General features: G+C 39.9%; 3 protein-coding genes across 8 annotated transcripts in view; 2 read left to right on the top strand and 1 right to left on the bottom strand.

Moving 5' to 3' along the window:
* asz1 (ankyrin repeat, SAM and basic leucine zipper domain containing 1) overlaps positions 1-28,319 on the top strand; it is a 38,083-nt gene extending 9,764 nt beyond the window's left edge. The window contains exons 4-13 of the mRNA XM_080875774.1: positions 2,896-3,007; positions 12,248-12,359; positions 12,528-12,662; positions 12,911-13,029; positions 16,663-16,735; positions 17,267-17,323; positions 19,958-20,070; positions 24,360-24,465; positions 24,723-24,836; positions 27,747-28,319. Of these exons, the coding sequence (XP_080731900.1) occupies positions 2,896-3,007; positions 12,248-12,359; positions 12,528-12,662; positions 12,911-13,029; positions 16,663-16,735; positions 17,267-17,323; positions 19,958-20,070; positions 24,360-24,465; positions 24,723-24,836; positions 27,747-27,920 (1,115 nt within the window). The 3' untranslated portion in view covers positions 27,921-28,319. The remainder of the gene's footprint in view (positions 1-2,895; positions 3,008-12,247; positions 12,360-12,527; positions 12,663-12,910; positions 13,030-16,662; positions 16,736-17,266; positions 17,324-19,957; positions 20,071-24,359; positions 24,466-24,722; positions 24,837-27,746) is intronic.
* Positions 28,320-29,810: 1,491 nt separating this feature from the next.
* Positions 29,811-48,045, top strand: wnt2 (wingless-type MMTV integration site family member 2). The gene is made up of 5 exons (XM_080876321.1): positions 29,811-30,503; positions 31,244-31,464; positions 35,394-35,671; positions 35,932-36,196; positions 44,459-48,045. The coding sequence occupies exons 1-5, from the start codon at positions 30,421-30,423 to the stop codon at positions 44,662-44,664; spliced, it is 1,053 nt and encodes a 350-aa protein (XP_080732447.1). The 5' UTR covers positions 29,811-30,420; the 3' UTR covers positions 44,665-48,045.
* A 146-nt stretch (positions 48,046-48,191) lies between these two features.
* On the bottom strand, positions 48,192-109,903 carry LOC308392937 (suppressor of tumorigenicity 7 protein homolog). 6 transcript variants are annotated; one of them, XM_080876316.1, is made up of 16 exons: positions 109,756-109,903; positions 88,225-88,260; positions 63,418-63,500; positions 61,624-61,783; positions 59,699-59,753; positions 59,079-59,194; positions 58,878-58,953; positions 56,633-56,787; positions 56,384-56,481; positions 56,066-56,195; positions 55,323-55,395; positions 54,859-54,961; positions 53,623-53,773; positions 53,399-53,491; positions 52,102-52,241; positions 48,193-48,634 (listed from the first exon to the last, which is right to left on the bottom strand). In XM_080876316.1, exons 2-16 carry the CDS (start codon positions 88,244-88,246, stop codon positions 48,539-48,541), a joined length of 1,551 nt encoding a protein of 516 aa, XP_080732442.1. In that variant the 5' UTR covers positions 88,247-88,260; positions 109,756-109,903; the 3' UTR covers positions 48,193-48,538. The 6 variants fall into 6 exon arrangements, with proteins under 6 accessions (XP_080732444.1, XP_080732442.1, XP_080732446.1 ...); XM_080876315.1 differs by having other exon boundaries at positions 48,194-48,634; positions 52,102-52,244; XM_080876319.1 differs by having other exon boundaries at positions 48,195-48,634; positions 56,066-56,180; positions 109,756-109,901.
* Positions 109,904-110,164: the final 261 nt, after the last annotated feature.

The raw sequence follows: 110,164 nt of genomic DNA on the forward strand, positions 1-110,164 counted from the left end.
AGTGGAGATATGAAAGTTGAGCCTACTTTAATCAGATAGTAATGAATCTGTGTTTAGTTTTTGGTAAAAATGTTTTTTCTAGTTTTTTTCCCTAGTGAATCACATGGAATGTAACTTTATGATAAAGGAACAAAGCTACAGTAATTGGGACCTTTGACCTCTAAAAATTGGACCGTTTTTAGAATCAAAGCTGCAGCTTAGCACTGACTGACATCTGATTCTGGGAAGTTTGCTTGTATTGATGAAAGATTTTGGAATAGATTAAACTCTCCCCACTTTATAGGAAAAGATGGATGTAGTCATCATTCCTAAATAGTTCCCTGCTTTCTTTGCTTGGGCCTTAAGTCGAATCATCCACAATATAAATGCATCAGATCTCTCATGTCTGTTTTCTTGTAAATAAATTATGTTACTCACCTAAAGGCATTATCACTAGCCAGAAATATTAAGCATAGAACCAAGCACACTTGGTTTATCTGGTGTGATTTTACGTACAGTACATTTTGCACAAACCTTAAAAATTCCACTCCAGAATTTTCTTATTCTGATCAGCACTCCCAAATACCAGCAGACACAATAGCCATGAAAACTGATTGGCTTTCAGTTTAAAAATACCAAAATTAAAAATTACTCAGATTAAGATAAAAACAGCAACTTTTTTTTCTCTCCATCCCTGTCAGTTTGACTATAAAATATTTAAAATCACTCCATTCTTAATTTCCCAGAGTGTCCACCAAAAAAAACCTCATTTGTCTGCTAAAAGTCCCCAGACCCAAGACCAACGGCACTCGTCAGTGTGTTGATATCTGATATCAATTAATTCTCAGTCCAGAATGCTGAGTTGGACTGTGTGTGACTGATTTCACAGTTTTCTTGGCAATCACTGCTTCAGGCAGGTGAAGGAAACAATTAAATGGAGTAGATGAGGGCTGACGTGTGGTCAGATCCTGATAGCATTTGTCCAAGCAGTGATGCTGAGCAGAGGAATGCATTAGTGATTGATAAAGCTCACCATGCTGCTGTCATGCCCTCTCACTTATTCTCAGGCCTCAGATTTATTTACTCCAGGCCTCTGTAGACGCAAACCAGGCAGTCTGGTTTACACCCACACGAACATAATATAAACACACACAGATATGGAGCCAAACATGCACAGCCACAAAGACACAGAAACCCATATACAGATGTAGAGACCTAGGTATTTGTGCGCACAAACACACATACAGGGAAACATCTAAACGCATTTAGAAGCACACAAGTTAGAGAGTCACTCATTACCGGAACAAACCAGGAATTGAGAGCATTGCCACAGGTCTCAGAATACTTTTATCAGTTTAAGATAAGGAGACAAATCCTCTAAGTCAAAGGGTCCATAAAAGCAGCCACACTTCCTGATGCCAGATAAAACCGCTATCAGTCTCCATTGCTCCATCCAGGTTCAGATATTTTATCCTTTTCTATATCACTGCAAATCATCAATCAAGTAACGTAATTATAAATTAGAAGCATACCATTTTTTTTCCCCAAGAGGTAAATACAGTGATTTAACTACACAATTCTTCAAAAACAAACATGAGACAGAAGGAACACTTGTCCTGTGCAAAAACATGAGCTTCACTGCTACTGGCCAGAAGAAACCATTCAGTAAACAGGTAGGGTACTTTTAAATTCAAGTATTGCAGTTTTCATTACAGCAAAAATGTTGGCAGTAGTTGAGAGAACACTGACTGAAAACCAAGTTTAATTTTAAGGGACTCAATTAGGGGTTTTTATTTATCCATGGTAAAATACCCAAAGCATTGCTCAGTGGTGGCAAGGGGGACAAAAGCATATCAAATACGCAAATAAGATGACCTGACAGAGATTGAAGGAATAGACACAGATTTAAAGGATGTAAGGAACAGATGAACTTAATCAGAAGTTAACAGGAGTGGGAAGAAGAACGGCAGGAAAGGAGGGAAGTTATCTTCAAAATATAACAGGAAGAAATCTAAAAGAGTGAACAGGTTCAAAATCACACACAAAGTGAGAAACGGAAAGAGGGGAACACAGGAGGAACCGTCACGAACAGCAGCTGGTGACAGTAGTTCTTGTTAAGTCTCGGCTTGGTGATCTCTGCATCCACATGTTGCAGGTTCTGGTTAGAGTGGCCCTTCACCTTGCAGTAGTACTATGTTCTTGAGACAGTGGAGGGACTAACTGAAGGAGCAGCTGAATGTTATCATAGACGGCCACAAGAGGAACATGACCAAGCAAACATGCTGGATAGTGGCAATTGGTCTTTTAAAATAAGAGTGAGGGCAAAAGTAAATCAAGGGCAGATAGTGACATTCATTCAGACATTTAAAAACCTAGTAGTAGTAGACATCCGCTATTAATGTAGCCATTAATGTGCCTGGGCAACTGGCCATGTAATAATCACTTGAAAGTGATTTTGTCAATGCAATAACGTAGTATTTGAGGTCTCTAAAATTGGACTATTCTGAAACTGATTTGTTTCTTTGATATCTTTTCATGGTATTACGAGCATCAGCCAAACATGAATCAGCTTTCAAACCCATATAGTATAGTTCTTAATGCTTCCTCTAAAGCTTTACTAGACTCAAACAAGGATGTGTTTTTTGGTTGCACGTCCAAGCAGCTGCATCGACACCAGACAACAACGTGCCTGGCATGAGTTTCACACACAGGTGGAATTTGTCAGCTGCAGTCTGTCTGCATCTTCTCCACAAAATAAGCAAAAATGTTGTCTCCATTGTCAGTGGCAATCTTTACATGTGTATAATTGGTGCCAGCTTGATATGGTTTTAATGTATTTTTTTAATAGTCCGAGCTAAACTAAATGTTTATTAAAATAGAAGTGACTCTTAAAATTGTTGTTGTTCTTTTCCACAGATCACTGGACGGTGCTCATGGCCAGCTGCACGGCATCTGCCAGTGAGGACAAAATTGCACGTTGCGTGGAGCTTCTGCTGTCCAGAAATGCTGACCCCAACATGGTGGACAGGTGAGGGAGGGTGCAGATGTGTTTTAGGTCAAAATATTTATGGGATTTTCAACACAGTACGCACAGTCACACCCGTTTTGATGTAGGCCAAATAAAAACACTTCATACTTTTCTAGAACAGGGGAGGAAAAAAACGAGGTGCTGGATCACATTTCCTTTGATGGTTCTCGTATGTTTAGCTGCCATGTGGTAGCATTATGCACCACTGTGCTCCATACAGTGTGTGTATATTTGTGTGTTTTGTTTGGAATGTCCTGTTATGGCATGTACATGTACAGACGGGTATCAGACAGACAGACAAACAAACATAGAGTGTAAAGGGTGGGCAAGAGACTAGAAACTTTTTTACACATTTTGTTGAATTGAACCCAGTCAGTGTGGTGTTGGTAGTTTGTTGGTCCAAAGCCTTGAAGTGTAGGTGAAAAAACAACGCACAACAGAGCGGGCTTTTAAGCACTGTAGCACAGCTGAAATGCTCCTCAAGCTGTGTTGATATGATACCTTGAAAATTTGTGTGTGAAATTTTGGATGCTACCACCTCTTAGTTACTTTAAATAATTAGAAAATTTGCTGTTGTCTGGCTGTGTTTTTGAAAAATTATTAAGGTCTATATTAAGTTGACTGAGTTGCCTGGTTTCCCAGAGGTTTAGCGTGCAGCACCTTCAACCTCTGGATAGCCCATTATGATCCCAAGGGAGGAGACCTGTGCAATAATTTTATAATGTAAATTTTTTTTAGATAATAATGATAAAACTGGAAAAAGATGTCTATGTTTTATGTGACGAGAGATATGTCAGATACGATACCATAAATTTAGATATCTGCCGATACCGATATGAATCCAATATAGTGTATTTTTTTAATCAATAAAACTGTTTTTTTTAAAATATCTTGTTTTTGTATAAGTTCATACTCAAGTTCAAAACAAAACACTAAAGCTATTCTGTTATACCTGTATGCAAAAAAATACACAGCACCCAAATATTTCATAGTTCAGCGAAACTGATCAATCTAATAAACTTAAACCTACTTCATCCTCCCTATTCTGGTATTTTAAAGAGTAAGCAACCTAACTAATAGGGTTCTGAAACTCCCAGCAAAAAAAATAAAAAAATAGATAGGGAACCACCCACCCTCCACCTCATGATGCTTAATCAATGTAATCAACTATAATTTGATGCAGTGAGAAAGAAAATACACAGAAATCAATTATTTTCAAGAATAATTAAATAGATTCAACATCTTTTTTTCAACAGAATTGCAGACTGCACAGATGGTACCTCCACAAAGGAAAAAGTACTATAGCTTACTAGGGTATATTAGACTTAATAGTTACTATATACAGTAATGGACTTCTATATATTTTACATCAGATTAAAACTTTGGGTGTAAGATTCGGATAATTATTTATTAAAAGCTAGACATTTTAAATGAGAATAAGAAAGAAAAGTATGTCTTTGTGCCCCCTTTTCCCTGTTAATGCCCTATCAGCCCCCCTGGCTAAACTTTGCTAGATCCACCCCTTGCGGCAATGTGTGACAGTTGCCACTAGAAGTGTTTATTTGGAATCAGGAAGAGATGTTATCAGAAAGAGTGCATAATTGGCATTGCCGGATTGCTCAAAGCTGTGAGGCCAGTGCCAAAACTGGCTTTGTTCTGATGCTCTGAGCTTTTGGTGTCAAGCCCCATGTATTCAAACTCTGCAATAATACCAGGAGTTTGATGAAGCTGAACTGAATAAAAATGCATCTTGTTTTCCTTTTTACAATGAGCAGAGCAGGTTCAATGTTTTCGGCTTGCCCTGTCTTTTCTCAGCAGCGTGCGCACACAGAGCAACATTCATGTTTCTTTCTTTTACTTCCCTCATTAGGCGTAGGCGTTAATGGGGCCTTTTTAGTGTGTAACATTAATATGTGAATGTTATAATGAATCAGGATTATTTAAATTAATATTCACAATGTTACCAGTCTTGTGCTTTCCTCTTCAGTTACTTACAGTCGATGCAACAGTATGAATGGATCAACATGCCAGAATTAAATCCCCGGTCCACTGATCAGTATTTCACCATCTTTGTCACTTAACTTTAATATTTAATATGAAATAATGTCGAAATTGAGTTTAAAGAAAGAATTAATATTTCACTAAAGGATATTACTAAAAAACATTGTTTTGATGACAGATGTTTTTCAGCCTTCCTGCAGAAAAACATCTGTAAAATAGTGCATAACCCTATTTTTTTTTTTTTTCCTTTCCCTAAAGCGACATCTGTAAATCTCTGAACAAGGGAACGATCCATCTTCTTCCATTTACTAAGATCAACAGCAGACTTTGTGAAAATGATTTGGTTCTGTAATGTGTTTTGCAGCATCTTGGGCTTCAAGTTTCTAACTGTGAAAGATGCAGTGAATGACGGTCAGGTAAGGGCTGAGATTTCACTCAGGATTGACGCTGTTCCTTTGTCCAGGTGCATCTGTTGCACAGCAGTCAGCACCTTCTTCAGGTCCTCTGGGTCTGTGACACCAATCTGGAAAACAGACTGACAGTCTGACTGACAGTGATTACACTGGTTTTGTCTTAGCGCAGCATTTGATATTGTAGATCGGGATAGGCAACTCCAGGCCTCGAGTGTCAGTGTCCTGCAGGTTTTAGATGTGTCCTTGATCCAACACAGCTGATTCAAATAGCTAAATTACCTCTTCAACATGTCTTGACGTTCTCCAGAGGCCTGGTAATGAACTAATCATTTGATTCAGGTGTGTTGACCCAGGGTGATATTTAAAACCCGCAGGACACCGGCACTCGAGGCCTGGAGTTGCCTACTCCTGCTCTATTGGCTCATCATAGCAACTCAGCTCATTTGCAAAGCTAACAAACTGTGTGTTTAACATTACTTCAGAGATGCCCTCATAGCAAGGCTTTCTAACTGCACGATGAGAGATAGCAGCCTATTACGGTTTAGTTTCACATAGTGTAACATAGTGTAACATAATCTACTGCCAGATCTACTGCGATATAATACACACATCACACTAAATCTGAAAGTAAATAATGTTTTATGTTACACACAGATTTCAGGCTGCCACAAAAACTCTGTTTGTACTGAATTGTTAGTATGTTACTCCCTACATTAACTAGCTGTGTCTTTTTGTTTCTGAATTATACATTTGGTCAATTAGACAGCAAGAGATTTGCAATAGATGGCAACAGATATGACATTTGTCATTGTTATTCATGGACTGTTCCTGTCCAAAGTCATCATTGCAGTTGAAAACAAATTTTGCTTTTCCTTTAAAAAATAGGTCCTAGATTATAGAGGTGTGGAGAAGCACAGAATCCTAGATGTTTGAGTTGTGAAGTTTGTGCACTCTTTGATGATTAGTGGTGCCATGTCATCTGCTGGTGTTGGAGCTGCTTGGTCCATTGTGTTTTATCAAGTACATGGTCAACACAGACAAAAACACAGTAGTATGAAATAAATAGATTCTTGAATTGTAAATTATACAAATATAGGCGTGTAGAGCTACAGAACAAAAGACGGACCTGGAAATTAATTAATGTTGGTACAATAATCATGGAAACACCTCTGGGCACATAACAAAACAAAATGATATGTTGTAGGTCTCCCTAAAACCACGATTTTGTTTTTGTCTGATTTCATACCAAGATAAACAAGAATCCTTGGAAAAATGAAAGCTCTTTTAAAGACATAGGTGTTACCCCAAATTGCACTGGTTGCAACAACATTGTGAAACTTTAATTCAGGGGTCTCCAACTCCAGTCCTCAAGGGCCGCTGTCCCGAAACTTTTCCATGTGTCCCTATTGCAGCACACCTGAATACAATTAGTATGTCATTAGCAAGACTCTATATAACTTGAATGCATGCTGAGGTGGCAATTCAGCCATTTGATTCATGTTACAGCAGCTCATAAATAAATGAACATGGTGCAATAAAAGTATTTTTACAAGTACATTTTTCTGAATACTTACATTTACTTTACTTGAGTAGGGTTAGGAGTTGCCAATCCAGCATGCAGTCAAGTTCTGTAGAGTCTTGCTAATGACCTACTCATTTTTTTCAGGTGTGTTGCAACAGGGACACATGGAAAAGTTTCAGGACACTGGCCCTCGACGAGACGACTGCTTTAATTGAAGCATCTGTGGCTAACTTCAAGAGGTGTTGAATGCCAGCTAAAGCGACGATGACAAATATTTTATAGATGCATAAAAAACGTAAAACTCAAAAAAGGTGTGTCTTAATTGACCCTAAGGACTTAAGCAGCTACATTGGGAATTTGACTTTTATATTCTAAATTATATTTATGGCTGCATGTATTAATACAAGCCCCGTACCCAAGCTGGGTAAGTTTGGTATCCATCAGTCTCTGCAGTGATTGGATATAAACTCTGGTTTCCTGCCTCAGAAAAGAACTTGAAAAATGTCCTCTCATGGAAAAGAATGAGGACAGACCATTCTTGAACCACTTTTACTGTTACCATCTGTGGAATTTTGCTGTGTCAAAGTGTGGGTGCAGCCCCCCAGTGGCCTTGTTTAGCTTTCCCTAATCCTCTGCCACACTGTCACAGCCAGAATGTCATTACATGCACGACATATGCCACCTGAAACCCCCTGTTGATACAAAAAGACAGGCTGTAGCATTAGGAAATTGATTGGTTCCTTCTCAGACAAAACATTTGAAGTTAAGTAACAAGACACAGAAGGATGTAGATGAAGGGAGGGGATGAGGAGAGGGGCCAACAGCCCCCAACATTAAAAAAAAGAAAAAGAATGTGAGGTTCATGTGGGTGCAGAGGATAAACCTTCCCCACCTCCTCATCATCTCTTACGTCTGAATATCAAACCAATGATTAACACCAGCTGCTCGTTCCTCCGTTTTAGGGTAAACAAGAATTCTCTGTCATCTCTCACAGTCCTGCAGGAGCACAATGTGGGGTCCATTGCCTCCATGTGTCCCCTGTTTTTTTTTTTTTTTTCCACCTTCACTGTGCTGATCTTTGCTAAACGCATTAAAGGTAATGTACACACCGGATAGGGCTCATTCAGAGACATTTTTAGTGGCTTTTTCCTTGCAGTCATTCAAAAAGTTTGGAAAACATGAGGGGTTTGCAAACTTTGTGATGTAGCAAAAATATTTACTTTGTATTAGTATTTATTTTAATTAGAAAGGAGGCTGCAGAATGTCTGCTGACATTGAAAGCTTTATGAATGGTGTTATACCCATCTCTGCTTCTCAACAATTTTTTTTCTACAGAAAGTCAAAATCGAGATTCTTCATTGAGATAGAAAAAAAGAGAAGTTCTTACTTATTTCCCAAAAGGTTGATTCTGTTCATTTGGACGTTGCGTTTTCAATGGGGGAACTGGAGCATAAACTGGGTGTCATCAGGACACCACAACATAGAGCGAAAACCATCCCCACAGACACAGTGCCCAGGGAAGCAGAAGAACATCACGTCAAGAAGGCCCTGAGTAAATTCCAGCTTGTGGAAGACCTCTCCTATTTTGTTTAGGTCTTATCAGTCTTACAAATGTGATTGTTTCTGTTCTTTCTTCCTGTCTGTATTTAAAAGTTGAATCATACCTCTCCAGCTGCCCAAAACAGCCACAATAGGCTTATCTGTGAGTTTCTGTGATTTTCAGTACCTGTAGAAGAATCCACAGTCTGGGAGAACCTCAGCTGAGAGGCCTTCTCAGCAGGACATCAGATTCATTTTTTCATCTTCTGTTCACATCACTGGCACCAATTTCTGTTGGTTTGCATCACTCAAAAGTGATGTGCTTTGAGTTTGTTATAACATTGGAGATGTTTGCATGACTGCTTCTTTACATTTATGTAATTCTTAGTATTCCTTTTTTGTTTTAAACTTTTTTGTTTTGCACTTTGGCTCGCCTGTCCTCACAGGTACCCAAACTAACTATCTATGCGTAGGTTGGTAGCAGCAATGAGTTACTTTTCCCTTTACTGTCATTTATAGGGAGGAAAGGTGTTGCTCAAGATTCATTATTTGGCAATAGTTATTTTGTCACTAAAGAGAAGATATCTTTCCAGGTGCTTATGTAAATTTATTCATCGTAAAATCTTAAGATTAGATTGTGGAATCTATTTGAGAGTGCTGACCAAGGTGCAGTGAGTCAGATATTTCTGGAAGTCATTGTTCTTCCTCATAGCAGGAACAATTTTTATACTGAATTGTCTGCATATTGATCAGCCCACTGTTTGGGAACGGTCCAGAACTCACAGTGTGAAGGACACACATACAAAGAACACACAGAAGTGGTCTGTGAGTGACCTTGAGGCCTGTCTCACACCATAACAACCCTTGGGAAAATAAAATAGGAGAGGGCATGGAAGCAGAAACTTTATGACCCTTCCTATCTTGTTTTCTTGCCACTCTAGCCACTGATTAGTGAGCACAGAGGCATGTTACTAAAGATGTTGTCATAGCCATTGCCACATTTGTTTGAGTTCACATGGAACATTAACTTGTGATTTCTGGGAATTTGTTAAATGAAGATGTTGATGCGTTTACTGCTCATCATCATCGGTGTTCAGCAAAAACCTCGGATGTGCTGCACAGATTTAGACTCGTTTCACAAACATCACCTCTGTTTAGGGGCACTTCTAAGTTCAAGATGATTTGCTGGCAGTTATGTAAACACCTTTCCCGATCACAGTTTTACCTTTAGGCTTACTCACATATCGTGTTGAACTTAGTTAATCTCTAAAAGTTTACTTATTTAAGTTTTAGACCTGTGAATCAACTGAAGCATAATTGCATGTGAATTGTGAATTATGGATTATTCTTTAAAATGCCTCCTATTTACTTCCTGATGTTTTTTTTTCTAAATGTTTGACATACGCACACACGTACATAGACAAACACACAGTTCCTCATAAAAGAATTAAGTGAAGTGATAAATTGGCCCCTAAACTTTCCCAGCCCTTGGATTGATGTATTTCTCTTGCCTGTTATGTTTGAATCACAGGTGATAAGACAGAGGACGTACTTTACTGTAGCAGAAGTTATTTGATATAAGGCCGTGTTTAAGTGGAAGCAAACACATGGAGGCAATAGACTAATAACTAACTATAACTACTAATAATAAACAAGAAAGGTTAAAGTTGTTAAAACCAGGGCATTGTTTTAAGACTCCCTGGAATTTGATAGACATGTTTATAAGTGATCTTCACTTATCACTGTAGTGTTTTCCCTTTTCCTGGCCGTTTTTAGTGTGAGTTTTATTTATCAGTCAAGTTTGAGCAGGATTTGAAGGTACATGGACCAAATGGAGAAGAGGAATTTGCTGATTTGCATTTGCTGAAATGAAATGTCAGCTGCCATATGATTATATATCTATTTTAATTATCATTTTTCAAATCTATCTTCATTCATGAAGATGATGAATGAGAGACATGGGATTCAAAGAATCTCAAACTGAAATCTAAGGGTGAACGAGCAATGATGGTAGAAAATTTAACACCTTTCTTTGGAACAAGCCCGAAAGCTTTTCAAGCACATTATATCAAATTTGTATGCAAATCTGAGCATATAATTTTCAATTTCTTTGCCCACTACAATTTTTTTAACTTAACCTCCTAAGACCCGAACTCTTCCACGGCATGCATTTTTAATTTCTCTTTGATATTTGGGCATATTGGGGCCCAATGAATGTAAAAACAAAGAATTACCAGATTTTTTTTAAACCTTATTTTTGTTTTTATGAAAAATCAGAGCCACATTTTGATAGAACAGTAGCAATATAATGTCCTTGTAAGAGGATATCAGGCCCATGTAGAGCAAAATTTAGTATTTTGGTCTAAATAACCCAAAATGTGATGTCCACATATGTGGACGCCAGGTCCTAGGAGGTTAAATAATACTTAAAAATATTTGCCTTCATGCATTTCAGGATGGCTGATGAGAGACGAGACTTGCTTCTAGAAGGACTTTGGTTGATTATACTGCTATTTTTTTTTTCTTTCTCGAGCTTTGTAGCTTTGAAACGGATGGTTAGTCAGCTGGTTGATAAGCTATAGGGTTCTGAAATTCTGAAAACCGTGTAGTGATTGTGACTCGGTAGGTAGCACTCAAGACTGATGGCTCTTTTAGCCTGCATGTCATCAGATGACTCTTTAACTTTTTATTATCTTTTAAAACTTTATCTGCATTCATAAATGTTGTCCAACAGACAGAACAGTAAGTCCACTGGCTATACTGCAAGCACTAAAACACTGGCTGTTGTCCAGAGGCTGATTCAGCAGGGTGCTGTTTTAGTGCAGAGTGCAAGGATCCAGACTGTAGTTGTGGTCTCAATATTTCAGTATTATTGCAACTTTTCAATTATCACTGAATTCATTACTTTTATAATTCAGTGATAGTGGTATATCAAATGTATTTTGTTAAGCTATAAGGCTGAAAAAGTGGCAGTACAAGTACCTGCAGACGTTTTGAAGATGTTTGGGCTGTGACTCTGGAATCTCTACCTGTTCCCACTGTACTATCAATCAAAAATACTCAGTGTAGGTAGCATACCTTTAACAATTCCCCAGTTCTATGATGCCATAGAACTGCTTATCTTGTCTGAATTATGGTACCAAAACATCTTGTTTCTTATGGGTCATCAGCTGTGACTCAGGAGCTTGAGCAGGTCACCTTAATCAACAGCAGGTCCAATCTCTGGGTCTCAATCTCTTGGGAAGATAAGGAATGCATACGTAGGCATGTTGTAGAGAATAAAAGGTATAGAATAAATCACTTTATTGGTAGGTGTGTGTGTCTGTGTGAGAATGTGGCTTGTAGTGTAGAAAGCCTAGAAGTGTTCAGTAAAAACAGACAAATGCTATATAAATGTGTCTATTAACAAAGACATAAGAAAGATCAAAGTAGAAAATCACCAATCTTCATCAAACACTTGTTGAAATGGGGAATGTGGCTGCTCAGTCACTGTGGCTCCAACCTGAAGGACTATCTATAACATGGTATCTACTGCACCCTGGTGGTTTTTCCATATACTATTAATATGTGTACCCATTTTCATTGGTCACTGTACTTGCTGTGTCCTCGTTCAACAGACTAATGTCCATTTCACATTCTCTGCTGCTTCCATGTATTCTCTCCACCCCCAGAATGGTTACTGCTCCATCTAAATTATTTTCTTAAAATTGTCCTTTTCCTTTGTCCTTATCTTCTCTCTGTTTTCTTGCCTGCTACTCCTCTCAGGTCCCAAATGACCTGCCTCATGCTGGCAGCCAGGGACAACTACAGTAAAGTCATCAACCTCCTGGTGTCCCATGGGGCTGAAATCAACATCCAGGAACGCAATGGATACACAGTGTGTTACTTATGTTTGTCAAGTCAAAGTTCTTATGTGGGGGCCTTCAGTTTAACTGTAGCAGACCCTGTAACAGAGGGCACAGTGTAATATATAATGCATAATTTTTATCATGATAACATTTGTACTTTGACCTTATGTATGTAACTAATGTATTTTTTTTGTTAGGCTTTGACTATAGCAGTGCAGTATGGAAGAGAGGAGGCAGTGCTGAAACTCCTCCAGCTGGGAGCAAACAAAACCATCAGGACAAAGACTGGCAAAAGCCCTGCTGATCTGGCTGAGAGCTTCAAACACAGACAGGTACCTAAAGTACTTAGATGCTTTTACATGCCACCTATATGCTTTTAGCATGTCAGAAATGCTTATAAGCATTAATTGAATTGGTTTGGGGGCATGAATCTACCCACTAAAGGGTCTAGTTTGACTCATTGGATGGGCTTATGCAACTTTTAAGTTATTTTAAAGTTACAGTGATGCACTTGTCAAAAACATTTTCTACCATCAGCTGCTTAATCTTACAGAGTTCATGAATATGCGTTTGTTCACAGATTTCGAGGATCTTGGCCTCTTCCTCAAACATCTCTAATGTCCAGGCCTTTGGATCCATGGAGGACACGCTATCTAAATTCTTCAAGACTAACTCTGAATTTCCAACTCCCAAGGAGAGGTAAGATAACTCTGAAAGCCCTAAACTAAACTTGCATGCATTTAGGGCTTTTGTTTGTTTGTTTGGTTGGTTGGTTGTTGTTTTTTATGCAGCAATAGGTGACATTCTTAAAAGGTTTCTCGATTCTGAACCCATCATCACAGAAGCTTCAGATTTCTAAAGTGTTTTATCAATATGGTAGTATTATTTTAACTTGTTTGTCTCCTTTTTTTTTGTTGTTGTTTAATTCCTGTCCGTGAAAACTTGTGGTTGTACAGGGCTGTGAGTTTACAACAGGTAAAAACAATATGTGTTCAGACTTGATTGTCAGTGCTTGAGTGACGATGGACTCTGTTCATACAACTCCTCTTTACACCAATTATCTCTTGTCATTACAAAACTCTATTCCAGTCGTCACTGTAGCTTAATGGCCCCTGTTGGATTCTTAGTGAACCAGTGTCTGTGTGGCAGGTGTTGTTGAACCATTGTCGAACCAGACATAAACAATAATAAACCTTCTGCATGAATGTTTAGTCCATTCAGGCACTGCTGGGCAATTATCATCAGCCAGAAACGTAATTTTAGACCACGTCTGGCACTGTGAATTAGAGGCTGTAAACATTTTAGCTGCCTTTCTCTCTTGTCGGCTACAAAGACGTTAAAACCCATGTTACACATTAAACATGTTATGAACATCATGAGAAGAGAAGCTAATTTCTGAAGCGCGTCATGCCAGCGGTCAGACTGGAACTGCGAGTACTCTGTGGTTACTCTAATGTGTGCGTACTCCTTGTTGCTCTCTTTTGATCCTGAGAGTAGAAAATTATGTCTTTACCCCTTTGACCTCCACGTCAAATGCTGATTTAGAAAGAATGAAAATGTAAAAAATGCAGATCGATCCTCAAAAGCACTTCAGGAGTTTCAGCTTTTTAGCATTGTTGTTTTCTTCTTCTTCTTTTAATCAACAGTAGAGTAGTCAGAAAATCAAATACGTTTTGACTCCCATCCTGTCCCAACAAGTACCGTACTTGGTAGGGATTCTCTGGTAATGAATTTTTTTATGCTGTTAAATGGGAGCAAAAAATCTAAAAAATTTCACTACCTTTCAAAAACCTTCTGAAAATGAATCACCACTTAAAGTGCTAGTAGTATTTAAACAAAAAAATGTGCAAATAGTTCAGATAGTTCCATAAGTTTGAGTAAAGCTAGAAATTAAATCAAAAAGCTTTTTTTCCAGTCCAAAATAACGCGTTTCCAAAGTTTACAGATGATCGTTCATGGATTCACGACTGCAGTGGATGTGCTCTGGAGTGAGGCTTGCTCTTATCTTTGAAATGATGTTCTCAGCTGCTGATAACCATGGTGAAGATGCTCTCTTCCATGACTTCAGCAATTTGAGAGGTGCATAAGCCTCTTTTCAGGACAGACTCATCTATACACCTTTGTTTAATGCAGGACAAAACAGAAATAGAAAAGACTGCTACTAATTAAAAGTTTGTTTAGATACATATTTTGACTGCCTGGCCAAAAAAAAAGTCACCACCTGGATTTAACTAAGCAAATAGGTACAAGCCTCCTATTGGACAATTACTGCATGGGCGATTATCTTTCAGCTGGCAACAAGTTATTTATCCCCGAGTGGTGCAATGAGTTTCTTCTCATTTCATAAACAACCATGTCGAAAGACACATCTCGTGGTCGTGGAAGAGATGTTAGTGTGTTTGAGAGGGGTCGAATCATTGGTATGCTTCAAGCAGAGAAAACATTTAAGGAGATTGCAGAAACTACTAAAATTGGGTAGAGAACTGTCCAGCGCATTATTAAAAAGTGAAAGGATAGTGGGGACCCATCGTCTTCAAGGAAGAAATGTGGCCGGAACAAAATCCTGAATGATTGTGATCGGTGATGAAGTCAAATCGAAGAAAAACAACAGTAGAATTCAGGGCTATGTTTACTAGTGCAAGTAAAAGCATTTCCACACACACAATGCGAAGGGAACTCTAGTGATTGGGACTGAACAGCTGTGTAGAAACCAGTAATCAGTGAGGCAAACTGGGAAAAAAGGCTTCAATTTGCTATGGAGCAATGGGAGGTGGTCATGTGGTCCAGATTTACCCTGTTCCAGAGTGATGGGCGCATCAGGGTAAGAAAAGAGGCAGATGAAGTGATGTACCCATAATGCCGAGTGCCTAGTGTACAAGCCTGTGGGGGCAGTACTATGATCTGGGGTTGCTGGAGTTGGTCAGGTCTAGGTTCAGCAACAGTTCAGCAACCTGACTATACTGAATAATCAGGTTATTTCACCAATGGGTTTTTTCTTCCCTGATGGCACAGGCATATTCCAAGATGACAATGCCAGGATTCATTGGGCTCAAATTGTGAAAGAGTGGTTCTGGGAGCATGAGACATCATTTTCACACATGGATTGGCCACCACTGAGTCCAGACCTTAACCCCATTGAGAATCTTTGGGATGCGCTGGAGGAAGCTTTGCGCAGCATCAATGCAAGATCTTGTTGACAAATTAATGCAACACTGGGTGAAAATAAATCTTGTGACATTGTAGAAGCTTATTGAAACAATGCCACAGAGAATGCTTGCCGTAATCAAAGCTAAAGGTGGTCCAATGAAATATTAGAGTATGTGACCTTTGGGTTTTTTTGGTCAGGCAGTATATTTATTATTGTTTCTCAGATGGTCAATGCCAATTAATCTGTTTTAACTGACTTAAAAAAAAAAAAAGAAAGAAAAATTCCCTTGTGGGCAGTTTATCCTTCATGCCCCAGTCTGGGAGGTTGAGGGGTGCTGTCTCGACAGTGTAGGTGACACTGCCCCGATAGCTTCCTGTGGTGTATTGCAATTACAAAAACACATTTAAGTAGTTTTAGTATATGACACGTTGACAATAAAATACAGCGTCGATGAATTTTTATAATCTTATGCCATCGAGTCGTTGCAGCCCTCATGTAGACAGGGAGTTCTTCTGGAACTTCAGCATAAATGCTATAGAAAAACAAGTACACTTATAAGCACAGGAAAACTTAGACACAGCACAAAATATAGTGCAAATTCACCAGAATCACAGTGATACCACATACAACCTAAAAAATATTCTTTTATAAAAATCTGATACCAAAGATATAGTGTGTTTTATTTTTGTAATTAAAAAGTGTCCCTCACTAAGCTAACTGGTCATTGCTGTTGTGAAATCAGTTCTTTCTCATAGACTAAATATTTGCAGTAGCTAACGTTATACATAAGCTTTACAATATATCTGGTAACTTGGGCACCATCTTGACATTTCATTGTGTCCGGTCAACAGAGTACAATGTTAACATTAAAAAAAAACTGTCTGCTAACATTACGCCGGCGATTTAAAATTAGTTTTTAATAAAGAAGTTTATATGTTTAAGGACATTTTTTTTTCTATGGTATTAGATTGAGGATGGCATCTTAGATTCAACAGTAAAGTGTGAAGTTTATTAAAAATCTATTAAAAGCTATGAATATTTGGTTGAGAAAGTTGTTTTTGTTGTAAACTGGACGGTGCAGAAGTGTTTAGTTGACTAGTTGTCCACACCCTTTGCCACATGGGTTAATATTGTGTAATAACTCAGTTAGCTGTAAGTCACAGTGGAATTTCTGCCCTGTTCAGTGTAAGCAAGCTTGATGACCTGGAGCTCCTCCTGCATGGCCTTAACCTGGGCTACCTCACTGACATTATGACTGTAAGTACTCTAGTGCACCCAGCAATAGGATATGTCTGTATGTTGGTGTGTTTTTCTCTGATCAAAAATGTATATTTTGAATGCATAGTACTTTTTTTTAAATATGAAAGATTTCTCTTATCTCAAAAATTGTAGGATATTGAGCAGATATGGTGTGTTATTGGACACAGTGTGATATATTATTGATGTAATAGGTGAGCTACAGCGAAATGAGCACAGCTGCCTTATTGACACAGATACGTCTAGGCTTGTGTCTTGTAGGAATGTGTCTTGTAGTTTACATATTTTACTTGGTACTAAATAATAGATGTAATGTGCTGGATTAGCTTGGCCTGAATTAAACTCGGGGTGAGCTTTGTTTTTAGGCCCTATCTGATTTATGTGGACCAGCGTTGACAGCTGCAGGTGGCTTTCTGTTACTGTATGGAAAAGTGTTATGCAGGTACATCTGCTTCAGGTTGTGAAGTTTTGATTTGGTAAATGTTGAGTGATCTTTTCTGTTTTTGGCTTTCCACATACACACATGCACAGGAAAATGATATCACCTGGAGTTACCTGCTGACCATGGAGGAGGACGACCTTAAGAAGGTAGAGGATGTCTGTAACATCTGTGTGTCTGTCAGCTCTCTTTTCTGGCTGCCAGATTTGATGATGACCGAGAAAGAGAGAGGAGTAGCTGCTGATGTCACCCTTTAAGAAGAGATTAAACGGATACGTATTACACTTACTTCTGCAGTATGGGAGAAAAATCAAAAATGTGTAAAAGGTGAATGTATGCAAAATGTTTGCATACACTGTATATAATTCACAGTAAATTAGAGGCAATCAACTGATCAAATTATATGGAAGCATGATTAAACTTCAGAAAAGTTTACTTTATATAGCATCGCTCAAGCACCGGGTGTTCAAAGTACGTCACAAAGAAAAATAAATACCGTAAATGTCGGGCTATAAGCCACTACTTTTTGCACAAGCTTTGAACCCTGCGGCTTTTAGTCAGGTGCGGCTTTTCTATGGATTTTCCATGATTTTTGTGATATCGTAAGACGATTTGTTTTGTGTGTTCCGCTGTTGTACGGCACTACGTTGCCTGGCGGAAGGATCGGGGTTCAAGAGTGGTATGTTAGTCACATGTCCGTCCGCCAGGCAACGTAGTGCCGTACGAAGTAGCGCGAAAAACAAACTTCAAAGTAGCGCTACGCGTTCAGCGGGAGTCGTGGATGATGAGCGGCGATAAACTTGCAAGTTATGCCCAAAAAGCAAGTTATGCCCAACTCCACCGGTGGATTCTGACAGCGTGGAAAAGTGTGAAAACATCCACGATCACCAACGGATTTTGAAGGGCTGGACTGCTGCATGATGGAGAGGAGGACACCGCCACGGCCCTTCTGAGGGTGTTCGACTCTGACACTGACAATGAGGATTTCTTTGGTTTTGAAAGTGACAACGAAGGAGAGAAGAAGAGTGGATGACGAAGCCATCATGAGCCTGTTTGTATCCGACACTGGAGAAGAGGACTTTGGTGGTTTTAGTGCGTAGGAAGAAGAGAAAGATGGTGGTGAATGACTGACTTTTCTTCTTGTTAAAGCTGTGTCACTGCACCTGAGCCTAAAAGGTAGGCCGAATCTATTGTTCTGGTGTGCTGTAGGTTATTGTTATGTACTACATGTGCAAATATGTACCCATAACTTGTTTTTCAAAATATTAATAAAAGTGATGTCTCCAAACAGCCATCTCTTTCCTGACAATTCCCTTTGTGCATATTCTCTTACATATGATAAGTCAACATTGAAACACCTGCGGCTTTTGGTCAGGTGCGGCTAATGTATGTACAAAACAGGATTTTCCCCTGATTTTAGCTTGTGCGGCTAATATTTAGGTGCGCTTTGTAGTCCGGGAAATACGGTAAATAAAACTAAAAGAGAGAATACGGGAAAATGATAGAAAATATAATATTAATTCTATGGTGTAGCTACATTATTTAAAAGCAGTTCTGAGTAATACCGTTTTGAAACTTCTTTTTAAACAATAGCTTCGGTTGGAGAAGATCTCACTTTAGTGGTATAAATGGAACGGTTCTTATATAGAGCTTTTCTACTTTACCTGAACACTCAAAGTGCTTTATACAACTACTCGCCCCGTTCACACAAGCACTTTCTTTGCTTTTTCTATACAAGTGGTTTCTAACATTCACACACATATGGAGAGCAACTTGGGGTTGATATCTTGCCCAGGGATATTTGGCATGCAGACTGGGGCAGCAAGGGATCAATCCACCAGATTTCTAATTAGTAGACCTGTTCTACCCCCTGAGCTACAGGGGTCCAAGGTTCTTCATACTGTATAATTACCGTATTTTTCGGACAATACGGCGCACTGTCGATTTTTGAGAAAAATTTAAGGATTTTAAGTGCGCCTAATAGTGCGGAAAATATGGTATACTATACTATATTGTATGAATGGGGTCTATAAGGCACATTGATGATTTAGAGGAAGAAACTGCATTTGCATTACATTTTTGGTGAAGAAATTCATAAAGTCATTGCTAATTAAGTGAATACTTGGTTTAACAGAGGTCAGGCTCTCTGTCAGCCTGGCTTCAATGTGGAAATGAAACCTGGGGTTGTTCCTGTTTTATTTAATCAGTGATAAATAGTAAGGTCTCCTAGCTTTACAGATGGCATTTTTTTGTAATAGAGTAACAACCTATTTTTTCAGACTATATGAAGATCTTCTAAATGAGTGGAATGCCATTTCCTCTTCAGTTTGTATGTGGTCTGCTTCATGATGTGCATTTGTATGTTATACAAGGAAGTCAAGCATGTGTGATATGTTGCATTCTTCTTTTGAGGTTTTGAGGTTGTATGTAGTGAGGGTGTAAGAATTGTTCCTGTGACTCATCAGATTTCCTGTGTATTTACTAGTGTATTATGATCTACAGCAGGGGTGGGGAACTCCAGGTCTCAAGGGCCGGTGTCCTGCGGGTTATACACCTGAATCACATGATTAGTTCGTTACCGAGCCTCTGGACAACTTCAGGACATGTTGAGGAGGTAATTTAGCCATTTGAATCAGCTGCGTTGGATCAAGGACACATCTAAAACCTGCAGGACACTGGCCATTGAGGTCTGGAGCTCCCCACCCCGATCTACAACATCAAATGCTGCGCTAAGACAAAACCAGTGTAATCACTGTCAGTCAGACTGTCAGTCTGTTTTCCAGATTGGTGTCACAGACCCAGAGGACCTGAAGAAGGTGCTGACTGCTGTGCAACAGATGCACCTGGACAAAGTGGACCTGGAAACAATCAGGCAACTGGGACCTGCAGACAGTGGGTAAGGTTACAGATCTTAACATATGTTAAGTTTACCCTGAAGCCTTCCTTGGTGCCAACATGTTGTTTTTTGTTTTTTATTTTATTTATAAATTTATTTACTTTTTGCTCTTTAAAAACAAAAATAGTTAGTATTTTATTACTGTATTGTTCTCAACAGTGTATTTAACACCAGAACCAGCAAATGTTTTGACTGAGTCGTCAAAGTGTGAACTAAAAATGAGAGCCTTCAGTTTTCTGGCCCCTGTGGAACCAGCTTCCAGTTTGGATTTGAGAGACAGACACACTCTGTACTTTTAAAATGATGCCTAATAGTTTTCTATTTCTCAAAGCTTGTAGTTAGGGCTTGATCTGGTGACCCTGAACCATTCCTTAGCTACAATGCAGTAGGCTGACGGTGCCGGCGGTTTTATTCTGTGATGCATTGAGCTTTTCTTTTTCACTTCTTCACTATTTTCTGTGTGTTTATACATCACTCCTCTGTTTTTGCCTCCTTTTATGGCAAAGAGAGACCTTTTGTCCTGTCTCTCTTTGTTCTCCCCTCCCCCCACAACCAGTTGCAGTTGCTGCCCCTCGTTGAACCAGGTTCTGTCCAAGGTTCCTGTTAAAAGGGAGTTTTTCCTTCCCACTGTCATCAAGTGCTTGCTCACAGAGTTTTGTTTCAAATATTTTAAGGTGTTTACATTAAATAAAAGTATCTTTATGTGACTGGTGCTGGGAATAGATACTATATAAATGAAATTGATTTAAATGGAACTGAACTCAATTTGTTAGAGGTTTTCTTGTGAATATTTTTCAGGAAGGAGGTCTTCAAATTAGAATGAAAATTAATAGAATCAGGGCTTTCTTCAGTGCATAAAAATCATTGTAGAATTTGGTGTCAGAAAACTTGTCAATCCTGAAAGAATTTGAAAACCTCAGTCTGCCAAGAATATTTGATGAGGAGCAAGTAAAAAAAACATTCACAAACACTCTGCATGAAGACAGAAACAAAGTTGACAGTAGTAGCAAAATTTTAAACACTTGTCAGCCCCACACCTTAAACCCTCCCCCACATTCAGCCCACTTCCATCTTTTTGTGATGCTCCATTTGTCCTCCTCCACTGGAAGTCGTCCATCAACCCTATAAGCATCTCACTGTCCTGGCTCTATCTCCCTCCCCCTTATCTCCATAGCCGTGCCCAAGCTGGGACTTAATGGTTTAAGCGGAGCTGTAATGATTTGTAAGGTGAAGGTGATGGGTGGTTGCAATGAACAGAGCGTCAGAGGCCAGACAGTCATCAAACCGCACCCCATCACTTAATGAATCCTCTGCTGAACAGGACTCGTTTTCTTTGCCTTTCTCACCTGCAGGATGAGAGACACCCCAGGCAGTCGGTTAATAACTGGGATGAAAATCTTTATCAGGGCTAGAACTCTGTAAAAGCTCCTTCAGGATCTAAACACTGAAAAAAAGTTGGATACATAGTTGGCAGCAGTGGTAAAATGCTTGGAAAGGACTATTAGTTTACGTCAGTATTTGTTCCTATACACCATAGGTTACAATCTTACAGATGTTTTATTGCCAAGTGGATGCATTTATCACATTTGTGGGTCTCGAGAGTTTTTGTTCACATGTACAGATTCTGTTTTTAGCAGAATCTAGCTAAGTAGTTGTAACAAGTCTGAAATGGGGGGAAAGAGGTCTTTATGTCTTTTATCCTGAATATGTGGTGTAGCTGTTAAGCCATAAAAGGGTTGAGTGCCTACAAAAGGTTTGGAAGGAGTTGCTACTCCAAGTGGTAGACTTAAAGTATCTTGGGGTTTTGTTTGCAAGTCAAGGGATAAGAAGCTCAGTCATACAATCGTTTTCGTTTGCAGTTTTTGAATTTGTCACAGATTGGTGTCCTTTGCTTAATAATGCTCAACTATGATTAACATTTTCTTTCATTATTTATTGACCTGTGGGGACATGTTTCAGTTCCAAAAATCAAATCATAATCCTTGAAAAGTTTAATAATATGTTTTATGGGTTGTAGTTTATTTCGGAGACAAATATATTTAAAAGTACCCCAATGTTTTGGCATGACAATGGGTGATTGAAGACCTGCTGGGCCAGGTGGCTTGCACTACATAAGCCACCTCCACCTCCAAACAAAACATTGTAAAACCCAGACTGTTCAAATGTAAGCAAGTAAAGTAAAGCACCAGATGTGTTTTTCAGGATTATTGTACTGTCCGGAAGTTGTAAACCTAGCTTATGTTTCATTATTCATCTTAATATAACTTTAAAAATAATTGACTTTGATGATATATAAGAATTGACTTTTAAAATGATGGTAAACATTACCTATGGCAAAGTAAAAGCCTTGTAAGGAAGGATTGCATTGCTGTTCTACTGGAAGTTAAACAATAAACATAAAACTATATAAAAATAATAATTGCAGGTCTAAATGTGTCTGAATATGTTTTTAGTGTGAGAGAAAGCAATTTGGTCCATGTCTCAGTGGTAAGGCTGTGTTTTTGTTCAACTGCTTGAATCAAAGCTGAGTCTGCGCTTTGGTTATGATATTGTAGTGGTGTATGAAATTCTAAAAATGGTTTCACTGGCCAAACAACGTATCACTCCACTCCCAGCAGCTACCACTGAGCAAGGCATTTGCTGGGTTTGGTTTGAAAAAGACAGGGAAGCTTAATGGTTTCTCAGCCCTCCCAAAAATCCCCAGATAAATAATTTTCAGTGGCTCTCATGCATCCTCTGTCAGCACTCAAACATAATGTCTGTTATGCCTTCAACGACCTGCCCACCCAGGCCCATCATCACTCTCTTCCCCCTAGATAAACTAACAGGAGGAAGAAGGGAGGAGAGGGTGCAGCACAGGCTGACTGACAGTGTTTACTCGCCCCTGTGACAGAGTGTGAGGAGGGCCGGAGTGGCTGGCTGCCCAGTCCCCTCAACGAGGGAAATGTACCATTAAGATAAGAGCTATCAATATTCCACAGGTCCAGAGGATGGGAATAGAGAGGGACGGCGTTTGATTAATCTAAATAACTAGTCATTTAAGGTGCATGTTTTCAGAGAGGGATGACAGCATTGGGTTAGTGCGAGGAGGAGGTGCGAACAAGGCTTGGCCACCTGCTCGGTTTGCTGTAGCATGTTAAGGTTATCGCCAAGAAAATGCCTGGAGCTCGTTAATGCAAAGCTTCATCCAAACTACCCATTAGTCTGCACTATCATAGCTGAGCATCTTCAGCTAATTCTGCCTTGCTTTTTTCATGTGGACCTTCCTTTCAGCTTTAGTTTTTAGACAAGTAAACCACTTGACCTTATTTTTAAATGTCAGAGAGAGTTATTCATCTATCTAAAGATTAAGTAGGATTGGTTTTCAGGTTATTAACCAACCAGCTGGTTTGTATAGAACCTTGTTTTTTTTGTTGTTGTTTGTTTGTTTTGTTTTTTTAAAGGAAGGTTTGTTTACAGTCAAATCTAAGACCAACTTTTTTGATAAATGTCTTGATAAGTGGTATAATATTTTATGACTAATAATATTTGCCATACACTTCAAATGCATTAACCTCCTAGGACATGGTGTCCACATAGATGGACATTTTGGGTTGTCTAGACCAAAATACGAAATTTTTCTCTCAAGGCCTGATATCCACTTATGAGGACATTATACTGCCACTGTTCTGTCGAAATTTAAAACAAATGTCCTCATATGTGAATTTATTATTCATTCGTTAGCATCTTAATATAACCTTAAAAATAATTGACTTTGATGATATAAAGAATTGACTTTTAAAATGATGGTAAACAGATAATTAATCTCAGAAACAAAAATCAGGTTAAAAAAAATTAGGTAATTCTTTGGCTTTACGTTCATCAGGTCCCAATCGGCCCAAATATCCATCCATCCATTCGCTTCCGCTTATCCTTTTCAGGGTCGCGGGGGGCACTGGAGCCTATCCCAGCTGTCATAGGGCGAGGGGCGGGGTACACCCTGGACAGGTCGCCAGTCTGTCGCAGGGCTAACACACAGGGACAGACAACCATTCACACTCACATTCACTCGCACATTCACACCTAGTGGCAATTTGGATTATCTAATTAACCTATCCCCACAAGTGGGGCTCAGCCCAAATAGCAAAGAGAAATTAAAAATGCATGCCATGAAAGAGTTTGGGTCTTAGGTGGTTAAACAGAATAACATGAAAGATATGTACCCTATGTATGAAAAGATTGTTTTTTTTTAATTAAAAATTTTGTGATCATTTTATCAGGCCTTTCTCATAAGTTCCACATGTTTGCAGGAGTGAGGAGCTGCAAAACTTCCTCATAAGTATCAGTCAGCAGTGCTGCTACCTGACAGAGACCATTCAAGACGTCTTAAATCGATTCCCTCGCCAACCCGCTCAGGTGCAGCTCATACCCTCTTTACCTGTCCAGTTATTAGGATTTTACCAACCACGAGATAAACAACTATGACTGGCCAAATTCTGTGTCTATTAAAAATTTCATAAATAAAATGTATAACAGATCTAATGGAAAATGTGTTTGCCAGCTAAAAGTTTTCAATTCACTATTTTTTGCACATGACTTCCTTTTATCTCGTCTTTCATCCCACTACATTTGTGACATAAAAATCATCACCATCTCTCTCTGCCTCTGAGAAGTTGGTTTTCTCCCTGGACCCAAAGAAGGAGGCTCAGACCATCTGCAACCAGCTAGTGGTCCAGACAAAAGATCTCCAAAAGGAAGTCACCTGCCTCCGCAATCTGCTTTGCCAGGTTGACGCACACACACGCACACACATGCATGTACATTTTGACATTATTTATCTTATAAATCACTGAAATGATAAAAATTAAAAAATCTATACACAGTATATTTGTTTTTGAGGCAGTGGTAATTTTGGCCTCCACACAGCTATAACAACATTGGAGAAATAAATTGTTGTATTATATGGTTGTATTATTGTGGAGTACTACAATATATTACAATACAAAGTGGCTGTTGTTGTGGTTTGGTGCTATGTAAGTACAATAAAATGACATTTGTTGTTGATTGTAACAGTAAATACAAAATGTGTCAATGCACTGGTAACAAGATAAAAGTATGAATAAGAGTAAAATCTGTCAGACCTGACACTAATACTGATATATATGTGATTAAATTGAAAGCACATCCAAGTCAATTTAAATTGCTTTCATACAGTGCTCACTGTTACTCTTTGCACTACTGAGGATTAAAAGCAGTTTGGAAAAGCCATAGTTACATGTTGTGTTATATGTATTCTGGCGAGCTCGAACAGGTATGTGCAGGAGTGTTTACATATGTGCACCTGACTCTATGTGCATGTGTGTGCGTGTTTGCATTTGTATTCCAAGAGGAGAGAGTTGTTCCTGACAGAGCAGAATCCTCACAGCCCATAAGTCAGAGCTGCTGTGACATCGACCTGTCAGCATGCAGACGATGAGGTGGAGGGAAGGCAAGGGTGGGGGCAGAGGGAAGCAAGGAAAGGATTCGGGTTGGCGGGGTGAGGGAGTTTAAAAAGGGAGAAAAGAGCACACTGTAGAGGTGTGGGCATGTTGTAAGAAAAGGAGGTGGGATAGTAGTAGGTGCAGAACTGGCTTACTAAAAGGTGCCAGTATACCCCACTTAAAAGCTTTAGCAAGTTTTACAGTGGCAGGAGGAAGGCTTCATTTCTCGACAATTTATTTTTCACCTAGAAGCATTGTGTTGCAATTCAGACCTTGAGGCCTGTGAAGTTAAGTACACTCATGTCAAACTCCAGCCATTTGCACATTGCCTGCATATCAGTTTAGAGTCTTATTATATTTGGGACCCTGTAATTTAGTTGTGGTCTTCAGGGCGACATGATTCAGTGTACATGCTAAACTAGACAGGCACAGCTACACTGTATTTGGTAGCAGAAATATAACGTTGATGCTGAAGGTGGAGGGAGGTGTATGCTTTTATGGTGAGAAAAGAGAGGCCTGTGTATCTTGCTGTTTAAAACACATAGCAACAGAGATATGGAAACATGTGCGTGGAACCTTTAGGAAACTACTGAACTGAAAAGAGGTATGAAGCTACATTTTAAAAAAATATTTCTGTGTGCCAAATCTCATAGTGATGGAAAGTTTGATCATAGCAGAGAAACTGATGAGTTGGGCTTTTTGAAATACAACAAAAGTAATTTGAAATTTGTTTTTTGTTTGTTTGTTTTTATATGTATCAAATGTTACACCAGAACATACTACACTAGACTTTATGCCACATGTAAAATACATGATCACAAAGACACTGCATAAGATTCCTTGGGCCACTCACCCTGTTGGCTGAGCCTTAGCCCGTGGGCCCTGGTGGATGCAGCCAAAGAGGAGACATGGGCTGGCGAATGTGAGCACACCACTCACAGGAAGAAGCCTAGGGGTTGGTACCATAGGGGTTACAGAAGTACTGTAGGGGCCTTGCCATCAGAGAGGGGACATAAAAGCCTGAGCTAGTTTGTGAGATTGAGAAATACTGGCTACAGATGGGCTAAGCTTAGTGCACAGTTGGGATCTGTAACCAGTCTCCTGGAAAGGGGCTGGACTCATCCAAGTGTGACTTGGAGGAACGTGACTTGGGAGAACAGTGCCTGATCTGAACCCAAGCGGTTTTTGTTATTGGACTTGTGTGCAAACACCATTTAAAACATAAATATATTCAAAAGTGCACATAGCAACAGGACACTCGACCGCAGGTCGACGGTCAGTTTTGAAAATTTATCATCAGATCTGTAGCTGTACGTTCTGGAAACTCAGGAGAAGAGAGGAGGTCAGGTGGCAGAAGAGGATGTTGGACAGTGAGTGTGCATTGGGCGTGTCTGGTAAAGGCCCTGGTCCATGAGATCTTTAATTCCCACCTCTAGCAGAACTTGGACAGCATTCAGAGGTCATTTTTTCTGAAAATCGTGTTAATCGTGATAGTTTAAAATCATTTATCAAACTGTATTTTTTAAAAAGTACAAAAATTAAAATTACCATAACATAAACTTTAGTGTTGTAACATTACCACAAACAGACTGTGCTCCTCTGTTTAAAGAAAAGTAATTATGATGTAAATGAGTGGAAAAAACGGCATATACCTCCTGTTAGAATACCATCCTCCGTCACTTACCAGAAGCACTTCCTTCTTGGTCAAACCACAGGTTCCTAAGTCATAATTTCTGGTATTAAACAGAATTTAAGCCCTTTGTATCCTCCAACCTTCTCACATGACTGGGATTTAGTGTGACAGTGTCACCCTGTAGCTTGAAAAATCAGAGGCAGCATAATTCCTCTGTGACTTGACTTTAACTGATGAATCCCTGAGGATTTGGCACAGGAAGTTTTGGTGACTCAGGTCTGAGTCATGCTGTGGTGGTGAGATGGGACCAGACATGCTCTCACTCACACATCGAGCTGGTCTCAATTTGATTCCCACCCATCAGTGACTCAGCAGCTGTTTCCCACCCATTCAAGCCTTCCACTGGTCTGACTAGTGCAACTGCTATAATCCGGACTGGATTAGATTAAACTGACCTGTGACCCTTGTACTTCCTGCATTAGTTCAGATTGGCCTTACCTCAGGGTCTGATGTGTGTTTTTATGTTTACATTCGTATTTGTGTGTGTGTCCCATGTTAATCTGACTTTGTTGTCCTCTCTTTAGATGGAAGAATTCAAAGATTCCTGTCAGCCTCCTCAGCCTGGTTTCCATAACAACAGGAGGATGTGGTCTCTGACCACCAGATTTGCTCTGAGCACTCTCGGAGTCACCTTCCTCGTACTGCTCTACAAAGCTTCCAGTGGCAAGGTTTCCCTACAGTGCAGGGATACTTTTTGATCGCCTCACAGATTTGTGAGGTCTTTTGTGTTTGTTGACTGTAGCTAAAAAGTTGGATAAGTATTGTGTTTATATGTGTTACGGGTGTTTGACAGGCATTCAGTTTTAATTTTGCTACAGTGGGTTTTTTTCCCAGTTTGTTTTGACTTGTCACTGAGTTTAATTCTTATTCTTTTTAAGTTATTTTATATTTTAATGGTTTGAACAATTAAAGTTTTTCTTTTGAGAGTACGTTTCTTGTATGCTCGATTTAAGGTTGAAATCGGGATGCTTTCTATATTGGTGCCTGCCAGATGTTGAGTATAGAGTCTTGGCCATCACCATCAGTGTTTTGAAACTAAAGACAAGCAAGTGGTGTATCTGATTGGGAAACCAAGGACACTGCACTTTCAACTTGTGGTGACATGCATGTCTATTTGTTTTCCATTTTCAACTAAAAGTGACAATAAACTTAAAGTGACAGACTGAGACCATAAATTCATCAGGAAAGTGTTTGTTGAAGTTACAAGTTTTTGGGGTAGTGGGCTCATTTTTTTCACAGGGCTTCTTTTTGCACCCTGCTGATCATCTTAAAGACTACAGGTGTAAGGCTTTGCAAAGTCGCTGTCCTTAGACCGACTGCTTGATCCTTTGTAATATACAGTCTATAAGAAAACCTAGAGGCATGTGGAAATGTGAAGCCTGCTCTCCCAAATATACAGAAGGATGCAATGCCAAGTTTCTCCGAGTAGTTTATCAGAGGTTTTTTTTTTGTTGCACTAGGTTATTTTGTAAGAGGAAATCATCACATTTATAGGAGCCATAGGTGAATTTTCTAACAATAGAAGGGGGCAGAGTGCTTTTTCTTCTTGCTGGTAGCTAAACTGAGTCTGGCAAACAAACCATAGGTGTGAAAGTGATATCAGTTTTCTCCCTAAATCGCAGAAAGAAATCCAATCTGTATTTCAAAAATGATTCAAGTGGATTCCTGTGATGTTAATGACCAGATTTAGCTTTTGCTGGTTGAATATTTTCAAATGTCCAGCTGATACGTTTAAAAATCACAAACTCTTCAAAGTCCTTATTGTCTGATTTTGTGCCATTTCCTTTTCAGTGTTCACAAACTTTATTGTGCGCAAGTATTATCAAAAATACCTTTCTGTCCGTAAAACATGCAATGAAACTGTGACCTTAATGCGATTTGGTAAGGAAGTGAACAAATTACTCCCATAAAATTGGATTTATATCACAGGCTTATTACAACTACCGCTGCTGCAAAAATAAAGTTGTGTTCAAAGTCCTGATGAGAGCAGTGAGAACGCTCTAAATCTTCTTGTTGTTTTATGGGTTTCTTCCACGGGGATCATGGGAACAATCCAATTTGCCCATTAATCTCATCTGGTCAAAGTCTCCAGACCTCCAGATACACCCCGGGCTAGATCAAAGATGGAGGAAACGCTGTGTGACAGTGGTACAGACTTCACCGGGACACATCAAAAAGACTGACATGGATAATCCAATTGAAATGGACACATCACCTTTAGGTGCTGCTCTGGGAGAATCGGTGCCCAGTTTTTTCCTCCTTTTTTAAGCCATCATTCCTGAGTTATTAGAGTGATAGTTTGTATGAGGCTGTAAAAATAGCAGTGCGTCATGCGTGAGGAATCTGAGATATTATTCACCTGTGTGGGATATGGCTATGGCAATGGGCGCTCAACATAAACAAAACACTAGTTTGATTTATTTTCTTAAAGGGTCTTTATGCTTATCAATTACACCGCTACACCATATGCCAGAGTTTTTCTCTGTTGAGCTCTACGGAGTCCTGTGAGAAAAACATTTAAAAATCATAATGTTTATCTTTTGTGCGTAAAAGGTTTTTTTGGGTTTTTTTGTAGCCTGTTTTTTTTGGACTGGCACATCAACTCCATTCATCATCCTGTCCCCCGATTTTGAATCTAAGCGGGTTTGGGCATTTTTCCTGTGGTGTCTGACATTGGTTAAGCGTGGAGTGTGAATCCTCCCACAGCTAGCTCCTTCTCTGCGCGCGTCTCATCGGTGCGATTTGAATGAAGAGCCCATCAACTTGGACCACATCTCAGAGGTGCGGAGCTCCGGTCTGGAAACGGGCCAAACCCGTCTGATGTCAAACCAGCCTGAACAGATACTCTCAGACATCTCGTTTCTTCACCTCATTCCTGAGACGGGACTCTGCCCACTCCTTGTGTAAAGCAATCTGAACCTGATAGCACAGCATCCGCGTATCTCCCCTGAGAATCTGCTCTGGACTATTAAGACAGTCGCTCTTAACCTTTTCTTCAGAAGCGCTTTGCCACTGTGCAGAATCCCAGCCAGCCATGACTTTTACGAGCAAACCGTCTGTCCTCCGACTGTCTTGTAATACATTTTTAAAGCGAGTTTAACTCGGCGATTCAACTTTCAGCTTCTGTTTTATTAATTTTTTCCTGTCATCTGTGGAAATGCTCCGTCCAGACCCATAAAGAAACAGCGTTTGGTTAATATGCACTTATTGCCAAGCGGAATATGTTTTTATTTATCTGTAGCAATCTGCTGGCTCACAGCTGAGATCGATGCGTCCTGGTGGTAAGTATTATTATTATTTAACATTTACATATTTGTTTAAATGAACGCTAGTGTAAGACTTTGTGCACGTGGGTTATGTGCTATTATAATAATCTTTCAAATGTGTTGTCTTATTCTGTCATCGGTAAATTATTGGTTAAAAAAAACAGTTCCATATGCACCCTTTTATCTTAACAAAAATGTTCCCACAGTGAGTGACTAAATTCCCCCCATGGCTTGCATAATTATTTTTGCAGCTTGTTGAATATTTGGACAGATTAGTTTCCAGGCTGAAGTCATTTGATATAATTTAATTTCTCTTTATTTGCTATCCTTCTCTTGAATCTCTAATTAATATTTGCAAAGCTCCTGTTTCCAAATTCCTTACTTCGTACCCTGTGATACTGAGATGGTATTTGGAGAGATAATTCCTTTTTTGTTGCTGCTGCTTTGTGTCTTTAATCTTCAGTGCAGCCCATCAGTCTTTCATCATCTTGTTCTGCAGGTAAAAGGGAGTGTGGACTTGTTAGGAGTGATTCCAACAGATACCTCTGAAGAATACACCCTCTAGCATTCTTATTTTATGCATTAATATAAAGTAAAGGTCTTCAATTACCTTACAAAGCTTTAATATATCCACAGCTGCCTTTACACACGTTGGGTTACATACAAAATTATTCGATTTTATCCTTTACTAAAGTGATCCAGAAACATCCCTGCAAGTACTCATCTGTCTTGACATTTACCCTCCCACTCTACAGGTACATGGGCACCCTGGGCTCCCAGGTGATGTGCGACAACATCCCTGGACTGGTGAATAAGCAGCGCCAGCTGTGCCGCCAGTACCCCAAAGTGATGCAGGCCATCGGGGCTGGGATGAAGGACTGGATCTCAGAGTGCCAGTACCAGTTCCGCAACCACCGCTGGAACTGCAACACCACAGCCAGGGACCACAATCTCTTTGGACGTCTGCTGCTACGCAGTGAGTTTCAGGAGTGTTAAAGCCAAAATACAGTAGGACCTTCATTCTACCTTAACATGAAAAAAGTAACATTTACATTTTAAAAAAAAAAGTTTCGATATAAAGTTCAAAGAAGGTCCAGGGGTTCTGCCATGAAAATGAAGGTTACATGTTGATTAGACGGCTGAGAAATTAAAAATAAACTCACAGTTTAGTCTGTTTGGACCCACTTTAAAAAAAAGTCTTGTCTATTTCTCTTTGTGCTACTGAATCCATCAGGTGAAAGTTAAATAAAGCTGTGAACTAAATAGTTTATCCAATGTGGATAAAAGCATAATGTTGGTCACAGATGTGATTTTTTTGAATAATTATTTCTTCTTTTTAAAAATATGATTATCTTCTTACTATATATATATATATATATATATATATATATATATATGCTCATCCTTATATTAATCATTATAAGATACAGTGAAGAGGGTACAGAGAGTTTTTATAAAGTATCAGTCTGACGGGCTGTCTTTCCCGTAATCGCTGCATAGGTAAGAACACTGAAGCAGAGTGCCTGCTATAGCACATGCAGGCTTACATTACCAGGTCTGCTGGCACTCCCTGAAGATGAACCGCTGCATGATCGTGTGTTACATCGAAAACATGTTTGACATATGTCTTTAAATTAAAGTGACAAATCTGCACAAACAAAAGTTTTTAGAGTGTCGGGCAGATTTACTGCCACTCAGAAGATTTCTGGAAAACTGATAGTTGCTCTGCAGACATGCTCCTTTTTGTCGACAGAGGTGGATTGCATTCCACACCTCGTCTCACTTTACAATCGTGCATTTCTCACGTCACTGCAGCCAACTGGTCTCTTCCTCATTTTCTTGTGTTGGGTTGCTATCGTGTTACTCAGTATTTTGTTTAAGGCCGGTGGACAAATGTCCTACTAAAACAATTTGCCATGGCTGGAGAAATGTATCCGTAATAATTCTGATATAATAATTCAAATAATTTATTCAACAAAAATGTCACCCAGTAACTGATGAGAGAGAAACTCCAGCTTTTATCTCATTTGATTGGAATTTTAATTGTTAGGTGTGTGGTTTTTTTATTTATTTATTTAGTATACAAGATTAATCAGTAATAACTAATTAACTTGTTACAGTGTTATGCAGATTTCAGTGTCTGTAGAGTCAGTGACTTCATGACTGATTTGGTGTCATCACAGTGTTTTGGTGTCCCTTCGATTCCCTTGGGCTGCTGTCTGAGCAGAGCTAATTACTCTCCGCTCAGCTCGTTCAAATGACAAACTGCAGAAATTTGAGACTTTTTTGAAATAGAAGTAATCCCACCACTTTCAAGAGCTACTTCAGTTTATTAGCACTGTTTATCCTCTCTGGTGATTTGCTGGAGAAGACACTTGATTTATTGAGAGTTTCAGAAATCCAGAGAGGACACAGGCAGTTTTTCCTCTTCATGTATTTCTGGTGAGAGTGGTGGGTGTGGGGAGTATTACAAATGACTCTTCCAAAGCAATAAAGTGTGAACAGCGTCGGAAACCAAACGGTGAGTATCAGTAAGCTGCCTGTCACTGTTTGTTACAGATTGGAGTCTGAACAAAAACGTCCCGTCCAATTTGTCATGTGATGGCAAATCTCAGCAGCTAAAATCAGTCTGTACCTCCAACGAGGGCAAGCTGAAACATCTTCTTTCTTGTTTTTTTTTAAATATATTGCCTGTGGAGGATCATCAGGACCTGGCGACCTGATGTTCCTCTCCCATGCCCCGAGATTTAACCTGTGATGCGGATCCTACGACTTAGTTTTATGTCTGGGCCTCTAATCAGCCATGTGGTATTTGGACCTCCCAGCCAGGCGCCGGCCATGTCACACAGCATTATCATGGCACACTGAGGCCCCGTCTGAAGCGCCTTCTTGTCAGTGTCAGTAGGCTAATTTCAAACAATTACACAGGAGCTCTCCCTCCCTGTTGTCGTGTTCTCTCAGCGTCCTCCTTATTAACTTTGTTAGGCACGCTCAACTTATCTGCTGGACCCAGACACCCACATACTGATATCACTGTGTGTGCTTGGCAGAGCTGGGAGCTTCTTCTTTTTTTCTAGTGCTACTGTGATACTTGAGTTTCATTAGTCTTACTGACTTTGTTTTAACACATTTAACGTATTTAGAGGAATCCCTTATAGGTTAAATTAATTAGAATTTTCATAAGTGAATGAATTAATTCATTGCCATCAATGATATAATATAAAATATGATAACATATCTAACATTGTGTTGTTAACCCACACAGGCAGAAAAGGAGCTTGAAACAATGTCAAGAATGCTTTTTTAAAAATGTAATTTATCAGATGAAAACATCAAGTTTGCTTCTTTACATTACATTTTTTAATAGGGGGGGAAATAAATTGTCTTTATTTTAACAGCTGTGTACCTGAATGCTGTTTCCTATATTTATTTCTCTTACGTAGCAGAAATGTACTATCTTAGATGGAGCTTGAAGGCTGTTTTTAAATATTTATTTGAAGTGCACACTGATGGCTCTAAATGATTATACATTTTAAGTGGCTTGTTCTTGTAAAAATAGGCTTTCATATATTTAGTTTGGCCCTGATTTCTGTCTGCAGGTGTTCCTCTCAGCTGTGATGCTGAGATCATCCTGCATTTAATTCAGCAGGTGAAAAGTGTTTCTTTTGACTTTGAGGTAAAAGCATCAGGGTTGACCTCTTAACATTTAGGAAACTTAAGCTTATGGATGTGATCAGTAGTTGCAGTTCTAAACAAGACACTGGGCAAGACACTTCACCCGTTGTCTACTGGTAGTGGTCAGAGGGCCCGGTGGCGCCAGTGTCCGGCAGCCTCGCCTCTGTCAGTGCGCCCCAGGGTGGCTGTGGCTACACTGTAGCTTGCCATCACCAGTGTGTGAATGTGTGTGTGAATGACTGAATGTAGTGTAAAGCACTTTGGGGTCCTTAGGGACTAAGTAAAGCGCTATACAAATACAGGCCATTTACCATGTGTGTTACAAGTCCTTGGCAGGGGTTAGATGCAACACACACCCTTTCCCCACCTGAGCCTTTGATCCTGCTCGGATCTTTCATCAGATACATGCAGAAGGAGATAAGAGCTCCTTATCAGGGCACTGCTGGTAAATGTTAGCTGTTTATCCATCTTGGAGATGACGTATTTTTTTCATGCTTTGAATAAAAGCCTATAGCAGACAGCAACAGACACGGGTGTATATATCGTACCGTATATGCAGTAGGCGGCTGACTGATCCACTCTCAACAATGGGGAAAAATAACAATTCTCAATTATAAATGATGTTACTGAATGCATTTGTGGCAGATGTGTAAATGTCAATCGTTTTAGGGGCTAAAAAATAAAAAAATAAAGCTGATGCAGAAGTGTCAAAAATGCAGTCTGAGGATTCCCCACAGACTGTAATATGAAAATTCTGAGATTTAAAGAGTAAAAATATTTACAGCCCAGTGCAAAAAAAAGGAAATTTAATTAAAGATATGCAGAGAAATTTTTAAAATAAACTCAACTCTTCAAATTGTATTGAGAATAAAGGGCATTTCTAGTATTACTCATCTTTGACAGGTGTTTACTTGTTTGTGCTGAGCATTTGATTATATTAAAGGAAACTAAGGACAATTTCATTTTCACCAATCAGTAAATTTTATTTTACAGTAAGCCTGTTTTTCCACTAGCCAATATTGGCGTCTTATTTGCTATTACAGTGAATTACAGCTGTACCTTGCTAAACTAGCTAGTTTACCAGCACTAGTGTTAACTGACAAATGAGAGACTCCCACAAATAGCTGAAATCAACAAGGTTTTTGGCTCCTGTTTACCGGTATTTGGGTAAAAACTGAGTAATTAAACTTTTTTTTTTTGCATAATAAAAAAATAATTCTCTCTGTGAAGGTAGCCGTGAGGTGGCCTTTGTCTACGCTATCTCCTCAGCTGGAGTGGTTTACACACTGGCCCAAGCCTGCAGCCAAGGTGAGTTGGATTCTTGCTCCTGTGATCCCACCAAGAAGGGCTCATCACAGGATGCCAAAGGCTCCTTCAACTGGGGAGGCTGTAGTGACCATGTGGAGCATGCCATACGCTTCAGCCAAGCCTTCGTGGATGCCAAGGAGAGGAAGGAGAGGGATGCCCGTGCACTCATGAACCTGCACAACAACAGAGCTGGCAGGAAGGTGAGGAAGCACTGAATGGATAACTGACTTTAAAGTCCTTCAGTTTTGCCGGAGACACTAAAATTACATAACTTTTACATTTTCATCCAACATTTTAAGAATCTCAGAATTAGAAACACATTGATAAAACGCTGAAAATGAATTTGACTGTTTTTAGATCTACATAACATCATTACATTTGTATCTTGGGCTTTAAAATCTTAAATTAGTACCATTCACTCACCAGTTCTACTAAATCTGTTTACTGTTGTGCTCCCCAGGCTGTGAAGCGCTTCATGACACTGGAGTGTAAATGTCATGGTGTCAGTGGGTCATGCAGCATCAGGACCTGCTGGTTGGCCATGGCTGACTTCCGCCGCACAGGTGACCATCTACGGAAAAGGTACAACGGTGCCGTGCAGGTTGCAGTGAATCAGTATGGCACAGGCTTTACGGCCGCTCACACACACTTCAAACGTCCCAGCAAGAATGACCTCGTCTACTTGGAGGACTCACCAGACTACTGCATACGGGACCACGAGTCAGGTAAACACTGACCTTTACCATTTGGATCTGTTGGATCCCAGTAAGCAGTGAGTGGAAAACGTACCTGTCAAAGACACATAAACATCCAGTTCAGACCATTTAGAGGTTTGTTTAATCACTTCCAAATTACATGCTGAAAAATGTTGATTTGTAATCTGGTCAAACAAGCCTAAATGCTCTAATTTACTCAATTTAATAAACCAGAGTAAATACTCTGGAACTTAAGTGCATCACTTGAACAGCACAGCTGGTTGGTATCCTTAAAAGAGGAGGTGGTGTGAACAGATTTTCATATGCTTGATTTCAAGAAGCTGATTGAACTGCATCTCTAAAACACTTCCACTTTGCTGGCATCTCAAACGTGTCCATCTTCTACTTTTACTGTCACCATTGTGTACCAGAACGTGTTAAAGTGGGTTTTTTTGTTTTGTTTTGGGGTTTTTTCCCATGACTTTTCTGGGACCAAAGCACGCACACCTAACAAACCCACCTCCACCCGCACCTGTAGTCCCAGTGGACCACTGTTCACACCATCACACTGATCACACTGGATCGAATGGTGCATTTGATCCAGTTGGAAGTTAGAAATTTGAAAGCTGGCAATTCCAGCTTTCAGAATGCGTGAAACATGCGTTACTCACACTGCCAAGTCTAAACAGTCCACACTGGTGAGTGTGAAAAAGCACTCTTCTTTTGGCAGGCAACTTCTTGCCATGTCAGCAGTACCATACATGTACTGACAAAAACACACTTTGAGTCTTTCATACACAATATACAGCCGAGGACTGTTAAGCATCACGTGTTTCATAGACCCGCTGTCTGTGTCAAGCAGTCACTGGGATGTCAACCATTGGTTTCGAAATCTGCTTCAGTGTTAGGTTTTTGGCTACTGCCATGTTAACCGCTAACTCTAATTAGTACACTGAGTAACAGACTAGCAGTTTTCCATAATTGTAGTGTAACTTGCTACAACTGAAAACAGATTTCTTGGGTGGGCTGCACCGCACGGCAGACCTTATTATTTGTCAGATAATTCCATTACAAATACTCCAGAATGAGCCTCTTCACCGTGTTAGTGCTCCAAAGGCACAAACGGGCTGTAAACATGTTTATTTCTGTTGGTCATTTTAACACGGCGAGTCTATGAGCACGGATTACTTTTGGAGCCAGATTCAGAGGATCTTCTGTTTTTTGCAGTTTAGGAATATTTTTCAGCCACCGAGGCTGTTAGTGAATGTTTCAAAGTGCAAAAATGTTATTTTGCTGTCCTGTTTCTCAAAACTTCAAGGAAGCAAAAAATGTTTTTTCCTTTGCCGTTCAGATTTGAAGAAGCATCCACACTGAAAACTGATCTTTAACTTTAGATGACATAAAATGTAGTTGTGTTTCAGCAACTACGGTGGCTCTGGGTGTGTGTGTCATAAGCGTGTTCGTGTGAGGGCAATGTAAAGCTACAACAGCAGAGCAAGCGTGAGAAAGAAAATGTTTGCGTTTGAAAAGCTTATGAGAGAATGAAGATAAAGGCCATGAGAGAGTGTCTTGAGGTGGAGGTGAATGCCTGACAGGCGGCAGATGATCCGTGGCGATCGGGTATCAGCCAGTTTAAGACCCATTACACACTTCTGTAGGCTGAAATCTTAGAGGACTACACATCATTATAAATCACCAGTGCTGGAGAAACACACGCACGCACGCACGCACGCGCACACACACACACACACACACACACACACACACACACACACACACACACACACACACACACACACACACACACACCTGAGGGCATGATTGGCCTGCAAAATGGGAGAGATTTCAGTGGCAGAGCACCAAACACACACATTTTAGAGGTGTGTGTGTGTGTGTGTGTGTGTGTGTGCCGAAACACTCCACCCAGACATAATTTCTTTCTTTTTTACAATTTAATCATTCATTGAGAAATTTAGAAGTGAGAGACTTCCTGGGAGGTAGGAGCAGTGAATATTCTCATGAGCAAAAACATAATTTTTTAATCTCACTAAATCGTGAAAGTTTTTTTTTCTGTTATTTTTGTTGTGTTATTTGTTTTGGGTTTTTTTGCTTTCTGTTAGTGACTGATGTTAGCTGTAACTTTCACCACCATGTGGCACTGTTTTTGAATGAGTGCTGTTGTTTTAGCCATTTCCTCAGAAAGCTTGGCCTTTGCTGCCGCTGTAAATACGAGAGTGTTTTTGTTAACTTGGGCGGCTGAATCTCTCCACTATTGGTGGACAAATTGGTGTTACACAAATGTCCAGCCGTGCTGTAGTGATTATTGTAAAACAGCTCAGTACATCTGTGTGCTGTATTTCAGCCCAGTGGTATTTTTGAAAGTTTTAAGCTTTTTAAGTGCCCTTAAAGATTTTCACTCAATTCACATGAAACCACCCAACCTAGAAAAATAAAACAATAGTAATAAAAACAGTTTTGTGATGCTTTAGCACAGTGACATACCTATTCCATTATTATTTCTGACTAATGGGATCTGCCATTACAGATTTTTGCAGATTCCAAAGAATTATAATTGACAGCATATACTAAGAAAAATGAACTTTTATCATAAAATATAATTTCCGCCCTCAGAGAAATAATTAAACTGCTGTACATCACATGATCGTCTCTCTTAAATAACTGAAAATAAAGAATAATGAGTTTTACCACAGCAAACAAAAGCAGGTGCAGCAGATTTAGAGAATAAAACAAATGCAAGTGGATGGATGTGACAAACATCTTATTTAAATACATACATGCACAAAATGTTATGAATAAATTATTATTGCATTCTGTCAGTACTTTATATGAACCTGTTATCACTGAAAATCATTCAGAAACTGCTGTCGGATCGCACAGTTTTTGGCTGGTGGGAATTCAGAGAACATGGCACATGTGCGGTTAATTTCTCTCCAGTAGCATACAACACAATAATAACTGCAGCTCATTAACAGCTGTGCAGTCTATCAAGTTTTAAGTTCAGTTTTGGCTTCACAGCTGTTAATAGTACAAGGTAACTGAGTTTCGTATCTCAGTGAAGCTTTTGTTTTGGCTTTCAGCTCCTGATTTATGTCTGCCTCTCTCTAACAGATCAAACTCACCCTCGGCTGGGCTGTGATAGTTTTTGTTCACAAGAAGTAAAAAATGAAAACTATGAAGTTGTTCTTCAGAAGATTAGATTTCCTATTGATGCTTATGTGAAACACACAAAAACCTTAGATGGTCTGTAGAACTGTAGATCCTCTGACTGTGCACAGGATCTTCTAGGAATGGTGATTCTGTTTTCCAGAGAATTGATGGGTCAGTGGTTTTGAACATGTTGATATCTTCTCTCAAATATAAGATACTCTTATTAGATCTGTAGTAAAAGTTACAGTGGCAGGGTACTCAAACAAGGCATGAACCACTTTCCTGACACTGAAAACTCAGGTTTAAATCTGAAGTTACTGCACTAAGCACCTAATCCTGCTTTGTCTAAAGGCCCCTGGAGGTCTTAGGCCCTGCTTTTGGGAACAAGTTGAGGCATTACAGCAGACATGGAAGTTTTATGGGATGTGTACATGTAAGCAGGGTGAGGTTACACACACACACACACACACACACACACACACACACACACACACACACACACACACACACAGTGGGCCTCTCATGAGAACGTAACATACGCCTTCTTTAAAGACCAACTCCCATGAGACAACCACAGACTTACAAACTCGCTCTCAATCATAACATGTACTGTATGTAGAGTCACCTGCTCCCTCTTTTTGGTTGCACAACCATGAAAAGTAATCAGCCTTTCTCCCAACACACACACACACAGACACACACACGTGCACGCGCTCTGAAAGACATGCAAACTCGCCTTCACTCATGGAAAGAAACAGACTAAATCTGTTCTCACACACAAACCACAAACAGGCTCGGGGCCCACAGAGATAGCGAGACGGCCCCTCTGTGCCTCTTTAAAGTGTGAAATCAATTTCCCTCAGCCCTGAATCTCAGGTGCTAAACTCATCTCTCGGCGCCCCCTCATCTTAATTCAATAAGCAGACGCAGGGCGATCGAGGGCTGTGAGGAAGACTCTGGCCGTGATGTCACCCCTAGCAGTGCTGCATACTTTGGATGACGGGCGGGCACGCTGCCAGAGAGGGGAGGGCTTCGGGTCATGTCCAGACATATTACCTGGCGAGGGAATGGTGCAGAAGGAGCGTACACGCAGAGCGAAGCAGAATGTAAACACGAGCAAATTCCAGAACAATGTTTGAGATGGTACTTGAAGCCAATTTTTTCTAAACCTTTATTTATACAGGAGAAGTCAGCAGAACACACACATGCATTCTTTTTCAGTAACACTTGTGCTTTACAGTCAGACAGTAACAGTCACACCTGCCCAGCAGAGCAGCAGTCCTCTGCTGGCTGAACATCTGCAGCTCAACAGCACTAAAGTTCAGATGTTTCACAGCAGCTTTATCAAGATGTTGAAGTGAAAAGGCTGTGAGATTAAAAGCAACGAACGACTGCAGCGTTATCGGTTACACCAGAACTACTTTGATCATAAAAAGCTTTTTCTCAAGCCTCACATCAACAAAATCTAGATTGTGGAAACGATCTTTTTTTTTTTAAAACCACCAGTAAATGGATCAAACATAAACAATTTCAAAAACAAAAAAGTAAAGTAAATAAAGACTTAAATGCAAGCTGTTTGAACTAGCAAATATATGAGCACCATGTTCTTCAAGGACTTAGTCATCAGTTTGTTGTCACTCTGGCAGACGAGGGTCCTCAGGATGATGTTACTGCCATGCAAAGGTGCACATCCCCTAATGGCTGTGACCTCTTTCAGCACATAGCTTATTGTTATAACAGTCTTTTCTACTGTAATATGATCCATCAGGTGCATGTGTATAAATAACCAGTCCAAGATATCTAATATCCCCAGGTTCAGCTCCTGCCAGGACATGGCTCATTCCATATAAAATCAGTCAAATCTGAAAAGATTCATTCATGACTCTCTCAGAATATGCTCTTCATTCTGCTAATAATTAGAATAATCGACACATTTGAAGAAGTCACACAATATTTTAGCCTCTGTCAACCTGCATAGGGCTGGGTTGAAATTTGGTACTTTTTCCACTTGATTTTTTCCAGCTTTTTTGATTTTTTTAATATTCTCAAGTAGTGTGTCTTTTGTGCTGTCTCCATCCCTTTTAGTTTATTCAAAGGGGGGGACAGGTGGGGGGCAGGCAGTGATTTTCCATGGAATGACCTACGTGTCCAAGACGACTCAACTAAGAGGCATCTGGGAGGCATCGTGGTCAGATGGCTAAACAACCTCATCGGGCTCCTTTCGATGCTTCGACGCTGAGGAGCAGCAGCTTCACTCAGTCTCTCCTGAATGACAGTCGTTCAACTCATAAAATGAAGAAAAGATGTGAATGAGAATTCAGAAGGAAAGGCTGATTGCACTTTCACTAATGTGTGTAATTATGCAACAAGATATTGAACAGAATTGTAGAGAAGAGTTGTAAACTGCACATATCTGACAGATATATGGATGCAGCTTCTTCTTGGTAAAGTTTGGGGGGAAGAAAGGCAAAAAACAATATTGTTACACAGAAACATAAATATCTCAGTCAAAAAGAGAGATGAAGTCTTTCTCTCAATACAATACTCAATACTCCCGAACTCCGCAAATCCTAAATGATGTTATTTGGATATTTTGAATAGCATTACCAGCTCTGTGATGACTCATTAAAAAGTCGATATTTTATAAAAGCCAGGCCGTGAGAACCTTGTTACAATTTAGCGCTCTGAAGGCTTCCTGGACGTCTGCTGAGCATGAAATCAAAAACCGTGAAAGAGTATGACTTCAGCGCAGATTGTGTCACAAAAGCGTCCATTCCCATGTGTTTTATTTTGGCTGAAATCATAGGGATGATCCTTTCCCACACCCGGCGCATCTGTGTTTGTTGTGCTGCTATCAAAGAGAAGTTATCTGGAGATCTAGACACTATAACCCAAACGCTCTGCTCACAGCGGTTAGATAGAAACGTGTGAGATTCTGTTGGGCTTGATCATCCAAAGCAGACTGAAAACACTCCTGTTGCTCATGTTTAACATCAGTGGATCAAAGCTGCTGAAACTGCTAAATAAAAGTCCCTCTAAAAACTCCTGTGGATGGTTTTGAGTCGAATCTGCAGGCCTACACAGCTTCATCATAAATTGAGCTCCAGCTATTCCTTCTGCATACAAAGCTCGGGTACGCTAACTGTGTTTGTGGCGACGTAAAGTGTGTGTGTGGGTAACCGGAGTTGGGATTCAGGAGAAAGTGAGTGTGTACAGTATCTGTGTGTGTGTGTGTGGGCGATGGATGTCTCCTGTAAAATGAACAGCTGATGAAGTGTGGGAGTGCAGGCTGATGGCTCCTATCATCAATCTCTCATCTCACTTTCGTTCATCTTACTTATCCCCCCCCCCAATCTCATCTTCACCGTACTGGCATTATACTCTGCTCCTATTGGCTTCTAAAAACTAATAGAACCGTTCTAATTGGCCAAATTGTGGCTCAACTGCTGCCAAGTCACATTCCACGATGCTATAGTCCATTTTTTAAGCATCAGTACCATTACCTTCATGAACACTTTTCCTTTATTCCTTTAGGACGTCCCAGTTATTTCCCAGCAGGGTTGTCACTTCTTAAACTAGAAATCACAGGCAGTGTAGGTGTTAAACTGTTCCATCAGTAAATCTCCTTTTGGAAGGAAACTACTGAAACATGTTTTTGCTTTTAGTGAGTATAAATGTCATTCAGTGGAAAAACTGCAGTAGGAAGTGATCAGAAAGGCAGATCCTTCTACTGTAGTATGATAGATTAATATACTGGTGAGAAAAACACTTTTCAAGGTAAATACAGACTTTTCCTCATTTTTTTAAGAACCTTTAATTACGAAGTAGACTTAAACTTGGCATTTTACACTATGTAGCGATAAAGCAGAATAAAGTTTACATCTAATGATTATAATTTTGATTATGTCCATGTTTTTAGTTTCAGCGCTCGGGAGCAGCTCCTTGTCTTTCTCTTGACTTATAAGATCACATTTTGTGGTCAACTTGAAAGAAAGGCTGATGTGTAATATAGAAGTGAGGTCAGAGGTCAAATGTGACATTTTAAATCTTTATGCCATTCTTTCTATACGTTGACACAGCACACTTGTAAGAATCATAGTTTCTACAGCTTTTTGTCAGTTTTCTACCAATAAATCATTGAGTTCACCTTGAAGACTTTGGTGGAAGTATTGTTAACATGTCCCCAGTCTACCTCCCCTAAAAAGTATCAGAGTTGTCAGAATTAATTTAAAACTTTTTTAGCTATCGTGTTTACAGACAGAGTGACATGCACACACTACGCATGCTGTCAGAACGTCCTGTCCGTCGAGGCGTGGACTCCGCTCTTGCCAGGTGGGGCCTCGATGTATCAGACTTGGGTGTCCGGATGAGACAGATGAGATCTGAGAAATTTGGAGGCTATGTCAACACCTCATACTCATTGTTGTGCTCCCCAAACCATTCCTGAAACACTGTTAAATGACCGAGGATGCATTATCCTGCTGAAAGAAGTCACAGCCATTAGGGGGGGGGATACCATCATCTGCAACCATGCTTAGGCAGGTGGTGTAAGACCCACATGGATGGGAGGACCCAAGGTTTTACAGCAGAACATAGCCCAGAGCGTCACACTGCCGCCACAAGCTTGCCTTCTTCCCATAGTGCATCCTGGTAGCAAGTGTTTCCCAGGTAAGTGACGCATATGGACCCGGCCATTCACATGATGCAAGAGAAAAACCTGAATCATCAGACCGGCAGCCCATCACCCTTTCTCTAGTTTGCCAAAGTTCCTTCCTTGGACCAGTTTTGGTAGATACTGACCACTGCAGACCAGGAACACCCCACCAGAGCCGCAGTTTTGGAGATGTTGTGACCCAGTCGTCTACCCATCACAATTTGACCCCAATACTTTTTCCTACCTCTAACATGTTAGCTTGGAAGACAAAGTGTTTGCACTCTCTACTAAACTAGTGTTCAGTGTTTATGTTCCTTTGATACATTGTCTAGGTTTTGATTTTCCACTGTTAATAACTTATGTTCTCACCATTAGGGTGGGTCCCACAGATCAAAAACTCATTTTAAATTAATAGTCATACTGTGCTAAATTTATTCTCACTGACCGCGTCTCATTTGCTCTCTCTCCAGGGTCGATGGGGACAGGTGGGCGGGTCTGCAACCGGACATCCCGAGGTGTAGATGGCTGCGAAGTGATGTGCTGTGGCCGTGGCTACGACACGTCTCGCATCAGCCGCACAACCAAGTGCGAGTGCAAGTTCCAGTGGTGCTGTGCAGTCCACTGCCGTGACTGCCACCAGCAGGTCGACGTGCACACCTGTAAGGGCCAGACGTGACCTCGCCACCACTAAACTTGACTGACGCCTCATATCGGGCATCCAGAGTCCCCCCCGTTCCTCCTCAGCTCTACCTGATGTCTTGTTACGACAATCTAACTGATAATCTCGAGTCTGCCTTTAGTTCTGAGCCCTCTGAAGGTCTGTTAGGTTTTCAGACACTTTTTTCTTTTCCTCACCAAAAAAATTCACATCTTTTTCTTCTTTTGGATGCTACGTGGAAAGAACTTCCAGACTCAGAGACATTTAAAGCCTGACTGCTGAATGTCTGTAGCTGTTACTTTGAGAATGTATCAGTCAAATCATGCTTCAGATTCCTGCTGAACCAACACAAAAAAATACTATTGAGACTAACAGGCTAGCATTTGATCTGCTGGCTCCAGTTGTGATGGTTTGGAGATGAACTGTTGCTTAAACAGGCCCCAAGGACTGACCAAGTATATACTGAAATATAACTTAAATTATGTGTAATATCTTTTATAGTTTTGTTGAATCAACATGCATGGAGGTTTTTGGTCTGCTCCTGTGAAGCCTTCAACACCTCTAGTTTAACACATAGCAGCTCTCCACACAGTTTATCAGCTTGTTGTTTAGATTTGTTCTCGTGGCACCTTACACTTGTCAGCAAACCATTTACAACATAAAGTACGACCAGCGTTCTTTTCCCCTGCGTGCTTTCAGTGTAAGCTGTTGTCACGCCAGTCTCATTCAACATAGCGTATCACAAGCTTCTCTCTCACTTTCTGTCTGCTCATTAGAGGCTTTCTGCTCCAGAGGTACCACCATATGCACAGAACATGGTCCTTCAGCTGTTTTCTCTCTCCATCATTAAATCTCCTTACTTAGTAGAAAACAGCAGCTGGAAAATGAGTGGACACTGTCATTTGACTCAGAAACAGTGCAAAATTAATGCGGGCAGGACCAACAGCAATTTCACTGATGTCCTACATTAGTGCCATCTTCTCCAAGTCTTTTAAAAAGGCTAGAAGTAAACCATAATGTTAATAACAGACATAGCATCTTACTGTATTTATGAGGAAAGTTTTACATTTATGACCTTATATTTTTAAGTATCTACAGGGATTCTGTTTGAATGATCATTTTCTTTTGGGTGCTCCCTTTAGAAGTCCTAACAGAAGATCAGCATCATCTCACCCTAACTCTATCATTCTCTTCTGCAACCATATCCTCCTTCACTACATCCATGAATCTTCTCTGTGCTCCATAGTCAACATTCTTCATCCAGTATATCCACCATCTCTCCTCTGCCCATGTCCAAACCATCTCAACCCTGCCTCTCTAACTTTGTCTCCAAAATGCTCAACCCTCTGATATAATCGTTTAATCCTGTTCATCCTGGTCATTCACAATGGAAAATATTTCAACTCAACCTCATTCAGTTTTACCTCCTTTCTTGTTAGTCCCACCATCTCCAAACTGCATCGTAGTAGGTCTCACTACCTCCTTGTAAGCCTGGGTGATTTGTATCCCTGTGTTACAAATCACCCAACACTTATCTCCACCCTGCCTGCACTCTCTTCTTTTGCACTCTATTGCTTTGCAGGCTATTTAAAGCAGCTTCACTGCTCTACCAGTTCCCTTTTCTTCCACACACTTGGATTCTGTCTACTGACTTTCATCCCTCTTCTGTCCAGCGCATACCTCCACCTGTTCCCTACTTTCACTACAGATCAGTGCCATCTGTCAACCTCTCCATCATCACTGCAAACAAGAAAGGGTTCAGTCAATCCCTGACCTTGAACCTATCTGGCACTCTTACAGTCCTCCTACGTCCTTCACCAGCTTCACATAATCCTCTGACACTCCTCGTGCAGTACCACAGTGCCTCTCTTGGGCCCTTATATCCTTCTCTAGGTCCACAAAGACGCAGTGCTACTCCCTTCGACCTCTATACTTTCTGTCAACACTCTCAAAGCAAACATATTTGTAGTGCGCTCTCTCAGCAGAATGCTGCTCACTCATCATTACCTCTCTTCATAACTTAGCTTTAACAACTCTTTCCCATTGCTTTGAGATATAATTCATCAGCTTTATCCCTCTGTGTTACAGCTCTGCACATCAGCCTTGTTCTGGAAAATCACTATAAGTAACTGATCATTAAGATAGTCTAAGGGGTATTGTAGTCAACATCTTGTTAAAATAAATGCTTGAAAACAGTTAAAATATCTAGAACTAGAAAAAATAATCAGAAATGCTTTTTCTTGTAGTTAAAATGCGCATTTTGTCATTGTTTCTTAGAAATGTGTTAATAACTAGGACCTCTGTTTACATTTCACTGTTATTGTGCCTGCTACCAATATTAGATTAAGGAGCAATATTCAAGCAGGACTCTGTGAAATCAAACATCATCAGTGACAAACAGGAGAGGCGGCGGCCTGAGCAGTCATTATACACTGAGGAATACAAGTAAAGCAAACTAGCAGCTGTTCTCACCAGTTGCTTCATTAGATGTAATACATGTCCTGTCTGTAAATTGCACATCAGCTGTGTAAGATTAAAATATAAGCCTTACAACTGAACTCTACAGAATAAATGGTTTAAACTTACACTGTGTCCAGATTTAAAGAGTCTCATGAACAAAAACACATGAATAGATTCTGATTTCTCTGACTAGTGTTCTGTTAACTGGACAAACTTCTCAAGCAGCTTGTTTAGCTAGATTAATGCACCCTGGTGATGAGGTCTGAGTCACAGTTCATCATTAAGATGCATTGCTTTGGCACCTTGTGGAAGCTGGTACACATCCAGACATGCTTGAGCATTGCTTAGGTCGTTTCTGTGGGAAGGAAATCGCAGTGGAGACAATCTGCATAACTAATGACGTCACCAACCCTAAGGGACCAGCAAATCCTTGAATGGTGCAAATATGCAGAACCAGTTCAGGACTGGGCACTGGGTTAGTGGGAAAGGACCTGAGTTGTTGACTTGTATTCAGAGCTATATCTGGGATGTCTAAGTCAGACAGCACATGCAAGCTTGGTTAGCAAGCAGTTACTATTAAACATATCACTTCACAATACCTGCAACACAAACTTTTTACACCACACTGAAAGCCACAACAACTGTCTGATAATTCCATCAAAACGCTCCAACAGTCACCAACAGTGAGTGGACTGCAAATGGAAGCAGGCTTGCACAACAGCTTAAGCTTCGCTGTTCAAATGTATCCCACAACTTTTATAAACTATAGAGAAATAAAACTGTTTGTTGTACCAGGCTGTGAATGTGTCTTCTAATGCTGTTTAGTTGAGCATTTTACCATCAAACTCGATGACGATGGACTTGCAATAAGCTGACGTGGAGCTTCAGCAGTTGCAGGAACAACTTTTCCACTGTGGAGTGAGCTTTTAGTTTGAGAATGAACGCTCCAAATATGTGATGGATCCTGCAGAGAAACAAAACCCAGCCGGTTGTATCTGGTGGTGCTGGTATCAAGGTCAGCTGATTTCACAGTATGTGGGACAGCCAGTAAAAACACTGCATTTTTGCAGCAATACACAAAAAGTCCTTTATTGTATTTTTTTTCCTTTTCACCTTTTTAATGATGGCAATTGATCATCTCTTTTTGTACAACAAAAGAACAGCTTTAAATGACTGATAACCCAAAGAAATGCAAACATATCAAATAAAGTCAAAACCAATTTTGGGTGTTGTTTAGCATTTTTGTTTCGCGCCTCTCCTCGGATTCCCATCTGCTCTCGGTTTGGTTTGAACTTGGCACAGAGGCGCGTCAGTCTAGTCCACTGCAGTGTTCTGGATTTCAGTTCAGCTGTTTCTGTCCAGATAGAGGTCTGCTCTTGGTGCTGGTCCTGGGTCTGATTCCTGGTCCGGTCGGCCCTTCTGTCGGTCGGGGTCAGATGCGGGTGAGCTGGTGCCAGAGGCTGGATGGCAGGATGCTTTCCACCTTCTCCATGATAAAGTTCAGAGGAGCAAACAGTGTGCTGAGGAACTACAAAGAGAGACAAATACAGTCACACAAACAGAATGTTAACAGGGCAGCCAGCATCTTTTCCCTGAAATACACCACGCTGCATTCTGGCTGCAATGTGGCCACAGGAACTGACTGCATCCAATTCTACCAGATGGAACAAAACTGTATCGGAGACACGCAGCAGTGTATCGAGCCACCACTTTAAGCGCTTTTTTTGTTATCTAATAAAAGCAATTTTACATAGGTGCTGCATCCCTCACAGAGCTGTGGTGTGTAGATGGAGTCAGGTTCATACTATCTGATAACATGTCTCCCTGACTGCTGTTTATAAATGGACAACTGATAGCAAGACTCCCAAATTAATTTATATTAATATTTGGTTTGTAGACAATGTGCTATTTATCTGGATGGTTAATATAAACTTTGAACTGACATTTAAAAAACAAAAAACATTTTAAAGAGTGCCTAAGCCGGCAGGATAGGGTGGTGGCTGTGTATATCACCTGTACATAAAAGATGAACACTGCTTCTCAATGTTGCAGTACTGTCTAACAGTCAGCAGGGGGCACTCCCTTAACTTGTGACATCAACAAACACTTTCTTGATGACTTCCTGGTTTCAACTGGGGGTTTCAGTACAAGCTGAGCAAAACATGGAGGTAATTTTCTAAAATATGGACCACATTTGATAAAGACGGGAAAGGTCAGCAGCTGTCGATGGCAGGTCAAACTTTGACAAATAAGAAAAAGGCTGCATAACCGTGTGTCTGAATTATCTGAAGGTTTGGGGGATTTTCCTTTATTTTCAGCTGTGAGAACAAATAAACTTTCCACTTCTGCAGCATGAATCCTCCATCTGTGTACAGTGCAATTCAGGCCTCATTCTCAGATTGGCAGTCTGACAACAACTAGCAAGGAGGAGGTGAGGGGTGATAGGGGCTCCACCTGAGCAGCTCACGGAAGTTCCTACTGTCTTAGATGTCAGATAAAGGTCACGAAGAGGGGTTTTTTTTTTTGGGCGGGGGGGGGCAGAAAGAGACTCCACCTGCATGTGTGAGCTGGGCAGCTGGTGGTTTGAGGATTGCTTCACACATCAGATCTCACATCTCCATTTTAGCTTCAAAGAGCACTTCAAAGTAAATGTGTGTAGTAGTGTTTGAACAGTGTGGGCGGCAGGGAGAGACCTGTCCAAGACACCATGTTAGCATGAAGTTTTATTGGTCTAGGGAATCACTGGTGACTTATACGTTTAGCAGCTCTTGTGCTGCTTTTACATTCAGTCACAGTGGGAACCCGACTTATTTACCCAAGCAAGTTGATGTACTGATCATTTCATCTATTCAGATATTAAAATGAATCATTGAACAAATGTGGAATTTAAATATCGATCTATGAGATCAAAAAGTAAACGTAGCCAGTAGCTATGTATTCTCCTTGGAAGCCACCTGTTAAGTTTTTCTGGAGTCAACTTTAGTCGGAAAACATTCCAAAAACTGTTAGAAAGGCCTCATCTGTCCATTCAAGGTTCCCCATAAAACATCAAGTCTGCAGTAACCACCAGCATCTGTGATTAGCATTACTGTGATCTGGTATGTCTTAGTGTTTGAGCAGCATACGTTTTAAAATACTTTTTATTTATGATTTCAATAAATGATTTAAACTAACATAAGCAGGTATGTAATTATTCCTGGTTTCAGACTCACTGATAAATACATGCAATGTGTTCCTTGCAATGATCTACCTCTCAGCAGGTAGATGGTATCTGCTGATAGTGTCACATCAGGGTGGAGAGATGAGCTCACCCACATTCCAGGGGAGCAGCACAGAGCTGCAGGCTTAAAGGAGGAGGCAGAGGGTGGGCAGCGCCCTCCACTGGCTGCTCATATAAAAGATGGATGTGTGAAGGTTGCTCCAGAACAACAACAATTGAAAAAAAGTACATGGGGGAAGATGTTTGGCTACTATAGGTGTTTCTATCAGTTGGATCCTGTTGATACTTTCACATAAAAGAGACCGATGAGGTGAGCATGTGAATCAGATGAGGGGCAGAGTAAGTCTGATTCCAGGGTGCTAAGGCTGGCTACTAGGACACTGAACTTCACCTCCCTGGTGGAGTCTGGTGAGGTTGAGAGATACTGGCTCGATATACAGTAGCAGGGATCACCTCAATCCATGGGTGGAATGAGCTCTGTCTAAAAGCGAAGCTGACGATTCACCGGTCAATCGATGTCTCTGCCCTGACCGTTGCTCACAAGCTCTGAATAATGACTGAAATAACAGAAATGAGTTTTCTCTGAAGGGTAGCTGTGTTTAGCTGTAGAGGTTGGGTGAGAAGTTGAGTCATTCAGGAGGAACTTCCTCACCCTGGCCATTTCCTCCAGCTGGATGGATGGATGGATGGATGGGGCAACTGCTGGCAGTGTGTTTGAAACTAGTTGCAAGACAACACTTGTGGAGGAGAGCTCAAAACTGTGAGTAATTCTCCCACGTTTGTGATTAAAAATAGATCCAAGAGAACAGTAAAATGCACATTGTTTTTAGGAGCATGTGCAAATAACACATAATATGTGAGCATGGTGAAGTTATCACATGTATAGCTGTTGGTGGAGCTGAAGCATGTTTCCTCTGATGGACATGCAAGAGCTGACACCAGAAGTGTGTTACAAACCACATGTGTTTAAAAGCCTGTAAGAGTCATTTGTCATGCTACCTTTTCCAGTGTGGTTTGAAGCGCTCTCTTTTCACTCACAGCTAAAACACAAACTGCCTGTGTGCACAGAAACTGTTTGTTTACTCCATGACCTTTACATCTTTCAGATTTCTACTCTGTTTTGCTGCAGGCTGACAGCCATTGCTGCCCCTTCCTGTCACTGTGATACCTGTAGCACCCAAGGATGAGTCCAAACAGGAACCACAGGGTGTAGTCCACGACGTTTATTTTTATTATTTTGCACATCATATTAAAGTTTCATATAATCTACTAATAAATTGTGCTATAATGTCCTAGCTTAAGCTACCAAGCACTACACAGTCATGGGATTTATTGTCTCCTCTAGCCAGTACAGTCCTTACCCCATTGGTCCACGACACCCATTTAACCATTGAACTGTGTGACTTCAACAGATTCTTTCTATGTTTCTATCTGTGATAAAAGCCTGCACGTCTAACTCACTGTCAAAAAGAATGCAGCCGCTGAGGGTAGCACAAGCAAAAAGGTCAGAAGTCATCCAGTATGTTATTTCACCCGGTAATTTGTTTTTTTAATGAAAATAAAGCTATGGAGAAAAGGTCAAAGGTCACCGAGTTATTCTCTGAAGACTCTCCACAGAGAAGGACACAGTAATCTGGACATTATCTGTGAAATTCAAGTTTTCTCCTCATTTTTTCCCCCTGTGTGTGTGTGTGTGTGTGTGTGTGTGTGTGTGTGTGTGTGTGTGTGTGTGTGTGTGTGTGTGTGTGTGTGTGTGTGTGTGTGTATACACTTACAGCTTTAGCAAACACTCCCATAAGTTCAGGGAACTGGTGTGTGAGCAGAGCCAGCATGGCAGTGAAGGAGCAGAGACCAGCTGTGAAGAGGATGAAGAAGGGCAGCTCCTTCTTCGGGTAGACCGACACCTCGTGAAACACTGCTTCCACGCAGGACGGACACACAGAAACACAATATTAGTTCAGAGTACGACATTTACATCTCTTACTCCTCAACACAACCTTCACTGGGGGCTGATTTGTTTATTTTCAAAATCAACAGTAACACTCTCTTGTGGTAGACATCCACCAGCATCTTCGAGGATCGCGTCAGTTCTCAGCACTAGATGCTTCATGACTAAGCTACCAAACGCTGCTTATTTTAAGTTTCAAAGGAGCTCATTAAGTGTCCTACGCTTCAACTTTATCCAAGACGTGGCAGCCCTGACACTAAAAATGAAATGTAGCTATATCAAATGTGCACATGTGGTTACGAACCCTTAAAAGGAGCAGACAGTATGGGCATGTACCAGTCAGACTTACAGTCCTCCCATCACATTACAATCGGTATCACAACTCTCCATGATGTTCTCAACCAAATCATTTTTTCTAAAAGCAAAGTTCATCTTTCTGGCTTTTACTGGGTAACTATCAACAAGATGGCAAATTTGAGGGCAGGTATTCTAAAGAAAAACAACGAAGGCAACCTTTTCTGTTGAGGAAGTTTAACAAGGTCAAACATCTCACAAAGTCTAACACATAGCATGCTGTCATGTTTGGCACATTGATTCACAATTTAATTTCTTATTTATGTTCAATTTTAATTAGCTGAAATAAACATGCATGTCTTTTCAGAGACACAGACAGACCACTGTGCTGCTTCTCGTGGCTGTAGGCCAGCTCAATCAATGAAGGGTTTGTGAGTGAAGACAGACAAGCTTCTGGGCAGACATCAAGACAACACTCACAATCAACCTCCCACACACACACACACACACACACACACACACACACACACACACACACACACACACACACACACACACACACACACACACACACACACACACACACACACACACTCTGTGAGCCAAATTCTCAAATTAAAGTGTAACTTTAAAAAAACAAAACAGCTTTTTCAGCACAGATGTTTGACATGAAGCATTTTTTTCTTCAAAGTTTACAAACTCCCAAAATTAATTAAAGGGATTTAAACACAGAAATTTACAACAAGTTCCCTAAAAAATATATATAATATAATATTTTTTGCCCTGACTGCATTGCACAGTGTGCGCGTGCATGTCAGAGCGTCTCTTACTGGGTAGCAGCTCTCTGTCTGCCGTCTCTGTACAGATGGGGTAAGGATAGAACAGGTGACCCTTCTCCAGAGGATATGGGATCATTCTGAAAGCTACAAACACACAAAAACACGAACAATTAATAATTAACAACGAGCTCCAGAATCATTCGTGTTCAGAAATAATCACCACTAAAATTTTAATACTGTCAGTTTACAGTATTTGTGTGTTAGCATGTACTTACTGCCCTCCCAGGTGCAGTGCAGAAGGTTGAGTGCCCCCTCCACCCTTTTCCAGTGCTGTAGGTGGAAGAAGGCGTAGGCAATGGCCTCGCTGTCGCCTCTTTTCAGAATGTGTTCTGGAGGAAGAATCAGGCTCTTCATCTCAAGCAGGTACTGATGGGAACAAGGAGCAGGAGGAGAGAGGAACAAAGGAAGACAAGGAGAGAGAACAAAGAAGACATCTGAATGAGAAAGGAAATGAATTAAAAGTATCTCAGCATATCCATGAATAAAGTTCAATACTCACATTCAGCCCACAACAAAGCATGACACAGTTACATTATTACAATTCAATGCACCAAGTGTGAACACCAAGCTGTTTGACTGGGGCCAGCATACTTCCTGCTCCAACATCATTCTGAGACGGGGGTTGCTACTAGCTTGTGTTTGCTGTGTGTTTACAGCACTGGATCCTCATTTATGACCTGGGATCACTTTACATGCACATTTATTTATTTTTTCCCCCAGTTATAACATAACACAAGGAACAACGTTTTACATGGACTTGGTCCAAATCAAATCAAATCACTTTTATTGTCACATCACATGTGCAGGCACACTGGCACAGCACATGCGAGTGAAATTCTTGTGTGCGAGCCCCACAAGCAACAGAGATGTGCAAACACAACAACACAAACGAGCAAAATACAAGAATGGCCAACCTGAAACTAATAAATATATGTACAATATATAATAGTGTATGCATTTCTGGATGTGTATACTAAATATTTTCCTACGTGTGTGTGTGTGTGTGTGTGTGTGTGTGTGTGTGTGTGTGTGTGTGTGTGTGTGTGTGTGTGTGTGTGTGTGTGTGTGTCTGTCCACCTCTTTTAAGTGAATGTATAAATTAAAGCACTGGCAGTAGCAAAGAGATCACAGCACCCACCAGAAGTGCCTCATAGGTGAACTACATTTGGACAAACTGTCAGTAAAGGAAGTCAATCCTGGAAGAGAAGATATGCTCAACATATCCCACTTTAAGATTCATCCCACCAAGCTTAACTTCTCATTATGTATTGCTTGAATTTGGTTCTTTCGTTTTTTATGCTGAATGTTGTTTTGTGTGACTCACACAGGGGCTACACGTGTAAATGAGCAGTTCTGCTATGAGCTGGCATATTTACATCTTTCTTATCGACACATCTCTGTTTAACACAAACAATCTGCGTGCAAGTGTGTGTGTGGTAATCTCAACTCACTTTGGGGACATGAGGATTGAACTCGACCGCTCTGTGGATGGCTTCTACTGCGTTCATCTCTGCTGTGCTCAGCCCTCTCCTGGATGCGGCCTCTGGAGAGAACCTGCACGTGCACGCAGACAGTCGTGATTCTACATCATGAGGTTACTTTGATCCATACCTCTCATGAATAGATATAGTAACAAGCAAGAACCAACATTTTACGAAGTGTTAAAAACAAACTAAATTTAAGCAGCTGCAGCATTTATTATACATGCCACACCCTGAACAATCAGGCAGAAAACTCACTTGTCACAGTAACAGCGCTCAAACCTTGGGGTGTCTCACTCTTTCTACATCATCGCTATTCTCTCATTGATACTGAGCACCTCCCTGGAGCCATTTTCAACCCTATCTTAAACTAAATAGCAGTACAGGAATGTCAGATCCCTGAAGAACTGTATGTGATGAAAAGCAATACTCACTTGTCCGATACCGCCCTGGCTTTGAGCAAGGCTGCTGTGTAGCATATTGTTGCAGATTTAGGTAAGCTAATATCTGTGGAGGAGACAAAAAGACAGACAGAGACAGAAAGGACAGGGTGGAGTTTAATGAATGTGGTAAAAGTTTGGAATTACAGGTAACAGTTCGAGGGGAGGCCTGTATTTAAGAATACTGCAGATGCCCACAGGGGGTTGTGAATGAACTTAATGAGTTTGGGTTTCACCTGTGTTTTGTTATCATATCTTAAACTTTCTCTAAGTGTGATTTGCTCTCTTTTTCCAGTTGTGTCATATAAATATCTATAGACAGGAGTAAAAATGTAGTTTCAGAACATGCTGGGCATCCTCAGATAACCCCATGCATACTTCCTGTGTGCGTCTGTGCTCTAACGAAGGCAGAAAAATGATCTTATAAACAACACCTGGCCAAATGCCTGTAGATGGTGTAACACCTGCTTTACAGAATACATCTTAACAGATGCAATTTTTACTTGCAAATAATAATTACATTTTCGCCTGTATGGATTCGGCCCTGCTGTATAAGATATGTGGTCAGAAATGGCCCCGCTCTGGCATTTTAGTTGTTAAAATAACTCGGGCTGCTTGAGGAACAACAAACACTCGACAGGGAATGTGGCGTCTGTACTCGGCTACCTTCAAGTAACTAAATACAGCTTTGTTAGTACAGTTACTGAGCTGCTCACAGGTGGCTGAGTGTCGCTCACCGTCATACTTGGCCAGAACGGCCTGGACGTCGGCGTAGTTCTGGAGCTCTAGTAGCGACTCCAGCAGGTTTTCGTGGATGTTGAACATACTGAGGAGAGGGAACTCCTTCATTAACTGGAAAACACACAACTGTTGTTACATGTAATACCAGACAGGGGGAGACACATGCACAATCAGCAGACATGAGCTTTGGGTCATCACTGTATTACCTCAAAATACTCTGTGACTGTTTATACTGAACCCATTCAGAAATGAATGCACAACACTGTGTGTGTTTCGGTTTGTGTGGGTTTTCTTCTGGCAGGTTGTGTACTTACATCTCTCATCATTTTAACTGCTTCTCTTGTTCGGCCGAGCTTTCTGGAGCACATGGCCAGCCTCCTCTTTATATACACCAACACATTGGTGTCCCTTCCTGCAAAAACAGAACTTAGCTCAATCAGATCACGCTTACCGTCCTTTTTATTAAAATGCAACAGAGGCTGAGATGGACCAGGACTACCATTCATACTGTCGCTTGATTATTACTGGCTTAGGAAAAGTGTTAAAGCATGGATTACACTCACTGTGCTGGGCTTCATATTGTGTACCATGATGTTGGAGCTGTTGGCTGCGGCGGTAGCAGCCCTCTCCAGCTTTTAGCGCCTGTTTAAATAACCGCTCAGCCTCCATGATGGTGGTGGCCTCCTCCTCTGCCAGCAAGATGTACGCTGTTGCACAGCTGTAGATGGGGATGAGAAGAAGTCAGGGAGTAATAACTAACCTGCTGCATAGCCTCTTATACACTCATTAATTCATTTACCGCCTCTCAGCGGGGTTCCTCGTTTGCCGACAAAGCGCAGCTTCTTTGAGACATAAAAATGCTCCTGAGCCTTGTGTGCTTGTCAGCAGCGTCTGACAGATCACTGATCAAAGAAGTTTTCCTCTGAGTCAACCTGCAGTCACGGCCTTGATACAAGCTGGGAGCAACATGTAGTGCTGACACAGTTCCTCTGCACTGTCTTGGTTGTCACAAATGCTCCTAAAAATAAACCTGAATTTCATGAAAAGAACTAAAGCTGCCTTCCTCTGAATGATGGAAGCACCCGGAAGGCCAGTCTGTGATGAGAAGCTTCAGATCCGCCCTTGACACAAACAAAACCTGCAGTTTACAGTTTTCCAATTTATTACAAACTGATGTGTGTGGACCTAAAAGCAACAGTAGTGTTTGGGACTTGGGGTCTGATTCATGTTTGTGAGCTACTTTTTTGGTAGAAGTTCATAGTATTAGTTTTGCAAAAGCATATTTGGTTGTACAGCATCTAGATGGGATTATGTAAATACTAAATATTAAAAGATACGATCAGCTCTTAGTTTTGATTTTCAGCTTCCTAACTGGAGTCAGCATGAAGCCATTATCAGTGATTACAAGTTAGAAAAATAAAAAATAAAAATGTATTTTTACCGACATTTCATGGTTTGAGCTCGCAGGCCATTGTGTGCACACCAACACTATTGCTACTCATAATCCTTCTACTTCCTCCCTGCACCTTCATCCTCTTCCCCAAACTGAAATTCAAATTAAAGGGTCACAATTCTGGGCGGAGATCCAGAATCCAACACAGATGCTTGACTGAAAGTGGTCACAGTGAAACTTCCAGGGAGAGATGTATAAATAGCAGCCGCGCTGGAAGCATCACAGTGGTGCCCCAAGACACACTGCTGAAGAGAAGACTGGCCAAACTCAAATCAGATGTAGTACTTATGGTCTGCTCATTTGTTATTATTTTTTATATAAAGGTTCCTTTGATTTCATCTGGTATGTGCACAACATATGTTTGGAACAACCATCAGAAAAGCACCAGTTAAATACAGCTGGTCAAATTGACCAAACTCAATTTGATGATAAGAGATTTAATTTGGAAAATTCTTTTGACTAAATTTCTAGCTCTGACAAATATAGGTAAAATATCAAAAAGCCTTCTGAAGGAATGAAACTGAATTTGTCAAAGTCTTGTCATATGTTCCAAGGATGGCCTGATACATTTCCAACAGAGCAGCAGAGCACTGCAGTGCTAAAGATACCCTTCCCCTGCTGCTTTGTTGTTAAATGTATGTAATGTCTCTAACTGATTTCTTCTTTGTTGTGGTTGTATTTATTTAACACTGTCCACGGACATAAAATGAATTTCCAGAAGGATCATAAACTAAATCGAAAGAGAGCGGACCAACAGTCAAATCAGGGGAGATCGGGCTGTTGAACCAATCCTGTTGTTGCAGTTGTAAAGTCAAGGTTAATGAGAGATTCAGTTTCATGGTGCTGATTGTGGTAAAATGTAGGTTGCTGCTTTCTTTGCTAGACCGTATCCTGTTTTCAGTGCTCTGTGTGGATGAGATTAACATACTTATAATTTCTGGAATCAATACTGAGTTGTTAAAAAAATATAATGTTCTTAAACTGTGTGCATCCACAGTAGAAATACAACTTGTGGAGAAAAAAACCCCTTTTTGAGCGACTTATTAGATTTTACGAGTAATTCTACACATTAGTTTTGTTTTAGTCTTTATTTTCCCTCTTCTGTCTTGTATGATTTAGTTTTATTTCTAGTGGTTTGCCTTTATCAGTCTATACTGTGTGCCATTCTTGTTTTGTTCTTTTTTAATGACTACTGATATACAGACCATGGCTCTCTCCAAATTCATTCAGACATGGATCTCAGAAAACTGCCTTAATATCTACCAAGAGGGCTGCAGAGTAGCTAGACTCTCTTTAGGATTATTAGAATTTGCTTTTATTAATACCTTCAACCCATGACATAATTTTAAACTCACTCTTCAAGCTCCAGAGCTTCATGTGCTGCAGAGATGCGAGCCTGTGGGTTCCTTTCTCTCCACGCCTTCTGCATGACTGCCACCACACAGAGAAACACATTAACATATTAATATGTCAAAGGGGTCACATTACGCCCTCCGCACTTAAATCAAATCACATGGTTATAAACACAGCATATGTATGAATGTGTGTTTGCTTACTGGCATCAGCAGGCCGGAGGTGGTCTGAGTCACAGGTGAAGAAGGTTTGATGATCTTGTGCTGACAGGTTCATGTCATAATATGTCAGCGGCTCTCGACCTGTTACCCAAGTATACCTGGACACCAGCACAGACAGAACGACACGCTTTAATAATAAGCTACTGACTGGCACATTTTTGACAAAACACAGAAAATGAATGACGCGTCTCTGCTAAAGCTCAAACAGAAAACAATTCTGATTGGCGGGTTTACAGCTGAAGAGAAAAACTGGATAATTACAACATGAGGAATCAAAAAGTGGGGGATGACTCAACAGAAGGAACACAGGCAAAGACATCAAAAAGATAACAAAAGAAGAATGGCACATAATAGAGACAGACAAATCAGTAGGGGGAAAGACATAAAAATAAAATCACACAAAGGCACAAGAGAGAAAATAAAGACCAAAACAAATCTGATGACACTCAAGAGGCAGGAAAGTTGACACGAGAAAGACCTGAAAGACTGGAAAAGCAAACAAGAGAAGACACAGATGAGAAAGAACGATGGAAAAGTCAGAGGAAAACTGACTCCAAGTGAGCTGGACTTCAGATGCAGGTTGCTTTGCTGTTGTCACTCACCGGTTATATTCGGCTCCGCGGAATAAATTCAGTGGATTTCTCCATACTTTACATTCTGCAGAAGGGAGACACAAAGAGCACAACAGTAGTGATGAGCGTCAAGGGCAAAGTTGGCACTGAGCTTACTCGGCACACTTCAAAGGGTTCGCCTGCGCATTCTGCCATCTCTACCCTGCAGCTCCATGACTGGCACGTGGATCTATGTGAGAGCATGGCTGACAGAGGAAAGGCCTTCTAACTCCTCAGTGACCAAACAGGTTCCTGCACAAACCTACACTGCTGGCAAGCCTGTGTTTGAGCTGATGGCACTGAACACATCGATGTTGGTACAGGGCTTAACTATATGGGTTTTTATAATATGTATGCACCAATAAGATGTGTGGCTTACAGTGCGCTGATATCAAACATCAACATGACAAGTGCTGCTCAACCAACTAAAAGAGCTCTGCGTGAGCTGAGACGTCCCCTCACTGTGTCACTCAGGATTCAGTTTTGAGAAAATTATGAGAGCAAAAGTTTCAAATGTGCAGTAATCCCTGGAAGCCTAAAGCTCAGACTGCAGACTGACTGCTTCTGCCTACTTTTGGATCTTTATGATGTCAAGATATGAGAGGAGATATCACTAACATGGTCATCTCAAGCACAAACGCTTAAAAAGTAAAGAGAAAATGTCTTCTTTCACATAGTGGATGACCTGCACCAAGGCCCAGCAGAAGATAAATACAGATTATTTTGAATTTTGAGTTATGCAAAGCTCCTCTTGTAGAGTTTAAGAATAAAATAAATTAAGCTGGAAATCAGAATAAGGAGCTCACTTAAATTATTTGATTGCCTTTTTTTAAAGAAGATGCATAAAATATCCATGAAAACCCAACACACATCGCAAAACTCATATTCTATTACTAACGACTTAAACAGAGAAAATTATTTCTTATGTGTTTATTCACTGATTTTTGTACTAACTGAATAACAAACTGTCCTGCCTAAACAAACAAAAGCCTCTCACTGACAATAAAACCGAATTTCAAAGTCAAATTAGAAATAAATCAATACTACGCGCACAAAATTCACGCTTTGCCACATTCAATTCCAGAACCATGACTAATCAATCACGGGTCTTCACTGAAAACCCATCTGTGACAAAGACAAATATTAAGCTGCGACATCCATCTCTGAATTGAGCTGAGCGATTTTCACAGAGCAGATTATTAGCCAGCAAACGGAGGATTAGTACACTTGAGCACACATAATCCTATTTCACTCAAAGTTGTTTGGCTGAAAACAAAAGCGGCTGCATCACGTCTCCACAAAGAGTTCAATGACCGAACGCTCGAAAACACGCCGTTAAACTGACTGGGTGAGCTCATTTAACCAAACTGTCACTGCAACTCGTATTTGGTTCTGATTCTTTAATAGACAGAGGCTGTCTGGACTAAAGCAGGCTGGGACTCATGCTGCATTATGTATATGCTTATGTAGCATAAACGTTTTCCCTTATCACTGGCAAAGGAACCAAGGGAATTATTCAGCAGAGACATTTTCCTCTTTTGAAATGAAAGACTTCACAGACGAGCAAATATACATTCAACAGATTAACCAAGATCAAAGCATCACTAATGGAGAAGTCAAGATGCTCACACAGCTCACTCTGGCTGTGGAAGATGCTTCTAGACAAGCTTTAATTTCTTAGACTGCCTTGTACTGCTTACAGTTCTAACAGTACATTTATTTAAAGAATTGTATTTTTCCAGATCTTAATGCATCTACAAACAAATCCATTTTCTGCTGTTTTTCCAGGTTAGTGGAGCAGCAGTCTAAGCAGATGCATCCAGGCATCCCTCTCCTCCACCCCGCTCTTTCGGTGGGAGACCCAGTCACCTTTTTGCAATCTTTTTCTATAAGCAGATCACAAATGTAGCTCTTACCAGACACACTTTGCCGACTGGAGTCAGCCTCCCCATTACTGGCGTTTGAGTTACTGGGAGAGCTGCTGTCCACTCCTCCCAGCAGGGGGCGCAGGTGGCTCACAGACACCTGCTCTATGAAGGAGGTCCCATATTTTCTGAAATACCACCACTCGAAGATCTGAAAGAAAGAAAGAAAGACAGAAAGAAACTCATTCACTTAACTGCTCATTCAATGAAGATGATACATTCAAGTGTTCACATTTTTTGTTCACATTCTTCTTAAATTAGCACCTCTTAAAATAATTCTCTCTTTAACCTGCTTAAAATGGGAGTAAATCTACTTTCAATGCCAGCCACACGATTTTTAATCAGAACAAAGTAAAGACAATTACTAGCTAGTAAAGCTGAGACCTCCAGCAGCTAGCTTAAATAGTCGCTATTCTCCATCTGTTTTAACACATCTTTATTACAGTAATCTGAGTGTGGGCTGATTAACACTGTATCAATGGGAGTCAAGCTTGTGCCACAGAGGCCCCGGTATACTTCACCAATTACCACCTTAGGCCAAAGGAGAGGATCCAATCAGTGAAACCTGCTCTTTGATTGGATGGAATTTAGCAGACAAAACATGGAACTCAATAATAAAATAAATTTAAAAAAAATAACATCGATTGGAAAATTTAAATTTAACTTGAGTAGTGATTCTGTACACACAGTTGTGTTCCAGTGACTAACGACCAACTCAGTTTAGATCATTCAAAATAACTCAAACAAGTGCCTGAAGGCATTTCCATATGGTGAGATTTGCTTCTAGAAGGACTCCAGTATTGATATCTAAACGTGATTATTTTACGAGTTGTACAGACTGCCGACTGCTAAAGCTGATGTACTGTGGAGCTTCTGCTTGAAGGAGGAAATGACAAATTTTGATGGGGCTCCTACAGGAATCTTGGAAAACGAGCAAATTGGAACATCTCTCCCACTTACAGAGAAACGAACACTATTGCTTCGATGAAACCAACTGGCGTCCACATTTCTAAATAATTTCACAGAGCATGTGCAGAGCTCAACACCATTTCCAAGCAGCCTACGCACACTGGCCAATCGCCCGCAGGGGAAGAGAGAGTGAGTTAATTAAGAGAGGGGCTATTTTAAACTGCGCACCAACCACTGTTACACAGTTTGCCGTCTCTGTGAAGAACCTGAAAAAGAAATGAAATACTTGGAGCGTCTTTTGTTTAATGCACAGCAATAGAGAGTTCTATTCTTATCTTTTTCCACATCCCAAACAAAACAACCCAGCACGTGTTCTCGGTAATTTAAAAAGCACAAAAACATTCAGTGTGTTGCATTCTGATGCACCAGGCAGCAGAATAAACACTGATAGTGCAGGGAGATAATCTCATGGAGGACCAAATGAGGTTTGATATCCTTTCATTTCAGCTTTATATGACCTGTGAATGTGTGATTAAAGCCCTAACAAATTATATCCCAGGCTCAAAATCACCAGGGGGCCACCTCTGAAAATTAATTTTCTCCTTTTAACATGGAAGAGAATGTCAAGTAAAAGCACACAGTGATTAAGTTAGATTCATCAAGGATGTGATTTTTGCTTTAAAAAAAAATAGATCCATTTAACAGCAGGAGGTTTCAACACCATTTATATTTGATATTTGTATGCTTAAGTATAAACAGGGCAGCCAACTTAAACATTCACACTTTGCAAATAAAAATTACTGCTTTATTTATAATAAATTTAAACCAGTATCAGCTTCAACAATCAACAAATATAAAGAATGAAGCACATCTTACCAATATGAGTCCTGATATGAGGGAGGAAGTACCTGTCAGGGCCACGTAGAACTTGGGCGTCAGGGTGTTGAGAAACATGCTTACTACAAGGAAGACACAGAAAGAATAAAGACAGATTAAAAAAAGGCCTCCTCTACATCACAGGGGAGGTACTTTTGAAAATATATCTTTGAAATGTTGAATATTCATAAAAAATAGGTCATGTCTATAGAGAAGAAGAATAAAGACGGTAAAGACAGACATTAAAAAGACTCAGACATTTATGGTTCCAGCACATGTCATCCACATGCGGTGTTTGGCATTTCCCAGAGAACCCTGCTGCTCACACTTGAAATTACACAACACTATGAAACCCAGGTAGAGTTTAACTTCAGGGAAACGGAAACAAAACTGAGCTCAACTGACAGCCTTAACAGAAATACCATATTTTGAAGCATTTTGCAAAGCTTTGCCACGGAAATGTTATTTATAGCACAAAAATGGAACCCTGGATGATGTCTAAATAACTGTTAACAAGGTTAATATAGTAGAAACAGAGATCGATTTTCTCAGTGTGGTCATAAACTCTGGCTATAGATTCTTAAAGCCTACATTTTAGTCACACTGACAGAGCTGATTATAGGTTGAGATTCTAGCGAGAGTGCACTGCTGGAAGCAGTCCAAGTGGATTTATTTCAAAGTGAATAGTTATAAATTTTTTACAGATTAAAAATGCTGTACAGTTTACAAAGCTAAGCCTTTACAAATCAAATGACATTCCTCCATTTACTATAAAGAAACTGTCAGAGGTGCATACAGAAGCCTTCATTTATCCAATATTTATTTTTAGTGCCTGGGAAATGCCTCTACTCTGAATCGCGACATTTAAAAGCAAAAAATAAATAAAATCAATCAGTGTTTGCTCTTATTCCACTATCACACAGAGCCCTTCACACAGCGATGGCCTGAAACAACCTGAAATATTTTACTAAAATTTGCAGTTGAAGCATCTGTGGATACTCCAATTACTGTGATTAAATATGGGAAAGTTCAGTTCAGTTCAGTTCATTTTTATTTCAAACATTTCAAACATGTGCCTTCACAATCATTACAAAATATCATTCCATTATTTGTTTGAAAAGGAGTAGGCTGAACTATTTACTTATTTGTCCCTACCCCCTCGAAAGGGGAATGGCTAGAACCGCATGCACCATAGTTTTCTACTAGCAGCAGATTTGGAAGGAATCTTCAACTACCTTACCGAAAAGATCAGCAGCGTGACCTCTGTGCAACTTCAAATGCCTGATGATCTTCTCTGATTCTTTTAAATGTTTGGCCAGAACACTGACTCGAGAAAGCAACAGAGAGCTGTCTGCAGAGCTCAGAAAGAAGCATCTACATTAAAATGGTAAAGGCTATTATGTTATTCTTACAAATATAAGGTTCATGGGACTGCAGTCAACCTCCTATGATGTGGAAATGGAAAGAAACCATCCAAAACCATTCAAGCTGAACTCCAAGGTCAACATACGTCATTTCTGATCACACCATCCATCACATTTTAAACTACACTTGGTCTCCACTACTGACAGAAAAGACACAAGAGCAAAATGCATGTTGACAAGCCCCAAAGTCCTTTGGACTGATGACACAAAACTGGAGCTTTTTGGCCACTCAGATCAGTTCTATGTTTACAGGTGGAAAAATGATGCTTTAAAAGAAAATAACACCTCACTGTTGAAAGGGCTGGGGGTGGTGGGTTTGGGGCATCTGGCACAGTGAACCTGTGCAGGGCACAATGAACGGCCAAGGCTACCAAGGTGAAAAATACTGCAATGGGATAATGGTCCAAAACCAAAAAAGCTAACAGCACTCAAGAAAGGCTGAGAAATAAACACTGGACTATTCTTAAATGGCCCTCCACGAGCCGGGATCTGAGAATTGCAGTGTGGAGACACTGTCCCTCAAAAGAGCACTTGACAGTTACTCAGGAAGTGTGAGCAAATGCAGACGAGTCATTGTGAAATACAGAGATCATTGTACTGGAGATCACTGTGGTCTGATTTGTGGAAGGGTATCAACAGCTTTGTCCATGTCTGTATATTTGGGGTGCAGTGTATACAGTAAGTCATTTCAGATTCACTGTGTGTAGCACTGATTTTCAGACACAGTATCGTTCACATAAATCCCTCAGTCAGTCCACAAACAAGTGTTAGCAGCCATCAAGCAAAACAACACACCCTGATTACGGTTTAACAAGACGATGGCCACACTGCCTGAATCCTGATAGCCTCCAGTAATATTAGTTTGTTTTTAACTATAGTTAAAAACTATAGTTAAAAACGAACTAACAAAAACCAACTGAATTTTGTTCTTACTCTTACATCTACAAATCTTTTCTAGCCTCTTCTCTCATGAAATGACAGCTCAATGGGATAAGAATATGGGCTCAAAATGTGGTCATAAATATTTTGTACTTGTAAAAAAGATTTGTGTGTGCGTAAAAAAGATTTGTGTGTGCGTAAAAAAGATTTGTATGTGTAAAAAAGATTTGTATGTGTAAAAAAGATTTGTGTGTGGACTTAGAAAAAAAAAACCCTGCAAGTTACAAGTACGGATTTTTGACCCTATTTTTCTTCCCTTCATCTGATTGGTCAATGTCATGTCAATCACAAATGTAACAATCCAATCAGAGAACAGATGGGTTTGGCTGTCGGAGGGGCGCTGTTTTGAACTGCAGGTCCTTGAAGGGTGATACCGTTTGAAGCTGGAGGATCGCTATATAAATATCTGATAGCAGCTAGGTCCCCTAACTTTCAGTAGCTGTTGAAAGGATAAAGTTGTGGTATATCAGTGGTTAGAAATAACATTATTACTTTAGGATTAGTTTAACACAAAGTCAGGGCTGACCCAGGACCATTGCTGTGAGTCACAGTGCGCAGCATAAAAGTCCTTTCACATCGGATGCAGGATACGCTGCTAATGCTAACTGCTAACTAAAAGCAAAGGATCCAGAATTTGTTGCGCTGGCTGCTGAGCTCTGTGGGTTTTTGCAGCAGCTCTACCTGTACTTAGGGTTGCCAACCGTCCCTTAAAATACGGAATCGTCCCGTATTTCGAAACAAAAGTACACGTCCCGTATTGAGCTAATAAGGGACGCACTTTGTCCCGTAATACAGTGAGAATCAAAAGTAGTCTATAACTTTTAATGGAATTAACGCTTTGTTTGAAAACATAATTCTCAGCCCCTCTCCTGCTTTGTGACCAATGAGCTGACAGCACACTTATGACAATTCGAGTATGACAATTCAGATTACCGCTCATCTCATTGGTCGAGGAAAGGTCGCTTACGGAGAAAATACCGGAAGACAACAGATGACCACAACAAGAAGCATGGCCAACAGGGAAACAAACGCCGACACTGCGGTGCAAGTCTCGGACGACAGTAGACCTAAAGCTGGGCAGACACTGTGCGATTTTTTCAGTCACGTTATTCAGCTCCTGCTCAAACTGCACGATTGACTCGCAGGGGTTAGAAGTTGGTAGGTCACGATGCAGGTCTCACACTATACCACCCGATGCTCTGATGCCTGACCTAAGTGCTCACACTGTGCCTCCATAAAATGAAGGTTATAACAGAAAATCTGTCGCGCTCTCTCTCTCCGTCTTACACTCACACAGACACACACACCACTACCATCAACTTTGCTAAATTGCTAATGAAAAACACTCATCAGGCAGCTGTGATTGAGCAGCAGTGTAAATCCAACTGTTTTCACGGTTGTTGTGGTCGTGATAATTTTGTGATGCCACATCGAAAAGGCTCGGATGAGCTTTCCAAAGTTCTACAAGTTGTGCCTCCATCGCTTGTGTCCAGATCACACGCTGCACTGCCGTGCTGCTCCGTCTTTTTCACCGACGTTTACATGTTTGCGCGTGAGCAGTGTGAGCAGCTGCGGTGAGACCCTCACGAGCGATTGATGATCGGGAGCTGGTCGTGAGGTGTTAATCACTTCTCGTTACCCCACGTATACTACACGATGCACGATGAAGGCCAAAATCGGTCCGATCACTCAAAAATCGGCTCAAAATGGGCCTAAAACCGCACAGTGTGAGCCCAGCATTAGAGCAGCAATGTTTGTTCCCCTCAGACAAAGGGAAGAATGGGAAAAGGAAAACACCTGGCTGGAAAAAGTTAATATGGGCATGTGCAGTGAATATCAGCGCTATGTGGCCAGAAGTGTGATAATATAATTTATTTTGTGTAATAAACAACTGCAAGGATAGATGATTACAACAAATAGATGACTAATACATAAAAGTAATACATAGATGAATAATGATGATGAGTTATGATGCGTAATCATGGGAACAAGCGGGTTTACAAACAGGAGCAGCTGATTAGCATTAGAAAAGCTGAAATAATACCTCAGCTGAAGCCAATTGTACTAAATGCACTAAATATGCACTGTTACAAGAATGTTTTTCTTTCTATTGTTTTCTATTATTTTAAGTTAAGCAGGACAGAGTTCTTTTAAAGAAAGATTTACTTATATTCTCAAAAGTTAAGCATGACAGGCTTCTGTTTAAGAAGGAGACCTGTTTTACTGTGTTAATGTTGTCATTTTGAGCTAAAAATAAATGGCTAAATGATCATTTGTTTCACATGTGTTCATATCACAAAGAATAGAATATGCATCTACTTAAATCAAATTCAAGTCAAAGGGTTAAAAAAATAATTTCACACACAAAAAAAGAGCTAGAAAATTCACCACACTGGGAAGGGTGAAGACAACTGGGTCGCCCGGCCCTGGCCACGAGGTGTCCCTTATTTATTTTTCAGGGAGTTGGCAACCCTACCTGTACTAGATACACCTGCTCCTTGTCTTTTCTATCTCTGACTTTATGTCCTCTACAAGAGTTTGGTTTTTTTGCTAGTTCTTCAAATGTTCAATAAAAACATGTATGCTAATTCATAACGAAGAAAGCTTTGTAATGAAGACTGTCATTTCCAAAACACTGCCCGCCCCCACCCCGCGGTCCGCAGCGCTGTTGAAAAGGCTGTGGAAGTCCCTGTATTAAACACGTAGACCTGTGACACAAAAATCACCAAACTCGGACGACCACAGACTGTTTTCCTTCGTGGTGATGAAGGAAAACGCTGGGTTGGCATGTAAAAGGGCATTTATTCCCTTCAAAGACCTGCAGTTCAAAAAAAGCGCCCCTCGACAGCCAAACCCATCTGTTCTCTGATTGGATTGTTACATTTGTGATTGACATGACATTGACCAATCAGATGAAGGGAAGAAAAATAGGGTCAAAAAGCCGTACTTGTAACTTGCAGGGTTTTTTTTTCTAAGTCCACACACAAATCTTTTTTACGCACACACAAATCTTTTTTACACATACAAATCTTTTTTACGCACACACAAATTCTTTTTACACATACAAATCTTTTTTACAAGTACAAAATATTTATGACCACATTTTGAGCCCATATAAGAAGGCTCGATTTAAAAAGAAAAAACTGAAGAAGAGAAACATTAGAAAGCAATATTTAATCATGTGTTTCGCCTGTATCTTACAGCACAGCTTTCCACCATCAAACTGACTGCACATAAAAACTAAACTAACCATTACAGCTGTACCACTTTAGGATTGGGCTCAAAGAAACAGTGTGTTTTGTGCTGCAGATTTCAGCTGAGCCACTCTTGATGCCTCTGCGCTCTGTCTGAAACTTTGCTTTTACTGGTGTTTGAATTGAAACTTCAAAATGACAACACAAATTTTGTTCTTTGAAAATAGATGTTGTCTCATGGGCAAATGGGAGGTCTCACAACTCCGCTGAAACCATCTACCTTCAGTATAAACTTTTCTTTCTGGTGTGTTCTGTGTTAGCTTGTTAGTTTGCAGGTGCTGTCGAGTGTAACCGCAAAAATGGAACCAAATATAGAACCTAAAGGGAAAAGCAAGCTGAATTTTAAATTTTAAAGGGTTAGGATTGGTCAACGAAAAACCCTAAGAGTCCTCTGCCTTCTGTTTGCAATTTTGTTCTGAGAACGGTGTTACAGTACAAAAGCGACAGCTGGTATTGTGAACTGTGACATTTCTACTCACTCATAATCCTTAATTATTTTCACTGGGCCTTCGTTTAGCTCTTCAGGTCATCTACAGGCTAAAACAACCCTTTTAGCTCCAATCCCTTAATAAGCTACCTTGAATTTAAGGCAGCTTCCTTTTTATATGCTGCCCCTCACAAACAAAAGACAAACACGAGGTAGGAGGACCTCCATACTTCAGATGATCATATCAAGTTTCTACACAGACTGTCAGAAACTGAGCAATTACTGCAGACTGAAGCTTGGGCTCCTGGATCTTGGAGAATACTTGTACTGAACTCATTATTTCTGGCCATGTTTAATATGAGCTTCCACCATTGTAATGGTTTATATATGACAGCGCAGAGGAAAATAAAAAGGCAAATTTGAGCTGGATCATTGCAAAAATGAACTCAATGGAAAAAAAAAAATTGAACTATTTAAGGAAATAAGTGCTAATTGGGTGATGCTCACAAAATGGTAGCGAGTTAACACCCCTTAATTAAAAATCTAGCACCTTTAATTAAGGAGCAAAAAAGCCAGAGGCCTCGGCTATGTGTGAAAAAGGTTTTTTTGGTTAAAAATTAAATCCAAGAAAAGGAAACAGCACTAGCCTCAAGCCAACGTTTCAGACATAAAATAATGATTCACTACGGAGTGGCTGAAGATTATAGGTAAAGTCTTTCCACACAATCAGCTGCTGACTTGCTCTTTGTACAGCCACTCTGCACGCATACTGAAGTTGATGATTAAACAACATAACAGAAGAATTAAAAAAAATAAATAAATAAATCATATCTCAATTATTCTGTTTGATACTGCGATCATGGATACTCATAGAATTTGGAAAAATTGTGCACAACTTAAGAAAAGATTGTCATTTAATTATTTATTTCCACAAACTTGCATAATGATAAATGATAAATCACTCCCTGCCGCAGCCTGGCAGGGAGTGATCGTGGACTTTAGCTAAAACTAAAGGGAAATGGCAAAACCCGGGGACTTACTACAAAACAAAAATTATTTAAAGATCGATCACCATGTTGATTATCTGTAAATAGTTGGTAGAAGTCAAGGCTGTAATTAAACACTGAATGGCAAATTTTCCAATACCATCCTGTTTTCTGGCGACAAAGCAGGACATCTCCCTCGTGCATTTGGTGTAAAGTTTAGAGATCTTATTAGCTGACGTAAACAATGCCATACTGGCAAGGTACTGTATTTTGGTTGGGTTGTCATGTTAATTTCCTGTGAATCACACGGAGGATAAGAAAGGCAGACAAAAGATTCAGAAACCCAGCCTCATTTGCACTCAGAAACACACACGTGCATAAATTAAGTGCAGCTGGACAGCTATTCATTGCAGTGAAGTGGAGGCTCTCATCCCAGCAGAGAAGCTCTTTCAGTTAGGTCTATGGAAAAACAGGCTTAGCAGCTGCTGTAAGTCTGCAGTGTCTGGTCTCTCAACCACTGCTGTCTGGCTGGAAAAGCACTCTTCATCCAGCCAATAAATCTAGCCATAACTAATATACAGTGTTAGTATATTCATAATCCAAATGTCACACATTCAAACTCCCAAAACAATTAAAGCTTGACATCAGAATACAACATTTATTTATCCCTGTTTTACATCATTCTGGATTTGGATTTATTGGCTGTCAGAAACGTGAAATGGTTTTTGTTACCGGTAACTAAAGGGTAGATCTATTTTTAGTTTGTACAAAAACTCCCCAACTTTTCATAAACAGTAAAAACATATATAGTTCATATCGTCTAAAGGGCTTTAAGTGGCCTAGAAAAGCATTATGTAAATGCTGGTATATTTTGATTTACCAAAGTCTAAAATGATGAGATCAGTGCATTTACAAGTAATCCTAAGTGTGCACTCTGTAAGGGAGCAGATAAGAGTCAGAGTCCACGACCACCTGCTGTTTAACCTTTTAGTTTGTGAGGGGCGGCGAATCACAAGAAGTTCATTTAAAGGGAAAGGTGCTGAAACAACTTATTTCAGACAGAGGATGACCTGAGGGTTATAGGAAGCTGCTGTAGTCAAGTCAAAGAACAAAAAGCTGAGACAGAAAAGAGCTTTTACTCCTCAGAAAATGTAAGAGTTATTGTGACACTGATTTCAGCTAGCCAGACTCACATTGCCTCTGTTTTAACAGCTATTTAATTTGATATGCAGAACAAGGTTCTCTCATTTACATGGCTCTGCAACTAACTACAATCATGAAGCTTGACTGAAATCATGCTTAGTTCACCAGTCCATGCACTCCACGTCCTGCTGGGAGTAAGCGCTACATTATTCCAAATTCATGTTACTGAATGGAATTTACAATGAAAAATGGCTTTGAGAACCTACCATGTTTGACAAACTTTATTAATCATCAAAATCCTGCATACTTAAACTAATGGTTCAATCTAACGTCAATGTGAGGAGACAATTCTTCCACACACTAATTTTATTTGTTACATTGCCATGACCCAACCTGGTGACACTTCATGCTCTAACTGCACTTTCCTTTAGCCTCGTTGGCTGCTACAATTACTACCAAGAGTTAATACTAGCCAGAAAATAGCGAGAGAGTCGGGTTTGAGAGTAAGAAGATGAATTGGAGGGACAAATTCTATCAGGCAGATTCAGGACTAAATGTCACTGGAGACAACAAAAGATGTGACCTTTACTGAAGAGGGGGGACAGTCGGCAGACTGCTGGCCTGACTTGAATGATAAAAGACATGACGTGAGACACACGTGAACACGCCTATTCAGACATACACGCAGTCTTCTATCTCATATACGCACATACACAAAGTGTGTCCATCAGTTACAAGAAAAGAAAAAGTAAGACGTCAGTTAATTTGTGTTTTAAATAAAAATCACTGATCCTTTTTGAAGGATGATAATAAAGAACCACTTCCAAATGGTCAAATACATTATAAGCCTCCAAGTTTGATGAGCACTGTTCATCAAAGTGCAGCTTTTGCAGCACCTTAATCTCATGCAAATATTTTTGTTCTCTCCATAGTGGTTTTTCTGTAGCCAAACAAGTTACCATTTATTTAAGTTAATGAAATGTTTCATTTTTTTAATTGATCCAGATCCAGGAAGTAGGCGGTATTACGTCTCAGATCACCTTTACTTTCTGTGCTCCTAGTGAACTATAAAAATCATAATGTACACTACACAGTCTGATCATGACATCAATAAGGAAATTGATTCAGATCGGCGCATGCAATCTTATCAATATTCTGTCCTTTTAAAATACTTTCAAAACAGCATGGCTGATCCCTGTGTCGACAGATAGCTCTAATCCCATTCTGATTCTTTGAGTAATGCATTTATTTATGACATACAACATACACTGCACTAGGAATTTTAATTTCAACAATATCTTTTCTTCCAATAATTTTTATTTGAATAAAAAATTTGAAAATTATGCAAAATTTGAAAATTATTTGAAATTTGAATTTGAATTTGAAAATTTAATTTTTAAAGCAATATCAAGATAAAACTGTCATGTTTTTAATGTATTTTTGTGTACAAAGCTCTCAAGTTGTCTTCTCTTATCTTTGCATCATAAATCAAGAACTCCTATTTCCTCTACAATGCTGGCTCTTTTCTCAAAGACGCAATTTAGTTCAGCTTGATGACAAAAAGAACTTTTGGTCAACAAAAATACTCCAGTAAAAGTTGAAGTATTGAAGCAACTTTACTCAAGTAAAAGTGAAAACATACAGGATTTACACAACTGAATTTAACAAGACGTTTTGTAAGCCGTCCTGGCTGCTGTCCATCCCCTACACTGACACTATACTGTTTATACTGTCTTTAACTAGACGGTATACAGTTGGTATAAAGGTGGAATTCAGTGAATGAGTCTGAGCATCATCAGCTTAAATTCAAGTTCATTTCTGCTACACTTGACATAGCCTAGCATAACCATGAGGACCACACCCACTGTGCATCAGTCCAAGACAATGCTTCAAACTCACCACAGTATGACAAGCTGTGCAATCCAGCACTAAACTACACAGTAGTTTTGACATTTGAGTAACGCAAAGTTAGTATAGCTTACTTTGTTTACAGGACATTTCACAATATTGAAACTACATCATACAAACTTCACTGTTCAGTCCTTTAAATCTAACCTTGCTTCTCACTCCCCTGTCCTGTCTAACGTCTTACATCGTTTGTCTTTGTGACTAAAGTTAGCTTGAATTCTTTTCTCTCCCTGAAACATACAGCTCCGCACCTTCACACAACACAGCGTGCAACAAGCTTTGTTGAGCTGATTGAAATGTTAACTTAAAAAAGCACTATTTAGGTTCTGAAGTACTTAAACCACAACCTAGAGTAACGAGCCTGTTTGTAGATGTAAGTAGAAAATAATTTTTAATATGTAGAAGTAGAAAGTACAGCTTTTTGTGTAAAAATGTAGGAAGTAAAAGTAAAAAGTTATCTGTGGTATAATAAGTAGAGAACAGATACCTGAAAAATTCTATGTAAATGCAATAGCATTGTATTTGTACTCTGGTCAAAAAAATCTTAAATCACCAGCTATTTCATCAGGTACACCTTGCTAATATTAGATGGACGCTCCTTTTTGTAAATAAATAAAGAAGTGGCAAGTTTCTTGGGGACAAGCTTTACTGCTCACATATGGAGCTGAACTGTATCCTACGAGTTTCTTCTTTCATGTTGTTGAACTGCTGATTACATTTAAAACGTTTAAAGAGCTTGGAAGGGGTTAAGACGCACAAATGCATATTGGATTAGCACTGGGAATAAAAAAAAGCAATACAGACACATTTTCAGATAGTTTAGTTGACTTAATCTACAAACAGAGCTGTAACTTTCAGCACTGGGAATAGGTTGCTGTAACAGGGTGATGGCTGTGCTTAAAGACGTGCATTAATCTCGTGTTTTCTTGTAAGAAGCAGTTTGCGGGTGGCATGAGACAAAGCTAGGAGGGTCTTGGAGGCTGCCTGCATCCCAATGTATGTTGTAAGTCACTGCAGCTCAGCTGTTCATGCTTGAAATGCTAGTTGGCAGTGCTGATTAGGCAGGGCCTCATAGCCTGGCTCATATTGCAGGCCCTTGCTGATTGGGAAGGAGAGCCTGTCTTGGTCCGACTACCTCTGCTGACCTTTTACTAAGATGGACATCTCTCACCGCAGCAAAAGTGCATGTGTAACAGGGTCCATGGTTTTGAGATTTTGGCTTTACCTTCGTGTAAATGTGCAGGGTTGACAACATGCCTTTAATGCAGAAAAAAAAAATTCCAGGCTATATGAATAGCTCAGAGCTTATTTAGTGTTATTTCTAACAAGGCTCTGTTACTTATTGCCAAGAGAAATGTTCACAGTAGCTACCATTTGTGCACACATGTTAGATTATTATCAGCACTGAAAAATTAATGATCTTCAAACTTAAGAACTGTGTTAACCGAGGACAGAGACAGTTAAAGTAACTCATCTAAACATACGAGGAATTTATTTTGGGTATCTATGGAAACAGTTGAAACAAAGAACGTAGAGCCAAACTGGTACTTTTCCCTTGCGCGGAAAAAAGATCTAACAGCTAAGTCTCTATTAATCAGAAGACAGACTGTATCCATATTTGTATTGTATAATGCTCAACATCCAAACATAAATATAGAACCCGTTCCAGGACAAAAACTGAGAGTCTTCTGCAATTAAGGTGCCACTTAAACACAGCAGCCCAAAAATATTCATCTAATTTACAAGTGTGTAATCATAATATCAAAAAAGCCAATAATTTTAAATCAGAGAAAGCATAATTTACACGAAGACTAGAAAGTAAAACAATAAAAACTTCCAGAGAGATGCCAGCAGAAAATCTGCTTTTTAAGTGTCTTTTTAAGCACCTAGAAGATCATTGTTTTACAAGATTTGTTATCTTCATTTAAAAAAAGATTTAAAATAAAATGCAACATACAAAACTGCTTTGGGGAGGCCTTAAATGCATTGGCATTAACATTGCGTTCCGTTCATGTCAATAAAGCAACTGGAAAAAAGGAGAATAACTGATGGACAAGGCAATTGCTGTTGTAATCTTACAACAACTGGGATTTTGTGCAGGAGCTTTGTAGATGCTGATACAATCAAAATAAACCTTCTTCCCCATTTAAAATATCTTTTTTAATATCATTAGAGAATAAAAGCAATACATGAAAAACAAGCACAGGTGGCAGAAAGAAAAAACACACAAAAGCAAAAAACACCAAACAAGGCTTATTAAGCCATCCACAACAGGCCACTTTGTAAACACAGATATCAGCAACAGCTCGCATATTCCTAACACACAAGCACACACAGATACACAACTAAAACATAACACACACACACACAAAATCAGCAGGCCTTCACCCACGCGCTGAGCAAACAGTCCACTTCATGAATATCAATACGAAATGTACAGGACCACCTGCTATACAATATAAAGGCCGTGTGCAAAGAAAAAGATCAGAAACACGGCTGCCATACAGTTCCTGACTACACATAGCCCGTCAGCTGCACACCAAATAAAGCAGCACCAGATAACTTACCCTCCATTCCACTGACATATCCACTGGAGCCATCAGCACACTAACATTTGCTACTTCAAAAAAGTAAAAAAAATATATATATTTTTGGTTAAACCTGATGTTTTGTTGCTCTTTCAAAAAGAAAAGGAACAAAAACCAAAGCCTTTGGGAGTCCATATCAATACCCACATCTAATCAGAAGCTAGTCAACTTTCATAGAGCACATTTATTAGTGAGGGCTCTGGTTTGGTCACGTTTTCTTGATTGGGGCCCGTCTTTGAATGACAGCAGGGCAACACAACTGTGAGCCAGTTCTGTCCTCCTCTTCCTCTAGTAAACCAGCAGAATAAGTACAAAGGGGAGTCTGAAGATGCCAGTCCAGCCAATCAATAACATGGATTTTAATAAAGGGAGGTGGGGGAGGTTTGCTACTTAGTCTCCTCCTGCAGAGGTAACCATGACAACCCCAAATGACCCTACAGGAAAATGGATGAAGCAATCTTTTAGAGATACGGAAGACCCTTCAAATCTGTTAATAATACAAAAGAAATTATTATTTTCTGTTAACCTTTATTTAATACAAATTAATTTAAGCAGCAGCCTCTTTGACACACACACACACACACACACACACACACACACACACACACACACACACACACACCCTTTTACTTTTAGCCTCAGCCAAGTATCATGTCATTTATCAAAATGTCCACTGACCCATTTTAAATGGAGAAAACTCAGGTTTAAATATTTTTGTCCCCACAAAGCTGTTGAGGGGACGGTTTAACATTATCATCAGCTCACGTCAGAGGCATAATTTCTCACTTGATCAATTTATTAGATTCAATAACATTCGGGTCATGAGGCACTTCCTTTCTTTTTTCAGCCTGCTGAAACACTAGAGTGATGATGTGGAAAGCAATGGAAAATTAAAAGGCTGACAAGATTAGCTGCAATATCACGTTTATGGTTGAACAAGATGATGACAAATGCAGCAATTTCCTCTACAAGATGCTGCTGAGCCAATTCAATTATTACTGTGCTTCCTTGAGGATCCACAGAGAGGAATGATTAAAAAAACAAAAAACAAAAACAAAAGATAGCAACCGCCAATGATTTAGTAACGCACTGCTCCTTTACAAAACACGAGCAACAAACACTACTAAGCGTAATGAGAGTCTGATTAATAGTAAATGGACTAGTACTTGTACAACGCCTTTCCACTCAGTTTTGAGCACTTAAAGTGCTTTCACTACAAGTCTCATTTACTCAGTCACACACATTCATACAGTGCTTTTATATATACACACCTAAGCATTTTTATGTAATATTCACACACACTCACATGGATGAATTGGAAGGCCGTATAGCTTATGGCCATACTACCCTGATGATAAAGAGGATGGAAATACTAATTTTACCACAATTCTGAGAAAGAAAGAAAAAGCTCCACAAAATCCCAAATGTTTGGGAATGACAGCAACTAAGCCATAAAGTGGTAGGCTACATAAAATCACAGAGCAGGGTCAGTGGACGCTGAGGCGCATAGTCCACAGAGTCAATCAGTACTGACCTCCAAGCTTCACGTGGCCCTCATGTTATCATGCTTCTCTGTCTGGCAATGCAACAAATGTGTCTGGGTTTGGCGGTTGCCATGAGAATGGTACTTATCTGTTTGGTGGGGGGTGAGGGGATTATAGTGTGTGGTTGTTTTTCAGGAGTTGGACTCGGCCCCTTATTTCTAGTGAAAAGAACTCTTAATGCTTCAGCAAGACATTTTGGACGATTTCATGCTCCCAACTTTGTTTGTTTGGGAATGGGCCCTTCCTGTTTCAACATGGCTGTGCATCAGTGCAAAAAGCAAGGTCCATAAAGAAATGGATGAGGGAGTTTGGTGTGGAAGAACTTCACTGGCCTGCACAGAGTCCTGACCTCAAACTGATAGAACACCTTTGGGACTAAGGACACTGTGAGCCAGGCCTTCGCCTCCAACATCAGTGTCCATCTCAGAAATGTATTTCTCAAAGAAGAGTTGAAGCTGTTATAGCTTCGACTCTGTCAGGGTGGGCTGACATATTATTAAACTCTATGAATTACGTATGAGATTTCACTCAAGTTCATACATGTGTTCCTGCCTAGCTCTGGAAACCCTGGGTTAATTTAGTGAGTTGATAACCAGCTTCTCGTGACCGCTTATCCTGACTGGCAATGTTAAGGTAATTAAATAGAGATAAGGTAAGTTAAAGGATACCCCGGTACGTTGTGAGTCTGTTCTTTTAGTGGCAGACAGCAAAGCTCCACCATGTTTACCTGCCCCTTAAGTGAACTGGTAAATACTCTTCACACAGACTGGTATGAGATTCTGTCCATATCATTGTGCTTCAAGCCTTATTCCCATTAAAGCTCATTCTGGTAACCTAAAAATACTTTTCATCAGCAGCCAAGCACACATAATAATTATGGAGGAGGGTGAACACCAAAAACAGTCATGTTATAATGCGTCATCTCACCCACCAACAGCATAGGGACCAGCTTATCTCATTAAATTGACTCTGCTTACACTGAACCTGCTTGGTTTTTGAGGTTAGTTGCATCCTTCGGAGTTCTCTTGGAGTAATTACAGGTGAACGTTATCCAGACAAGCAGGGATTTGGAGGGATAAGAAGCTTTCAATTGGATGATCACCATGGGAATTTGAACGCCAGTACTAACACTGATAGTGTATGTCAATGTTCAGAATATTTTATGCTTTAAACAATTCAACTCTTAACAACTTATAACAAAGAAATACATCACCACTTAAAATTAATATCAAGGATACTCTTAAATTATCCACCAACTGTAATTTAAGCCACAAATGCACCAGCAACTACCTATCTTGTGACTCTGGTGGGAATCAAATTTGCTGACATACCAGAGATGAAGGCACTTTAAGCAGGTTTAAATATTTAAACCTGCTTAAAGAAAACATGAAAACAAACATAGTTAAGTACTCAAATAAATTCAGCAATATGCAAAAGAGAGCAGGGTGAGAATAAACTAAAGAGATGCAGAATTACCTCACCGCTACTGGTTCTTGCCAAGTCTCTGATTATTAAAGCTCAGGATATTCAGCTGTGTTTCTGTTGGCACAGGCTATGCAATGCTGAAGTTAAGGATGGCAACAGCAAATGGCCCGGGAGCTGGTCCTGTCTGTTGAATACATTCACAACCAGCCTTAAATCCATATACAGATATTTAGTAATGTGATAAGGTTGGTAACATAACAATAGATGATGTATCTAACAATATCTTGGATTTAGAGAGGACCGTAAAAATAGCCAAGACTGTTCTCCGTGTATTTTAAATTTAAAAAGCACAATAACTGTCAGGGAATAGGAAGTTCTGACATTGGAGGGTTAATAGAAGTATTTGCTGTTGTGGAGATTTTCCATAATACTGATTTTCCTTTATTTCTTTGTTTGCCTTGATTTGTCTGCAAATGTACATTTTGTACAAGGCAGAGAGAGAAAAAATAAAGCAGCTATTAAAACAGCAAGGTTAACACTACTGAGGAAGGCCAGCTTGAAAAAAAAAAAAAGAATGGTTAAATTAATGCAATTAAATGGGCTTTTTACACAATTTCACGCACCACGTAGTCAAATCGTTTAACAATAGACTGTGGTCATTTAAACTTAGTGGCTCAGATATATGTTTCTGACAAAGCATAGAAGTGTACCAAATGGCAGTTCTATATTCTAATTCGTCAACTGGAGACATGTGTGCTGAATATGACCTGGAAGTCCGGAGGTCAAAATGGCGAGACAGAAGATGGCCCCTAGGGAGGTCGAGAACGACCAAGCTAAGATCCTGTGGGACTTCTACATATAGATGGACAAACTGGTGATGGCTAACCAACTGGACATATTAGTGGTGGACAAGCAGAGGAAGACGGCCATAGTGATATATGTAGCTATACCGACTGATAGCAACATCAGGAAGAAGGAACACGAAAGCTCAACAGAGAAGGCAACAGTGATCCTAGTGGTAATCGGAGCACTCAATGCAGTGACTCCTGAGCAAGGCAATGGCAAATGGATCCAGCAGATCCCAGGAACAACATCAGAGTTCTCTGTCCAGAAAAGCACAGGTCTAGAAACAGCAGATATACTGCGCAGGACCCTCAAGCTCCCAGGCCTCTGGTAGAGGACCCAAGCTTGAAGGATAATCACCGCCTGCAGGGGCGAGAGGGGAATTTTTTAAATTTTGTTTTGGGTTTTGTTTAATAAAAAAGATAACTGGATGTCTGGTTCTAATTTCCCAGTGTGGCCTTTAGAGATACAATCTCTGACACCCCTGGGTTAAGTCTTTAGTATGGGGTCTCTATGGCAGTACTGGATAATCCCTCTTTTGTAGTGCTGGCTGTACAACAGTAGGCAATAGTTTACCACTGGGCCTTGCACCTATTTAGTAAGGATTTAGGGTCAGAGGTCATGATCCAATCAAATACATTAGTGTTGCTTTCATGGTATATAAGACCTTACTGAAAGCCCATTAACTACAATAAGCCTCATTTTTAGCTCTCTTGACTTCCAGCCACTATATAAGCTCAGAAGACCAAAATAGCAGTAGTCAGCAGTTACCACAGAAACCTGATCACTCTGCCGTCTTGCTGTTCTTACGGGGGTTACCACAGCAACAGAGACAGCTGGTTGCCGTCAGAGTGCTTTCATCAAATGGCCATCTTCAGTAAGCACCTTATTCTGCTCTTGGGCACGGACAATAGAACAGCAAATACAATACACAACCTGAAGTTTCCTGAGGTTAAAGGCCATTGGTGGCTCATCCCTGCACTGAAAGATAAAGTGACCCTCTCACGCAAACAGCCAAAGCAATATCCAGCTTTAAAAAAAAAGTATTCCAAAATTACCACTGATGAAAGAACATACACTGATGGATTGGTTTGACTAAGGTATGGCCCAAAGCAATCCTCCCACAATGAAAACATACCTACATATGCCAGCTGCATTCCCATGAGCTCATCCTTATTAGTAGGGATATTGTTGGCAATTTAACATTAAGCTTCCAAAGAAATGCCATAGACCATGCTGATCAGGGCTTTAAAATCCTACTCAGTGTTTTTGCTGCATGCTGAAAAATACTGCTGCCCCTTAAAAAGCAACAGACTTAACTACACATGGAACAGTTATCCTCATGTGGGGTGTGCTGCATTACACTCCAAAGCCAGGGAAAAATAAGAAACAACAACAAGAAATCTGTGATTGTTCTGTTCTATCAGCACAATACTAAGAATGAGACATATGTTTATATGTTGACAATGTTTACTTAAAGCCAATGAATTATGTTCATCAATTACAACTGGCTCAATTATTCACTGTTGTACCCTTCTGTTGGTATAGGATGTCTTAATTTTGCTTCATGGTAAATGTTAGAAACAAACATTCCAATGAAGAGAGGAAGTAGTGAGATTTGAAATACAAAACACATTTGCTGTTTTGTAATGTACCAGTCGCTGGCAATTGCCGGGGTGCCAAGCAGACTCTCACTCTGACAAATATATTTGTTTTGTTCTATTACCAGCCACCCTACAAAAGTACTAGTTCTTCAAATGTCTACACAGAGTCAAATAATCAGTCTTGATCAGGTTATTTGAAACAGCTCTCAGAGTAGAAAATTCTGATAATTTTCTGGCCCTTGATTTTACTTGGGGGGTAAACTCTCTCACCAATAGAGGATCATTGTTAAAAAGTTTAGTGGCTGCTTCCTGGACTAATCAGTTGGGTGGTTTCCAGGATTTGGGTATAGTGAGGGAAAATCTTCAGAATGCAAAATGAGAGCAAATGCAAAGCTAAATATTCGTGGACTTAATGACACGCTGTCCTGATAGGCTGGTGACGGGCACTGGCCACTTCCTGATGCGAGTCGCACAGGCAAGGCTACACCATTTCATTTCATAGGCTAGTGATTAGGTGACGTTGAATGTTATAACATATGGGATAAGGATGGTTTCCCCACAATAAAAATACTGGTGGCCAGCAGTACTATCCCCCAGCCTCCTAGCAAATGGGATTAATTTGAAAATCCGAGGTGATATTCTTCTTGAGTTACTGCATTCATAAGATTTTCAGAAAATTTGATCTCTGACCTTGACCTTGAGGTCGAAGTCACTGAAACTCGTCCAAGATTTTTAGCAGATGGTATGAATTTCAAAAATGCTACATGGTCTTGTTCCCGAGTTATTGCCTCTACATACTTGGGTGTCCATGGTGTCCACGCTGTCCGCCCAACAGGATGACAACAATACTCCATCAGCGTTTTATATGGCTGAGGGGTAAAAAGAAAAAGAAAAAGAAAAGAAAAGAAAAGAAAAAGAAAGAAGCTATTTCCAGAGTCCATAACAAACATAGGATTATGTTTGGGTGGATAGCGCTACATAAAACAAAGGATCGACGCTCCATTGACAATGTGACCCAAATTATTACTGATAAGTACATAAACAGAGAAGATTCATATACGTGGCTGCTTGCTCTGCAAAGCTGTCAGCTGGGCTACTTGCCTAAAAGAACAGTTACAAGTCATTATTACTATACAGAAGTTGGTTGGAGGAGAAATACAATCAGTGCAGAGAGAGACTCAGAAGCTAAAGTCAGTGCAGAACAGGAAATCAAACAGTTAAACTTACATTAATAAATATTTTGTGAATATAAAGTAACACTGTCTGCTGGCTTTTCATTCATAAAAGTATCCGTATCTTAATAGATGGGTTACTATGCTATTTAAATTGCTGCACAGGCCTGTCCTCAGATGTCTTGACTGACAGAGAGCCAGTGTACTTCATTAATATCCACTGATGGATGCAGGAGCAGTCATGAGGGAAGCTATTATGTTTCTGCGACACCACATTGACTAGAAAACAGAGAAATTTCAACAAACAACAGAAATACTCCAACAGATTTTACTTCTTGGTATCATAACTTCTTGATCCCAAATGTATCTGAAGCCCAGGTGATGATTATTGATTTCAGGCAAAGCAGGCATGTGGCCAAAGAGTGCATTATGCATTATGAAGGGGTGGAAATGGTTACACAGCACAAATATTTTGGTAGAGATTTTAATGATTAGCTTCAATTTTATAGAAACACTGAGGTATTTGTGAAGTGGTAGCAACACAAAATTCACATTTTCCCTTCGTGCCAGTCTTTTATACAGAGGCTCATGTGTTTGTCCTTTATCTGCTGGTTTCACAGGCTTCCTTTAAAAGATAAAAACTGTCTGAACAGAACTTTTAAAGAAATACTGGTTTGAAACCAGCAAATCAGCATTTTGTGGTCATCTATTTGAGGGTGAAATTATTCAGCTGGCATCAGTGTGTCCTTAATAAATTAAAAAAAATGCTCATGCCTTCTGCAATTCAGCTACCATAACACTTCAAGCCATTTTTCCCCCATTTGTTTTTTTCTGTAAGTCATCATGTCTAATGGTTATCCCTGTGTTTTATGTTGAAGAAATGCTCCAAACAAACAGCTGCCAAGGTTCACAATTCACCCTGAAAGTATTGATCACATATATATACTCAAACTTACCATGAACTTAGATCGATAAACAATCAATTAACCTGGGAGAAAATCTTTGCAGGCTTAATATGTTCTTACAGTTAGCATTGCATGTACGCTACTTATGCGAGACACAAGGTAACGTTACAAATGTTCGAAACATAGGAAAAGAGATATCTGAGCATCTGAACAAAAAAAAAAAAAAAAATCAAGAGGGAAAAAGTTATCTATACTGTGTCATAGTTACTTATAAGCATATCCTACATCTACATGTTTGCTTGGTTTTTTTGTTACATTCACTGTAATATTGACCAAAAGAATGCCCAAATCGCTCTTCTGCACACGCCGTAATGGAGCGAACACTCTTTTGAAAAGGACCCAGAGTCTCTCGTCTACATCAACACAAGACAGCCAGTGTTAGTTTATCTACACTCCTGTTTCCAACAGTTTGTTCCTTACATACCGTCACAGTAACATACCAGAAATGTCACTGTGAAAGCTAGCTATAATTGGTGTAGTCTGTCAACTGTCTCTCCAAGTCAGTGATGGTGAGCACAATACTCCATATGGACATCCATGGAGATTTAAAAAAAAAAGTTGTAAACAAGAATCACTGTTTGTCCATGGTTTCTGTGTCCACAGAAAAGTAAGTCTCAAGACATTTAAGAAGTAAGAAGTAAATCAGAATCTGATTCTGATTCTGATTTACTTCTTACTTCTTAAATCCAAGGACTATTAAAGTAATAATAACGCCAATAGAAACAGTCCTATGCCACTGTTGATTTCTTCGAGTTCACATCCATGATAAGATCATCATGTCCTCCTAAGACAGTTTAACACCATACAATAATTAGTCTCAAGGCTACTGAACGAAGTGATACAATCTAGAAAGCTGTACGTACTGACCTCAATTCTGATCAAGTATAGACTGACTGTAGAACTACTGAACCACTTCCTCACAGCACCCTACAACAAACAGGCCAAAATGAGAGCAAAAAAGGAAGGCACAACACAGTTACATTTACCTAAAACCTACTTTGCTGAAAAGAAGGGGACAGGAAGGTAACAGCTATTGAGGTCAAACGTATGTACAAATGAGTCCCATCTGTGTGTGTGTTTATGACTGTGACACAAGGTAACTGTTCACAGAAGTGTGCAAAGTAGTTGATATTTGCGGGTCCATAAGTTTAGAAATCCAGGTGGATGTTGAAAACTGAGAGGAATTGCCAGTATATTTCAACACTTCCATAACACCTTTGGGAAAATTTAATTCATGATATCAAAATATTAGTCTGGTTAAACAGAATTCTGCTGCATTAGCACATATTTTATCTGTATTTGTTCACCTCTTATAAAGTCACATTCCTTTTGCTCAACTGTAAAAATAAATAAAGAAAAGAAAATTGTTCAATAAGCAGATACAGAAAAATTACAGCTGTCACATCCATATACTATCCTACATGTACTGCCAAATTAGTTCTACTTTATATAACAAGAATCAATAAATATGGTGCACATTTATCTTTTGCTGTACTGAAGAGGACAAACATGTTGGAAGTGACTTCCCAGGCTTTTCTCTCCTGCTACCATCTGTCCTTATTAGAAAGAGAGAACAGATTTTAGAGCCAGAAAGCAATTCGGCACATTTCCCACCAAACCTGAACACCGACCTACAATGTCAATGCTGCACAGAGCTCAAAATAGACTAGTCACTCTAATTGCGATGTCTCAAAATATAGCTCATTTTAAAACAGTAAAACACTGCAAAAAAAAAAAAACCAAACAAACAAAAAAAGGATAAAGCCATTTACATTTGAGCTCTAAATTAGGATTATCTAGAAGTTTTTGTTCCTCTTACCTTCTACACCTACTTGAGAGGAGATGATCTTCTGAACAATACGCAAATCAGACACCCCTGAGTTCTTTCTCACAGCCACACAGTCTGCTGCGAAAGCTTAGCAGGACTTGACGAGCCTTATGAAAGCTTCATCTAGCCCCAAAAATAAGAGATAAAGTAAGATATTCCATGTATAGCAGGATGGTTTCCTATAAAAATGATCTTACACAAAGGATTTCCAGAGACGATTTTAGTGTTTCGAATAAACACTAAAAATTGCCATGGTTTGTTTCCTGTTGCAGTGTTTGTTGGACCCAAGCCGTTTTCACAACAAAGCTATTTCAAAGGATAGCCTATAAAAATGGGTCCCGCTTAACCATGTCAACAAACACTGTTGAGTTTATTACTTAAACCTAAAGAGCCAAATGAACGTTGTGTTTTTATAGTCTGTCTGTGCTTATTGTCAGGAAACACCCAAGAAGTCACGAATGACTTCCTGCAAAGATGTGCGGAAATAAGAATATCCACATCCAACATTACATATACACTGTGTTGGTGAGAGTATTGTTCAAACAAGAATCAGTGGGATTGGCCAAATTTTGCATGATAGTACTTCCAGTTTAATTTGCCAGGTGGCCGAGTATGATGACCACAAGGAAAGCACAACAGTTAGTAAATGTGTTTGTTCAAGGCATGTTTACGATCGCGAGCTCTGACTTGTAATTTTAAAAACGTCAGTCAAATAAGTGTACATCCTTTCATAAAGAAATGCAAACACTGTGCTCACGATCTCCTATAATCATATCCTGTGAACTGATCAGAACTATACTCATACTTGACCTCCTCTCGTCTGTGTTATGGATTTGCTGTAGATTTAATGCAGCATTATGTCCTTTGAGTTGCTGTTTAATAACAAACAAAAACAAACAAACAAAAAAACCACACAGTAATGCTTTAATAACCGACCTGTATCAAACTGCAGACATGACAAAATGGAAAGACTGGCAGGCCTGTGTCAAAATGGGACAGAACTCAGAATAGTGGGCAGCGAGGAGAAGCTGCCAAATAAAGGTCACAGGTACCATCTCTGCTACAGCCAAGTAGAATGGTGTCCATAAACAACTGTGCATCTGATATAAAATTATTATATCTAATGAAAAAGTAATGAAGCACAGAAATACAAATTACTATCTAAAGCGGGAGTTAGCTACAACACCATTTAATTTGAAATCAGACAGTACTACTGCACTACAGGGCTTTTCCCTGGATGGAAATGCACCATCAGGAGTTGACTATGCACTAAAGCATGACTGGTCTGTACATCTTTAAAGCAATGACTAGAGTGTTATCTTATTTATTAACTTTTTTTCCCTCCACTGGAAAATAAGTGTATTTTCCATTTTCATAACCCCATTTTGGATGCACCACTTACTTCCTCAGAGGATTGTTGCCAGTTAAAGACGTATTGCCATTGTAACCTGGAGTCATTTCAGATGAACCAAGCACTGATAGTCATGTTTGTATTATTTATTTAAGTGGAAATGCAGATGTTGGAGTACGCAAGATGTCTATGCTTGCATGCTCTAACATTTCCATTAATATGTTTCCTTGGAAATGGCGTGCATGTTCAAAGGTAGGTCAGACATGTTAAGCATCTAAGCACACTTTAAACTATTAGCAGGAGTTGTATATTTTACACAAGTTTCATCTAAGTTGTTATTGCTTCTTTTCTGATTCATAAAATGACTGCCTGCAATTGTAAATCTAAAGATCTCCACTTTTAATTTCTTTAAAAAATAAATAAATAAAACTCCACCAACAACAACATTAAGCCATTACAAGATATTGCACAGTGTCATCCAATCAGCTGCACATTTCATAAACAAAGATTAGGCTCTAAACCACTCCTGGTTCAATTGCCGGTGTGCATGCTAGCTATGATCCCACATCAAAACAAGTTAGTTTTAGCCTCGACTGTGCAATCAAGACAGGATCAATGACATAAGCTCAGGCCTTCTGAAAACAATGAGCAGGTAGTAGAGTGAGCCATCACAGTATTGATCTAAGCAAAAAGGATTCCTGTAATGGGAGAAACAAGTACACTGGCTCACCTTAACGTCAACACTAGTAACACTTCAGAGGGAGGTGAGGGGCTGATTGGTGTCCAAAGACACACGTGCATACATATAGAAGAGCAGTGTGCTATGCTTGATTCAGTAGCATTTAAGACAGGAAATGCTAAGCTCACACCTCGCAGCGATCTGACTGAGCCGTAAGAAAGAAGCAGAGCGCAGACTGATGCTTCTGGAGACGATGCAACTCTGGTCAAAGCATCCATCTTCCGACATGCTCACTCACATAAACATGCACAAGAACACATGTTCATTCAAAGAGCAAGCTATTACTATGAAGAGGACAGAAAATGCATAGAGACGGGAGGTCCTTTTTTTGTGGTAATTTGAAATGCACACACGGTAAGGCTCAGAGAGAATACAGGGTAGGCGGTTCAGTCAGCATGTCCAGCTAGCTTGTAGTGCCGACCCTCTGTGCTAAAATGGTAGATCCCAGATTTCTCCCCATGCAATCTGCCACCAGCAACCATGGAGGCAAAACAGGAAGAAGACAAGAGAGGAGAGGGAGATGAGGAAAGATGGAACGCAACAGAAGAGGAAAGCTAGCATATTCCCTTTCCTCCTCATCCTCAGAGAAAACACACACACAAGAATATAAAAGGTCCATAAACAAAGACAAACACAGGGCAGACGGAAGGATGGTGATGGTACTTACATGAGGACTCAGTGCCGAACATGGCTGGGCCGGGAGCTGTGATGGAGAGAGAGGAGGAGGAGGAGAAAAGAGAGGAGAGAGAAAGGGGAGGGTGAGAGAGAAAGAGAGAGAAGGGAGGTTGATGAGCAGGCAGCTACACAGCGGGGGTCATCAAAGCAACACAATGCAGCCAGCCGGCCGTCGCTGCCTCCCAGACAGTCAGATGCCCCAGCTCCGCTATCCGTTGCTGCTTTAAAAGCCCTCCTCCAAACACACACAAACACACACAGCTAGTGCAGCTGCCAAAAAAAGGAGGCTTTTGGAGGATTAAATCAAGTACTAAATAAACATAAAATAAAAACTGGCAGAAATCCTTCACAGCCGCAGCAAATCCAGACACAGAGAAGTGGTTGTGGCTAGCTACTGCATCTCTGCTTTTCTGCAGTCTATATCCTCCTCCTCCTTATCCTCTCCATCACTCTCTCACTTCTCATTCCACTGTACGATTTACTAATGAAGAGAGAGACCGTGAGATTGTGGGGGAGAGGGAGAGTCTTTCCTGGGGAGAGGAGAGCTAAAAGGAGGGAGTGAAAAAAGAAAATCTGGCAAGGAAGCTCCTGCCACTGTTACTGCAGCCGTTGTAAGACAATAGCTATGCAAACAGAGAGTGACGTCAGGACAGAGGAGGGAGAGAGAGAAAGCTGTCAAAGACTGACTGACAACTACTGCTAGATGGAGAGAGAGAGGAAAGGAGGAAAAGAAAGGGGGGGGGAGAAAGAAGGAGAAACACAAGCAGACTGGATGCAATAAAAGAGCAGATGAGAAAAAGATAACAGAGGAAAATATGAGAATGGACGAGAAACGGGAAAGCAAGGGGGAAGCATATTTAGATGATAAAAAAGAGAAAGAGAGAAAAGGCAGAGGTAGGGCTACAGATACAAACAGGACACACACACACACACACAATGAAGCAGCGAAGGGGGCTGGGGGCTTTCATCTGTTAGTTCGACAAATTGAAACAAGTATGAAGCAGAGCATTGGAGACTACTGTGTATTTACTTGCTATTGACACACACACACACACACACACACACACACACACACACACACACACACACACACACACACACACACACACACACACACACACACACACACACACACACACGGCCATCAGTGAGCCAGAACAAAAATGTTCTGCCATGATCACAACATCATCAATCAAACTTGCACAGAAGACTTTAAGATTAAATCGCAATATTATCAATAATGTGAATTATTTTAGCAATAATAATAACAATAATAATAGCAACAACACAGAGTAGATAGTTATGTAAGATTACAATTAAACAGAGCAACTGCAAGTGGAAATTATATAGAAGACAGAAAGAAACTTAATGGTAGTGTTACTCACCTGCTGTCATGAGACTGCTGTACAGTGGCATAAATATTGGTGTTTGCTCTGTTTGACAGTTATAGGTAAGCACGTATCTAAAGCACTATAAAAATTCATAAAAAAAAATTTAAATAAACAAAAACCTGCAATGTACCAAGAAACCGTTTAGTCAGTGTATTCAGGACACCATGATCCGCCTCTTTTAGGACACACATATACCCTGAGGTGCCAGTTATTGCACACTGTAACACCTTAATGAAGACTGGTACTAAATGTAATAAAATAAACACAAAACCCAGCAACTGTGCAGCGGCAATCTGCCCTAAACCTGCTTTAGGGAAATGAATAGATACAGTCTGCACAACAGCTTCTGTCCAACCAGCCTACAAACCTAAATATATAAATGGTCATCCAGCCGGACACTTTAATGGCCCCCACTGTGAATACGATGAAGACAGCTAGCATGTGGATTAGCTCAGCTGCTGAAGAGACGAGCGTGTACTGTTGGAGGCCTCTCATCTTTTGTGTCTCATACACCCACCTCCTCCTCCTCCTCCTCCTCCTCCACCACCACGTCTTTGTTCTTCAACCACAGGCAAGAGACCCCTTCTCTAACCCTGCTACTAAGTTAAAATATGTGAAATCAGCAGTACTGAGTCAAAACATAGTTTTCTTATAAGGAAAATCTGGTGTTAGGTTAGGATAATAAAAAAATATTTTAAGATTTACATCTTATATGAAATATAGCTACATATTTACATCTTAATCTATCATTTCCATGAACCCTAGCCACACGCTTACCTCTGGGCCCACCTACCTACTAATGGAAGAACATAGCGCATGTGCCCGTTCTTAGCACACAGAGTTTAGCCACATATCACTATGCTATTTTTACATGTTAAAAATCACTGCTATCCTGTTACACTCTACAATCTACGTCCCACATAAAAAACACACTTATCAAAATGAAACTCCTGTGAAAAATGTGCTACCTCGAGTACCAACTGCCTCCTGGTGTTCTACGGAGAAAAGCCATTGACCATTAAAACTCCAACTACCATTCAATAGTCATAAGTGATAGGGTGCTTATTGTGTTACTCTTAGTTAATATCTAACATCCTAAACATGTTTAAATCAGGGCTGTTCTCCTTGGCAGGTGTACTGTATATAGAAAGCATAAAACACCAGAAAATGCTTAATGTAATTGGCCTCCACAGTTTACTCTTCCACACTAACATGCTAATACTGCTGCTCCACCATCACCACTTGTCTCAAAGTTGCACAGCATATGCTCTGCTGACCTACTAAACCCACCCGCCCCCAAGAGACTGTCCATGCTTTCTTCCTGTTGAATGCCAGATTGAAATTTCAGTTTTCTGTTGTGCCCATATTAACACATACTTTTTCTATTATCAATAGTCTCATATATGTGCATGTCTTCCAGCCCAATTGACATTTAAAAAAAAACCAACCTCCCTAAATCCCATTGTTTTAGATAATTGCAGACCCATTTCCAAACTGCCATTCTTTTTAAAAAGCCTTGAGAAAGTTGTCATTCATCACCTCTTTCAGTTGGTGAAGAGAAACAATGTCTTTGATAAATTCTGGTTACCGATGAAACCACAGCACTAAAACTCTATTACTGAATATATAAAAGGAATGTTTACTGTTCCTCCACTACCTCAACTCATCATCACAAAACCTTATTATTATGTTACATTGTGTTTTGCTTTTTTTTGTCACACTGTCACTTGCTGCTCTTGTTTGCACATTTGCATGTGCACTTTGTTGTCTGCTGTCTGATAACAAAAAAAAAAAGTCTTCCTTAGATAGTTAGATAGTTTTTTGTTAATTTATGTTGTAATTTATGTTAGGTCAGTCTGTCTTGTCTCTGCTAGCCAGCTAACTAGGCCTCTTAGTTAGCTAGTTTAGAGTTTTCTGTTAATTTATGTTGTAAATTTATGTTGCATGTAGCACCTTGGTTCCTGGAGGAACGTTGTTTCGCCTCACTGTGTACTGTTAAACTGTATATGGTTGAAGTGACAATAAAGCCAACTTGACTTGACTTGACTTGACTACTAATGGCAGTCTTATACACTCGGATAGAGGTGAATATTCTTTTAGTCCTACTAGACATCTCTGACCATGCCACTATATTAACAACAGTATTTTCTCATTCAGTGCCTCACTCAAATTCCCCCCATCTCAATTCTGGCCTAAAACTGTGGTTCTTAGCAACTTGGTAGCAACTTCTTCAGAGAGGTCAGTCATTACATCAGCTCACTCACTGGCGATATCAAAACATATCAGAATCAGAATATGCCAAGAACATTGGCATCATTTTGGACATATCACACCTTGCTTCCAGCAAAATTCAGAAGTCACTTTAAAATTCTATTATTAACATATAAAGCTCTACATGGTCAGACTCCTGTTTATATAGCAGAGCTACTGAGACATTATTACAGCAGACAGCCCCTCAGATTATCTGATCAACATCTCTGTTTAGGGCTGAACGATATATCGCATTTGCGATAATATCGCGACATGATCAAGTGCAATTTTCTAACCGCAAAGGCTGCGATTATACTCTGGACATGTCCAAATTCATGGGCTGCATCCTCCTGAGGCCGCATTTGTAGACCGATTACGTCACAGCGACGCGCCAAAGGCTGTCCAAATTCGTAGACTCCTCCGAATGTAGCCGACAAATGCGTCCTCCTTTTCCCCGAATTTGAAGGATGGGTCGGGTGTGTCCTTCGTGGCCTACCATATCCCAGAATTCATAGCGCGGCCCAGCCAAACTCCAGTTTCCAGCAATGGCGGCCGCTACTAAGTTTTAAAATTACTCATACTAATCTTTCTGGGTCACAAAATAAACTTTTAACATATTTTCAGGCGAGAAAGTAGTTGTGTAAACATCAAATATCTGCTCGGTTTATCAAGATATCCCATATTTGCAAAAGTGCTTCGACGTTTTCAGAGGCGTCTGCTACCCACCAGCTGGATAGCTAGCCGGGAGCGCGAGGGTTACTGATGCGGCCGAGAACGGCACAACTCCCGGCACATCATTTTCAGATCACCGCGGAGTTTCGCTGCTCGGGTTAAACGTAATATATAAGTCACTTAGACAACCTAAAAATGTTATTGTTGGGTTTTTTTCAGTGTTTTGTTTGTTCGTGAGTAAATCGGTTTGGCTGAGATTAAAGTTATTAGATTAGATAAAATAAAACTTTATTAATCCCCCGGGTGGGTTCCTCCTTGGTTTTCACACAGCTGACTAAACGTCAAACAGAAAACTTATTAAACAGAAGTATGAGACAGTCGAGAATTTACACCAGTGTCTGGTTATATTTTAGATAGCAAGAAGCAGACGGCCGAGTTTATTAAACTCCACCGAGACAGCGGTGACGCTAATCAGAAGGCTAGACCGTCCAATTTCACGCCTTTAAATTTTAAAGGCGTGTTTGTGTGTGTGTTTATACAATTGCTATTATGTTTGCACTTTATGTGTAATGTTACTGACTGCAGAGATCAGTAAGATGTGTGTATTTTTTATTTATTCGTTTTATTTATTTAATATTATTTTTTAATTGAATGACTGTCTAGTAGTTCACAGATGTCGAAAAACTGAGTGTGGTAAAGCCACTGATTTTTTTTTATGTATATTTCTGCAATCTGCACATTGTACTGACTTTCATTTTAATGTTTACACCAGGGTTCCTTGTCAGCACTTTATGCTCAGATGTTTGTAAGCTAAAAATAAACTATTGTGTATGTTCAAATATACTGTTGTGATTGAAGAAGTTAAATAAAAATGTCAGTCATCAATTCATGCATCACCTCATGTCATCATAACAGAGGTCTGTCTTCCAGGAAAGAACAGTTTAAAATTAATGTAATATCTCTGGCCATACTATATGATGTATTGCTTGTCTTTGTTTAATAATACAGAAGACAAAGACCTTAAAAAATAATCGCATATCGCATCGCAATCGCAATATTGGGGCAAAAAAAATCGCAATTAGATTATTTTCCATAATCGTTCAGCCCTATCTCTGTTCCATCCTCTTATTTTAAAACCAGAAGACACTCTTGGGGTTGTAGCACCAATATCCTGAAATAGCCTTCCTCAGTCCAGCCAGTCCAGCTGAATCTCTAGTTTGTTTTAAATGACTGCTGAAAAATCATTTTATAGGTTAGCTTTACTTTAATCATTCTCCCATTACTTGTTGGTCATAGGTTTAACTATGTCTGGTGGAACATCTATAATTATCTTTAATGAGTGGCTTCTATTCAAACTGTAAAACACTTTACACTTTAAAAAGTTCCGCGACCCTAGGCAATGATCATCAGGTGCCTGATTGGTGTCTGATTAGCATCTTTGAGCATGGACCCTGCAACAGCATTGCAACAGCATGCCACGTTTGACTGATCTGACACAGCTGTAAATGACTCTCATACTGAGCTAAAATGAGAATAGTGAACAACCCCAGTACGTTTTTTCCCCTCGAAGAAAATCGAATAATCATATACAGTAAGCTCTATGTTATATTGAAATATTAAAAGTTTTGAGAAACAGAGTAGACTTGATAAGATGAACAAGCTTTGCAGTGCACTGACAATCCTTCCACTCTTAATAAAGACTCCTGAGATTCTGTTAATTACACAAGGGGCAGCTTGAGAGAGCTGCCCCTTGTGTAATTGGAGAGGTGAGGGGAAGCAAGCTGGGACTTTACAACATGCAGCGTGCTCTGCTCTTATGTCAGATCAGCAAGGTCTGGTATTAGCATGCTAAACAAACATTCTTTGTTTTTACATTCATCATGTCCCAATCAGCCCAAATAGCAAAGAGAAGGAGTTTGGGTGTTAGGAGGTTAAAGAATTTAGATTTCAAGAAATGGAGAACAAAGCAAAAACTTACTGAAGTGACTTGAGGTTCTTTCCATACGGAAGTGTTGCAGCTGGGCTTTTACATTAACATTTTGTGTGCCTTACTGTTTCCTCTCAGCTCCCATTTTTGTTTCATTTAGTGTGGATGCTGATTAAGCATCCACAGTATTGTTCTTCCACTTTTCATCTTACCTATGTTTTTTGTACGCCATCTCCTTCAACACTGTTCAACCACTGTTAGATTCCTCTTCTTTTAGACATGTGTGCTTGTATTTTTCTCATTTTTAACTTTTATATTTTTTAAATTTTCAACAAACATTTACAATGTATTTCAATGGGAGAATCTTCAAATTCTCATTCAACTTACTCCTCTTTTAACTCTAACTACTTCCACATACACTGACCGACAGACACCATTCAAACTGTAAAATGAAGCCACAACATTGAACTATTCAGCTTGTATTTGTCTTTTTAATATCTTTTATACTTTTTCTTCAGGTCCAGTTTAAGTTTCGTGCTTTTTTTCACCCGTTTCAGAGTTTATAATGGGTGTGTATGGGACAGAATGTTAATGTGAGTGAAACAGGTCAACTGCTTGAGTGGGAGCAAGGGAAAAATTTATCTTAAAATCTTCTCTTTAAACTGCTGCGTTGTCCACAGCGTTTGGTCTACAACCATCATTTTACCCTCAAAATATCGGCACCATTGCCCTCTTTCATCCAATGTTATTGTTAATGTAAAGGATGTTATGGTTCTTTCATAAATGCCACCAATGCACAGTCTCCTCCATGAAACTTTTCCATAGAGTCCAATGTTAAAATGGCTCCCAAAATTCGTCTGAAAATCAGAAGTACGGGCTGCCTTTACACTGTCACCACGTCCATATAATAAATTCGACAGACATGAGAACTGAGAATTCTGTAGACTGGACATTGCTGGTGCAGGCAGTGAAAGAATTTTGTCAATACTACTTGTAGTTTTCTGTTGGGAAGTAGGCCTGTGCGATATGACCAAAATCTCATATCCCGATATAAGAATTCTATCGTCCCGATAACGATATAAATCACAAAAATGTAACATTTTCTGTAAATTCTGTGAATCTCGGGCAGCTCGTCTTGCGGGAAGTGTTTCCAGCTGCGCGTCCTGTAGCTGGAGTCGAGTGTTTTAACAGATGCATGAAACTATACATTTTTAGACATAAGTTGTAAAGGCCGCCGTTTTCTTTGTGAGTATTTATTACACGGTGTGCTGCGGGGAAAAGCCTGTTCTAACGTTTGAGTCTAAGGTTTGTTTTTTAGCACCTGGCGGCTCTTTTTTAATTCTCATCCGTAAAAAATCTGCTCTTTCATCCGTCTGTAGTGTGGTTATATTAAATATAAGAGAAAGAGAGAACTTTAAGAAATTAATATAGCCACCACAGTGACCATCAAAACGATGAAAAAATATTGCCGTAAACAGTTTATTTTGCGACACCACGAAACAAACGATAGTGTAAAATGAAACGATAGACGTTTTTATATCGTCATCCGATATATATCGTTATATTGAACAGCCCTATTGGGAAGCATTTGTTTCGGAGTTACTTTTCTGTTTATTTAAACCAGCAGCAGGCAGGCACGTGTTTGTGTGGGGTGCCATTGGCTGGAGTGGCACCCCACCCCAGGTGGCTCACACCTGCCTGCTTAATGAGCTCTGTCTGTCACTGCCAAGATTCATCTTAAAAACTTATCTTTCAACTGCCACTGTGTGCACAGTGCTTGCTCTACAGCAGGCATCGAGGGCCGGTGTCCTGCAAGTTTTAGATATCACCCTGGGTCATCACACCTGAATCAAATGATGAGTTCGTTACCAGGCCTCTGAAGAACTTCAAGACATGTTGAGGAGGTAATTTAGCCATTTAAACAGCTGTGTTGGATCAACGAGGCCTGGAGTTCGACACCTGTGCTCTACAGCCATCATTTCACCCTCAAAACGTAGACATCATTGTTCTCTTTCCAACAGGCTGTCTTTCAAAGCCCAAAGATGTAAACTATTTGAACTGTGTGGATCCAAGTGATGGGAGTATGTTCTAAGTAATCCATAGAGATGCGTTTTATTTTCAGATGTATTTTGGGAGCTTTGTCTGACTCCAAATGTTGTTTTGTCATCATTCAGCTTTTTCTCATCTACATTTTAAACATGTTCAGCTACTTTTCAACTTCTTCTGTGTGAATGTCAGCTTTCAACATTTCTACACTTTTGTTTTCAGGTGAAAATTTCTTTATTTTTCAGCTCATTCAATATTTTTAATTTAACATTTAGCAATTATTTCATTTCAGCTCAAAACAGTCCGCTATCATCAGCATTCCCACTGCAGTTTGTTGAGAAAATGCATTTTCTAGTTTTAGTGTTCTAATGAAAACTACACATTTTGTAATAAACTGCCATGTCTCCAACACCTTTAATTGAGTCGCACTCATTGGGGAGACTTTATTACACATGCAGTGAAGTAGAGTGGTGTTGTCAACATGAAAAAACTTCATATTCCTTTCACTTTCCTCTGTTTTCTGTGCAAGTGAAACAGACATAAATGGTGGTAGTGAAACAGAACAGAGAGAAGTGAAACTAGCACAGCTGTAAATGACAGTAAAAGGCAGGGGGACTCTTGTACTAAGAACAAATGAAACATGTGCATATGAATAATGACAAAAACATATGAATTGTTTTCTTTCATTTGGTTGATTTATTTGACAGTGGCCTACCTCACCCAACCAATGGTAATTCGAACACTTGTCAGGCATTGACTAAAGGAACAATGACATCTTTCAATGAATGCTTTACTTTAAATAGTGCTCCACACGGCCTCTCTTCAGTGGAACTGCATTCATGACCGATTAATTCCTGAACAGTACACACCTCACCTCGCCTCCGGTTCCACCACAAAGTATCACCCCAAAAAAGCATCTCCTTCTGGTTGCTAAGCAACTGAAATAAGCGTGAGAGGAGTGTGGCCATCCTTCGGCAAGAGAAAAATGAGGAGAAGCATAAAAGGAGGAGGAGAAGGATGCTCCAGTAGAGTTGAATGTGTTGATAATGAGGTGAAAAAAAGTATGAGCTTCACAAGACAAATATTAGAAAGAACCAAAACATTAGAACAATGTCACCTGAGTCTCATATGCTATATGCCATCCCACCAATATACCATTTTTTAAAAATTACAAGCAGAACTAATTATAAAAAGAATTAGGTACATATCCCAAAAGTGTCTGAGACAGAATTGGGGCAGATAAGCCTTGTTAGGTCAATGCATCTAACACCTATTAGAATTCACCCCCTCTTTTAGCTTAGCAGACTTTAGGACGAGACCAAGACCTTCCAACCATGGCTGGTGTCATTTCAATGTTTCTACACTAGAGCAGGGTGATATGACCAAAAATATTTATCACGATATACATTTGAAAATTCGCGATAACGATATAACTGACACTAGACAAAATACTTTACAACTCCACAACTTTATTATTGCAAAAAAAAAAAAAAAAACAACAAAAACATCAATGTGTTTTCACTTAAACAAGGAGCTGTTTTTTTATGTGCATTAAAGTTATATAAAAAATTATCAGTGCAAATGCAAATTCCTTGCTGACAGTTTAACCAAAAGACATTTCCACGTTCCACGGCCGACATATCCTCAGCATAACCATGTATAATATCCACAAAACTTAGAAAGTTATGTTGAAGCACAGTATGTATCACTCCGCGAGGCTCCTGCCTACAATAGCCGCAATCCTACGACAATCCATCAAGCGGTGCGGCTTCGTAGCTTACCAAAGTCGTACTAAAACATTTGACAGATTTTCGAGCGCCGTGTACCACATAAAATCGTTTTGAGGTCAGTAAACACAACCAGAATTCATACATAAGGCGCACGGGATTATAAGGGGCACTGTCGATTTTCAGAAAAATCAAAGGATTGATTTTAAGTGTGCCATATTTTCCAAAAAACACGGTAATAATGACGGCCCGCTAGCATGCGCTACCAAAAATAGTGCTTTGTTGTGTATCTGACGGACGAAAGCTAAACCAGTTCCACACCACTGAAGTTGCAGCATTTTTGCAAACCAGTTCTGGTTCGTCTGTTTCATTCCACGATCCACTTTCGCCCTTCTCATTCTCCGTCACCGCCATGCTTTTTCCGGCATGTGCGTATGAAAACAAAGGCACTGCGCATGCACGTTTTACCCATATTCTATCGCGATATTTCATTTTCTTATCATTGCCCAACATTATACTGGTATTACCGTGAACGGTATGATATGGCCCAGCCCTAGTTGACACACCATCAATCCAGCATATCAAATTTACCATTTGAATGACAAGTTGAATAGAAAGTGTTGGGTTTTTCTGGCCTAATGAGAATTAATTTAGAGCACTTCAAGTTAGCTAGTATGAGATATGGACTGTGCCCACTGGCTCAAACACACAACAACAGAGTCTTTTTTTTTTTTTTTTAAACAACCATGTCCCCAGCTACTACTACCAGATGCTCACACGGGACAGGAAGGACGGACAGTGTAGTTTTCATTACCTACACATGGTCACTGTTCAAATGCAGTGATATGTTTAGCTAACTGGGTCAGAAATACTTTGTGTGACCTGATCTAAAGTCAGGACCATCCTTGCCTTATAACGAGCACTGATAAATGAAACTGGAAGGTCAACAGGACATTGAGACTCAAAGAAGTCTTAGCTATCTTCACAACAGAAAAATGAAACAGACATTTTTATGATACTGAAGACACAAAATAATTATTACAAGATGCATTGGATGCATTGCATTGGTTGATTTGCGCCCTGCTGCAAAATCATGCATTCACTTTTATGCCCGCCAATAAGGAGTAGCAGTATTCTCATGACTGATAGCTGTCACCAGATACTATCGCCACATCAGCACTGATACTGAAAGAGACAAAACACAGTGCCTGATGCTCCCCCCCCCCCCCCCCAATCTCTCAGATGGTTGCGTTTAGTTTTACACAGAGTCTTGCTAATTTTAATCAGTTTGCATAGATTCAAATACATGCAAGAAGTCAAACCTTAACAGCATTTAAATACACACCACATGCCATGTCATTCATCAAACTGTCTCTGTATGTAAAATAGGAAGTCAGAAAGAGGAACAGAGGGTGGGGAAATAATCACTTGCTTCATGTTGTCGTACTGTGGCTGTTAGTCTTCTATGACGAACGTCTGCCTTTGGCATGTAGCAAATAGTAGTATAATAAAAAATAAATAAATAAAATAGTTTATTTAACATTTAGATGCTGGACCCAAATCATGAATTCAGTGCTCTTGTTCTTATGTTTCATTATTCAGCCAGCTATGCTGAGAAAATGCACAAATCAACCAAACCAACCACAAATACAAGTGGTTAATATGTCAGCATCTTCTGTATGTATTATCTGTTTGTATGTAGTATCTTTATCACACCACTACATCCTGTATACAGAGAAGCTAGTTTCTTGAACTGCTGCAAACACCATCTGCTGCACAAACGTGCCAGTATAACATGATTGTGGCCACAGTTGATTAAGTGGTGTATTTTATAAGGCTGGTATCTTAAAATCTAAACAGTCCAACTTCCATTTTACATACTGATATCAAAAAATATGAAAAGACTTCCGTCTACTGAGCTACAGCAAGTTCAGGAGATGGAGTCCATATTCCAACTTTGGGAAGAAAAACAAAAAACAAACACTTTTTAGCTTCTATGACTCTCTTTACCCTCCCTACATCTTTCATCACACCCTTTCCTTCATGACTGCTATAAATTCTTTGAGTGGATTCATACAGGACAATGGATTTTACCTGCATTTCCCTCATCAGTGTAAAGGCAGTGTACCTACACAACAGTCCAAAAGACTTTTCTCATTTGGCCGGGGCAGTTATAGACATGGAAGGTCAGATATTAACCAACCAGCTGTTAGGCTTTGAAGTGTTCTTCTCAAATAACCCTTCAGTCTAAAGGGTGATCAAGGGTTTCTGATGTGAAAGTTCTCCCTGTGTATAGCTCTGTGCAGAAAACCACTCAGCCTGTGGACCTTTTCAGGCAGGGCGGAGCTGTATGCTCTGTCAAAGGTAGAGCTAACTTTTCTGGCTGAGATCATGTTACCAGTGTGCTGCACAGGTTCTAAATAAAGGTTTCTGACCAGTCTGATCTGGCTTTGTGGTGAATGTGTGCTGTGGTTGCCAGTGTCACGTCGCACAGCTGACTCAGAGCATTTCTTATATTCTTCATTCAATCTGAGACAACTTGATTTTATGCTGTAGTGTTTAGTGTGTTTAGTAGAATGGAGGTGTGTGTGTTTAATTTCTCACTACACATGTCCAAATAAATAAACATATGTAAGAGCATATTTGATGTATTTTTGTTGGTATCAGAGTTGTGGACCTTCCTCTCAGTACAGAATCATCATTTCTCTATCCCAGGCTGACATTTTTGAAACATTTTCACAGTAGGAAAAAAAATTCAGTCTTCAAAGAGATTTTATTTCTGATGCATTTATTATTTCTCTGGGGAATATGAAGCTTGGGGAAAATGCCCTGAAGAATGTGTCTGAATCCAAACACAATTTATCACATTATCAGCCTGCAAGTATTCCCCACACAAATTGTTCAATTATAGCTCTGCTGCATTGGTTAGTAAGCAATGTTACACAATCAAAAAAATGGTATGTAAATCTTCCCTTTAAACTTCAATTTCTTATACTCTGACATTTTGAGTATTATAGCTGTGCATCAAAATGACGGTGCCCATTCTGGAGGTCAAGGCAGTTTCAACAGCTTACTGTTGAGGGCGGTCCTCATTACCATTGTTTGTACACTGTGGATTGGTTAGTAATCAACAACAAAAAAGGCATGTGTCCATCAGTCTATATTTTAGGTGACTTTATTTTACCACTAGTCTAAGTTTTTTCTTCCCTACCGCGGATGTACCCAGTGAATGCGCCAAGCAATCTATGAAACCATCAACTCTGGAGATTTCTGGAAGAATCAGGTTGGATATTCCCTTTCTCACACATGGAAAACAACAGAAAATTGCCCACTTCAGACACCTCTGGAAACACCAATCATTGGTTTAGGTGAGGGAACTGACACGACCCCCACTCATTAGCTGTAAAAGACCTGACTATTATTTTCCGCTGTCACAGTCTGAGATCACACATACTCTGTAAAAAGAAGCTGGCAGAGCCTCCATTGGGTCCAGATAGAGTGAGAGCTGCTGCGTGTGCGTGAAAAGACTCAAGTGGTTGGATAAATTATCATTAATGAACCAGATACTCAGCACAAAGCCGTCTGCATAAGCAAATCACGAGCTTGTTGAAAGCAGACAATAGTGTAGTTTTGCCATCTAATACACACAGTGAGGAGAAGGCCAACATGAGCTTCAACTCAGTGTAATCTGCATTAAAATATGCCTCAATAGACAGTTTGGTATACTATATGAGACGCAGGTTTTACTTTTGCTTAACAGAGCAATTTATTACCACCATATTTCGTCATCACGAAAAAAAAATGAGAACATGCATCTTATACTGTGAGACAATTCTGCATAATGTTGCTATAAAGTCATAGTAACATTTGTTGACCTTCTCAGGAAAGTCAAGCAGCAGAGCTGATTAGTGTGCCCTGCATATTTACCAAGCTACCAAGTTTGAAAGAGTTGAATATGCATTAAAAATAAAATTGGTAGAAACTTTGTCAGGAGGTTTTGTTTTTGTTCACAGAAGATTTCCTGGCTTCATCCAAACAGAGGATTTAGTCACAGCAAAATCAGCAGCACTGTAATAAAATATTTCTCTAATAAGTTTATAATTAGGGTTTATTCCACTGTATACAACATGTTTTGTAAGCAGTCATGCAGTTTTGTTTTTTTTTATATTCAAGCGAACACTATAATGAAATAAGATGCCCTTTATCAAAACATAGAGCAACTACATAACATGTTGTCTCGCTTTCCTACCCACAAAAGAGATTTGTTGTAAAGTTATTGCTAATCACTTTTATCACCTAAGGAAGATGCAAAAGGACAGGTTTAATGAGGAGTGACGGCTAACTAAATGGAGATTAGATGAAGTACCTTGGCCAGTTTTAAGGGAGGGAATCCCACAAGCTCTTATTTCTCATTGTAAAGGAGGAAATAAGAAGAAATATTATAAGCATATACTGGTGTCAGCCAGGAAGAGGAAGTGAAACTGTGTTATCAATTCAACACCTTGCATGATGTGTCCCATAAGATCAACTGTAAGAAAAGGTCAAGCATGACAAGCTGTTGTGTGTTATCATCTCTAACTGACTGCAGAATTTTTTTTATTTCAAACTCAGATATGTAACAGCACGATGGCGAGGGCACATCGTAGCTGTGGGGTTTCAGTTCCATTCAACGTCCCCACTGTGAAATTTAATGAAATAATATTTACAGCCAGCTGAGACTGTATGTATGCCATTAGTTAAATCTAATACAATGAGGATATGCCGAAAAGATACAAAACTCATGTTCAGATATCCAGTTTGGCTTGACATGATTTTTTTTTTCTTTGACCACATTTAGAAGACACCAATGTCTGACTCACTGAGAATTTTATACATGCTTTTCATAATCTATTGATTGTTCACTTCAAAACTTGCTTACATGTTCTGCAAACGAAGACATTTTTCAGCTACCAAAAACTCAAATCACTTTGATTAAGACAATAAAGGTGACATAATTATTATTATATCCAACTGTTTTCTTCCTAGCTTTGCATGATTTACATTTCAAACTAATCCTTTGTAGCAGACAATTCGTTAATTTCCTGTCTGAAACGAACCATTTTAGCTACTCTACCTTTAAGCCAACTTTCTTCTGACTGGCTGACTCTGGCAAAGAGGAGGTTTAAACCACAGACTGTATATAAAGAAGGGATATAGTTTCAGGGTTTGCAAAGGAAGCCAACACAGATGTGCTTTAAACCTGCATTTCTTCCCTTACAGATAGAAGAAACCAGCAACTCTGGAAGGAAGTAATGGTCAGAACTTCAATAAATGGTGGATGGAAATTACTGATGTAGATAAGTAGACTAGGATATAAGCAGCTGCTTAAAAAGCTCGAACCAAGATTTAACATCCCAGGGCTAAAATTATTTTCCAATTTCAATTTCATTATACACAATATTGTGAAGCTAGTGAAAAGTGACCTGGCTAAGTCATTTTATCTACTGTTAAACTGAAATGCTAAGTAGTAATTTTACAATTTTACTAAAACACTGTAATTTTGTGCTTATATTTGACTTACTGTTATGGGGGTTTTTCTAACACATATATAATTGCAAAGTTTCTTGAAGTATCATGGCATAATTTTTGGGGCTACATTGCACACCCCTAATGCCCAGCTGTATAGAAGTCTTTGGGGAAAAACAGCCCTTTACTTATTTCTTTTTTGATGCCACTTTGATGCTGCAGACAAAGTAGCAAAAGTAGTGAAAGTAAAAGCGTAGTATGAAAAGCATTTCATGAATATGTGTATCCTTGAATGCTTTGGTTAGTAAGACTAGAAAAAAGTTACTCTAGCTCAACCCATCTGAAGCCAGGAAGGAAGCTGATAAAAGTGCTGATTGTGCAATTTAACAGACTTGCTAGTGTTACAGTTGTATTATGAATTGTGTAAGACAGCGGTCGTTATCGTTAACTCGGTTTTCCTGGGTCTTTTCACGTGTGTTATGAATAAATATTCTTTTTTTCGGTACCGGTACTAGTTTTATTTTGTTGTATTTATCCGCGACACCTTAAAGGCCGGTCCGTGAAAATAATGTCGGGCATAAACCGGTCCGTGGCGCAAGAAAGGTTGGGGGCCGCTGGTGTAAGACATTTTAGCCTTATTATTTCATTTGGAGCCCCGGTAATGTTTAACTGTCCTGACAGCAAGTAAAGAATAAAATACCAAAACGGTATTCAAATGTCTGCTTAGCCTAATTACAAATATTATACTGTATTTTCCGCACTATAAGGCGCACTTAAAATCCTTTAATTTTCCTCAAAAATCAACAGTGTGCCTTATAATCTGGTGCACCTTATGTATGAGTTTTGGTTGTGCTTACTGACCTCGAACGGATTTTATATGTGGTACATGGCGCTCAAAAATCTGTCAAAAAATGTTTTAGTACGACTTTGGTAAGCTACGAAGCCGACCACTTGATGGATTGTCGGAGCATTATGGCTACCATAGTCAGGAGCCTGAGTAATCTGGGTCTGAAGCTCTGTCCGCGTCAGGTCCTAAAGTCAAACAAACACTGCGGCATCACTGAGAGTTAAAAACTGTCTAAATTCTTTCATCTGTAATAAAATGATCAGTGTTGCTGCTTTATTAGGTGTAACAATTAAGTTTAACATCCAGGCATCTATGAAAACAGAATTTATTAAATTTAACAGAGTTAGAAGTTAGCAGGAAGTTAGCGCACTAGTTTCCAGCTAAACATGTTCTAACTGAGAGATTTCTGAAAAAATTAAACCGTACAGCTCTGCTGTCACTTCCAAGATAAATGGAGAGAGAAAACTAAACAGCAGGGACGTTTGTAGGGTTACTGAAGTTGGACTAGCTGGTAGGGCTGGGCCATATTATACCGTTCACGGTAATACCGGTATAATGTTAGGCAACGATAGGAAAATGAAATATCGCGATAGAATATGAGTAAAACGCGCATGCGCAGAGCCTTTGTTTTCATACGCACATGGCCGATTGTTGAGTGAAACAGATGAACTAGAATTGGTTTGTAAAAATGGTGCAACTTCCGTGATGTGGAACTGGTTTGGTGTTTGTCCGTCAGATACACGACAAAGCACATTTTTTTGCAGAACATGCAAGCGGCCGTCGTTATTGTCGTATTTGTCGGACTAAGATGCTCTTAAATCTGCGAGTAATCTGGGTCCTAAACTCCGTATACTTCAGGTCAAACGAACACTGCAGCATCACTGAGAGTTAAAAACTGTCTAAATTCTTTCATCTTTAATAAAACGATCAGCATTGCTGCTTAACCAGGTGTAACTATGAAGTTTAACTTCCAGGCATGCATGAAAACAAAATGTATTACATTTAACGGAGTTAGAAGTTAGCAGGAAGCTAGCGGAAGTTAGCTCGCTAGTTACCTAAGCATGATATTGCACGTTCTGACTGAGAGATTTCTGAAAAAATTCAAACGTACAGCTCTGCTATCACGTCCAACATAAATGAAGAGAGGAAACTAAACAGCAGTGACGTTTGTAGGGTTACTGAAGTTGGGCTAGCTGATATATAATTATGTGCTACCTGATCGCTAGCGACACAGCTATGTTAGCATAACATAAACAGTGAAGCTGGAGGACAAACACTAACACTTTTCCACTTATAAAAGTTAACGCTAAGGTTCCTCATGGTTAGAGACAAATGCAATCGCATGGCAGGATGCTGTAAACGGACCAAACTTCAGTCAGGAGAACAACTGAGATAATCCATCCACAATACGAGGTTAGTCATTAATATACTGCAACAACATGGGAATAGAGCAGCTGCCAGAGAATTCAACATTGATGAATCAATGGTACAGAAGTGGAGGAAGCAAGAAGAATGAGTTTAATAAAGTTTGATTTATCTGACTGCTTTGTTTCGATTAATGTGCCTTATAATCCTGTGCACCTTATGGTCCGAAAAATACATACTGCACACTGCAGTTTAATGTTGCAAAGCACCTCTTTTTAACTTCAGTGGATATTATACATGGTTATGCTCAGGATATGTCAGCCCATTTCTACTGGAAATGCCTTTTGGTTAAACTTTCAGCAAGGAATTTGCATTTGCACTGTTACATTTTTATAAAGCTTTAATGTACATAAAAAACAGCTTCTTGTTTAAGTGAAAATAAATGGAAGGTTGTCTTTTTGCACGAGTAATGTCGTGGAGTTGTATTTTGTCTCGCATCAATTATATCGTCAGTTATATCGTTATCGTAAATTTTCATATATATCGTGATAAATATTTTTGGCCATATCGCCCTGCTCTACTAGCTGGTGCATAATGATGTGCTACGTGATCGCTAGCAACACAGCTATGTTAGCATAACATAAACACTGTGAAGCTGAAGGATGAATGCTAACTTTTTTCCAATTGATAAAAATTAAAGTGAGGGTTCCCAACGGTTAGGGACAAATGCAATCACATGGCAGGATGCTGTAAACGGACCAAACTTCAGTCAGGAGAACAACTGAGATAATCCATCCACAATAGAGGTTAGTCATTAATGTGCTGCAACAACATGGGAATAGAGCAGCTGCCAGAGAATTCAAGATTAATGAATCAATGGTACAGAAGTGGAGGAAGCAAGAAGAATGAGTTGAGTAAAGTTTGACTTATCTGACTGTTTTGCTTAATGCGCCTTGTAATCCCGTGCACCTTATGTATGAAAACAGACCTGTTCATCGACAGTGCGCCTTATAATCCAGTGCACCTTATGGTCCGAATACTACGGTATAAGATCAACAGGTACAAGTACTAGGTGTCCTGCTTGAGAATTATATATTAAAAGGTTTTAGAACACTAAAACAATTTTAAAATTACTTGCAGCCAATTGAGAAAATAATAATGATAATTTAAAAAATAACCGAAATACAGTTGCTTTTTAATCATAATTATTATTAATAATATTTTAGGATTTTTGTTGTTGTTAAGGATTCCCTAATTTTTCACTCATTTTAAACCTTTTTTTAATTTTAAGAGACATTGAAGTATTTTTCTTTTATTTCCTGCTATACAATCTGTCATGTGTTGTTGCACTTTCTTGATGGGAAGTATGTTTTATCATAAGGTAAAATACACCCATCATTAGCGATACTGTTACAAAACCATAGGTTAGTGTTCTAGGGTTAACAAACGTTCGACACCAATACTATCCAGACATTGAGATACGAATGATCTTCCAGAAAAGTTGATTCAATTTCCTGTCTATAGACACCACATCAGTGACTCATACAGGAGGTCACAAAAGATTCTCCCCCCCCCCCAAAAAAAAAAAACATCTAAAGAACTGCAGGCCTCATTTAAGGTTGCTTTTCATAATTTAACAATAAAAAAATAAAAAAAGAGTGGACAAAAATGGGATCAATAGGAGAGATCCAAGGTGGAAAAAACCCCCCACTCCTGACCATAAAAGAACACAAAGGCTTCACATGTACCAAAAATACATCTTGTTGATCTTGCCGGGGGTGGAGGGGGGGGGGGGGGGGGGGGGGTGTTACTGGCCACCCTCTGCCAAAAAAAATTAATCAATAAATAAAAATTGCTCCCTCTACCAAAATTTGCTTATGATTCGGTTTTCTTATGTACCAATTTTCAATGATGTTAACTTTAACAGCAGGAAATGAACTATGCATATAATTCTTTTCTATAATTCTTGCCATATTTTTCAACTAACCTGTATTTGACAGCAGCATAATAAAACTGGAAATTCTGTTTTTGGTGTGCCACCCCAATATTTTTTAGTGCCCCACATATGGCCACCACTATGAAAAAATTCTGGAGGCGCCCCTGTGTGGATGTGTGTCAAAGCAAGACACAAAACACTTTGTATAAATGTGTGTGAACAGGTGAAGGCAAGTTGTATGAAATGCCTTCAGTCCTCAAGTAGATCAGAATGGGTTATGGTTAATTATAAGGACCCAGTTACTTTCTCCACATAGGGCCAGGGAGGTTTGGCTAACTTCTATCCATCCATCCATCTTCTTCTTCTGCTGCTGCTTATCCGGGGCCCGGTTGCGGGGGCAGCAGCCCAAGCAGAGAAGCCCAGACCTCCCTCTCTCCAGCCACCTCCTCCAGCTTGTCCATGGGAACACCAAGGCATTCCCAGGCCAGCCGAGAGATATAATCTCTCCAGCGTGTCCTGGGTCTGCCCCGGGGCCTCTTCCCAGTGGGACATGCCCAGAACACCTCACCCAGGAGGCATCCTTGTCAGATGCCTGAACCACCTCAACTGGCTCTTTTCGATGTGAAGGAGCAGCAGCTCTACTCTGAGCCCCTCCTGGATGGCCAAACTTCTCACCCTATCTCTAAGGGAGAGGCCAGCTGACTTTCTTCCATTAATAAATAAAATCACAATTTAAAAATGGATCTTGTATTTACTCAAGTTTCTCATACCCCATATCCTGCTTTAGAGTACAGAGCGCTGGAATTACTAGCTCAGACAGTCATCATGGTAAAAGGAAGATGGAATTGCCGAAAGATGCTGTGGATGTTTCTATCGTGATTTCGGTCTAGGTTTAAGGACTGCTACATCCCTACTTAAGAGAATAATCTTTGATGCCTTTCCAGACTTCTCAGGGAGGATTACGGTTTGTCAGGCAGCCAATTCAGCAGCAGCATTAACACCTTTCATTGCAAGAACAGAATAGAATAATAACCCTTTATTGTACAACGAAAAGCAGTGGGAAGGTGAGAGCCAGCTGCCGGCATGCCGTATTGAACCTGTCAAACTAACCTTTTACGCCCATGCTTTTTGTCATGACTATTCAGTTTATATACGAACACACGCACGAATTCTTCAACCAGCTTATTTGTGCCTAAAGGCTCTCTTGCCCTCTCTAGCCGGGGCCAGCTGGCTTTCTGAAAGAGCACATTCTTCCATCTGCTGCTCAGCTCTCAGTCACAGGAGACGAATCCACCGGCTGCTGTGAAGGCACGGAGACACAACATGCCAACTACAACCCTGAGCTCGCTGCGAGTGCCCAGCAGAGGTGAACACCTCAGGTCCGCAAGACTAAGCTTAACATTTCTTAAAAACAAACAAACAAAACAAAACAAAAAGCAACACAAAGTTCGCTTCAAGAGCATCCCTGACAGAGGCGACTCCTGAAGTTAAAGGAAGAGGAAACTTGGCAAACGGTCGCTCTGAACTCTGGAATCACCGTTAACACTGACTCATGATGGAGACCATTAAAAGCAATACACTGCTCCCCGCCTTATGCCGCTTGCCAGGACAAACTCATTCCACGGCAGCTCGGGAGCATCCTGTTCACTCTCCCCTGTGCATTAAACATCAGTCACGCGTGTGAGCGCTTCCATTTAAACTGGGCTCAGTGAGTCGTAGCCACTAACTCAACCTGCTAGCTAACTGCTAACAAGAGCTGCTGGCTAACGTTGGCAAAAACTTTAGAAAGAAAAAAAAAGAGAGAAGTGGAAGCGTTGTGGATGACAGCGTTGACAGGGATCATGTGAGACATCTTACCTCAATTTGCGTATGTAAAGAAACTGGTGAAAGACCTCTTCGTAGCTAGCATTTCTCCTGCCAGCAGTCCAGCATGTGTCTGAGTATCCAGCAGCAGACACTGTGTATGTGTGGACGTGTCTGCAAACGGGGCTGGAAGGCTAACCTTAAAGCTAACAGTTACCAGTTAGCCACCGGCTCGCTAACCTGGACAGTTAGCCCCAGCGGCCTCAAGGTGTCGCTGATTCACCTACAGCGAGCTGCAGAAAACACCGTTGAATAAATACTGTATGTTGGCGATTTCGAGTTTTTAAATAAATATAGCCAGCAAACACTTTTTTGGAAAGATTTAAGCTCAATATGAATCATTCCTGTGATTTTTATAGTCATAACAATTTGTCATTTATTTTCCCAGTGTAAAAAACAAATA

Source organism: Rhamphochromis sp. 'chilingali', assembly GCF_963969265.1.
Source record: "Rhamphochromis sp. 'chilingali' genome assembly, chromosome: 2".
Lineage (NCBI taxonomy): Eukaryota > Metazoa > Chordata > Actinopteri > Cichliformes > Cichlidae > Rhamphochromis > Rhamphochromis sp. 'chilingali'.

What these genes read in the sequence shown, in the direction of transcription:
- wnt2 (XM_080876321.1), top strand. Translation starts at nt 30,421, where the DNA reads ATGCACTTATTGCCAAGCGGAATATGTTTTTATTTATCTGTAGCAATC. An exon ending in GAGATCGATGCGTCCTGGTG is followed by an intron (nt 30,504 to 31,243) that starts GTAAGTATTATT and finishes CCCACTCTACAG; the next exon opens with GTACATGGGCACCCTGGGCT. An exon ending in CATACGGGACCACGAGTCAG is followed by an intron (nt 36,197 to 44,458) that starts GTAAACACTGAC and finishes CTCTCTCTCCAG; the next exon opens with GGTCGATGGGGACAGGTGGG.
- LOC308392937 (XM_080876315.1), bottom strand. Translation starts at nt 88,246, where the DNA reads ATGTTCGGCACTGAGTCCTCAT. An exon ending in CAGTCGGCAAAGTGTGTCTG is followed by an intron (nt 59,754 to 61,623) that starts GTAAGAGCTACA and finishes TCCCTTCTGCAG; the next exon opens with AATGTAAAGTATGGAGAAAT. An exon ending in CCTCCGGCCTGCTGATGCCA is followed by an intron (nt 58,954 to 59,078) that starts GTAAGCAAACAC and finishes GTGTGGTGGCAG; the next exon opens with TCATGCAGAAGGCGTGGAGA.